This window comes from Haliotis rufescens, unplaced genomic scaffold (assembly GCF_023055435.1).
Source record: "Haliotis rufescens isolate VD_foot unplaced genomic scaffold, xgHalRufe1.0.p SCAF_48, whole genome shotgun sequence".
Lineage (NCBI taxonomy): Eukaryota > Metazoa > Mollusca > Gastropoda > Lepetellida > Haliotidae > Haliotis > Haliotis rufescens.
Window position 1 is genome coordinate 284,415 of NW_025964201.1, and position 144,179 is coordinate 428,593.

At 41.5% G+C, this 144,179-nt stretch overlaps 4 protein-coding genes and 2 long non-coding RNA genes across 6 annotated transcripts in view; 4 read left to right on the plus strand and 2 right to left on the minus strand.

The window, feature by feature from the left end:
* Positions 1 to 6,258: 6,258 nt before the first annotated feature.
* Positions 6,259 to 10,069, plus strand: LOC124117251. The gene is made up of 6 exons (XM_048383442.1): positions 6,259 to 6,470; positions 7,411 to 7,752; positions 7,848 to 7,883; positions 8,697 to 8,741; positions 9,290 to 9,380; positions 9,509 to 10,069. The coding sequence occupies exons 2-6, from the start codon at positions 7,491 to 7,493 to the stop codon at positions 9,723 to 9,725; spliced, it is 651 nt and encodes a 216-aa protein (XP_048239399.1). The 5' UTR covers positions 6,259 to 6,470; positions 7,411 to 7,490; the 3' UTR covers positions 9,726 to 10,069.
* Positions 10,070 to 35,663: 25,594 nt separating this feature from the next.
* LOC125372779 (excitatory amino acid transporter-like) lies at positions 35,664 to 38,869 on the minus strand. Its single transcript, XM_048383412.1, has 3 exons — positions 38,655 to 38,869; positions 36,398 to 36,532; positions 35,664 to 35,805 (listed from the first exon to the last, which is right to left on the minus strand). Exons 1-3 carry the CDS (start codon positions 38,867 to 38,869, stop codon positions 35,664 to 35,666), a joined length of 492 nt encoding a protein of 163 aa, XP_048239369.1.
* A 13,004-nt stretch (positions 38,870 to 51,873) lies between these two features.
* LOC124125811 lies at positions 51,874 to 97,621 on the plus strand. The gene is made up of 7 exons (XM_048383400.1): positions 51,874 to 51,928; positions 54,199 to 54,624; positions 55,558 to 55,899; positions 55,995 to 56,030; positions 96,189 to 96,233; positions 96,769 to 96,859; positions 96,988 to 97,621. The coding sequence occupies exons 1-7, from the start codon at positions 51,910 to 51,912 to the stop codon at positions 97,202 to 97,204; spliced, it is 1,176 nt and encodes a 391-aa protein (XP_048239357.1). The 5' UTR covers positions 51,874 to 51,909; the 3' UTR covers positions 97,205 to 97,621.
* On the minus strand, positions 93,743 to 104,877 carry LOC125372773. Its single transcript, XR_007218232.1, has 2 exons — positions 104,846 to 104,877; positions 93,743 to 93,860 (listed from the first exon to the last, which is right to left on the minus strand). It is a non-coding gene; the product is annotated as an uncharacterized LOC125372773 (long non-coding RNA).
* Positions 104,878 to 106,956: 2,079 nt separating this feature from the next.
* LOC125372771 lies at positions 106,957 to 108,043 on the plus strand. The gene is made up of 3 exons (XR_007218231.1): positions 106,957 to 107,116; positions 107,284 to 107,368; positions 107,569 to 108,043. It is a non-coding gene; the product is annotated as an uncharacterized LOC125372771 (long non-coding RNA).
* Positions 108,044 to 143,296: 35,253 nt separating this feature from the next.
* LOC125372780 overlaps positions 143,297 to 144,179 on the plus strand; it is a 4,401-nt gene continuing 3,518 nt past the window's right edge. The window contains exon 1 of the mRNA XM_048383413.1: positions 143,297 to 143,378. Within this exon, the coding sequence (XP_048239370.1) occupies positions 143,321 to 143,378 (58 nt within the window). The 5' untranslated portion in view covers positions 143,297 to 143,320. The remainder of the gene's footprint in view (positions 143,379 to 144,179) is intronic.

Sequence of the window (144,179 nt, forward strand, 5' to 3'; positions counted from 1 at the left end):
TGCCATCCATCCAACCACTCTCCGCGACCAATGTGACTTAATGTCGCCTGGGTTGTGGCTTGTGCTCTGTACAAGGTACCACACGTCACTCCCGTCTGTATTTCTGGCGAATGTTACAAACGACAATATGACTGATGTTTACAAGCTGTTATATGGCAGCGTATTTCATTGTTTAACAATGATTGTGACTGTGTTGCATTGTTTCTGTTGGGATTCGGTAGACGCTCATTGTATTGTGTTTGGACAGTGATCAGTCGTCAGGAAGATACTATAATTAGATGCTGGTGTGGTGTGTAAACTTCCGGTCCGGTATACCGCGGACGGTGATAGTTTGTTTTAGAAACCTCTGTTATGTTCTCGTGCCGTTTTACTGGTGAAGGCTCTGTGTAGAACTTTCCAGTAGCTAGTTGGGCTGTATATAAGGGGACGTGTTAACGTGTCTCTCACGCAATTTCATCACATCGGAACCAGCTTTTATGTGAGGATCACTCATCGTCCCTGATTCCCTGCCTAGCCCATCTCGGAAGCTTGACCACTGTCGCCACTGGGTGAATATATATTATTATCACTGACTTTTGCTATCACCAATGTAATTTTGTATTTTGTACTGACCACAGCGAGTAATTATTGCCATTGAATATTGTACTACAACTCTATTGTTTACTGCCATTGTAATTGCTGTGCAGTAATTTGTATTGATTTGTAAACTTAATTACTTTTGTAATACATTTGTTGATTGTATACTTCTTGTTGGTTGTTGATTGGTTTCACAAATATTTCTTTTGCCTACAGATTTCGTTAGTTAGGCTTCACCCAATGTTCAAGCAATAGCCGACGGGGGACACTAAAAAAAGGGCTTCACATCTTCCCCCATTTAGGTAATTAACTTGCGTGCATGGATGTTTGCATGTATAGATTTAAGTGCGTCAGTTTCGGGTTCAGTGGTTTTCTTGTTTTTGTAAGCAAAAGCAGTATTTAGGCATTTCACAGGATCCTAAACTTAAAACGGTACTAACAAGAGGTATTAAAATTAAAATGCCAGTTAAGGGAATGTAAGTGTTACAAAAGTGTTCTCCTATTTGTAGATTCTCAAGGGTTAACTACCAATCAAACCCTAGAATATTTTCTTCCCCCGATTATTTATACAGACGAGTCATGCAGTTCAATAATTTTAGGTTTATTCAATGCTTATGCTATGCAGTGTGTGTGTGGTATTTTGTGATAGACCTAAATAATAGATAAGGAAATGTATGTGGCAAGAATGTGTTCAGCTGTTTGTAGATTCCCGTCATCTAGCTAAATATCCTGTGATGTATTAATGGTTGAAGAATTTTGAACTGAACTCTCCGAAAGCTTATATCTAATTTTTTTAAATTGAATACAGTGATAAAGTCTTATATCAAATTCTCGCTCTATAAAGGACTATGTCAATCATTTTGCAATCATTCTGTAAAATTACCATTGGCTCGGGTAGAACCGCTGGGCTAACCATGCGGTTTAAAATAATCGAGCACTGTTCGACTCTTTTTTAGCGGAGTGGTCCTAACCGCGCCAGTGGAAATACTACATCATAAATGAACTGTTTCGATTTGCGGGGTTTTACCAACTGCTAGCCCCTAGCGGTTTGCAGTTGGTGAAACCGCGCCAAACCGCGCAGAATGGAAACTAAGTCGCCGAACTTTTAAGCATAGTTTTTGTATATAGCATTTCAACCGCCTCCCTAAACGTGCCCCAAACCGCGTGGCAAACCGCGCACATGGAAACTGAGCCTAAAGGGCGGCGGCTTTTACATAAGCTAGTAAAGCTTGTTTTTCAATCCCCATTCATATATTTTTGTATAAAAATCTGTTGAAACAAAATACATTGAAAAGCCTGGTTTGTTTGCATTAAAATCAAAACAAAGAAATCTGTAATTAAAATGTGTAAGGTGTAAAAAGCTTTTACTTAAAAGAGCAAAATACATGGGGGAGAGTAAATACATAATTCTATATAATTTTCTTGAATGGAGCACATTTGAAAAAAAAGATAATCCATGCATATGCGATATTACCGTGTTTAAAGAATTTATATCAGTCATATATTTCTAACTTAGATCACCGGTATGTAACCCAGGTAAAGCATGCATATCGGGGAACATTGTAATGTTGGTACAGTTTATCGTGTCTTCGTGCTTTAGCATTACACATTGGCTTTTCATATTCCTCAAGGTTTTAATGTTTATTTGTTTATGTACTTTTTTATTTATTGTTTTCTCTCCTTTAATTTTTCTGGGTTATATATTTATCTAAATATACATTTAGTTACTTGTATGTGTAGGGGTGTTTAACAGAAACCTGGTTGCACCATGTTTATTCTAGCCACTGATAATACACTGATACCATTTTCAAATCGTAGCCTGTATTAAGGAATATATTTTAGATCTTAAATCAGAGTATAACGGACAGCCTGAGCTGGAGGCGCGCGTGGATATGTTGACAGTTTTTAAGTAGTTAGTGTTAAAACCGAATGTTTGCGAGGATTAATAAGATTTCTGAATTCAGTTACAACAGTAACCGTACATGTATTTGTTACATTAAGTCATTTCATTCAAATTTATTTGGTATGATATATGTCTTATAATTATTTTAGGACGGAAGGTACAGTTACCAAATAAATATGCTGAAATATCAATTCATTATGACCATATTTCATAATCTATTTTATAAAACAGTTCTCCTTACTTTAAAGATATCTATTAAAAGAATATAGCACTTAAAGACATTGCAACAAACCGAATAATCAGGGGGGAGACTTTATACTAAGGGGGGCGCGAAATATATCCGCCCGGGGGAGATTTTATTTCAGAACAGACTCTCCGGGGGAGAATCTGTCCCGGTATAAAATCTCCGGGGGGAGAATTTGTACGGGGGAGATATTATACTGGGACACCGGCGCCCCATTAACTACCAGTGGTCACACACGACTGTTAATGGACACAATCTTACAATGTTATCAGCAAAGGCTGTTCAAAAGATAGTTTATTAAAGCGAAAGGGATATTAGTTGTACTCTAGTGTTATAGAAACATAAGGTGTAAAGGTTATTGATGCAAAAACATGAGGAGAAAAAAAATATAATTGTGAAAAAACACATTTCTGCAGACAAACCCATTTTCAAACGGGCAAACTATCACAGGTCACAAGAAATAAGTCTCGTTCACCCGAGAGTCGATATGAGGAAGTGTTTTGAAGCCACAGCACGCGTGTGCAGCCATGGGCGACGTGAGGGTGTCTGGAACAATACTGGTATTAATGGTATCCTATTGCTCTGGTAAGTAGATTAATGCGCACAAATAACAATTTGTCCAGTTCATCACATTACGTATTGTTTGATAATGATAATGGATAGTGTGTCCGTCGCTAAAGTTCCTCCTTCCCACCTAATGCTTGACTCAAATGCAATTTACTGACAAACGTATTTTACTCGTTGTTAAGCAGGCGAACATTTGTCAAACATGGATAACCCTAATCATGAATTTGAAAACTATTTTTCCATGACATTTTTGAATCTTGCAATCTGACTTGTCCTCCAGGGATGTAGAACTGGGAGATAAACCTCGTGTTTTCAATGTCGAGGTTTCACACGTAGATTAGATATGTTCAGCGTGTGGTTTCGAATTAAACTAGGAGTTTTAAGGTATCGGATGACATTTTCTGTAGGTTGCAATGGCGAATTTGGGATTACTGAAGATCGGTTTTAATCAAAATCTATATTCGCTTCATGTACCGAAACCTAAACATTCCCCATAATACTTGAACCACTTCATTGAGACGCAAAAACATCATCTAGGCCGATTTCCTGTTAGCATTATTCAATTTAATTCACTTCAATTCAATGGTATTTTTTATGAAAGGCCATTGGCTCATATACAAGTGATGAGTTACATAGACATACAGTTACTTTACCAAATGTTGTAGTATACGGACTGTCAAGACAACAACTGATAAACACAAAAGCATGGTGAATGTATTAAGATAATTGTAGTTGAACGCTGTATAAAGATACTTGTAGTTGAACGCTATACGTTTTACTTGACAGCGGACATTCAAAGTTATTAGTAGATATGTATATGATAGGTATTTGTTATTTACAGGGCAAATAAAGATAAAATGAAATTCGTCTTCAGCACCAAGGTTACAGACGGGGCAAATTCTTAGTGACTTTTCAATATCTAAATATCTTCCTCTATTCTCGCCTAAAGCGTATACATGTATTGCGTTGGTGTTTGCATCTAAAATTTGAAAGATACGACTCTGGTTCAAGGAGAAACTTAATATTACAATATGTGTCGTATCTCGAACTTCCTGAAAGTGTAGAATGCCAATCCTGTCGGAACATGTCTACAGCACGAGTACGAAATTGTTGTAAAAACATATTCATGTCACCAATAAATTGCAAGATCCATATGAACCCAAAGCCATAATTAATAAGGGTTAAGCGTATACGGGAAGCCCATGTGTTCTTCCCAATATTATCAAGATATACCAGCATCTTATAGGCTTTCCTTGGCAAACGATGTTCAGGCACACATAATAACTTCAGCCAATAGCGTAGGTATCGAGTATAAGATGTTATATATAGTGGGAACCTCCCACATTCACCATAAACCATATTACTGGGAGCTGACATGCCTACATTAGGAAATCTTTTGTGAACCTTTTCGATAGAATAAAACTCTCGACAGCCCCATAATTCTTCGCCATACAATAAGATCGGATGTATTTGTCAATCAAACAGGTTAAAGAAAATGTGAGGCGTAACAACGCCAAGTTTATACACAACAGACTGCAATTGAAAGAAAGATTTCTTTGCGCTTGTTGATAAATTTAACAATGATTTACTTAAGTTTAATGTACTTGTGAATAATACTCACGCCGCTTTCAGCAATATTCCAGCAATATCACGGCGGGGGGCACCATGTTTCAATGAAACAATCCATGCCACTGGTAATTACATGGTGATACGGTTTTGAGGTCAACTGTATTTGTTATAAACCTGTAATGTTTTGAATATACTCTCTCTATATCGTTGTATGGCTCTGGTATGGTGAGTCAAATCTTTCTCTCAGCCGAAAGAATTAACTTATTTCTTAAATTTCCGCCGTCCATCTGTATTTCGCGCTTCTTGAAAAAAAGTATCAAGTTTGACAATTCAAATGTGTCTAGAAACACGGTCGTATACATAAATGCGTTCTTTAAGTGAACTGGAAGCAACAATATGCTACTTATATCTCTGTGTTGCATTTAGGATTAGATTCCACTATAGGTCTCATATAAAGTGGGGAGTTGTTTTGATGTTTGAGAAAATACATGGCATGAAAATCTGTGACAATGGCAAATAATGTCGGACTTTATTGTATAAATGCGTTTCAAATATTAAATCTGCTTATACCGTGTTTTATGCAGCATTTATAATTTGAAATAGGTCATTAGTAAAAGTGTCTTTTAATTACAATATGACTTTATGCACAGGATTCCGTATCTAAGAATAGACGCCCTCATGCATATTCATGACCTCCTTCGGGCTCGCGTGTGGAGATGGTCCTGAATATGCATGATTGCGACTATTTTTAGATACGGACTCCCGTGCTTTATGTGACGGTTGCTTTCTTATCTGCAAGTGCTTTTCCTCTAGGACCCTTTTCCAATATTTCAGTTTTTCGAGATTTCAGTTTGCTCTCAATAGTCGACCAGACTATGTTTAAATGTTGTCAAATATTTGGTGTACATCGTTAAAGCCTTGAGACTGTATGTTAGCCCTTTGGTTTTACATTGTACGTTTTGACCACCTTGAATAGGTAATCTGGAACTTCTTTTTTTCCTTCTGTTTCTTTTCCCACCGGATGCCATCCGGGAAACCTGCGTGACTCTCTTATTGCCAATGCGACGTTGAATATATACTCACTCTTCACACTGACGTTGTCCTGAACTTCCCTGTTCGTGAATTCAAAATACAAATCAATAATCTTTGTGAAATAATCTCATGCACTTTTCTGTTATACTTCAGGTTCCCTCATTTGTGACAAAGTGGATGTGGCAGAAATAGAAGGGGACGTTATTAACGTTTGTTACAATGAGGGGAGTAAAGAGATCAAGTGTCCCAGAAATGAATCAGTGTTGGTGAAACACATCTTGCAAAGAGCTTATGTAAGTAAGGACGGTGACGACAGGGGTGCATACTACGGATCCTGTGTAGAATATTTCAATGATGAATATTATGACGTTGGGGAATGTTTGTTAAATGCGTCGGATGTGCATCAGAAGAGGGCTTTGCAGGCAGCGATCACGGAGGTTCTGGAGGAGTGTAGTCAGAAGAGGTATTGTATCCTGGAGAGTGACACGAGTTCCTCTATCCATGGTCTGAAGGACCTCCCAGTAGGAGAGAGAAAGAAACGCCCGTCACATCTGGTTGTATTGCATCAGTGTGTTAAAGGTAAATTACAGCCTGCCATTTACAGGGACATATAGTGAAGATTTTAAACTTTAAGCGAGACTATGTTCCACGTTTGTTTTAGTTTGTGCCATGTTACCACTGAAACAACGTCTTTGTGCACTAGTTTTCAAGGTGATGCTCATTACATAGATCGACTCACTTACTACAATAGTGGAATCTGAATGTCACGAACCAAACGTACCGAAACAGCCAGCTGACCAGACTATTGTAACCATTCAAGTCTATATGTTGCTCTCTGTTTTATTTCTTTCTGTAATCGCGTTGTACTCTTTATAACAAGTTGACCCAAATATCTGACACTCCAAAGTAAAGTGATTTGTTTGTCGTTTAATGCCGCAATTAACAATATTCAAGCTGTAAGGTCGGCCCAATATTAAGTCGTCTCGCTCGACAAAAGTTGCTGGGGATCTATTCTAAGCCGGAATCTCCACGTGGCAAGTGTTCAAGGAACATGCTATACACGGATATTTGACACTGGCAGCTGGAAACTCTACTGCAATTGTCTTACCATTTATCACAATATATAAATTAATATTTAAGCGTTGTATATTTCCGAAGGAGTGTATGCATGAATATATAATTACATATACATAGTTTCAGATGTGCGTACTTATATTCACATATGCAAATACGACCATAATCATTGATTATAATACTTTCCTATTTATCATGTTTAAAGCAAAGCATCATCCCTTGTTAACAAATCAAATTTATGACTCCTCATACAGTGAGTGAATGAGTGAATGTGGTTTTATACCGCTTTTAGCAATATTCCAGCAATATCACGGCGGGGTACAGACTGTACCCATATCGGGAATCGAACCCGGGTCTTCAGCGTGACGAGCGAACGCTTTAACCACTAGGCTACCCGACCACCCCTCCTCATGAAGAACTTAACAATCGTGATATGACTTTTCAGACCAAGTTGCCAGTGTCTTGTTGTGTGACAACAAGACAAAAACAGGCAAGGAGGTCAACATCAGCAGCAACCGACTGAAGATGTCATCTCGGGAAACAAGCACCTGCACCTGTAGAGTCAGTGGAGCTGCGAGCCGCGTCACCCTGCTGGACGTCAGACTGGGCAACAGCAACGTGACCGCACTGTCCATCAGGGACAAGACACGTACAGTGTACACAATCTATGGTGGCGACCTGGCAGTCCACTTCATGAAGGAGATTAACATCAGCCAACCAGAGTGGAGTTTACAGGTGGATGTTGTCCGTGACTATCTCCCTGACAAGATATGGATGAGACTGGAAGGTAATTATTTAATAAGGCACCTTTGATGAAAAAACGTGTAATGATATCATTAGAATTAAACGTCTTCGTTAATTAATTATCTTCCTTTTCTACAGGACACAACGGCTCTGACGTTACAGTCACATGTAAGGGTATGTCCTTTGCTATTTCTACTTGGAGACTATTTAGACTAGTGGTTAAACCCGGGTTCGATTCCCGACATGGGTACCATGTGTGAAGCCCATTTCTGGTGTCCCCCGCCATGATATTGCGTAATAGTGGCGTAATGCCATACATACTCACTCACTCACTATTTCTACTTGTCTATATATGCTCGCTCACTAATTCAGCATAATTATTCACAAAATTGAGCTTGCATTATTTGAAAGTTAGATTGACACCAACGAAAAAACGAAACGTTATTAGTATCAACGTACAGTGCTAAGGAAATGAAAAATAATCTATCACGTATGTGTAAGGTATGGTAACTTACTTACCACGAACTGATGGGATGAGAATGCGATTGTTAAAGAAAATATATACTCTATGCTCTGTTGGAGAGCCCCAGTTTTTATTTATTCCAAATTTACCAAGTTATTCTTTTTCCATATCTGAAAGCACCTCTTTCTCCACCATAATAAATAGGGGGATTCCAATAAAATATATTAGCTGTTGTTAGTTGCAAGCAGCGGAGTTGAGGTTCCTAGACCATTCAGGGCATGTTGTATTTGGAGGGGAACAAAACTTGAGTCAAAATATATTGTTATGTATTACAATGTTTATCGGGCATGGTTCAATGAATACATTCTTCTGACATCTTATTTCCTTTTTTTTGAATGAGAAAACGTCAATTGAAAAGAAAAGCATAGTTTAAAACTTGAGTAGGTCAAACTGGACGTCTTTGTCCTACATTGTTATTGCATTGATCTATATGCCCCCATATCATTTTTTGAAAATTGTTTCAGAATCAGAGACTCGTGACACACATGTGGCGCCATGGTCTTCGTCAGGTGAAGAGTGTTTGAATTATTAAGAACATAGTACTATTGTATGTATCACTACATCTGTGGCAGGTGGTTAATATCTACATATTTTACAAGTACATCATGAACGCATCTCGGGAGGGGAGGCTGGGACGGGCATAGATTGATGATTACTCTGTAGCATCGTATCTCGTAATGTCACGTTGTGTTTTGTGGCAGTTCAGTAATCCACTGATGGTCGTTTTAAAAAATAAATCCTCCTAATTATGACTCCAGGTCAACACTGCAGCCATACTCGATGATTCTAGTAAATGGGTTATTTTCTGTGAACTGCATCATGTTGGGGTCTTACGCGCGAAGTTTTGTCTTCAGTTGTTTGTTTGTTGTTTAACGCCGCACTCAGCAATATTCTAGTTATATGACAAGCATAGTCGCCTTTTACAGCAAACATGGGTTGCTGAAGACCAATTCTACCCCGGATCTTTACGGGTCTAATCTGTCCCCAGGCACTCCGACGTCAGGATATTCTGTTTTGTCCTGGATAACATATGTCCATTGTTTCCTTTTCATTGCAGGTGAACGTCACACCCAGATTCTGTTTGTGTGTGTTGGCTTTGTCACAGGGTTTGTCTCTGTTGGTTTCATCATGGCTATTTGTGTTAAAAGGTAAATAATAAGAACACGGACTTGAACTAGTATTTGTCATAATGTTTTCATCCTGTGAGACATATCAATTAAAGCAGAAATACAACAATATTATCCATTCATTCTGACTGAGTCTTTTCGTGTTTCAGGAGGTCAGCACACTCGGGCTCCACGTCTTACGAAGGAGGCGATAAGGGCGTGGTCTACTACTCTCAACCGGATGAGCCACGTGTCCAGCAGCCAATCGGATCACCAGAAGGAGATGCTGCTGAACCTCACTACCACATGCCGGATGACCCACGTGACCATGGAGCAGCAGGATGCAATGATTACTACCTGGTGCCTGTTCACCGACAGACTCGATAAACCAGCCTTGCCAGCCTTGCTGAAATAGTGTCAATGCTTCTTGCTTTGTTTATTGCACTATTATTAAGGTGACAGTGTTTTTACAGACCATTTTGCATCTTCTACTGTCGATATCGTTGGTGACCACACCTGACATTGGTGACCACACCTGACATTAACATTGATAGGGTCATCTGATGGAATGTGTAACTCCTCATCCATGTCATTTGTAACGTTTACTTTTTGACGTGGTGACCATTTAGTGATATTTATATTGTATGGTAATGTCAAAAGGGGTTTAACGTCGCGTTCAAGATTATGTTTACTTCAATTATAGACGTGCATGCTTTGTTTGTTTGTTTGTTGTTAAAAGCCGAACTCAGCAATATTCCAGCTGTATGACATCGGTCTGTAAGTAATCGAGTATGGACCGGATAATCAAGTGATTGATATCATGAGCATCGATCCGAGCAATCTGGACCGATGACATGCATCAACCAAGTCAGCGAGCCTGGCCACCCGATCCCGTTAGTCGCCTCATACGACAAGCAAAGTCGCTTTTTACGACAAGCATGGGTTGGTGAAGACCTATTCTACCCCTGATCTTCACGTGCATGCATGTGTGTGGCTACTAGTCCGGGCTTATGCCGGTTTTACAGCGCTAACGCACTGAGATACCATGCTGTAGTTTAAAATGGACAACACGGCCTCAGGCGGATTGAACAGACACCGATCCGACCAGTCATGGCTGTATGATGCTGAGCGCCAGGCAGGGTAACAGCAAGTACCATCTTATAACAGCTTTTGGAGTGACGGGGCCAGGGGATCGAACCACCGACCTTTCACTCTACGGACCATTGTTTATTGTGCATGGTGCTTGTAGACTATGTTATGTTTGGAAAAGGGTTATGGAAAGGGTTTTTTCGTTTTTAGTTATTGTAAACCCCTTGTGATGGCATTGAACAGTGCATAAACATCGAGGTCTGAATTTTAAACAAAGGATTTAGGCTCGAAAAATAGAAAATTGGAGCTGCTCTACCATATTTTATTACAGGAACCCTTGATGTAAGCACAGTTAATTCAAGGACAGTTTACAGGACATGATTATTCACTAGAAATTGATTTTTGATGCATCACGACAGACAATTAAAAACATAACTTGTAAAAAAGACCTGTCACCATGCTTTGCCTGCAATAAAATCTGCCTCCTACCATGTGTTTGTCCATATGTGTATCAACAAGAAAAGAGCCTCATGTTTGTAATTTGTAATGATCATTTGCATCCATTTCACTTATAGAGCATATGTTAAGCACAATATGATGAAAAGTATTATAGATAAATAGGATTTTCGAGGTAGACCTTATCTATACTAGGCACAAAAGACTTGTGTAGAATCTCAAGTTCTTCTGTACCTTACTCAGCTATACAATTTCTACCTATAATCAAAATGGGAGAAGCTATGGGTACAGTTTAATTACACCTGTCCCTTTCTCAATTTACTACCAGACAGTTTGGTTGTTGTCGATGCAGAGGAAACAATCCTTGTTTTGAAAACTTTACTTTGCTCAGTCTGTCAACCTGTGGTCAGTAAATCCCTCGACAGACGCAAAACATGGATTCGAGTGTTGCGTCCCCGAGTCATGCCAGGATCCGATGATGGAATGTTCGAATCCCACATACGCCCTGATTGTAGTCCTCTGTTTGTCTCTTATTTACCTGTGGTGGTGGGTTTCATCTGAGTTCTAAACATTGGACACAGTTCAGCAGTCGTAGACCTCGACAACATATAAAACAAGCTACATCATGGCATCCTGTAAATAATCAGACAAACCAGTGACTGACATTATGAGAGACGCCCAAAGTCTTCGGGAATCGATGCATGCAATCAGCCGAGGCCAGCAACCCGATCCTTCCTGTCGCCTCCCGAGACAGGCATAGGTTACTCCGGACCTAGTTTAACTATCAAGGATAAAAGATAGGTTACTCCGGACCTAGTCTAACTATCAAGGATAAAAGATAGGTTACTCCGGACCTAGTCTAACTATCAAGGATAAAAGATAGGTTACTCCGGACCTAGTCTCACTTTCAAGGATAAAAGATAGGTTACTCCGGACCTAGTTTAACTATCAAGGATAAAAACGAAAGTATATTGCCCAGTACCAGGAGAAAGCTTCACTCGCGAACACCTGGTGTCATCACTGATTTTCAGTGATCTATACATATAATTTGTATCCCTCATTTTCCTTTTACGCCCAACATAAGTTGTATCAGTATCACGAGGGGTACATGTCGTTTAATGCGCCTTCTGAAAAACTAACGAGAAGCATAAAACCTTATGATTGTTTCTATATTTGTTGTTTAACGCCGCACTCAGCAATATTCCAGCTATATGACGGCGGTCTGTAAGTAATCGAGTCTGGACAAGAAAATCCAGTGATTGACATCAAAAGCATCGACCAATGCAATTGGGATACGATGACATGCATCAACCAAGTCAGCATGCCTTTCCTCCCGATCCTGTTGGTCGCCTCTTACGACAAGCACAGTCGCCTTTGAATAAGGAAAGGTTTTGTGTCTTTAATTCACGACAGTACACAGCTCCTGCTCCTTTGGAAATAGACATTTAGTTTAGTTGTTTAACGAGCCTGTGTCCGGCCGACAAGGAAGACACAAATGACGGGACTGCATATCAGATCCGTTTCAATGTTAGAGCCTGAAACATCAAGGCGGGATTTTGACAGATTCAACATTCTATTCAAGTGTAGAAAGACATAACCATATCTGAAACCGGCTGTATATGACTCACGATCATAATTGATAGGGAAATATTAACTCAAATGATTCGCGTACAGCCATGGAGACGGTCAGTGTGTTTGGATTATTGGTGTTACTGGCGAATTCCTGTCTTTGTAAGTAGATGTCTACACTGTTGCCTCCTATAGAACCAACTCTAAGAATCCTTCCGATCGTATTATCATTATTCGCTGGGACAAGTGAAGTTCAGGGTTAGGATAGGTCTTCAGCAACCTATGCTTGTCGTAGGCTCGGGTGGTGAGGCTCGCATATTTAGTAGCTCGATGCTTGTCGTAAGAGGAGACCGAGCGATCAGGGTTGGTGATTTGTTTCATCGTACCCGACGGCGTGGACCGTTGCTCATGATGTCAGTCACTTAATTGTCTGGTTCAGACCGCCGTCATATAATTGGAATATTGCTGGGTGCGGCATTAAACAACACACAAACAAACAAACTAAACATTATTCCTATGTGTAGTGTTGTTGAATATGATTTCGTGTGGTTTTAAAAAAATATTTTATCCCACTTTGCCAATTCCGATGTTGACTGTTACTGATAATATACATAACCTACACGCATGCTCTTTTTGAAATTGTTCTTGATGGTAAAACATCAGATTGTCTGGACAAGGAATGCAAATGTAGAGGAGGGTGGTAAGTTGAGTCAGATTATTATCGGTGCTGTATTAACCTCTGAAACTCAAATACGAAGCATGTAGTGATACTATATGAATAACTGCTGTACTTTGGTCATTGAAGCTAATAAATAGAATACCATGAATTATTTGTAGCATGTCACTTATCGTTTAGAGTAATTTACAGTTGAATTGATATATTGTTGACTTCTTGTTAGTAATCACTGAGATATAACTGACATAATTTTCAAAGCAGTTTTAATTCTAATCTTAACTGACTCAATAAACAATCCGGATATATAACAACCTCCTTTAAAAGCAAATTCAGTTCGTGTTGTAATAATAAATATATTTTTATGTGATTTAATAATGGTTTATTATGGTTTTTAAATCCGGAATTAAATCGGAAAAAGTGACTGTGCTTCATATGAGTGAGTGAGTGAGTGGGATTTAACGCCCGTTAAACATTCCAGTTACATTAAGGCTGTCAGCTTAATATGGGAGGAGAACCTGAAGTGATGCAAGTCTCAGACGTTTACCACTTTGTTGAAACCCACGAGCACGTGCATGGTGCTGACAAACCTAGTAACATAATATGGGCGAACCGGGATTCGAACCCACAGTCAAAGAAGTTTCTGACGTGCCCAAGGGACGCAACTCTGCACAACTAATTGCAGCACCTTATACCACAGGGACACCCATGCCTAGTGCTTCATATAAAGTAGTGTAAATCTTATGTTACTGAAAATATACAGAATAATATTTTTACATTCTTCTGATCAATGTTGTATCATAAAATGTCACTGGCAAAACTCAGGAGACCAGGAGGCAGAGAGACAGGCAGGGTGGTGGTGTAACAACTCAATTAACAATGTCGTTATCGAGTAAGACCATCGTTTGCGTTGATTCAAGCAGCGGCGAACCACTGAATACCACAGATGATAGAACACAGCCTGGGGGTTATTGTTGCAAATGACAACCAATGATTGTCCCGATTGAGCTGGTTCTGGTCCTGTCGTAGGCGTCGCTCAATCTCACTCTAGACATGTTGTATACAGAGGTATGGCGTCCTATGCCGTCATTACACTGCTACCCCCAAACTAACGCCGTTGAGTAACACAAGCGTAACCAAAACGTTCTCCTGGACGCATTCGCATTAAAATATGCATTATTTAATTTAGAATACATGTACTTTTATTGATCTTTATATGACGCACAGTTACTTTTTCCGTTAGAATACATACAAGTTAACAATTGTATCATTGCCTTTGATTATAATAAGTACTTACCTCACTTTTCTCATCTAGCCTTATGTTCTTGCTTCTCCTCAAAAGACAATTAAAGTGAAAAAGTTGATTGCAATGTCGTTGCGAATATCAGTTTTCCTAGCCACTTTAAGTCAATTCCAGAGAGAAAGAATACCATAACATTCGCAGAAAGTATTTAATTGTCCATGTGAAAGTGCTCAAATTACACGCTCCGTAATCGGATTCCAAAACAAACTAGACCGCCTCCGTGGTCTCGTGGTAGCACGTCTGCTCGGAAAGAGGAAGGTCGGGGGTTCACCGTGTCATACCAAAAGATGTCAAAATATGATAGTTGTTGTTACCCGGCCTAACGCTCGGCATGAAGGATTTACATTTAAAACAAGGACTGGCCGTCTCTGTGTCTGAGTTGGGTATTCATGCTTAAGTGCGACATGGTATCTCAGTTGGCTAGCACTGTAAAATCGGCATAAGTCTTGACTAGTACAAGCAGCCACGAACGCACGCACGCATGGACATGCACGTCGCTATTTAGGTGCAGCAATCTTGAACGCGACGTTAAACCCCATTTCACCTCCTTCAAGGCTGAAGACGTCGGAGGCTGCTTCACAGTGCCTACGCTATCTGAACATTGACTATAAGCCGGCCGCATTGAGACCCCGACACCGAATGGGGCAAACAATCAAGGAGGTCAAAGTAACTGAGGGCTGTAGAATTAAGGACTGACTGTAGAAACAAGACTGGATGGGACCCCTCGGACGGGTCGGGTAATTTCTTCAGACGCTAGTGGTGGGAAGGATCTCCCGGACACTGACCGAGAACCATCCCACGTACGATCTAATCTCAGCGGCAAGGGAAGCGTAAATGTCGGCCTCCTGAATACAGTAAAACGGAACCACGGAGGATAAAGAATGCTGAAATATGCATCGATGTCAACAACACCAGGCAAATGGGACACCCCCATGTGGTGGTCATGAAATGCATAGAGGTGAAGTAGACACGGGCAGGCTTGCCACCCATCTTGTCAAGGGCAATCCTCTTGTCCACTTCACGGGTGGCCCGAACATGAAGATTCCCCAGCAGAGTTCGAATGGCAGAGACACCGGGTTGTCCGAGCGCTCTAGAACAACCAGGGGACACTTCTGTCTTCAGCTGTATTGTAGGCACCGCCGCAAAGAGGGACAATAACATTGGACGATGAAGACTTCGACGGAGAGGCAGAAAACATAGGCTTTTCTGGTTGGTTGGTTTGTTGTTTTGTGCCGCACTCAGCAATATTCCAGCCATATGACGGTGGTCTGTATATAATCGTGTCTGGACCAGACAATCCAGTGATTGATATCATGAGCATCGATCCAGCCGATCCCGTTAGTCGTTGTGGAAGTAATAACCTGCCGAAGATCCGTTATAGGAGTGGACCATAACCGATCCTCGAGACAGCCGACATGAACCAAATATAAACTTGAGCTCGGCCATGCTCTGGGCCATGTTGGCTCGCATACTACTCATCTGAGCAGACAATTCCCCATCTGTGATCAGGCGATCCGCCGGCTGCGGGGACGTCGGCAACAGAGTCTAAAATGATCATCCAGGGGTAGACACGGAGGGAAACGGAGCCAGAGACGCCCATCTCAAACCCATCTTACACTGTTATTTGGAGGCCATAGTCCGGTATAAAAGAATATCAAATTGCTTGATATAGTAAGCATATGCTTGACACAGTCTGTGATAAGCATACAGAGAATTTTAATGACTAACTATTTGCAAACAGTGCCACACGTGGTTGCGTGGCGGAATTTGGTAAGAAGGACAGGCAACTCCGTATGTTGACTTCGAAAATGTATCTGTATTTAAGGAAAAGTAAGAAAGTTTTACTATAAGAAGAAAGTGGGACTGTATTATGCCAAAACCAACATGTATGCTGCTCTCGAAATCGTTCTGGGTGATAACATACCATAACTCAGTGTTTAATCATGATGTCAACTGACAAGTAAGGGTAATACCTAAACTGCAGCTCATAATCATGAATATATTGACCAACGGTTGGCAGTGCACGTTGTATACACAGTTTGATAATAAACATTAGGAAACTCAAATATTTCCAGCTGTTCGTGATAGGCACAAGTATGATAATATTACTCTAAAGCAATATACTCAGATTCTATTAAGATATTTGGTGAATGTTAAAGAGAAAATTTAGACACTGAAATCAGAATTTTAGTAAATATTTTCCCTGCGATCAATAACAGGAAATGTTCATTTTTCTCTATTTCCTGTCAATCTTATATGCAGAGTGGGGGAGTTAATGTCTGGGGGAGACAGAATATATCATATGCCACTGCTTCAAGGTATACAGTTTTGTCCTCTGAAAGGTGCCTAATACTTGTTGAGGTCAGCCGTTTTTGTCATAAACCATCTTTATTTCTACACATTGAAAACTGCGTGACTCTCTTCTTGCCAATGCGACGTTGAATGTATACTCGCTCTTCACACTGACGATGTCATGAACTTCCCTGTTCCTGAATTCAAAATACTCATCAATAATCTTTGTGAAATAAGCTCATGCACTTTTTCTGTTATACTTCAGGTTCTCTCATTTGTGACAAAGTGGATGTGACAGAAATAGAAGGGGACGTTAAAAGCGTTTGTTACAATGAGGGGAGTAAAGAGATCAAGTGTCCCAGAAATGAATCATTGGTGGTCAAACACATCTTGCAAAGAGCTCATGCAAGTAAGGACGGCGACGACAGGGGTGCAGACGACAGATCCTGTGTAGAAAAATCCAATGATGAATATTATGACGTTGGGGAATGTTTGTTAAACGCATCAGATGTGCATCAGAAGAGGGCTTATCAGGCAGCGATCACGGAGGTCCTGGAGGAGTGTAGTCAGAAGAGGTATTGTATCCTGGAGAGTGACACGAGTTCCTCTATCCATGGTCTGAAGGACCTCCCAGTAGGAGAGAGAAAGAAACGCCCGTCACATCTTTTTGTATTGCCTCAGTGTGTCAAAGGTAAAGATCGTGATATAGCTATGGAAATGTTTAGTGCAAGTTTTAATGTTAAGAGTATGTTCCACGTTGTAGACGTTGTGGTCCTACCCTCACCACTCACATTTGTATTAAATATTCTGTTTCATTCCTTTCTGCATTCATATTGTACACGTAATAACAGACTGACCTAAAACATGCGATGACACTCCAAAAGGTTTTTTGTTTGTTTAACGCTAGATTCACCCTGCCCACCCTAACCTCATTCCACAAGGTAACTGGGATCTATTCTAACTTGGAATCACCACGTGGTTAATGTGTTATGAACAAATGAAACACGGTGATTCCATCACTGGCAGCTGGGAACAATACTTTCTGAGTAATCTGTTGTGTGACCGGAATCTGATATCACAACTCCACAGCTGTCTTAACATTTTTCTCAAAAGCCTTCTCATTTCAAAGGAGTGTACCCATCCATGTAAACACTAACAATTGTGACAATATTTGTACAATCTTGGCATATGAGAATAATCTTAAGATTATATTTATCTGCAGATTGTACATCACAGCGCCAATTGCGTTCCACTCCACGTGCTCCATTTTGTTATATAACCCATATCACATCCAGGTTTTCTATGCAAATTGTGTGAATGGCGGGGCTGCCGATCGGGCAAGACATGCTTTACCTTTCTGCGAACGTCTGGCGTCATCACTGATTTTCATTGATGTTGGGTGGCTGATGACTTAGTGTGATTGCAAGGCTGTGCAGTTTGCATCGGTCAACCAATGAGTGAGTATGGTTTTACGCCGCTTTTAGCAATTTTCCAGCAATATCACGGCTGGGGACACCAGAAATGGGCTTCATACATTGTATCCATGTCAGGAATCGAGCCCGGGTCTTCGGCGTGACGAGCGAACGCTTTAACCACTAGGCTACCCGACCGCTCCGGTAGCCAATGATGTGATTCGTGAACATGGCATGGTCGTGGTTGTGATAACTCCTATCATATAGGAACATATATTCAGCATATAGCACAAACACCTTCTACTAAATGACCTGGTGACGTGCACTGGATCGCTCCCAGCAGTGTACCATAGCACAGCACAACCCATATGGTCGTAGGTCAGTGATGATGTGGGCTGGATGGCTTCCAGCAGTGGTACCATAGCACAGCACAACCCATATGGTCGTAGGTCAGTGATGATGTGGGCTGGATGGCTTCCAGCAGTGTACCATAGCACAGCACAACCCATATGGTCGTAGGTCAGTGATGATGTGGGCTGGATGGCTTCCAGCAGTGTACCATAGCACAGCACAACCCATATGGTCGTAGGTCAGTGATAATGTGGGCTGACTGGGCATCACCACAGTTATAGCATAGACAGTTCTGAGGCCAGTATGGTACCGTGGGGGATGGTGGTGAACGAATGACCCAGTCGTCTAAGGACTGCCAATCGCTGTGCATGGTTTTGTCCCTTAGGGGTACCAGAAGCATGATAGTGGGGTCAAAATCAGGTTATCCCTATTCGAACCCACACTTAGATCACTGACTTTGTGTGCTGGCGATTAGGAGCCTGTTTCTGGCAAGTGTGGGTTCCAATCCCGGACGGGACTCAATCCAAAAAAGTATGAGGATCTGTACTTTACTAAGAAAGTGTTATCCCAGATATAACATTTGTTACATTTAACCACTTTGTAAATGCCATTGTGTATTCAATTTTATCATTGGTTACTTGGAATTGATTTTAAACGTGTGCCAGCATACAGAATGGATAATAATGACAACATATTTCCTGTTATTTGTATAAATAGTATAACATCGACAAATCGTATTATAAGGGATTTACTTTCTCAGACAAGTAGAACACATTTTTTCAGAGCAAGTTGCCAGTGTCATGTTGTGTGACAACAAGACCGAAACAGGCAAGGAGGTCTACATCAACAGCAACCGACTGAAGATGTCATCTCTGGAAACAAGCACCTGCACCTGTACAGTCAGTGGAGCTGCGAGCCGCGTCACCCTGCTGGACGTCAGACTGGGCAACAGCCACGTGACCACACTGTCCATCAGGGACAAGACACGTACAGTGTACACAATCCATGGTGGCGACCTGGCAGTCCACTTCATGAAGGAGATTAACATCAGCCAACCAGAGTGGAGTTTACAGGTGGATGTTATCCGAGACTATCTCCCTGACAAGATATGGATGAGAGTGGAAGGTAATAATTTTCAGAAGGTTCCATTGATTACAAAATAGTGATAATAGTTCAAATGTATACCATTGAAGCCAATTGATTAATTACTTCTTTTTCCACAGGACACAACGGATCTGACGTCACAGTCGCGTGTACAGGTATGCTCTTTGCTACTTACACCTTTCTAATGGTTGTTGTAACACAACACAATCACTCCAACATCTAACTCTATATTATCTTCACCAATGAAAAAAGGAAAGTTTATTCGTATGAAGTGTAAATGATAGAGTGTAAATGGTTCAGCCCCTTGACACATTATTGATTATTCTGTTGTAAGGCAATCATGATAATATCGTCATCTATGTCATGTCTATGAGACTGATATTAGACAACTATTCTTCTTCTAAAAATCTAAAAGTCTGTATAACAAACACATCAGTGTGTTTTCTTGGGGAACGTCAACATTCCGATAAGCTTAATATTCTGGATCAGCAGGAGAATAATAATACGAACACACAATGCCATTTAGAAAGAGGCCAAATGTAGCACATGTTATATTTGGGATAACACTTTCTTAGTAAAGTACAGATACTCGTACTACCCTCAAACCTCACCCCAACCCCCTGTCAATAATAACGACGCGAGAATAATAATGACACGAAGTTTATTTCACACTTCGTCATTTCACGTTTGAAAAGGAAGTGCTTAACTGCTTGGTTAAATGATATTTTCTTTCAGCGATAGAGAGCAAAGAAGCAGCTTCAAACACCGATGGGACGCAATCAGGGTCATCAGGTAAGGCCGTTCTTGGTTTGGTACAAGTGCATGTATCTGTTTGATTCGATTAATAGACTAATATTGTGTGCTTGTTTCAGACACGTCTGTGTATCGGTGGTAAAGTTCGTCTACCAACTGGTGTGCCAAGTTATATATATATACCTCCTTTTAAATGTACACATTTGTCAAATTATGTTTCAGTTGGATCACAGCTTGTTTTCCTTCCTGTTGGGTTTTTGGTTGGATTTGTGACTGTTGGTATTATCTTCATCTTGTATATGAAAAGGTTGGTACCACAACAATACATTTTATTGCATGGACGTGTGTTAATATGAAAGACATTCGTGGCAAGACAAATCTATATTTTCCGAAACGACAAATCTATTTACAATAATCAATATACGTATATTATTAAATTGTTATCACAGAACCATCTATAAATTCCATTTTTACCCAGGAGACAAAGCAACCGGGCCTCTGTTTCACCTTCCCTACGGTTTACCCCTGAAGGGAATGACGCCCTTGAGCCCATCTACTCCTTACCCCATCAACATCAAGGGACGGACCCCCGTCGCCAACTTTCTACCAAGAGCTGTAGTCCCGGGATCCACATCCAGGACGACCCCGACTACAGTGTGGCTACCCTCCAACCTAACCCCAACCCTCTGTCACTGTCAAACCTAACCATCGACAAGAACAAGCTTCGATCCAACACAGAACCGTGAACAGTGAAGTAACTATGTCATCCTTGCAATTTGTTGCCCGTACGCAGATAAAAAATTTAATGTATAATTGATCTTATTATTTGCTAGTAGCATATTATTTGGGCTTGCTGTGCCCTACAAAAAATACGTTAAAACATGGTACTTGTTGTTACCATTTCTGGCGCTGGGCATTAAGGGGCTAAAACAAGGACTGGTCGGCTCGGAGTCAGTATACTGTGCCTCAGTAGGGCATTCATGTTAATCTGCGGCATGGTATCTCAGTGAGCTAGCACTATAAATCGGCACTAGACTCGACTGGTACAAGCAGCCACACACACACATACACGTGCATGCATGTCGCATCTTGGACGCGACGTTAAACCCCGTTTCACCATTCACCGGATCCTCAATTACAAGAAACCAGGCCTTGTTTCCTTAGGCAAAATATGTGTGTTTTATACAATGCTACTGAAACCATTGCTTTACATGGCACTTACTTACTTAACAGCCGATAATGAATAGCGAAAGCGATTCTAGTAAGGAAACAGATATATACTAGCGGAAAAAGTAACTGTGCTTCATATAAAGTTGTGTGAATGTTGTTACTGAAAATATACAAAATAATATTTGGGCAGTCGTCTGATCAATGTTTTATCCTAACAATGTAATTGCCAGAACCCATAATGGTAACACTAGACAGGGAGGCTCGCCCTCTAAGTTTGTTTGTTTTGTTTGTTTGTTGTTTAACGCCGCACTCAGCAATATTCCAGTTGTATGACGGCGGTCTGTAAAATAATCGAGTCTGGACCAGACAATCCAGGTGCTTGACATCATGAGCATCGATCCACGCAATTGAGATCGATGACATGTATTAACCAAGTCAGCGAGCCTGACCACCCGGTCCCGTTAGTCGCCTCTTACGACAAGCATAGTCGCCTTTTACAGCAAACATTGGTTGCTGAAGACTTATTCTACCCCTGATCTTCACGGGTCTCGACCTCTAAGAGCGGCGGTGTAACAACTAAGTTAACAATGTCAATATCGGATGTTACAACCATTTTAGTAGATATTGGCAGGGCAGCGGCGGCACATTACAAGTGGTCAACCGACCTCGAGGGGTACATGGTGTGATGTGCCCTGTGTGTGAGGCAATGTATAGTGGTCAACCTACCTCGAGGGGTACATGGTGTGATGTACACAAGGTTAATCACACCTTATGCCCCGTGAGATCGGTTGACAACGAACAGGCCCGGAATACATGTCCGCCTTTTTACTGAGTTAGCCAAACTCGAAGCAGGAGGACGCAAACAAACCGAGTTACTTGCCTTTACCCAAGCATTCGGATAAACGTCGGTTCATTTCAACTTAACGATACTCGAGATATGGAAGTTACCTACGATGTGTTCCGATTGATTTCTCAATCTCATCCGAGACATCTTCTATGCGGGAAGCCCGTTGGGGAATAGCCGCTCATGGCTGTACGTTGTTACTTGTGTACAGAATGTTTAACTAGCTATAGTGGAATGTTCAGTTCGTTGTTGCCTATGTAAAGAATGTTTAACTAGTGGAATGTTCAGTTCGTTGTTGTCTGTGTACAGTATGTTTAGCTAGTGGAATGTTCAGTTCGTTGTTGTCTGTGTACAGTATGTTTAGCTAGTGGAATGTTCAGTTCGTTGTTGTCTGTGTACAGAATGTTTAGCTAGTGGAATGTTCAGTTCGTTGTTGTCTGTGGACAGTATGTTTAGCTAGTGGAATGTTCAGTTCGTTGTTGTCTGTGTACAGTATGTTTAGCTAGTGGAATGTTCAGTTCGTTGTTGTCTGTGTACAGTATGTTTAGCTGGTGGAATGTTCAGTTCGTTGTTGTCTGTGGACGGTATGTTTAGCTAGTGGAATGTTCAGTTCGTTGTTGTCTGTGTACAGTATGTTTAGCTGGTGGAATGTTCAGTTCGTTGTTGCCTATGTACAGAATGTTTAGCTAGTGGAATGTTCAGTTCGTTGTTGTCTGTGTACAGTATGTTTAGCTAGTGGAATGTTCAGTTCGTTGTTGTCTGTGGACAGTATGTTTAGCTAGTGGAATGTTCAGTTCGTTGTTGTCTGTGTACAGTATGTTTAGCTAGTGGAATGTTCAGTTCGTTGTTGTCTGTGTACAGTATGTTTAGCTGGTGGAATGTTCAGTTCGTTGTTGTCTGTGGACAGTATGTTTAGCAAGTGGAATGTTCAGTTCGTTGTTGCCTATATACAGTATGTTTAGCTAGTGGAATGTTCAGTTCGTTGTTGTCTGTGTACAGTATGTTTAGCTAGTGGAATGTTCAGTTCGTTGTTGTCTATGTACAGTATGTTTAGCTAGTGGAATGTTCAGTTCGTTGTTGTCTGTGTACAGTATGTTTAGCTAGTGGAATGTTCAGTTCGTTGTTCTCTGTGGACAGTATGTTTAGCTAGTGGAATGTTCAGTTCGTTGTTTTCTGTGTACAGTATGTTTAGCTAGTGGAATGTTCAGTTCGTTGTTGTCTGTGTACAGTATGTTTAGCTAGTGGAATGTTCAGTTCGTTGTTGTCTGTGTACAGTATGTTTAGCTAGTGGAATGTTCAGTTCGTTGTTGCCTATGTAAAGAATGTTTAACTAGTTCAATGTTCAGTTCGTTGTTGTCTGTGTACAGTATGTTTAGCTAGTGGAATGTTCAGTTCGTTGTTGCCTATGTAAAGAATGTTTAACTAGTTCAATGTTCAGTTCGTTGTTGTCTGTGTACAGTATGTTTAGCTAGTGGAATGTTCAGTTCGTTGTTGTCTGTGTACAGTATGTTTAGCTAGTGGAATGTTCAGTTCGTTGTTGTCTGTGTACAGTATGTTTAGCTAGTGGAATGTTCAGTTCGTTGTTGCCTATGTAAAGAATGTTTAACTAGTTCAATGTTCAGTTCGTTGTTGTCTGTGTACAGTATGTTTAGCTAGTGGAATGTTCAGTTCGTTGTTGCCTATGTAAAGAATGTTTAACTAGTGGAATGTTCAGTTCGTTGTTGTCTGTGTACAGAATGTTTAGCTAGTGGAATGTTCAGTTCGTTGTTGTCTGTGTACAGAATGTTAAGCTAGTGGAATGTTCAGTTCGTTGTTGCCTATGTACAGAATGTTTAGCTAGTGGAATGTTCAGTTCGTTGTTGTCTGTGTACAGTATGTTTAGCTAGTGGAATGTTCAGTTCGTTGTTGTCTGTGTACAGTATGTTTAGCTAGTGGAATGTTCAGTTCGTTGTTGCCTATGTAAAGAATGTTTAACTAGTGGAATGTTCAGTTCGTTGTTGTCTGTGTACAGAATGTTTAGCTAGTGGAATGTTCAGTTCGTTGTTGTCTGTGTACAGAATGTTAAGCTAGTGGAATGTTCAGTTCGTTGTTGCCTATGTACAGAATGTTTAGCTAGTGGAATGTTCAGTTCGTTGTTGCCTATGTACAGTATGTTTAGCTAGTGGAATGTTCAGTTCGTTGTTGTCTATGTACAGTATGTTTAGCTAGTGGAATGTTCAGTTCGTTGTTGCCTATGTACAGAATGTTTAGCTAATGGAATGTTCAGTTCGTTGTTGTCTGTGTACAGTATGTTTAGCTAGTGGAATGTTCAGTTCGTTGTTGTCTGTGTACAGTATGTTTAGCTGGTGGAATTTTTTGTTCGTTGTTGTCTGTGTACAGTATGTTTAGCTAGTGGAATGTTCAGTTCGTTGTTGTCTGTGGACAGTATGTTTAGCTAGTGGAATGTTCAGTTCGTTGTTGTCTGTGTACAGTATGTTTAGCTAGTGGAATGTTCAGTTCGTTGTTGTCTGTGTACAGTATGTTTAGCTAGTGGAATGTTCAGTTCGTTGTTGTCTGTGTACAGTATGTTTAGCTAGTGGAATGTTCAGTTCGTTGTTGTCTGTGGACAGTATGTTTAGCCAGTGGAATGTTCAGTTCGTTGTTGTCTGTGTACAGTATGTTTAGCTAGTGGAATGTTCAGTTCGTTGTTGTCTGTGTACAGTATGTTTAGCTAGTGGAATGTTCAGTTCGTTGTTGTCTGTGTACAGTATGTTTAGCTAGTGGAATGTTCAGTTCGTTGTTGCCTATGTAAAGAATGTTTAACTAGTGGAATGTTCAGTTCGTTGTTGTCTGTGTACAGTATGTTTAGCTAGTGGAATGTTCAGTTCGTTGTTGCCTATGTACAGAATGTTAAACTAGTGGAATGTTCAGTTCGTTGTTGTCTATGTACAGTATGTTTAGCTAGTGGAATGTTCAGTTCGTTGTTGTCTGTGTACAGTATGTTTAGCTAGTGGAATGTTCAGTTCGTTGTTGTCTGTGTACAGTATGTTTAGCTAGTGGAATGTTCAGTTCGTTGTTGTCTGTGGACAGTATGTTTAGCTAGTGGAATGTTCAGTTCGTTGTTGCCTATGTAAAGAATGTTTAACTAGTGGAATGTTCAGTTCGTTGTTGTCTGTGTACAGAATGTTTAGCTAGTGGAATGTTCAGTTCGTTGTTGTCTATGTACAGAATGTTTAGCTAGTGGAATGTTCAGTTCGTTGTTGTCTATGTACAGAATGTTTAGCTAGTGGAATGTTCAGTTCGTTGTTGCCTATGTACAGAATGTTTAGCTAGTGGAATGTTCAGTTCGTTGTTGTCTGTGTACAGTATGTTTAGCTGGTGGAATGTTCAGTTCGTTGTTGCCTATGTACAGAATGTTTAGCTAGTGGAATGTTCAGTTCGTTGTTGTCTGTGTACAGTATGTTTAGCTGGAGGAATGTTCAGTTCGTTGTTGCCTATGTACAGAATGTTTAGCTAGTGGAATGTTCAGTTCGTTGTTGTCTGTGTACAGTATGTTTAGCTGGTGGAATGTTCAGTTCGTTGTTGCCTATGTACAGTATGTTTAGCTAGTGGAATGTTCAGTTCGTTGTTGTCTGTGTACAGTATGTTTAGCTAGTGGAATGTTCAGTTCGTTGTTGCCTATATACAGTATGTTTAGCTAGTTGAATGTTCAGTTCGTTGTTGCCTATGTACAGAATGTTTAGCTAGTGGAATGTTCAGTTCGTTGTTGTCTGTGTACAGAATGTTTAACTAGTGGAATGTTCAGTTCGTTGTTGTCTGTGTACAGAATGTTTAGCTAGTGGAATGTTCAGTTCGTTGTTGTCTGTGTACAGAATGTTAAGCTAGTGGAATGTTCAGTTCGTTGTTGCCTATGTACAGAATGTTTAGCTAGTGGAATGTTCAGTTCGTTGTTGTCTGTGTACAGTATGTTTAGCTAGTGGAATGTTCAGTTCGTTGTTGTCTGTGTACAGTATGTTTAGCTGGTGGAATGTTCAGTTCGTTGTTGCCTATGTAAAGAATGTTTAACTAGTGGAATGTTCAGTTCGTTGTTGTCTGTGTACAGAATGTTTAGCTAGTGGAATGTTCAGTTCGTTGTTGTCTGTGTACAGAATGTTAAGCTAGTGGAATGTTCAGTTCGTTGTTGCCTATGTACAGAATGTTTAGCTAGTGGAATGTTCAGTTCGTTGTTGCCTATGTACAGTATGTTTAGCTAGTGGAATGTTCAGTTCGTTGTTGTCTATGTACAGTATGTTTAGCTAGTGGAATGTTCAGTTCGTTGTTGCCTATGTACAGAATGTTTAGCTAGTGGAATGTTCAGTTCGTTGTTGCCTATGTACAGTATGTTTAGCTAGTGGAATGTTCAGTTCGTTGTTGTCTATGTACAGTATGTTTAGCTAGTGGAATGTTCAGTTCGTTGTTGTCTATGTACAGAATGTTTAGCTAGTGGAATGTTCAGTTCGTTGTTGCCTATGTACAGTATGTTTAACTAGTGGAATGTTCAGTTCGTTGTTGCCTATGTACAGTATGTTTAACTAGTGGAATGTTCAGTTCGTTGTTGCCTATGTACAGTATGTTTAGCTAGTGGAATGTTCAGTTCGTTGTTGCCTATGTACAGTATGTTTAGCTAGTGGAATGTTCAGTTCGTTGTTGCCTATGTACAGAATGTTTAGCTAGTGGAACGTTCAGTTCGTTGTTGCCTATGTACAGTATGTTTAGCTAGTGGAATGTTCAGTTCGTTGTTGTCTGTGTACAGTATGTTTAGCTAGTGGAATGCTCAGTTCGTTGTTGTCTGTGTACAGTATGTTTAACTAGTTGAACGTTCAGTTCGTTGTTGTCTATGTACAGTATGTTTAGCTAGTGGAATGTTCAGTTCGTTGTTGCCTATGTACAGAATGTTTAGCTAGTGGAATGTTCAGTTCGTTGTTGCCTATATACAGTATGTTTAGCTAGTGGAATGTTCAGTTCGTTGTTGTCTGTGTACAGTATGTTTAGCTAGTGGAATGTTCAGTTCGTTGTTGTCTATGTACAGTATGTTTAGCTGGTGGAATGTTCAGTTCGTTGTTGTCTATGTACAGAATGTTTAGCTAGTGGAACGTTCAGTTCGTTGTTGCCTATATACAGTATGTTTAACTAGTGGAACGTTCAGTTCGTTGTTGCCTATGTACAGAATGTTTAGCTAGTGGAATGTTCAGTTCGTTGTTGTCTATGTACAGTATGTTTAGCTGGTGGAATGTTCAGTTCGTTGTTGTCTATGTACAGTATGTTTAGCTAGTGGAATGTTCAGTTCGTTGTTCCCTATATACAGTAGGTTTAGCTAGTTGAACGTTCAGTTCGTTGTTGCTTGTGTACAGTATGTTTAGCTAGTTGAACGTTCAGTTCGTTGTTGCCTATGTACAGAATGTTTAACTATTGGAATGTTCAGTTCTCTGGAATGACAATTGCGGATTTCACATTCAGCGCAAATGTTCAAAAAGCAATCAACACATTCGTTCGATGAACATTAAGATCGTTTTGTCGGTGTTTGTGCATTCATTTGCGTTAATAACGGTTTTTTCCGTTTTAGTTGTATATTTTACTGAACTGTATGGAAGTATGATCGTTTGTTAACCCGATATCCATTCCATGCATTGTCCAATGGTTTTGTTTTATCATTTTCATGTTTGGCTGGCTTTGCAGAACACTTCATAAGCTTTATGACTTTCATTAATTATGATGTATTAATATCTCATGTTATAAATGTAATGTCGTACATGAAAAAAATCATTTGACAGACATATTCATCATAACACCTATTTGTAGTATCACATCCCTTTCGCAGGCAGATTCACCATGATTATAAGGAATTTTCATACTGTCACAGCTGATACATATGCCCCATGAATGTGTTTATGTCAGATGTAAGCAATCAGTTTCCATTTTACAGAGAAATATGTATTTCCTGAAATCGTGTCCTTTCATTTCCTTCTCTTTTGTGCTCGTGTTGTATGACAAACAGTCACAGTGAGCATGCACAAGGACAAGGATTTAGATACCACTTGATACGCAGCAGCGTGTATTCACGCACACGTGGTTCAGGCCTTGTTGTGGAAGGGGGCCGTGTTCGCGAAGATTTCCTAACTCACATATCTTGACACGAACTTAAGACCGTGTAATGGAACAGGGGTCATAACTATTGTCACCATCGTCCGCTGTATAATCCCGCATAACGCAGGGTCATCGAGTGGAGAGGGAGAAGAGAGAGAAGGAGTGAGTGAGTGAGTAGGGTTTAACGCCGCTTTTAACAGTTTTCCAGTTATATCACGACGTGTCAGCTTAATGTGGGAGGAAAGCCCGAAGTGATGCAGGTCTCAGACGTTTACCACTTCGATGAAACCCACGAGCACGGGTATGGTGTTGACAAACCTAGAAACAAGAGAGAGAAGGAGGCGTTGTGGGGCCCCGTGGCTTCATTCATGCCAACATCAAACCATCAGTCGAAGTATTCAACCTCCTGGTGAGTGGATGGTGTACTGATGGTTGTTGGATGTCAGAGAAAGTTATCCCTGTTGGGGTTCCGGGGTAATAAAAAGATCCCACCAACCTATGCTGGTCGTTGGAGGAGATCGTGTGATCAGGGTCGGTGGTTTGTGTCACCGTACCCCGACGGCGTGGACTGTTGCTCACGATGTCAGTCACGGGATTGCCTGGTCCAGACTCGATTATTTACAAGCCGTCGTCATGTAGCTGGACTATTGCTGAGTGCGGCGTTAAACAACAAACAAACAAACAAACAATATTCTACCCTGGACCTTCACGGATCCATTACTTTTCTAACTCATGGAATAAAATGAACTTACTGCTGGAGTGCAGACTTAACCACATACACAAAAACAACTAAGAGAGTTATATTCATTTTCTCTTTGTTTGTTGTTCACCCCGCACTCACAAATATTCTAGCTATATGACGGCGGTCTTTAAATAATCGAGTCTGGACCAGACAATCCAGTGATTGACATCATGAGCATCGACAAGCATGGGTTGCTGAAGACCTATTCTAACCCTGATCTTAACGGGTCCATTGTATTGAGCACCAATATCAGACATAAACTCGATTTCGTTTTCAAACAGCGTATGCCTCGCCTGATATTACAACGCACAGCCTCGTATCCCCAGCAAAACATCATCTGTCTTAATGAGTATGCGATTAGACGAAAGTTGACTGAGTGCACAAGGTTTAAAAAATGTTTAGTTGAATATTTCCTTGTATAAGATCTTGACGTTTTTCATGTTTACAGTACACGTTTTTCAGTTTGTTCCGGGTAGGTTGAATCTTCAGTTTCATTTGTCGTTTATATGTTTTATATTTAAATGTTAAAATATATGCAGCTCTATGCAGCTTAATCTTCATCAATGACTGTTCATATATGATGCATAGCTAGGATCTATCTTTTGTTGTATTTGATAAAAGTACAGTATATATGAATGCCATATCCTTTCATGGTTTTGTTTCATTACTGTAATACATATTTTTCTATATATTCTTTTAATAAAAAACAGTGTTTTACTGCCAGTGACGTGTCATGTTATAATTGGAAGGGAGGGAGTCTATACATTCCATGTTCTTATTTACTTTCAAAACGCTATTAGTTCAAATAATTAGTTCAATACAGCAGGAGAAAATGTTAACATCAATACAAGGAATGTTTATTTATAGTTTAATAGTCCAATGGGGACGCTGGAGAAGTCCAGTGGTTACTGCGTTCGCTCGTCACGCCTAAGACCAAGGTTCAATTCCCCACATGGGTAAAATGTGTGAAGCCAATTTCTGGTGTCGCCGTGATATTGCTGGAATATTGCTACAAGCGGCGTAACACAATACTCACTCACTATAGTCCAGTGAAGTCACAGAAAGTAAAGGTTAATTATTATGGCTGCTTGCGGTTGCCTCCCTTATCAAGCTGGCTCGCCGTCATATACAACAAAATATGTCCAAAGCGGCGTGAAACCCCACTGACTCGCTGACTATTCAAACAAACAAACACAACGTGAGGTTAATTCTTATACTATTTTACCATCTCATAAGCGCGTGGGGACACAGTCACGTGACACCAGCTGTGTCGCGGAAGGAATCGGGAAACAGCACGAGACTTCAAAGTGGACGACCATGCTTTAGTCATAACTACGGAATTAGTCTATGATTTAAATGTGAAAGTCCAATCCCTTTAACTCCTGTCGTGACGGAAGAGATTTACAACGTGTAGTCAAGGACGATTGTCCTTTAGTCACAATTATGAAATTGGCTCATTATTTAAATGTGAGCGACCCACATCTCTAGCTGTCCATGCAACAAATATGGTAATAAAATAACTGTAAGAGATCACGGTAGCTGTGGTCAGTGTGGACAATTAGGTACAGAAGATCATCATTTATTTCATTGCCAAGCTGTGAATGAGTTTGGACAATGTTTCTTTGTCTCAACCCCAACACGTTTTGGTGATGTTACTTGTACAGACAAATGTCAAGGAGTAATTAATAACTTTGAATTGATCACAGGCAGAGTTGTACGTGAACTTCATGATTCTTCATGATAATATTTGGAAACTTGTCAGAAGACAATTCTGTTCAATGTGACACTAGCGATGTTAAACCCAAATCTCTCACTAACTATAACTGTTTATATTTCAACGACCTAACAGAAAGTTGATACTCCTACTTTTTGCTATTTCATGAGCGTGTGACCTAAATGTGTACACAGTCACGTGCCACCGGTTGTGTCGCGGAAGGAAACTGGGCTCCGTTCCACAAAGCTGTCGTAGCGACAAGGAAACTCGTAACTACCATACTTTTACAAACACTTTGTGGAACGGGACCCTGATCCTGAAACGGGAAATAGTAAGTATACCAAGTTAGAATGAAAACGCGACTCAGATTGTGTTGTCGCCGGACGTTTCTTATTTCGTCGTGAGTTAAAGGTGAACACCCCAACTCTCCAGGTCTTGTCGTGAGTTGAAGGTGAACACCCCAACTATCAAGGTCTTCTCGTGAGTTAATGGTGAACACCCCAACTCTCCAGGTGTTGTCGTGAGTTGAAGGTGAACACCCCAACTCTCAAGCTCTTGTCGTCAGTTAAAAGTGAACACCCCAACTCTCCAGGACTTGTCGTTAGTTAAAGGTGAACACCCCAACTCTCCAGGTCTTGTCGTGAGTTAATGGTGAACACCCCAACTCTCCAGGTCATGTCGTGAGTTGAAGGTGAACACCCCGACTCTTAAGCTCTTGTCATGAGATAAAGGTGAACACCCCAACTCTCCAGTTCTTGTCGTGAGTTAAAGGTGAACACCCCAACTCTCCAGGTCATGTCGTGAGTTGAAGGTGAACACCCCAACTCTCCAGGTCTTGTCGTGAGTGAAAGGTGAACACCCCAACTCTCCAGGTATTGTCGTGAGTTGAAGGTGAACACCCAAACTCTCCAGGTCTTGTCATGAGTTAAAAGTAAACACCCCAACTCTCAAGCTCCCCTTGAGTTAAAAATGAACACCCAAACTCTCCAGGCCTTGTCGTGAGTTGAAGGTGAACACCCCAACTCTCCAGGTCTTGTCGTGAGTTAATGGTGAACACCCCAACTCTCCAGGTCATGTCGTGAGTTGAAGGTGAACACCCCGACTCTAAAGCTCTTGTCGTGAGATAAAGGTGAACACCCCAACTCTCAAGGTCTTGTCGTTAGTTAAAGGTGAACACCCCAACTCTCCAGGGATTGTCGTGAGTTGAAGGTGAACGGCCCAACTCTCCAGGTCTTGTCGTGAGTGAAAGGTGAACACCCCACTCTCCAGGTATTGTCGTGAGTTGAAGGTGAACATCCTAACTCTCCAGGTCTTGTGAGTTAAAGGTGAACACCCTAACTCTCCAGGTTTTGTCGTGAGTTAAAAGTGAACACCCCATTTCTCCAGGTCTTGTAGTGAGTTAAAGGTGAACACCCCAACTCGCCAGGTCTTGTCGTGACTTAATGGTGAACACCCCAACTCTCCAGGTCTTGTCGTGAGTTAAAGGTGAACACCCAAACTCTCCAGGTGTTGTCGTGAGTTGAAGGTGAACACCCCAACTCTCAAGCTCTTGTCGTCAGTTAAAAGTGAACACCCCAACTCTCCAGGACTTGTCGTTAGTTAAAGGTGAACACCCCAACTCTCCAGGTCTTGTCGTGAGTTAATGGTGAACACCCCAACTCTCCAGGTCATGTCGTGAGTTGAAGGTGAACACCCCGACTCTTAAGCTCTTGTCATGAGATAAAGGTGAACACCCCAACTCTCCAGTTCTTGTCGTGAGTTAAAGGTGAACACCCCAACTCTCCAGGTCATGTCGTGAGTTGAAGGTGAACACCCCAACTCTCCAGGTCTTGTCGTGAGTGAAAGGTGAACACCCCAACTCTCCAGGTATTGTCGTGAGTTGAAGGTGAACACCCAAACTCTCCAGGTCTTGTCATGAGTTAAAAGTAAACACCCCAACTCTCAAGCTCCCCTTGAGTTAAAAATGAACACCCAAACTCTCCAGGCCTTGTCGTGAGTTGAAGGTGAACACCCCAACTCTCCAGGTCTTGTCGTGAGTTAATGGTGAACACCCCAACTCTCCAGGTCATGTCGTGAGTTGAAGGTGAACACCCCGACTCTAAAGCTCTTGTCGTGAGATAAAGGTGAACACCCCAACTCTCCAGGTCTTGTGAGTTAAAGGTGAACACCCTAACTCTCCAGGTTTTGTCGTGAGTTAAAAGTGAACACCCCATTTCTCCAGGTCTTGTAGTGAGTTAAAGGTGAACACCCCAACTCGCCAGGTCTTGTCGTGACTTAATGGTGAACACCCCAACTCTCCAGGTCTTGTCGTGAGTTAAAGGTGAACACCCAAACTCTCCAGGTCGTGTCGTGAGTTGAAGGTGAACACCCCAACTCTCCAGGTCTTGTCGTGAGTTGAAGGTGAACACCCCAACTCTCCAGCTCTTGTCGTGAGAGACAACATGCTAAATTAGATTGGTTGTCAGGCTCAGTGACTTGGTTGATTGCCTGTCATCGTAGCCCGGCGTTGTGGGACGTTGGTTATTATCAAATACTGGCCTGCTCTAGCGTGAATAATAAACACACAACACATAGAACGTTTTTGTTTGTTTTGTTTATTGTTTAACAGCGCACTCAGTAATAGTCCAGCTATATGACGGCGGTCTGTAAATAATCGAGTCTGGGCCAGACAATCCAGTGATTAACATCATGAGCATTGATCCGCGCAGTTGGGATCGATGACATGTATCAACCAAGTCAGCGAGCCTGACCACCCGATCCCGTTGATCTTTCGACAAGCTTAGTCGCTTTTTACGGCAAGCATGGGTTGCTGAAGACCCATTCTACCCCGGATCTTCACGGGTCTGGTGTCTACCTGATGTCATACACTGGGTCTGTACTGCTTCACTCCATGGTACGTGTTGTAGTAGGTCTCATCGTGTCATGATGACGACGTATCAATGTGGAAGAAGGCTGGTGGGGTTTACGTCATTCAGAACAGTCCTCCAAAATATATATTACCATTATAAGTTGTCAACAGTTCTAGAGGGGCATATGGTGTGATGTACCCTGTGTGTGCGCCTATGTACCCTGAGGCGTCAGGCTCACACACAGGGTACATCACACCATATGCCCCGAGAACGAATGATCTTACAGACATTCATTCACGCAGGACCTTATATGTCCGCATTTTCACTGAGTTTGTAAACCTCGTAGCAGACGAGGGCGCAAACGAACCGAGTTACTTCCCTTTACCCCATGCGTCTGCTAAACATCAGTTAATTTCAACTCATCGATGCTTATTCGATATATGCAGGTTACCTATGACGTGTTCCGATTGATTTCTTTGCAGGCTACATGAGTGGGCTATATATAAAATAATTGCCCTCTCCTTAACCAATCAGTGGCTAGTATTTTAATGTAAGGTGGGATCCAAACAAACGTCGCTCATACCTTAGGAAAGTTAGTCTCGATGTCATATAACCGGTCTTTGATTCAGTTATATTACAAACAGCATTCGCATCTTCATCACTAATTAAAAACCAACTGAGTAAGTTTTAAAGCCGCATCGAACGGCATTTCAATGGTATTTCAGATTGATGTGGGAGAAAAACCTGAGGTGATGCAGGTCTTAGACATTTACCATTTCGGTGAGACTCATGAGCACAGGTAAAGTGCTGACAAATCTAGAAACATGATTCAGGGCGGACCGCGATTCGAACCCACAAGGTTTTCAGCACGCTAAGGTGTGCAACTGTCTGAAGACGACTTGGCTCCCATTATACAAATTTCTAATGACGACTCGGCTCCCATTACACAATGTCTGAAGACGACTGGGCTCCCAATACACAATGTCTGAAGACGACTTGGCTCCCATTACACAATGTCTGAAGACGACTTGGCTCCCATTACACAATGTCTGAAGACGACTTGGCTCCCATTACACAATGTCTGAAGACGACTGGGCTCCCATTACACAATGTCTGAAGACGACTTGGCTCCCATTACACAATGTCTGAAGACGACTGGGCTCCCATTACACAATGTCTGAAGACGACTTGGCTCCCATTACACAATGTCTGAAGACGACTTGGCTCCCATTACACAATGTCTGAAGACGACTTGGCTCCCATTACACAATGTCTGAAGACGACTTGGCTCCCATTACACAATGTCTGAAGACGACTTGGCTCCCATTACACAATGTCTGAAGACGACTTGGCTCCCATTACACAATGTCTGAAGACGACTGGGCTCCCATTACACAATGTCTGAGGACGACTTGGCTCCCATTACACAATGTCTGAAGACGACTTGGCTCCCATTACACAATGTCTGAAGACGACTGGGCTCCCATTACACAATGTCTGAAGACGACTTGGCTCCCATTACACAATGTCTGAAGACGACTTGGCTCCCATTGCACAATGTCTAATGACGACTCGGCTCCCATTACACAATGTCTGAAGACGACTGGGCTCCCATTACACAATGTCTGAAGACGACTTGGCTCCCATTACACAATGTCTGAAGACGACTTGGCTCCCATTACACAATGTCTGAAGACGACTTGGCTCCCATTACACAATGTCTGAAGACGACTTGGCTCCCATTACACAATGTCTGAAGACGACTGGGCTCCCATTACACAATGTCTGAAGACGACTTGGCTCCCATTACACAATGTCTGAAGACGACTTGGCTCCCATTACACAATGTCTGAAGACGACTTGGCTCCCATTACACAATGTCTGAAGACGACGTGGCTCCCATTACACAATGTCTGCGTGTTCTATCATGTTCTCTTTTTGCTCCCTGTGTACAGCTCCAGCACCTTGTCGGGGGAAGTAGTGAGCAAGGAGGGCCGCGGCAACACAGTCTCCGCTGATATTCACCATGGTGATGACACGGCCCCTGGAAAAGTGAATCAGGGAGTATTGTTTTACGCCACTTATAACAATATACCAGCAATATCCCGGCGGGATACACCAGAAATGGACTTCACACAGTGTTACCATGTGGGAAACCGAACCCGGACCGGACAATCGAACGCTTTAACCACAAGGCTACCCACCTCCCAATGGAAAGACGTACATGGATATGGGGTAACCGGCTCTTAATCGCTTTTTGAAATCACCCGATATATTTTTTGCTTTGTTTGTTGTTTAACGCCGCACTCAGCAATATTCCAGCTATATGACGGCTTTCTGAAAATAATCGAGTCTGGACAAGACAATCCAGTGATTGACAGCATGAGCATCGATCCACGCATTTGGGATACGATGACATGCATCAACCAGTTAGTCGCCTCTTACGACAAGCACAGTCGCCGTTTACGGCAATCTTTGGTTGCTGAAGAGCTATTCTACCCCGAGTATTCACAGGTATCACCCGATATACCGAGCATTAAAACATTATATTGAGATAGGTATCATGGAAAGAATGAACCTCAATTTACCGATTGACAGGTAATACCGCGCACCCTTACTATTTAATAAGGACTTACAGGAGCCAGACAATGGGCAGGACGAAGTAGTCGTCATCAGGAGGCAGGCCGACGGCGGACATGATCACAAACAGCGTTACAAAGCCGCCCCCGGGGATCCCTGCCGAGCCAACGCTGGTCAAAGTTGTACATAAGCTGAAAATGAATAAAGAGTATGATTAAGTAAGATATGCTTATTGAAATGTAGCTGTACATATGGGCAAGTCTTTGTTTGTTTGTTGTTTAACACCGCACTCAGCAATATTCCAGCTATATGACGGAGGTCTGTAAATAATCGAGTCTGGACCAGACAATCCAGTGATTAATATCATGAGCATCTATCCGCGCAATTGGGATCGATGACATGCATTAACCAAGTCAGCGAGCCTGACCACCCGATCCCGTTAGTCGCCTCTTACGACAAGCATAGTCGCTTTTTACGGCAAGCATTGGTTGCTGAAGACCTATTCTAACCCGGATCTTCACGGGACTTATGACATGTCGGCCCGTTGTCAGGGGCAGGGTTGTTACGGCTGCGTCACGTTAACGCCGTTTATAAACCTATCACCGTATATATATTACCCTATATTGAATCAGGTCCCTGACAACCTCGGGTAAACCTTGTAACCAGCTCATCTTCCCAATCCAGGTTTAGAAGCGGTTCTCTTCCAGACCTAGGTTTTGAATGGGTCTCTTCTTTACCTCCTTAGAGGTTGTACTTTCAAGTGTAATACCTTGGTTTCACAAATTACGTTTTATGAACTTGCCTCCTGATGTGAACACATTTGTGTTCGGTAGTTAGTTATAAATCACAATTTCTTTTCACATGAAAATTCCATGACGTGAATCGAACCTGCAACATCACATATCGTGTTAAGTTTTGTAAGCCACTGTTTTCCAACGGAGCTAACGAGGCAGGTAAGAGTTGTTCAAATTATCATGTCATGACTCCTGGCTCGTTCATGCTGCACGTGTTTGTTCTCTCGCACGGTTTTAGCGAATTCCTTTAATACCGCGATACACTGTATTATTTCTCTATAAGGTATGTCGATGTTTTCTTATCTTGTTCTGGTATTTCTTGCATTGAGACGGTTCATAAGTTGGATAAAACACACCTCTTTGGCTTTGGTTGAAAATGTAAAAGCGTGATTTATCCTATACGTAAATGTTAAAGTGACTGCTGCCATGAGGTTTTGGTTACAGGAGAGGGTACAGAAATTAAAGGTTATGATGCCCGTCTTTACAAGTGAGTGAGTGAGTGAGTGAGTGAGTGAGTGCGTGAGTGAGTGCGTGCGTGCGTGCGTGCGTGCGTGCGTGAGTGAGTGAGTGAGTGAGTGAGTGAGTGAGTGAGGGAGGGAGGGAGGGACAGTATTCTAGTTCTATCACGGCGTGTAAGCTTAATGTGGGAGGACGAATGGCGGCCAAAAGACGTGATGTTGAAGAAAACGATCTGACAGTATGGGTCTTCTGTATCATTTCTTACCACAAAACCGAGTTTTCTACTTGCACTTTCAAAACACGAACAACAGGTCCTAGTAAAAACGCTGAAACATCTTACTTAAGGATCATGACTTATGCCTAACAGCGAGTCGTTAACAGATGGTAGCTTAACAATCATTCCATGCAAAACGAAACAAAATACATTTTTTATATTTCGGTTGGAACACTAGCAACGTTTTCTTGACAAGGGCCGTTAATTTATATGGAGTGTGGGATGTGGTTTCCCTATGACAGAAAACAACCCATGAAATACATAGCGTCTAATGGAGCGAGCTCCTTGTCGATCATATAGCTGGATGGCATGCTGTACTAAAATTATTTCGTCCATGAATGACTATTCCATCACGAATGATAAATGAAAAAGATTGAAGTTTAGTCATCAGTTGTGTATAAAAAATATTTAAAATATATGTCGGTTTGGTCTCAGGGGACCACTTTCTTTGTTATGATCAGGATTTAGCCAGGAATTCGTCTTCGATTATTGCAAAATACTAAATGTACATATCCCACTTCTTCAGTCCACTGGTTGGTCGGGTAGCCTAGTGGTTAAAGCGTTCGCTCGTCACGCCGAAGACCCGGCTTCGATTCCCGACATGGGTACAATGTGTGAAGCCCATTCTGGTGTCCCCAGGCGGGATATTGCTGGAATATTGCTAAAAGCGTCACACAACCATACTCACTCACTTACTCACTCTACAGGACACTAATTCGTATAAGTTACATTTAAAGCATCATTTTACATTTTTTGTACCTAACTGTTTGTAACTCAGTTAAATACCAGATAATGAAGATGTCGATGACGTTTAGAGGTATCGCATTCAGTTGTGCAATGAAGACGACGGTGACGACTTGGAAGATGGCGGTGCCGTCCATGTTGATGGTGACCCCTATCGGCAGCACAAAGCGGCAGATGGTCCGGTCAATCTTCAAGTTGTCTTCACAGCAGCGGACGGTCACCGGAAGTGTGGCAGCGCTGTTATAAACAATGTTCATCATGAATATACAATGCCGTTTAGAAAGGGTTAAATGTAAAGTGTTATTGAGTGAACTATGTTTAACGCCGCTTTTAAGAGTATTCTAGTTATATAACGGCGTGTCAGCTTACTGTGGGAGGAAAGCCCGAAGTGATGCAGGTCTCAGGCGTTTACCACTTCGGTGAAACCCACGAGCACGGGTATGGTGCTGACAAACCTAGAAACATTATCGGGGCGAACCGGGATTCGAACCCACAATCATAGGTTTCTGGCGCCTTAGATGACTGGGCCACCCGTGCTCCCTCAAATGTAACTTTGGGACAGTTCACCTCCGAAACCGCTTCGTCACGGCGACGCTAACTGCAGCGACGGCACTGCGGCACAGGATCAGTCGACAAACCGTGTACAGGAGATTACGAACCCATGGTATCAGAGCACATTGACCCTACCAAGGCATGTTGTTGACACCTCAACATCGCCTCGAGAGACTGATATGGGTCGGGAGACTTCGACGTTGGCAACTGCGTGACTGGACACGTGTTATGTTCTCCGATGAGAGCAGAGTTTGTCTCGATGGTCAGCAATCTGCTGTGACTTGGAAACCAGGCTCGTGGTTATTCATGGTAACATGAATGCACAGCGATATTGAGATTTAGTTTGGCGACCATTTGCGGAGCCATTCATCCAGCAACAGTCCCGTGGAATCATTTTCCAGCCCGACAATGCGACGCCGCATACGGCATGGTTGACGCAGAGCTCCCTTAACATCGCGAACATTCAGGTTTTACCTTGGCCGTCATGCTCGCCGGACATGAACCCAATTGAATTTTTGTGGGTTGGTTTGTTGTGTAACGCCGTACTCAGCAATATTCCAGCTATATGACGGTGGTCTGTAAATAATGGAGTCTGGACCAGACAATCCAGTGATTGATATCATGAGCATCGATCCACGCAATTGGGATCGATGACATGTATCAACCAAGTCGGCGAGCCTGACCACCCGATCCCGTTAGTCGCCTTTTACTACAAGCATAGTCACCTTTTACGGCAAGCATAGGTTGCTGAAGACCTATTCTACCCCGGAATCTTCACGGGTCTAAAATTATTTTGTCGGACTACCTCGATCGCTAAGTCACCCAGTGGCTCCGGTCAACTGCCAGGAAGTGGAACAATGCCTCCTTGCCGAATGGCAACGCATCTGACGTTTTACACACTTGCCTTGTCAGGTGTTATGACTGTGACTTTCATTGATGACCCCACGCGTCTTTGAGGGCCTGCCCGTCTGCTTGTAAACGTTTGATTGTAATCCTATCCGGGATTCAAACCCGTACTGCCAGAGTGAGGCATCTGATCGCCAGCACACAAGAGTGTTCTTGTTGTTAAACGCCGCACTCAGCTATATTCCAGCTATATGATGGCGGTCTGCAAATAATCGAGTCTAGACCAGACAATCCAGTGATTGATATCATGAGCATCGATCTACGCATTTGGGATACGATGACATGCATCAACCAAGTCAACGAGTCTGACCACCCGATCCCGTTAGTTGCCTCTTGCATATCATGTGTGATTGAGATTGCACATTGCTTGTTGGCACTGGTTCTCGCTACTGTTTGCGGGCATGAACACATTTCTTAAAAAGCATTTGGGTGTACTTGCATGTTGTTATTTTTATCATATCACATATCAGAAGCTATCAGCATTTAGCTTACCTATATTACGTAACCTGTATTCCATACGTACCAAATAACAAGCGTAACCATTGTCATGGTGATGTCATTGAGCGAGGTAAAGAATCTTAGCATCACTTCACTGGCCTTTCCTAGTCTTCCCAAACAGAGCCCGAACACGACACAGTACGCCAGTATACCTGTTGAACAGAGCACGAGCAGTCAGCGAGCGAGAGTTGTTTCAGGCCGCGGATATATATAACTGTATTTAATCGAGCCTGGGAAGAAAAACAGTGGTTGACAGCATGAGCAGCTATCAGTGAGCGAGTGATTGTTGTTTCGAGTGTGGACCGGACAATCCAGTGATTAGTATCATGAGCATCGATCTACGCAATTGGGATCGATGACATGCATCAACCAAGTCAGCGAGCCTTGCCACCCGATCCCGTTAGTCGCCTCTTACGACAAACATAGTCAGGATACACTTTTAAGTGATTGCGAAATCAGTGCGTATGTCCTGCCCTACCGGGAACGTGACCCGTGAAGATCCGGGGTAGAATAGGTTTTCAGCAACCCATGCTTACCGTAAAAGGCGACTATGCTTGTCGGAAAAGGCGACTAACGGGATCGGGTGGTCAGGCTCGCTGACTTGGTTGATGCATGTCATCGTATCCCAATTGCATGGATCGATGCTCATGATGTCAAGCACTGGATGTCTGTGCGTAAAACAAGAAACAAACAAACAAACAAAAAAAACGGGAACGTTGTCCATATGTTTGTCTGAGTTTCCCATCTTCCGCCAGCCCTGTATTTAATATCAAGTTTTCGCATCTCAATTTCCCCCATTACTGTGGAAATCTATGCCCTGATGTGATGAAAGGTTCACCGTCAAGCATATATTGCTTGACTGTGTGGACTTTGCAATCGCAAGGGATTCACATTATCAAAGCGTAAATCTGAAAGATCTCTTTTCCCGTGTCAGCGGGCATCTCATCTTAAATTACTTGAAAGAAATTGGTCTGTATAATAAATCTGAAATATGTATGTGAATAATTAAATGCTTGTTTTTAAATTTGGTGTGATGCTATTATCAACTGACATTACTGAAGGCTCTGTCCAGAGGGTTAAAGCATCCTAAAATTATTGTCCCCATGTGTGACACGTAATCCTATCATAATCGATGTAACTGTCATCAACCAGTGTTTTAAAGCCAACTCAGTTCCGAGTATTTTATAATATCGGCTAGCATCGGCACAACCACCAGTGGCTAAAGTGATGACGTAAATCCTGCTGGGTATCATGCAGGAAGCAGAGGTACTGATCCCCAGGGAGGTGGGCTAGCTTTGGTTACTGTTCCCTATAGCCCGTGTTTTAAAACTGTATACATCATATTGTTATGCTAAAATATGTTTCATAACTTGTGTTGAAATATAACTTTGCATAAATGACTGAACTGTTAATATATTAACTTGGTCTCGTCGCTCTATGGCTGGAATAATGCCGGTGCGACGTTACATTTTAACTCACTCACTCACCCCTGATGTGACAAAATACTACTACCATTGCACGTTCATTAAAAACCAAAGTCAGCTTGATCTTTCTTCAGCTATGTTTCTGAAGCAAAGCGACTCGGTCTACATCATCAAGTAATTTAAAGACTGGTTCCAAATGTTTGAAACATTGAAATATAATAACATAAATTACACAAGTAGTGAGAAAACATGGAGTTTTCGCCCGACTGCTCTCTTACTGGTTAACACGCCGTGATATAACCGAGATATTGTTCAAAGTGGCGATAAACTAAACGAATTATCAAAGTCATGATCAGTGTCTGTTTAAAGTAAATGTTCTCTCACCGATTGTGTTCATCCCTGTCACACAAACACACTTCTGTTCCCAGTGTGCCGGCCTCTGTGGCCTCAGTCCGGTGGTATTGGGGGTTAGTATATCCTCCAAAGAAGCATTTCTCCCAGGTCCCTGTACGACATGGGAATTATTCACGACACTTCTGTCCATGTAAACATACTTTGTCTCTGTTTGCTGAATGGCTGCCTGTACGATATTTTCCGGGACGACGTTTCTGAAAAGGATTTCCGAGTACTATAACATGTTTCTTGTCTAAGTTAAAGAGTTTCACAAAGTTAAAAATATGAAAGATAATCATTGTTGATACTAAACGGTGTGATACCAATACCAAATACCTATTTGTGAAAAAAAATCATGATTTTACGTGGCTTCGACCACGTTAAATACATTTTTTTACAGATTTCAGTGTTAAGCGCCGCACTCAGCAATAGTCCAGTTGTATGACGGCTGACTGTAAATAATCGAGTCTGGACCAAACAATCCAGTGACTGATATCATGAGCATCGATCCACGCAATTGGTTGGTTGGTTGGTTTGTTGTTTAACGCCGCACTCAGCAATAGTCCAACTATATAACGGCGGTCTGTAAATAATCGAGTCTGGACCCAACAATCCAGTGAATGATATCATGAGCATCGATCCACGCAATTGGAATCGATGACATGCATCAACCAAGTCAGCGAGCCTGACCGCCCGATCCAGTTAGTCATCTCTTACGACAAGCATGGTCGCCTTTTACGGCAAGCATGGGTTGCTGAAGATCTATTGGCCTCAGTAATGTAACATTTGTTACAAACTAGCCAATTAACACTGAGCAATACATTATAATGTCCAGTGAATAATAACTGTTTGATTGTTGTTTAACGCCGCACCCAGCAATATTCCAGCTATATGACGGTGGTCTGCAAATAATAGAGTCTGGACCAGACAATCCAGTGATTGATGTGAAGAGCATCGATCCACGCAATTGGGATACGATGACATGCATCAACCAAGTCAGCGAGCCTGACCACCCGATCCCGTTAGTCGCCTCTTACGACAAGCATAGTCGCCTTTTACGGCAAGAGTGGGTTGTGAAATAACTGAAAATAATTTCACACATACCCAGGACCCAATAGGCATGTTACATATTTGGCAATTGTGTTGATATAAAATGAAACCTGAGGAGATCCAGAAAAGCATCCCTGGGAGAGAGATGGGAAGCTGCTCCAGCCTCCTGTGTGGTGGACTGCATCATGTTTCCCCGTCCCGGTCTGATGGCGAGGACGAGGGTGAGGCCGACAACCAGGGCCACGACGGTGTTGCTGATGTAGTAGGCGAGCGTCACGACACCCATTTTACCAGCTGACTTGCCATCCAGATTTGCGATTCCTTGAACATTAACATCGTAACAAACATGGCCCAGGTCCTTACGCCAACGATTCAAAACACAGGAGTAACAAGCATGAAATACTCTTATCCCCCGCCAATATGACATGTCCGGTTGTGTGCAATGCATTAGCTCCTGTGAACTATGTTCATTGGACCATTTTGTAAATGGCCTAATTAGAGCACTAAAAAGGTTATCACTTGTGTTGTTTTGCCATCTGCAGTTTATGATAGAATACGTAACTGTCTACCGTGTGTCTACCGTGTGTCTACCGTGTGTCTACCGTGTGTCTCCCGTGTGTCTACCGTGTGTCTGCCGTGTGTCTACCCTGTGTCTTCCGTGTGTCTACCGTGTGTCTTCCGTGTGTCTACCGTGTGTCTACCGTGTGTCTACCGTGTGTCTTCCGAGTGTCTACCGTGTGTCTGCCGTGTGTCTACCGTGTGTCTTCCGTGTGTCTACCGTGTGTCTACCGTGTGTCTACCGTGTCTACCGTGTGTCTCCCGTGTGTCTACCGTGTGTCTTCCGTGTGTCTACCAATGTATCTACTGTGTGTCTACAGTGTGTCTACCGTGTGTCTTCCGTGTGTCTACCGTGTGTCTACCGTGTGTCTACCGTGTGTCTTCCGTGTGTCTACCATGTGTCTGCCGTTTGTCTACCCTGTGTCTACCGTGTGTCTGCCGTGTGTCTACCGTGTGTCTTCCGTGTGTCTACCGTGTATCTACCGTGTGTCTACAGTGTGTCTACCGTGTATCTGCCGTGTGTCAACCGTGTGTCTACCGTGTGTCTACCGTGAGTCTACCGTTTGTCTACCGTGTGTCTACCGTGTGTCTGCCGTGTGTCTGCCGTGTCTCTACCGTGTGTCTACCGTTTGTCTACCATGTGTCTACAGTGTGTCTACGGTGTGTCTACCGTGTGTCTGCCGTGTGTCTACCCTGTGTCTACCGTGTGTCTACCGTTTGTCTACCCTGTGTCTGCCGTGTGTCTACCGTGTGTCTACCGTTTGTCTGCCGTGTGTCTACCGTGTGTCTGCCGTGTGTCTACCGTGTGTCTACCCTGTGTCTTCCGTGTGTCTGCCGTGTCTGCCGTGTGTCTACCGTGTGTCTACCGTGTGTCTGCCGTGTGTCTTCCGTGTGTCTACCTGGTGTCTTCCGTGTGTCTACCGTGTGTCTGCCGTGTCTACCGTTGTTTGCAACAAGCCCGTCTTATTGCGTGTCGCCGACCTCAAAGAAATTGTAGATGTCTAAAGCCTGCATGAACTGAAATACTGTCCAAAGTAGCGGTACCAAACTCACTCACTCAACCACCCAACTCACTCACTCACTCACTCACTCACTTTACCTTTGATGCACTTATAAATGACCATCAGATGTGATGGTCGTGCCCCTGCGTCGCCCACTGTAAGATCCTTGAGGGCGTGGATTGACGATCCCAGGTCACTCTCCAGGATACAGTACCTCTTCTGACTACACTCCTCAAGAATCTCCGTGATGGCTGCCTAATAGGTCCTCTTGGCACCAGCATCTGTCTGGTTGAGAGAACATCCTCCAATGTCATACAGTTTGTCACCGTGCTTAGCGCGACAACAACTGTACTCCGTACTGGAGTCTTTACAGTCCGCATCTACTGTTGCCCGTTGCAGTATCTTCAGCACCAGGAGTTTCTCGTTCCTGGAGCACTGGATGCTTTTGTGTTGGTTATTGTAACAAACGTTTATGCTTTCTTCTTTTAGATCACCTAATTGCACCTCGCCACAACCAGCTGAACCTGCGAGCAGAAGCATTTAAACTGCCATTTAGTTAAATATTATCATATTTTTACTGTGAGCTGAAAAACGGGATCGGGTGAATTGGTTGATGCATGTCATCGTATCCCAATTGTGCAGATCGAGGCTCATGATGTCAGTCGATGGATTGTCTGGTCCAGACTCGATTATTTACAGACCGCCGTCATATAGCTGGAATATTGCTGAGTGCGGCGTTAAACAACAAACAAAGGAACCAAACAAAATACTTCTTTTAACTCTCTCCAATATGTTTTGGTTACATTCCCAAAGATGATTAAATATGTTTCTTGCTGTTAACTTCCCCGTTAAGATTCAAGCAACGCCGGAGTCGGAGAGTTGTGGATGGGTGACTCCTGAGATGTTCTAGGCCTCTTGTCCTGCCCGACACTGAAACACATGTTACATGTGATGTCTCCTAAATGACTTTCGATACCCAAAATAAGCAGGATACCCAAATGGATGTGATGGTAAAGGCAAATCGAGTTGTATGCTCCCCATGGAGCGGGGAATGTCATATGAGTGCACGCTGATCTAGTGATCATGATAGGAATTGTGTCGCGCAATGAACGTATTCTGGGGCACGGATAATGCGTAACATGACAAATCCCAACCCTTTTTTTAACTGATATCATATATTGGCGTTTCATTAAGAGCCCTTTCTAAAAGAATCAGTTGTGTATGCCAATCTATGAACATTACCGTATTGCGCCCGGGTTTCGCTACCGTCAGTTATTCCTTCCTTTACAGGTAGCCACTATGACATAAAACAGTTATTACAGTGTACTAGTACATTAGTTATTATTGTGTACAGGAAGCAGCGCCAACTCAAACCGACTGCTGCTCCACAGCCCACGATGCACCGGAAGACAACGACTACGAGGATCCTATCTTCGCCGTACCCAACCAGGTACTGGGTGTGTCCCCCTCTCATCAACCCACAGCCGGGGGCCCACGTCCCCTGAATCCCACTGATTCAAGTGTTGAATCCTCCCCTTAAACCAACCACAACGCCATGACGATTCAAATTGAATCCCCCGCTGAAACCGACCACAACGCTATGAAGTGTCAACTTGAATCCTCCCCTAAAACAGACCACAACGCTATGACGATTCAAGTTGAATCCTCCGCTGAAACCGACAACATTGCTGTAAATATTCAAGTTGAATCCTCTCCTTAAACTGATCACAACGTTATGACGATTCAACTTGAATCCTCCGCTGAAACCGACAACAATGCTGTAAAGATCCTCCCCTGAAGCTGATCACAGTGCTCCGAAGATTCTAATTGCACCCCCTCCAAAAACTGAGCACAGCGCTCTATCGCGGTCCTGCGGTACGGAGGGGTGACACAGACAGCCCTCGATCTAACGTCGTGTTGGGCACAAAGGAGTAGCCTGGTGTGACATATTATATCAATAGGCAGTTGTCATGCAAAACCAGTCTTGAACCTCTGTAATAGCAAGCTGTCGAGCCTGGATGTTGTTTCTGATTCCACATAATCTGAATAATTCATTCCATTCATTATCGTTATCCTTAATACAATTGTTATCTGACAAGCCAGTCGCAGTGAACCTTCAAATCATACATAACAGCGGGGTTTCACTGTTATAGAATGGTGACTTAAAGCTCGTATAGTCAGCAAGAGTCTAGTGGTGGGCTGTAAAATACTTGTCACATACGAACATGTGATGATGCCTCCATTATGAGAGTCTTTGTGAGAGTGACCGCCTCCGTGGTCTAGTGGTGAGCGAGAGCGTATGTATTTATCATGTATGTGTTTACTTATAGCTATGTTATTTATGTATAATGTAAAGCGTTGATAGGGGGCACGGGTGGCCCAGTCGTCTAAGGCGCCGCGATTCACTGAGCAGAGTTCCATCCCTTGGAAACGCCAGAAACCTGTGATTGTGGGTTCAAATTCCGGTTCGCCTCAATTATGTTTCTAGGTTTGTCAGCACTATACCCGTGCTCGTGGGTTTTACCGAAGTGGTAAACGTCTGAGACCTGCATCACTTCGGGCTTTCCTCCCACATTAAGCTGACACGCCGTGATATAACTGGATTACTGTTAAAAGCGGCGTTAAACCCAACTCACTCGCACACTCACAAAAGCGTTCATGTGTAGGTGAGATGAGGTGAAATGGGGTTTAACGTCGCGTTCAAGATTATTGCACTTATATAGCGACGTGCATGTACGTGTGTGTGTGTGTTTGTGTGGCTGCTTGTACTAGTCCGGACTGATGCCGGTTTATAGTGCTAGCTCACTGAGATACCATGCCACAGTCTAACATGAATACCCCAATCGGACACGGTATACTGACTCCGAGCCGACTAGTCCTTGTTTTAGCCCCTTTAATGCCGAGCGCCAGACATGGTAACAACAAGTACCATCTTTTAACGTCTTTTGGTATGACGCGGTCGGGGATCGAACCCCGGACCTTCCGCTCTCCGGGCGGATGCTCTACCACTAGACCACGGAGGCGGTTCGTTCATGTGTATGTTTTGTGTAACACATAATGCGTGTTTGCTAAGATTACCAGTTTTACCTAAGTGAGTATGTTTGTCTTTGTATTTGTATTTAGATGCAGGCATCATTGTCTTGTCAGTTTGTGTTGGGTGAACTCAGTTTGCGCCCCGGTTTCATCATCAGGGTATGCTTGTATTTCTCTTGTGTAGTAATGTAATCATTAGTTGTATTTAGCATATCATCACATGTAAAGGGATAGAAATGCATATGCAGTTATTGTGACCTATAACACATTAAATGCATTTGGGGCGGTCGGGTCGCCTAGTGGTTGAAGCGTTCGCTCGTCACGCCGAAGACCCGGGTTCGATTCCCGACATAGGTACAATGTGTGATGCCTATTTCATGTGTCCCCCGTCGTGATATTCCTGGAATATTGCTACAAGCGGCGTTACACAATATTCACTCACTCACTTCAATGTATTTTGTTAAAAACATATCTATTTCTATGATGTCATCGGTTTGACGATGTGACTGGACATAATATAATATGACTGCATATTTATGTCTGTGTATATTTATATATAAATATATATTTAAGTGTATATTTATTATTTTAGGTATATGTTTCAGGGCGTTTGTTCAGACCGTCAATAAATCCTCTTCACATACAACAACCCGTGTTATTTGTGAACAGCCCCGGTTACACATGTACATGTGTATATACACATAACAGAAATGTAACTCTCTTAGTATTTACTTCTATCAAAATATTTCCTCGACTCTCAATGTTCAAACTGAAACTGCTTCATACTTTTTCTGCGTGGCTGAGTGATCTGAGTATTATCTTCGGTTTTCGGATTTAAAGAACTTTTTATTCTCACTACATTATGATTAATCATGCACCATATTAGAAATAGCACGTATCTAAATAACTTGACTAAAATATATGAAACCACTTTAAACTTGTCCGTTTACAACATAACATTGATGTGAGCATATCAGGCGACTCGAACTTGGCCATCAAGTCATGAATATAAAAAAATATCTCGTTACATGAGACGGCAATAAAAACTGAATCCTTACCATGTCTTTATGTGAATTTCAATCGAGTATGAAACTTAAAATAAACGGCACAGTATGAGAGACACAGATGAACAGCTATTTTGTAAAAGTGAGTGAGTAAGGTTTTACGCCGCCTTTAGCAATATTCCAGCAATAGCACAGCTGGGAACACCAGAAAAGTGAATCTCTATCACTGTACCCACTTCCGTTGTTTCATATTCTGTGACGCCCCAGATACACTAGAAACCACCTTGTTTCTGGTGATTTCATCAATGTCTCCTTGCTTGAAACGATGGTTTTCCCATACAACGAGTGACTGAATAAGTGTTGTTTTACGTCACATTCTGCAGTATGCCAGATTTATCGTCATGTTCGTCTTGGCATGGCAACCAGTGGTTGACATCATGAGTAAGGATCATGCCGTCGGGGTACGATGACACAAACCAGGATGGTCACACTTGTTACTGTGACTCCATACTCACTCACTCACTCACTCACTCACTCACTCACCCACCCACCCACCCACTCACTCACTCACTCACTCACTCACTCACTCACTCACTCACTCACTCACTCACTCAATGCAACCGGTCATCTTGTGCTGGACGTAGCATTTGACACGCAACACGGCGGGATACGCTGTTTTCTTATTCTCACTGCTATGAATAATAATAATAACCATAATAATAATAATAATAATGATGATGATGATGATGATAATGATGATGATGACATAGAAGAACAACAACCAACAACAAACAAACATGTGCACACCATATCCACTCCCTAAAGCATGCTCAAAGCGCTTCATCAGAGGGTCAGTGTGCACGCGAATTTCATTCTCAGCTCCCTGGGGAGTATACAACCCAAGCTGCCTTATGACGCCCTAGAAGGTAAACAATCAAAGTATTATCTCATCCAACCGGGTACCCATTCACTGCTGGTTGAACAGATTCATATTCATATTCATACCGCGGACGGTGATAGTTTGTTATAGAAACCTCTCTAATGTTCTCGTGCCGTTATACTGGTGAAGGCTCTGTGTAGAACTTTCAGTAGCTAGTTGGGCTGTATCTAAGGGGACAATAACGTGTTATCGTGTCTCTTCATTACATCGGAACCAGCTTTCATGTGAGGATCACTCATCGTCCCTGATTCCCTGCCTAGCCCATCTCGGAAGCTTGACCACTGTCGCCACTGAGTGAATATATATTATTATCACTGACTTTTGCTATCACCACTGTATTTTTGTATTTGGTACTGACCACTGCAATTATATATTGCCATTGATTATTGTACTACAACTCTATTGTTTACTGCCATTGTAATTGCTTTGCAGTAATTTGTATTGATTTGTAAACTTAATTACTATATATTGTAATACATTTGTTGATTGTATACTTCTTGTTGGTTGTTGATTGGTTTCACAAACAGTTCTTTTACGTACAGATTTCGGGGTTAACACATTGTTTCAATTTGGCAATCAACACTAACAAAGAATAGAACTGTTTTGTTTGCGTCTAGACTGAGTTTAACACTCACTCACAGGAACTCACTCTTAAAATCATTGACAAAGCATTTGAAGTGTACATCAATGAATCTTCTTGCTGCTAAGTTAGATATATTTAGTATAGTGTCTGCATCAGCCTTTGTTCGACACCCAACACGAAGACAGTGTGTGATATGAGGTTCTGGTAAGGACGAGTTGACAGTTCAAGGAACATGAGGCTTGGGAAAATTAACATTCCAGGCAGGTTTGAATATGTCCCTCGATTTTGTGCTACACCATATGTAAGAATGGGTATATTTTGTATAATCAATGTGTACCTAACAATGCAGATTCGTTTTCAGTATATATACTTCCTAGACTCAAGGATATTTACTTACATAAATGGTCATCGCAAGTTCAGAAAAATGCAATTATTACAAGCTTTTTAAGACAACTATTCCCCCAGAATACTATTTGTTTGATATCAATTTTAGGACAATTTAGATGCAGCTCTAATAGACATAGGATCGAAGTAGCCAGACATAGAAACAGAGCCAGAGAATTGAGAATATGTCAGCAATGTGGTTAAATGTGACTGAAGATGAGTTTCATTTCTGTTGGTCTGTCCAAAATACGACCATCTAAGACTAAATATATTGAACTACATTTTTATGTACATCCAACTCAACAAAACTTTATATCGATCATGTCAACAACTGATAAAGATACTCTAAAATACTATCAATGTTAATTTATCATGCTATGTTAATTAGATTACGACCTGTTAAACATATCAGCACCCACTCTCGAAAACAGAATTGTACTATGGGCCTGAGGCCTTTCAGTATGGAATATAACTTATCCTTATCCCTATCCTGTAAGAAAGAGTGCGTTAGTTAGGTTTTACCCAATGTTCAAGCAATACCCGACGGGACACTAAAAAAAGGGCTTCACATCTTCCCCATTTGGGTAATCAATACTAGATCTCGCCGGCGCCCCATTAACTACCAGTGGTCACACACGACTGTTAATGGACACAATCTTACAATGTTATCAACAGAGGCTGTTCAAAATATAGTTAATGAAAGTGGAAGAGATATTAGTTGTACTGTAGTGTTATAGAAATACAAGGTGTAAAGGTTATTGATGCAAAAACGTGAGGAGAAATAAAATAATTGTGAAAAAACACATTTCTGTAGACAAACCCATTTTGAAGCAGGCAAACTATCACAGGTCACAAGAAATAAGTCACGTGACTCGTTCACCCGAGAGTCGATATGAGGAAATGTTTTGAAGCCACAGCACGCGTGTGTAGCCATGGGCGACGTGAGGGTGTCTGGAACAATACTGGTATTAATGGTATCCTATTGCTCTGGTAAGTAGATTAATGCGCACAAATAACAATTTGTCCTGTTCATCACATTACGTTACATTTACATTACATTATGTTCAGCGTGTGGTTTCGAATTAAACAAAAGAAATATCGAATCAAAGTTCAAAACCTGTAATGATAACACAGGTGGTTTCCATTCTAACAAGGCAGAATTAGGAGTTTTCAGGTATCGGATGACATTTTCTGTAGGTTGCAATGGCGAATTTGGGATTACTGAAGATCGGTTTTAATCAAAATCTATATTCGCTTCATGTACCCAAACCTAAACCTTCCCCATAATACTTGAACTACTTCACTGAGACGCAAAAACATCATCTAGGCCGATTTCCTGTTAGCATTATTCAATTTAATTCACTTCAATTCAATGGTTTATTTTATGAAAGGCCATTGGCCCATATACAAGTGAGTTACATAGACATACAGTTACTTTACCAAATATTGTAGTATACGGACTATCAAGACAACAACAACTGATAAACACAAAAGCATGGTGAATGTATAAAGATACTTGTAGTTGATCGCTACACGTTTTGCTTGACAGCAGACATACATTCAAAGTTATTAGTAGATATACATGACAATAACCAGGCGGGTAGATATTTCATTCTTCTTTTGTTAAATATCTTCCTCTATTTTCTGTTTAATCACTCAGACCAAGCCTAAAGTGTATAAATGTATTGCGTTGGTGTTTGCATCTTAAATGTGAAAGATACGACTCTGGTTCAAGGAGAAACTTAATATTACGATATGTGTCGTATATCGAACTACCTGAAAGTGTAGAATGCCAATACTGTCGGAACATATCAACATATCAATATATATAGTGGGAACCTCCCACATTTACCATAAACCATATTACTGGGAGTTGACATGCCAACATTAAGAAATCTTTTGTGAACCTTTTCGATAGAATAAAACTCTCGACAGCCCCATAATTCTTCGCATTACAATAAGATCGGATGTATTTGACAATCAAACAGGTTAAAGAAAATGTGAGGTCTAACAACGCTATTGTTAAACACAACAGACTGCAATTGAAAGAAAGCTTTCTTTGCTCTTTTTGATAAATTTAACAACGATTTACTTAAGTTTAATGTACTTGTGACTAATATTCACGCCGCTTTCAGCAATATTCCAGCAATATCACGGCGGGGGACACCATATTTCAATGAAACAATCCATGCCACTGGTAATTACATGGTGATACGGTTTTGAGGTCAACTGTATTTGTTATGAACCGGTAGTGTTTTGAATATGCTCTCTCTATATCGCAGTATGGCTCTGGTATGGTGAGTCAACTCTTCCCTCACCCGAAAGAATTAACTTATTTCTTAAATTTTCGCCGTCCATCTGTAGTTCGCGCTTTTTGAAAAAAAATATCAAGTTTGACAATTCAAATGTGTTTAGAAACACGGTCGTATACATCAATGCGTTCTTCAAGTGAACTGGAAGCAACTATATGCTACTTATATCTCTGTGTTGCATATATGATTAGATTCCACTATAGGTCTCCTATAAAGCGGGGAGCTGTGTTGATGTTTGAGAAAGTACATGGCATGAAAATCTGCGACAATGGCAAATAATGTCAGACTTTTTTGTATAAATGCGTTTCAAATATTAAATCTGCTTATACCGTGATTTATGCAGCATTTATAATTTGAAATAGGTCATTATTAAAAGTGTCTTTTAATTACAATATGACTTTATGCACAGTATTCCGTATCTAAAAATAGACGCCCTCATGCATATTCATGACCATCTCCTTCGGGCTCGCGTGTGGAGATGGTCATGAATATGCATGAGGGCGACTATTTTTAGATACGGACTCCTGTGCTTTATGTGACGGTTGCTTACTTATCTGCAACTGCTTTCCTCTTGGACCCTTTTCAAATATTTCAGTTTCTCGAGTTTTCAGTTTGCTCTCAATAGTCGACCAGACTATGTTTAAATGTTGTCAAATATTTGGTGTACATCGTCAAAGCCTTGAGACTGTATGTTAGCCCTTTGGTTTTACATTGTACGTTTTGACCACTTTGAATAGGTAATCTGGAACCTCTCTTTTTCCTTCTGTTTCATTTCCCAACGGATGCCATCTGGGAAACCTGCGTGACTCTCTTATTGCCAATGCGACGTTGAATATATACTCACTCTTCACACTGACGTTGTCCTGAACTTCCCTGTTCCTGAATTCAAAATACAAATCAATAATCTTTGTGAAATGAGCTCATGCACTTTTTTCTGTTATACTTCAGGTTCCATCATTTGTGACAAAGTGGATGTGACAAAAGTAGAAGGGGACGTTATTAGCGTTTGTTACAATCAGGGTAGTAAAGAGATCAAGTGTCCCAGAAATGAATCAGTGTTGGTCAAACACTTCTTGCAAAGAGTACCTGTAGGTAAGGACAGTGATGACAGGGGTGGACGCTACAGATCCTGTGAACAAAACTTCAATGATGAATATTATGACGTTGGGGAATGTTTATTAATAACGTCGGGTGTGCATCAGAAGAGGGCTTATCAGGCAGCGATCACGGAGGTTTTGGAGGAGTGTAGTCAGAAGAGGTACTGTATCCTGGAGAGTGACACGAGTTCCTCTGTCCATGGTCTGAAGGACCTCCCAGTAGGAGAGAGAAAGAAACGCCCGTCACATCTCGTTGTATTGCATCAGTGTGTTAAAGGTAAAGAGCGTGATATAGCTATGGAAATGTTTAGTGCAAGTTTTAATGTTAAGAGTATGCTCCACGTTGTAGACGTTGTGGTCCTACCCTCACCACTCACATTTGTATATTCTGTTTCATTCCTTTCTGCATTCATATTGTACACGTAATAACAGACTGACCTAAAACATGTGACGACACTCCAAAAGGTTATTTGTTTGGTTAACGCTGTCCATGGTCTGAAGGACCTCCCAGTAGGAGAGAGAAAGAAGCGCCCGTCACATCTGGTGGTAATGCATCAGTGTGTTAAAAGTAAATTACAGCCTGCCATTTACAGGGACATATACTGAAGATTTTAAACTTTAAGCGAGACTATGTTCCACGTTTGATTTAATTTGGTCCATGTTACCACTGAAACAACGTCTATGTGCACTAGTTTTCAAGGTGATGCTCATTACATAGATTGGCTCACATACTACAATAGTGGAATCTGAATGTCACGAAGTAAACGTACCGAAACTGCCAGCTGACCAGACTATTCTAACCATTCAAGTCTCTATGTTGCTCTCTGTTTTATTTAAGCATTGTATATTTCCGAAGGAGTGTATGCATGAATATAGATAATTACATATACATAGTTTCAGATGTGCGTACTTATATTCACATATGCAAATACGACTATAATCATTGATTATATACTTTCCTACATATCACGTTTAGAGCAAAGCATCATCCCTTGTTAACAAATCAAATTTATGACTCCTCATACAATGAGTGAGTGTAGTGTTATGCCGCTTTTAGCAATATTCCAGCAATATCACGGCGGTGGACAGATTGTACCCATATCGGGAATCGAACCCGGGTCTTCAGCGTGACGGGCGAACGCTTTAACCATTAGGCTACCCGACCACCCCTCCTCACGAAGAACTTATCAATCGTGATATGACTTTTCAGAGCAAGTTGCCAGTGTCTTGTTGTGTGACAGAAAGACCGAAACGGGTAAGGAGGTCTACATCAGCAGCAACCGACTGAAGATGTCATCTCGGGAAACAAGCACCTGCACCTGTACAGTCACTGGAGCTGCGAGCCACGTCACCTTGCTGGATGTCAGACTGGGCAACAGCAACGTGACCACACTGTCCATCAGGGACAAGACACGTACAGTGTACACAATCCAGGGTGGCGACCTGGCAGTCCACTTCATGAAGGAGATTAACATCAGCCAATCAGAGTGGAGTTTACAGGTGGATGTTATCCGAGACTATCTCCCTGACAAGATATGGATGAGACTGGAAGGTAATTTTTTAATAAGGCACCTTAAATGACAAAACGTGTAATGTTATCATTAAAATTAAACGTCTTCGTTAATTAATCATCTTCCTTTTCTACAGGACACAACGGCTCTGACGTTACAGTCACATGTAAGGGTATGTCCTTTGCTATTTCTACTTGGAGGGGCGGTGGGGTAGACTAGTGGTTAAACCCGGGTTCGATTCCCGACATGGGTACAATGTGTGAAGCCCATTTCTGGTGTCCCCGCCGTGATATTGCTTAATGGTTGCGTAATGCAATACTTACTCACTCACTCACTCACTATTTCTTCTTGTCAATATATGTTCGCTCACTCATTCAGCATAATTATTCACCAAATTAAGCTGACATTATTTGAAAGTTAGATTGACATCAACGAAAAAACGAAACGTTATAAGTATCAACGTACAGTGCAAAGGAAATGAAACATAATCTATCATGTATGTATAAGGTATGGTAACTTACGGCGAGCTGATTGGGTGAGAATGCGATTGTTTAATCAAATATATACTCTATGGTCTGTTGGAGAGACAATTTTATTTATTCCAAATTCACCAAGTTATTCTTCTTCCATATCGGATTAAAACAGATGAACCGCATCAAGTGAAAGTGATACTGAAAGGAGGCACCTCTTTCTCAACCATAATAAATAGGGAGATTCCAATAATGATATTAGCTGTTGTAAGTTGCAAGCAGCGGAGTTGAGGTTCCTAGACCATTCAGGGCATGTTGTATTTGGAGAGGAAACAAAATGTGAATCAAAATATATTGTGTATGTATTACAATGTTTATCGAGCATGGTTCAATGAATACATTCTTCTGACATCTTATTTATTTTCTTTTGAATGAGAAAACGTCAATTGGATAGAAAAACATAGTTTAAAACTTGAGTTTGTCAAACTGGACGTCTTTGTCCTACATTGTTATTGCATTGATCTATTTGCCCCCATATCATTTTTTGAAAATTGTTTCAGAATCAGAGACTCATGACACACATGTGGCGCTACGATCTTGGTCAGGTGAAGAGTGTTTGAATTATTAAGAAAATAGTACTATTGTATTTATCACTACATCTGTGGCAGGTGGTTAATATCTACATATTTTACAAGTACATCATGAACGCATCTCGGTGGGGGGGGGGGGGGGGGGGGGGGTGAAGGCTGGAATGGGCATAGATTAATGATTACTCATTGAGGCATTGTATCTCGTAATGTCACGCCAGGTCAACACTGCAGCTATACTCGATGATTCTAGTAAATGGGATATTTTCTGTGAACTGCATCATGTTGGGGTCTTACGCGTGAAGTTGTGTATTCAGTTGTTTGTTTGTTGTTTAACGCCGAACTCAGCAATATTCTAGCTATATGACAAGCATAGTCGCCTTTTACGGCAAACATGGGTTGCTGAAGACCAATTCTACCCCGGATCTTTACGGGTCTAATCTTTCCCCAGGCACTCCGACGTCTGTTTTGTCCTGGATAACATATTTCTATTGTTTCCTTTTCATTGCAGGTGACACCCAGATTGTGTTTGTGTGTGTTGGCTTTGTCACAGGGTTTGTCTCTGTTGGTTTCATCATGGCTATTTATGTTAAAAGGTAAATAATAAAAACACGGGCTTGAACTGGTATTTGTCATAATGTAAACATCTTGTGAGACATAACAAAAGCAGAAATACAACAATATTATCCATTCGTTCTGAAAGACCCTGCGCGTGACTGAGCATTATCGTGTTTCAGGAGGTCAGCACACGCGGGCTCCACGTCCAACGAAGGAGGCGATAAGGGCGTGGTCTACCACTCTCAACCGGATGAGTCACGTGTCCAGCAGCCAATCGGATCACCAGAAGGGTTTGCTGCTGAACCTCACTACCACATGCCAGATGACCCACATGACCAGGGAGCAGCAGGATGCAATGATTACTACCTGGTGCCTGTTCACCGACAGACACGATGAACCAGTCTTGCCAGCCTTGCTGACATAGTGTCAATGCTTCGTCTTGCTTTGTTTATTGCACTATTATTAAGGAGACAGTGTTTTTACAGACCATTTTGCATCTTCTATTGTCGATATCGTTGGTGACCACACCTGACATTAACATTGATAGCGTCATCTGATGGAATGTGGAACTCCTCATCCATGTCATTTGTAACGTTTACATTTTTACGTGGTGACCATTTAGTGATATTTACATTGTATGGTGATGTCAAATGGGGTTTTTACGTCGCGTTCAAGATTATGTTTACTTCAATTTTAGACGTGCATGCTTTGTTTGTTTATTTGTTTGTTGTTAAAAGCCGAACTCAGCAATATTCCAGCTGTATGACGTCGATCTGTAAATAATAGAGTATGGACCGGATAATCAAGTGATTGACATCATGAGCATCGATCCACGCAATTTGGACCGATGACATGCATCAACCAAGTCAGCGAGCCTGACCACCAGATCCCGTTAGTCGCCTCTTACGACAAGCATAGTCGCATTTTGCAGCAAACATGGGTTGCTGAAGACCTATTCTACCCCGGATCTTCATGGGTCTCGCCCTCTAAGAGCGGCGGTGTAACAACTCAGTTAACAATGTCAATATCGGATGTTACAACTATTTTAGTAGATATTGGCAAGGCAGCGGCGGCACATAAGAAGTGGTCAACCTACCTCGAGGGGTACATGGTGTGATGTGCCCTGTGTGTGAGCCAATGTACACAAGGTTCATCATACCTTATGCCCCGTGAGATCGGGTGACAACGAACAGGCCCGGAATATATGTCCGCCTTTTTACTGAGTTAGCCAAACTCGAAGCAGGAGGACGCAAACAAACCGAGTTACTTGCCTTTACCCAAGCATTCGGTAACTCAACGATACTCGAGATATGGAAGTTACCTACGATGTGTTCAGATTGATTTCTCAATCTCATCCGAACCATCTTCTATGTGGGAGAGGTCTGGAGAAATAGCCGCCCATGGCAGTACGTTGTTACTTGTGAACAGAATGTTTAGCGGGTGGAATGTTCAGTTCGTTGTTGCCTATGTACAGGATGTTTAGCTAGTGGAATGTTCAGTTCGTTGTTACCTGTGTACAGAATGTATAGCTGGTGGAATGTTCAGTTCGTTGTTACCTGTGTACAGAATGTATAGCTGGTGGAATGTTCAGTTCGTTGTTGTGTATGTACAGAATGTTGAACTAGTTGAATGTTCAGTTCGTTATTGTCTGTGTACAGTATGTTTAGCTAGTGGAATGTTCAGTTCGTTGTCGCCTATGTACAGGATGTTTAGCTAGTGGAATGTTCAGTTCGTTGTTGTCTGTGTACAGTATGTTTAGCGTGTGGAATATTCAGTTCGTTGTTGCCTATGTACAGAATGTTTAACTAGTGGAATGTTCAGTTCGTTGTTGTCTGTGTACAGTATGTTTAGCTGGTGGAATGTTCAGTTCGTTGTTACCTGTGTACATAATGTATAGCTGGTGGAATGTTCAGTTCGTTGTTACCTATGTACAGTATGTTTAGCTAGTGGAATGTTCAGTTCGTTGTTGTCTGTGTACAGAATGTATAGCTGGTGGAATGTTCAGTTCGTTGTTACCTGTGTACAGAATGTATAGCTGGTGGAATGTTCAGTTCGTTGTTACCTGTCTACAGTATGTTTAGCTAGTGGAATGTTCAGTTCGTTGTTACCTGTGTACAGAATGTTTAGCTAGTGGAATGTTCAGTTCGTTGTTGTATGTGTACAGAATGTATAGCTGGTGGAATGTTCAGTTCGTTGTTGCCTGTGTACAGTATGTTTAGCTAGTTGAATGTTCAGTTCGTTGTTGTCTATGTACAGTATGTTTAGCTAGTGGAACGTTCAGTTCGTTGTTGTGTATGTACAGTATGTTTAGCTAGTGGAATGTTCAGTTCGTTGTTGCCTATGTACAGGATGTTTAGCTAGTGGAATGTTCAGTTCGTTGTTGTCTGTGTACAGTATGTTTAGGGTGTGGAATATTCAGTTCGTTGTTGCCTATGTACAGAATGTTTAACTAGGTGAATGTTCAGTTCGTTGTTGTCTGTGTACAGTATGTTTAGCTGGTGGAATGTTCAGTTCGTTGTTGTCTGTGTACAGAATGTATAGCTGGTGGAATGTTCAGTTCGTTGTTACCTGTGTACAGGATGTTTAGCTGGTGGAATGTTCAGTTCGTTGTTGTCTATGTACAGAATGTTGAACTAGTGGAATGTTCAGTTCGTTCTTGTGTATGTACAGAATGTTTAGCTAGTGGAATGTTCAGTTCGTTGTTGTCTATGTACAGAATCTTTAGCTAGTGGAATGTTCAGTTCGTTGTTGTCTGTGTACAGTATGTTTAGCGTGTGGAATGTTCAGTTCGTTGTTGCCTATGTACAGGATGTTTAGCTAGTGCAATGTTCAGTTCGTTGTTGTCTATGTACAGAATGTTGAACTAGTTGAATGTTCAGTTCGTTGTTGTCTATGTACAGAATGTTTAACTAGGCGAATGTTCAGTTCGTTGTTGTGTATGTACAGAATGTTTAGCTGGTGGAATGTTCAGTTCGTTGTTGTCTGTGTACAGTATGTTTAGCTAGTGGAATGTTCAGTTCGTTGTTGTCTGTGTACAGAATGTTGAACTAGTTGAATGTTCAGTTCGTTGTTGCCTATGTACAGGATGTTTAACTGGTGGAATGTTCAGTTCGTTGTTGTGTGTTTACAGTATGTTTAGCTAGTGGAATGTTCAGTTCGTTGTTGTCTATGTACAGTATGTTTAGCTAGTGGAATATTCAGTTCGTTGTTGTCAGTGTACAGGATGTTTAGCTATTGGAATGTTCAGTTCGTTGTTGTCTGTGTACAGAATGTTGAACTAGTTGAATGTTCAGTTCGTTGTTGTCTATGTACAGAATGTTGAACTAGTTGAATGTTCAGTTCGTTGTTGTCTTGTACAGAATGTTAAATAGTGGAATGTTCAGTTCGTTGTTGTGTATGTACAGAATGTTTAGCTAGTGGAATGTTCAGTTCGTTGTTGTCTGTGTACAGTATGTTTAGCGTGTGGAATATTCAGTTCGTTGTTGCCTATGTACAGGATGTTTAGCTAGTGGAATATTCAGTTCGTTGTTGTCTATGTACAGAATGTTGAACTAGTTGAATGTTCAGTTCGTTGTTGTCTATGTACAGAATGTTTAACTAGTGGAATGTTCAGTTCGTTGTTGTGTATGTACAGAATGTTTAGCTGGCGGAATGTTCAGTTTCGTTGTTGTCTGTGTACAGTATGTTTAGCTAGTGGAATGTTCAGTTCGTTGTTGTCTGTGTACAGGATGTTTAGCTAGTGGAATGTTCAGTTCGTTGTTGTCTGTGTACAGAAAGTTGAACTAGTTGAATGTTCAGTTCGTTGTTGTCTATGTACAGAATGTTTAGCTAGTGGAATGTTCAGTTCGTTGTTGTCTGTCTACAGTATGTTTAGCGTGTGGAATATTCAGTTCGTTGTTGCCTATGTACAGGATGTTTAGCTATTGGAATGTTCAGTTCGTTGTTGTCTATGTACAGAATGTTGAACTAGTGGAATGTTCAGTTCGTTGTTGTCTATGTACAGAATGTTTAACTAGTGGAATGTTCAGTTCGTTGTTGTGTATGTACAGAATGTTTAGCTAGCGGAATGTTCAGATCGTTGTTGTCTGTGTACAGTATGTTTAGCTAGTGGAATGTTCAGTTCGTTGTTGTCTGTCTACAGAATGTTTAGCTGGTGGAATGTTCAGTTCGTTGTTGTCTATGTACAGAATCTTTAGCTAGTGGAATGTTCAGTTCGTTGTTGTCTGTGTACAGTATGTTTAGCGTGTGGAACATTCAGTTCGTTGTTGCCTATGTACAGGATGTTTAGCTAGTGGAATATTCAGTTCGTTGTTGTCTATGTACAGAATGTTGAACTAGTTGAATGTTCAGTTCGTTGTTGTCTATGTACAGAATGTTTAACTAGTGGAATGTTCAGTTCGTTGTTGTGTATGTACAGAATGTTTAGCTAGCGGAATGTTCAGTTTCGTTGTTGTCTGTGTACAGTATGTTTAGCTAGTGGAATGTTCAGTTTCGTTGTTGTCTGTGTACAGTATGTTTAGCTAGTGGAATGTTCAGTTCGTTGTTGTCTGTGTACAGAATGTTGAACTAGTTGAATGTTCAGTTCGTTGTTGCCTATGTACAGGATGTTTAACTGGTGGAATGTTCAGTTCGTTGTTGTGTGTTTACAGTATGTTTAGCTAGTGGAATGTTCAGTTCGTTGTTGTCTATGTACAGTATGTTTAGCTAGTGGAATGTTCAGTTCGTTGTTGTCAGTGTAGAGGATGTTTAGCTAGTGGAATGTTCAGTTCGTTGTTGTCTGTGTACAGAATGTTGAACTAGTTGAATGTTCAGTTCGTTGTTGTCTATGTACAGAATGTTTAGCTAGTGGAATGTTCAGTTCGTTGTTGTCTGTGTACAGTATGTTTAGCGTGTGGAATATTCAGTTCGTTGTTGCCTATGTACAGGATGTTTAGCTAGTGGAATGTTCAGTTCGTTGTTGTCTGTGTACAGAATGTATAGCTGGTGGAATGTTCAGTTCGTTGTTACCTGTGTACAGAATGTATAGCTGGTGGAATGTTCAGTTCGTTGTTACCTATGTACAGTATGTTTAGCTAGTGGAATGTTCAGTTCGTTGTTGACTGTGTACAGAATGTATAGCTGGTGGAATGTTCAGTTCGTTGTTACCTGTGTACAGAATGTTTAGCTAGTGGAATGTTCAGTTCGTTGTTGTATGTGTACAGAATGTATAGCTGGTGGAATGTTCAGTTCGTTGTTGCCTGTGTACAGTATGTTTAGCTAGTTGAATGTTCAGTTCGTTGTTGTCTATGTACAGTATGTTTAGCTAGTGGAATGTTCAGTTCGTTGTTGTGTATGTACAGTATGTTTAGCTAGTGGAATGTTCAGTTCGTTGTTGTCTGTGTACAGTATGTTTAGCTGGTGGAATGTTCAGTTCGTTGTTACTTGTGTACAGTATGTTTAGCTAGTTGAATGTTCAGTTCGTTGTTGTCTATGTACAGTATGTTTAGCTAGTGGAATATTCAGTTCGTTGTTGTCAGTGTACAGGATGTTTAGCTAGTGGAATGTTCAGTTCGTTGTTGTCTGTGTACAGAATGTTGAACTAGTTGAATGTTCAGTTCGTTGTTGTCTATGTACAGAATGTTGAACTAGTTGAATGTTCAGTTCGTTGTTGTCTATGTACAGAATGTTAAATAGTGGAATGTTCAGTTCGTTGTTGTGTATGTACAGAATGTTTAGCTAGTGGAATGTTCAGTTCGTTGTTGTCTGTGTACAGTATGTTTAGCGTGTGGAATATTCAGTTCGTTGTTGCCTATGTACAGGATGTTTAGCTAGTGGAATATTCAGTTCGTTGTTGTCTATGTACAGAATGTTGAACTAGTTGAATGTTCAGTTCGTTGTTGTCTATGTACAGAATGTTTAACTAGTGGAATGTTCAGTTCGTTGTTGTGTATGTACAGAATGTTTAGCTAGCGGAATGTTCAGTTTCGTTGTTGTCTGTGTACAGTATGTTTAGCTAGTGGAATGTTCAGTTCGTTGTTGTCTGTGTACAGGATGTTTAGCTAGTGGAATGCTCAGTTCGTTGTTGTCTGTGTACAGAATGTTGAACTAGTTGAATGTTCAGTTCGTTGTTGTCTATGTACAGAATGTTTAGCTAGTGGAATGTTCAGTTCGTTGTTGTCTGTCTACAGTATGTTTAGCGTGTGGAATATTCAGTTCGGTGTTGCCTATGTACAGGATGTTTAGCTAGTGGAATGTTCAGTTCGTTGTTGTCTATGTACAGAATGTTGAACTAGTTGAATGTTCAGTTCGTTGTTGTCTATGTACAGAATGTTTAACTAGTGGAATGTTCAGTTCGTTGTTGTGTATGTACAGAATGTTTAGCTAGCGGAATGTTCAGTTTCGTTGTTGTTTGTGTACAGTATGTTTAGCTAGTGGAATGTTCAGTTCGTTGTTGTCTGTCTACAGAATGTTTAGCTGGTGGAATGTTCAGTTCGTTGTTGTCTATGTACAGAATCTTTAGCTAGTGGAATGTTCAGTTCGTTGTTGTCTGTGTACAGTATGTTTAGCGTGTGGAATATTCAGTTCGTTGTTGCCTATGTACAGGATGTTTAGCTAGTGGAATATTCAGTTCGTTGTTGTCTATGTACAGAATGTTGAAATAGTTGAATGTTCAGTTCGTTGTTGTCTATGTACAGAATGTTTAACTAGTGGAATGTTCAGTTCGTTGTTGTGTATGTACAGAATGTTTAGCTAGCGGAATGTTCAGTTTCGTTGTTGTCTGTGTACAGTATGTTTAGCTAGTGGAATGTTCAGTTTCGTTGTTGTCTGTGTACAGTATGTTTAGCTAGTGGAATGTTCAGTTCGTTGTTGTCTGTGTACAGAATGTTGAACTAGTTGAATGTTCAGTTCGTTGTTGCCTATGTACAGGATGTTTAACTGGTGGAATGTTCAGTTCGTTGTTGTGTGTTTACAGTATGTTTAGCTAGTGGAATGTTCAGTTCGTTGTTGTCTATGTACAGTATGTTTAGCTAGTGGAATGTTCAGTTCGTTGTTGTCTGTGTACAGAATGTTGAACTAGTTGAATGTTCAGTTCGTTGTTGTCTATGTACAGAATGTTTAGCTAGTGGAATGTTCAGTTCGTTGTTGTCTGTGTACAGTATGTTTAGCGTGTGGAATATTCAGTTCGTTGTTGCCTATGTACAGGATGTTTAGCTAGTGGAATGTTCAGTTCGTTGTTGTCTGTGTACAGAATGTATAGCTGGTGGAATGTTCAGTTCGTTGTTACCTGTGTACAGAATGTATAGCTGGTGGAATGTTCAGTTCGTTGTTACCTATGTACAGTATGTTTAGCTAGTGGAATGTTCAGTTCGTTGTTGACTGTGTACAGAATGTATAGCTGGTGGAATGTTCAGTTCGTTGTTACCTGTGTACAGAATGTTTAGCTAGTGGAATGTTCAGTTCGTTGTTGTATGTGTACAGAATATATAGCTAGTGGAATGTTCAGTTCGTTGTTGCCTGTGTACAGTATGTTTAGCTAGTTGAATGTTCAGTTCGTTGTTGTCTATGTACAGTATGTTTAGCTAGTGGAATGTTCAGTTCGTTGTTGTGTATGTACAGTATGTTTAGCTAGTGGAATGTTCAGTTCGTTGTTGTCTGTGTACATAATGTTTAGCTGGTGGAATGTTCAGTTCGTTGTTACCTGTGTACAGTATGTTTAGCTAGTGGAATGTTCAGTTCGTTGTTGCCTATGTACAGGATGTTTAGCTAGTGGAATGTTCAGTTCGTTGTTACCTGTGTACATTATGTTTAGCTAGTGGAATGTTCAGTTCGTTGTTGCCTATGTACAGGATGTTTAGCTAGTGGAATGTTCAGTTCGTTGTTGTCTGTGTACAGAATGTATAGCTGGTGGAATGTTCAGTTCGTTGTTACCTGTGTACAGTATGTTTAGCTAGTGGAATGTTCAGTTCGTTGTTGTCTGTGTACAGTATGTTTAGCGTGTGGAATATTCAGTTCGTTGTTGCCTATGTACAGAATGTTTAACTAGTGGAATGTTCAGTTCGTTGTTGTCTGTGTACAGAATGTATAGCTGGTGGAATGTTCAGTTCGTTGTTACCTGTCTACAGAATGTTTAGCTAGTGGAATGTTCATTTCATTGTTACCTATGTACAGAATGTTTAGCTAGTGGAATGTTCAGTTCGTTGTTGTATGTGTACAGAATGTTTAGCTAGTGGAATGTTCAGTTCGTTGTTGTCTGTGTACTGTGTGTTTAACTAGTGGAATGTTCAGTTCGTAGTTGCGTGTGCACAGTATATTTAGCGATCTCGTTGGACGACTCTTACAACAATCATAGTCGCCTCTTACGGCAAGCATGGGTTGCTGAAGACCTGTTCTAACCCCGATCTTCACGGGTCCATTGTATTGAGCACCAATATCAGACATGATATTACAACGCACAGCCTCGTGTTCCCAGCAAAACATCATCTGTCTTAATGAGTATGCGATTAGACGAAAGATGACTGAGTGCACCAGGTTTAAAAAATGTTTAGTTGAATATTTCCTTGTATCTAGATCTTGACCTTTTTCATGTTAACAGTACAAGTTTTTCAGTTTATTCCGGGTAGGTTGAATATTCAGTTTCATTTGTCGTTTATATGTTTTATATCAAAATGTTATACAGTAAACTACGGTTATAACGAACTCAAGGGAACTACTATTTTTAGTTCGATATAACCGTAGTTCGTTATAAGCATATGTACAGCATAACTACAGCAAATGGTCGGGACCAAAAAGTTAGTTCGTTATATCCGTCAGTTCGTTATAAGCGTGTTCGTTATAACCGTAGTTTACTGTATATGCAGCTCTATGCAGCTAAATCTTAATCATTGACTGTTCATATACATGTATGATGCATAGCTGGGATTTATCTTTTGTTGTATTTGATAAAAGTACGGTATGTATGCATGCCATATCCTTCCATGGTTTTGTTTGATTACTGTAATACATATTTTTCTATATATTCTTTTAATAAAAAACAGTGTTTTACTGCCAGTGACGTGTCATGTTATAATTGGAAGGGAGGGAGACTATACATTCCATGTTCTTATTTACTTCCAAAACGCTATTAGTTCAAATAATTAGTTCAATACAGCAGGACAAAATGTTAACATTTTTACAAGGAATGTTTATTTATAGTTTTATAGTCCAATGGGGACGCTAGAGCAGTCCAGTGGTTACTGCGTTCGCTCGTCACGCCTAAGACCCAGGTTTAATTCCCCACATGGGTAAAATGTGTGAAGCCAATTTCTGGTGTCGCCGTGATATTGCTGGAATATTGCTACAAGCGGCGTAACACAATACTCACTAACTATAGTCCAGTGAAGTCACAGAAAGTAAAGGTTAATTATTATGGCTGCTTGCTGTTGCCTACCTTATCAAGCTGGCACGCCGTCATATACAACAAAATATGTCCAAAGCGGCGTGAAACCCCACTGACTCGCTGACTATTCTAACAAACAAACACAACGCGAGGTTCATTCTTATACTAATTTACCATCTCATAAGCGCGTGAGGACACAGTCACGTGACACCAGCTGTGTCGCGGAAGAGTCAGGAAACAGCACGAGACTTCAAAGAGGACGACCATCCTTTAGTCATAACTACGGAATTGGCCTATGATTTAAATGTGAACGCCCAATCCCTTTAACTCCTGTCGTGACGGAAGAGATTTACAACGTGTAGTCAAGGACGATTGTCCTTTAGTCACAATTGTCAAATTGGCTCATTATTTAAATGTAAACGACCCATATCTCCAACTGTCTATGCAGCAAATATGGTAATAAAATAACTGTAAAAGATCACGGTAGCTGTGGTCAGTGTGGACAATTAGGTACAGAAGAACATCATTTATTTCATTGCCAAGCTGTGAATGAGTTTGGACAATGTTTCTTTGTCTCAACCCCAACACGTTTTGGTGATGTTACTTGTACAGACAAATGTCAAGGAATAATTAATAACTTTAAATTCATCACATGCAGAGTTGTACGTGAACTTCATGATACTTCATGATAATATTTGGAAACTTGTCAGTAGACTGTTCAACGTGACACTACATTGAAGTATCACTTTACACTCGTAGGCTGATTTACCCGGATGATGCTTAATTCCTATACTTATCTCCTTATTACAGCCTCTCCTTATTTCCTATTCTTACAGCCTCTCCTTGTTCCCTATTCGTACAGCCTCTCCTTGTTCCCTATACTTGCAGCCTCTCCTTATTTCCCTATACTCGCAGCCTATACAGATTTCCTATACTTGCAGCCTCTCCATATTTCCTATACTCACAGCCTCTCCATATTTCCTATACTTACAGCCTTTCCTTATTTCCCTATACTTACAGCCTCTCCTTATTTCCTATACTTACAGCCTCTCCTTATTTCCTATACTTACAGCCTCTCCTTATTTCCTATACTTACAGCCTCTCCTCATTTCCTATACTTACAGCCTCTCCTTATTTCTTATACTTACAGCCTATACTTATTTCGTATACTAATTTTCTATACTAACAGCCTATGCATTTTACAGAGAAAAATATAAAACTGACTACGCAGAGAAATTCGGGAAATCGTTTCGTTTCATTTCCGCCTCTGTTGTGCTCGTGTTTCACAGCGTGTATAGACAAAGACAAGGATACAGAAACACTTGAAATGTGCGAGTTTCACATCATAATGACAGTTCATATCAGTAGCACACCAGGAAACAACGCGAGAAACACCATGAGGATCCGTCCTTGTATATGCCATTTGCGGCCGGGTTCGAATCCCGGTTCGCCCCGATTATGTTTCTAGGTTTGTCAGCACCATACCCGTGCTCGTGGGTTTCACCGAATTGGTAAACGTCTGATACCTGCATCACTTCGGGCTTTCCTCCCACATTTAGCTAACACGCCGCGATATAACTGGTAAACTGTTAAAGCGGCGTTAAACCCAACCCAACTACCCAACTTACTCACTAGCCTAGTTGTTAAAGCGTTCGCTCGTCACGCCAAAGACCCGGGTCACGATTCCACACATTGGAACAATGTGTGTAGCCCCCCGCCGTGATATTTCAAGAATATTGCTGAACAAGGCGTACAGCCACTCACTCACTTCCGGCCGCATAACTCGATGTCAGATGAATCAGCTGCTTTGTGCGGTTCCGTGGTTTCTTGCATACTTACTTTGTCCCCGTGTGTCGAAGTTTTCAACCTGTTTGTTTCTTGGATGGTGTACTGGTTGCCGTTGATTGATGGATATACCAGAGGCAGTTATCCGTGGGGATTCGAATAGATTCTACAAACCTACCAATGCTGGTCGTAAGGTGATGCACGTGTGTGTGTGTGTGTGTGTGTGTGTGTGTGTGTGTGTGTGTGTGTGCTTTTACTAATGCCAAATGCCAATGTTAAAACGCTAGCCCACTTAGATACCATGCCTCAGCTTAGGCAGCCCACTCAGACACAGTATACAAACTCCGAGCCGACAAGTCCTTGTTTCAGCCCCTTAATGCCGAGCGCCAGGCAGGGTAACATGAAGTACCATATTTTAACGTCTGTTGGTATGACGCGGCCGGGGATCTCCGGGCGGACGCTCGACCACAAGACCACGGAGGCGGCCTGCCTAAGGGGCGACTAAATGGATCGAGCGGTCAGTCTCGATGACTTGGTTGATTGCGCGTAATCGTTATGTACGACGGCGTGGATCGCTGCTCATGATATCAATCACTAGATTTCCTGGAAGCAGACTCGATTATGTACATATAGACAGTTAAATTATCAAAACAATAGAAATTGAATATTATTTAGCCAAGCCAATTTTATTGCGTGTAAACATTAATAAATATAAACCTAATACGATAGTTCTTCTCCTAATTTTGACGAGACCAGTGATCTCCGAAAAAACATATTTCTGTTTTCTTCACAAACTAGACTTATACAAGACAGCTAATAGTTATGTCCCACCCGATAATACAACCTCTTATCGGTAGATAAAAATTATAAATGAGTATGATATACATTTGTAAGTTGAAAATTGACTAAGGACTCGAGATTTAAATAAATGTTTTTGAGTTCAAGATCATAAGCATATTGTTATTCATTAATGGTTCACATGTGACGCTCATCTTGGATTTATCTTTTGTTGTATTTGATAAGTGTGCAGCATCTTAAATGCATAGGGAACATGTCCTTGCATTGTTGTTTGTTAATACGTTGTTACTATAATGCATAGTTGTTACTATAATGCATCGTTGTTACAATAATGCATCGTTGTTACAATAATGCATCGTTGTTACTATAAACGTCAATTGTGGGCACAGCGACACTTGAAATTGGAATCAAGTCGTCTTCAGTGATGAATCCCGATTTAAGCTTCGAATTGCTGATGGTAGGGCGAGGGTATGGAGGCGCGGCCATGAACGTTACGTCCAGTGTTGTGTGACGGAAATTGACAGATTCGAGGCGGAAGTGTCATGGTGTGGGGTGCTTTCTGTGGCAATGTAAATTCCAGGCTTCTTGTCCTCCGTGGCAACCTCAACGCTGCTGCTTACCGCAACCAGGTACTGGCACTAGAACTTATGCTTTTTATGGTAGCACATGGACCCGGTTTGATCAACACGACAATACCAGACCCCACACAGCAATTGTGACACGGAATTTCCTTCAGAAAGCGGGAGGCAACGTCATAGACTGGCCGTCATGGTCTCCCGACCTCAATCCTATCGAACACGTCTGGGATGCTCTTGGCAGAAGTCTGCGCACTCTCCTGAACCAACCACAGAATTTGCAAGATCTTGGAACCATTTTGCAGCAACTATGGCGTCGTCTTCCCAATCATATGTTCAGAAGCATCACAAGGTCCATGCGGAGGCGTTGTGTGGCAGTTGTCAACGCACATGGTGGACACACACGCTACTGAACTTGTGTGCCATCATATTCTCGTGCTTGGGACTGTTGATGTTATTACCGAATACCGTAGGTACTTGGAACAAATTACGGTTACCACCCTTAATTAAAATCCTTCTTTGGACATTAATGATTAAACATTACCTTCTCTGATACATTTGTCCGTTGTATATCATATATGGGATTACTTTTAAAAATGTGAAGTTTTCAATTTGACTCAGTATATTTCAACGACCTGACACAAAGTTAATTCTCCTACTTTTTGCTATTTCACGAGCGTGTGACCTAAATGTGTACACTGTCACGTGCCACCGGTTATGTCGCGGAAGAAAACAGGACTCCGTTCCACAGAGCTGTCGTAGCGATCCTGAAACGGGAAATAGTAAGTATACGAAGTTAACAATGAAAACGCACTCAGCATGACGAAAGCGACTTAGATTGTGTTGTCACCGGACGTTTCTCATTTCGTCGTGAGTTAAAGGTGAACACCCCAACTCTCCAGGTCTTGCCGTGAGTTAAAGGTGAACACCCCAACTCTCCAGGTCTTGTCGTGAGTTGAAGGTGAACACCCCAACTCTACAGCTCTTGTCGTGACTTAGAGGTGAACACCCCAACTCTACAGCTCTTGTCGTGAGTTAAAGGTGAACACCCCAACTCTCAAGGTCTTGTCGTCAGTTGAAGGTGAACACCCCAACTCTCCAGGTCTTGTCGTGAGTTAAAGGTGAACACCCCAACTCTACAGTTCTTGTCGTGAGTTGAAGGTGAACACCCCATCTCTACAGCTCTTGTCGTGAGTTAAAGGTGAACACCCCAACTCTCCAGGTCTTGTCGTGAGAGACGACAGGCTAAATTAGATTGGTTGTCAGGCTCAGTGACTTGGTTGACTACCTGTCATCGTAGCCCGGCGTTGTGGGACGTTGGTTATTATCAATTACTGGCCTGCTGTAGCGTAAATAACACACAAAACATAGAACGTTTTTGTTTGTTTTGTTTGTTGTTTAACACCGCAATTAGTCATAGTCCAGCTATATAACGGCGATCTGTAAATAATCGAGTATGGACCAGACAATCAAGTGATTGATATCATGAGCATCGATCCACGCAATTGGGATACGATGACATGCACCAACCAAGTCAGCTAGCCTGACCACCCGACCCCGTTAGCCTTTACGACAAGCAAGCATGGGTTGCTGAAGACCTATTCTAACCCGGGTAATCACGGGTCTGGTGTCTACCTGATGTCAAACACTGGGTCTGTACTGCTTCACTCCATGGTACGTGTTGTAGTAGGTCTCATCGTGTCATGATGACGACGTATCAATGTGGAAGAAGGCTGGCGGGGTTTACGTCATTCAGAACAGTCTTCCAAAATATATATTACCATTAAGTTTCAACAGATCTAGAGGGGAATATGGTGTGATGTACCCTGTGTGTGAGCCTATGTACCCCGAGCCGTCAGGTGTGATGTACCCTGTGTGTGAGCCTATGTACCCCGAGCCGTCAGGTGTGATGTACCCTGTGTATGTGCCTATGTACCCCGAGCCGTCAGGTGTGATGTACCCTGTGTATGTGCCTATGTAACCCGAGCCGTCAGGTGTGATGTACCCTGTGTGTGAGCCTATGTATCCCGAGCCGTTAGGTGTGATGTACCCTGTGTGTGAGTCTATGTACCCCGAGCCGTCAGGTGTGATGTACCCTGTGTGTGAGTCTATGTACCCCGAGCCGTCAGGTGTGATGTACCCTGTGTGTGAGTCTATGAACCCCGAGCCGTCAAGTGTGACGTACCCTGTGTGTGCGCCTATGTACCCCGAGCCGTCAGGTGTGATGTACCCTGTGTGTGAGTCTATGAACCCCGAGCCGTCAAGTGTGACGTACCCTGTGTGTGCGCCTATGTACCCCGAGCCGTCAGGTGTGATGTACCCTGTGTGTGAGTCTATGTACCCCGAGCCGTCAGGTGTGATGTACCCTGTGTGTGAGTCTATGTACCCCGAGCCGTCAGGTGTGATGTGCCCTGTGTGTGAGTCTATGAACCCCGAGCCGTCAAGTGTGACGTACCCTGTGTGTGCGCCTATGTACCCCGAGCCGTCAGGTGTGATGTACCCTGTGTGTGAGTCTATGAACCCCGAGCCGTCAGGTGTGACGTACCCTGTGTGTGCGCCTATGTATCCCGAGCCGTCAGGTGTGATGTACCCTGTGTGTGCGCCTATGTACCCCGAGCCGTCAGGTGTGATGTACCCTGTGTGTGAGCCTATGTATCCCGAGCCGTCAGGTGTGGCGTACCCTGTGTGTGTGTCTATGTACCCCGAGCCGTCAGGTGTGATGTACCCTGTGTATGTGCCTATGTACCCCGAGCCGTCAGGTGTGATGTACCCTGTGTGTGTGTCTATGTACCCCGAGCCGTCAGGTGTGATGTACCCTGTGTGTGCGCCTATGTATCCCGAGCCGTTAGGTGTGATGTACCCTGTGTGTGAGTCTATGTACCCCGAGCCGTCAGGTGTGATGTACCCTGTGTGTGAGTCTATGTACCCCGAGCCGTCAGGTGTGATGTACCCTGTGTGTGAGTCTATGAACCCCGAGCCGTCAAGTGTGACGTACCCTGTGTGTGCGCCTATGTACCCCGAGCCGTCAGGTGTGATGTACCCTGTGTGTGAGTCTATGAACCCCGAGCCGTCAAGTGTGACGTACCCTGTGTGTGCGCCTATGTACCCCGAGCCGTCAGGTGTGATGTACCCTGTGTGTGAGTCTATGTACCCCGAGCCGTCAGGTGTGATGTACCCTGTGTGTGAGTCTATGTACCCCGAGCCGTCAGGTGTGATGTGCCCTGTGTGTGAGTCTATGAACCCCGAGCCGTCAAGTGTGACGTACCCTGTGTGTGCGCCTATGTACCCCGAGCCGTCAGGTGTGATGTACCCTGTGTGTGAGTCTATGAACCCCGAGCCGTCAGGTGTGACGTACCCTGTGTGTGCGCCTATGTATCCCGAGCCGTCAGGTGTGATGTACCCTGTGTGTGCGCCTATGTACCCCGAGCCGTCAGGTGTGATGTACCCTGTGTGTGAGCCTATGTATCCCGAGCCGTCAGGTGTGGCGTACCCTGTGTGTGTGTCTATGTACCCCGAGCCGTCAGGTGTGATGTACCCTGTGTATGTGCCTATGTACCCCGAGCCGTCAGGTGTGATGTACCCTGTGTGTGTGTCTATGTACCCCGAGCCGTCAGGTGTGATGTACCCTGTGTGTGCGCCTATGTACCCCGAGCCGTCAGGTGTGATGTACCCTGTGTATGTGCCTATGTACCCCGAGCCGTCAGGTGTGACGTACCCTGTGTATGTGCCTATGTACCCCGAGCCGTCAGGTGTGATGTACCCTGTGTGTGAGTCTATGTACCCCGAGCCGTCAGGCTCACACACAGGGTACATCACACCATATGACCCGAGAACGAATGATCCTACAGACATTCATTCACGCAGGACCTTATATGTCCGCATTTTCAGTGAGTTTGTAAACCTCGTAGCAGACGGGGGCGCAATCGGACCGAGTTACTTCCCTTTACCCCATACGCCTGCTGAACATCAGTTAATTTCAACTCATCGATACTTATTCGATATATGCAGGTTACCTATGATGTGTTCCGATTGATTTCTCTGCGGGCTACATGAGTGGGCTATATATAAAATAATTGTCCTCTCCTTAACCAATCAGAGGCTAGTATTTTAATGTAAGGTGGGATCCAAACATATGTCGCTCATACCTTAGGAACGTTAGTCACGATGTCATATAACCGGTCTTTGATTCAGTTATATTACAAACAGCATTCGCATCTTCATCACTAATTAAAAACCAATTGAGTTTGTTTTAAAGCCGCATCGAACGGCATTTCAATGGTATTTCAGATTGATGTGGGAGATAAACCTGAAGTGATGCAGGTCTTAGACATTTACCACTTCGGTGAGATTCATGAGCACAGGTAAAGTGCTGACAAATCTAGAAACATAATTCAGGTCGGACCGCGATTCGAACCCAAAAGGTTTTCAGCACGCTAAGGTGTGCAACTGTCTGAAGAGGACTTGGCCCCCATTACGCAATGTCTGAAGAGGACTTGGCTCCCATTACGCAATGTCTGAAGACGACTCGGCTGCAATTACACAATGTCTGAAGAAGACTTGGCTCCCATTACACAATGTCTGAAGACGACTTGGCTCCCATTACACAATGTCTGAAGACGACTCGGCTCCCATTACACAATGTCTGAGGACGTTTTGGCTCCCATTACACAATGTTTGAAGACGACTTTGCTCCCATTACACAATGTCTGAAGACGACTTGGCTCCCATTACACACTGTCTGAAGACGACTTGGCTCCCATTACACAATGTCTGAAGAAGACTTGGCTCCGCTTACACAATGTCTGAAGACGACTTGGCTCCCATTACACAATGTCTGAAGACGACTTGGCTCCCATTATACACTGTCTGAGGACGACTTGGCTCCCATTACACAATGTCTGAAGACGACTTGGCTCCCATTACACAATGTCTGAAGACGACTTGGCTCCCATTACACAATGTCTGAAGACGACTTGGCTCCCATTTCACACTGTCTGAAGACGACTTGGCTCCCATTACACAATGTCTGAAGACGACTTGGCTCCCATTACACAATGTCTGAAGACGACTTGGCTCCCATTACACTATGTCTGCGTGGTCTATCATGTTCTCCTCTTGCTCCCTGTGTCCAGCTCCAGCACCTTGTCGGGGGAAGTAGTGAGCAAGGAGGGCCGCCGCTACACAGTCTCCGCTGATATTCACCATGGTGATGACACGGCCCCTGAAAAAGTAAACCAGGGAGTATGGTTTTACGCCACTTTTAACAATATACCCGGCGGGATACACCAGAAATGGACTTCACACATTGTAACCATGTGGGAAACCGAACCCGGACCGGACAATCGAACGCTTTAACCACAAGGCTACCCACCTCCCAATGGAAAGACGTACATGGATATGGGGTAACCGGGTCTTAATCGCTTTTTGAAATCACCCGATATATTTTTTGCTTTGTTTGTTGTTTAACGCCCCATTAGGCAATATTCCAGCTATATGACGGCTTTCTGAAAATAATCGAGTCTGGACAAGACAATCCAGTGATTGACAGCATGAGCATCGATCCACGCATTTGGGATACCATTACATGCATCAACCAGTTAGTCGCCTCTTACGACAAGCACAGTCGCCTTTTACGGCAAGCACGGGTTGCTGAAGACATATTCTACCCCGAGTCTAGACAGGTATCACCCGATATACCGAGCATTAAAACATTATATTGAGATACGTATCATGGAAAGAATGAACCCCAATTCACCGATTTACAGGTAATACCGCGCACCCTTACTATTTAATAAGGACTTACAGGAGCCAGACAACGGGCAGGACGAAGTAGACGTCATCAGGAGGCAGGCCGACGGCGGACATGATCACAAACAGCGTTACAAAGCCGCTCCCGGGGATACCTGCCGAGCCAACGCTGGTCAAAGTTGTACATAAGCTGAAAATGAATAAAGGGTATGATTAAGTAAGATATGCTTATTGTAATGTAGCTGTACATATGGGCAAGTCTTTGTTTGTTTGTTGTTTAACGCCGCACTCAGCAATATTCCTGCTATATGACGGCGGTCTGTAAATAATCGAGTCTGGACCAGACAATCCAGTGATTGACAACATGAGCATCTATCCACGCAATTGGGATCGATGACATGCATCAACCAAGTCAGCGAGTCTGACCACCCGATCCCGTTAGTCGCCTCTTACGACAAGCATAGTCGCTTTTTACGGCAAGCATGGGTTGCTGAAGACCTATTCTAACCCGGATCTTCACGGGACTTTGGAAATGTCGGCCCGTTGGCAGGGGCAGGGTTGTTACGGCTGCGTCACGTTGACGCCGTTTATGAACCTATCACTGTATTACCCTATATTGAATTAGGTTCCTGGTTTAGATCCAATCCAGGTTTATAAGCGGTTCTCTTCCAAGGTTTTCAAATGGGTCTCTTCTAAACCTGCTTAGAGGTTGTACTTTTCAAGTGTAATACCTTGGTTTCACAAATTACGTTTTATGAACTTGCCTCTTAATGTGAACACATTTGTGTTCGGTAATTGGTTAAAAGTCACAATTTCTTTTCACATGAAAATTCCATGACGTGAATCGAACCTGCTACCTCACATATCGTGTTAAGTTGACGAGGCAGGTGAAGAGTTGTTCAAATTATCATGTTATGACTCCTGGCTCGTTCATGCTGCACGTGTTTTTCTCTCGCACGGTTCTAGCGAATTCCTTTAATACCGCAATACACTGTATTGTTTCTCTATAAAGTATGTTGATGTTTTCTTATCTTGTTCTGGTATTTCTTGCATTGAGAACATTGCATTGACGGTTCATAAGTTGTATAAAACTCGCGTGATTGGCGTGATTTATCCTATACGTAAATGTTAAAGTGACTGCTGCCATGAGGTTTTGGTTACAGGAGAGGGTACAGAAATTAAAGGTTATGATGCCTGTCTTTACAAGTGAGTGAGTGAGTGACGCTTTTAACAGTATTCCAATTCAATCACGGCGTGTCAGCTTAATGTGGGAGGAAAGCCCGAATTGATGCAGGTCTCAGACGTTTACCACTTCGGTGAAACCCACGAGCACGGGTATGGTGCTGACAACCCTAGAAACATAATCGCGGCGAACCGGGATTCAAACCCACATTCATAGGTTTCTGGCGTGACCAAGGGACAGAACTCTGCACAGCGAATCGCTGCGGCTTAGACGATGGCGGCCAAAAGACGTGATGTTGAAGAAAACGATCTGACAGTATCGTTTCTGACCACATAACCGAGTTTTCCACTTGCACTTTCAAAACACGAACAACAGGTCCTAGCAAAACCGGTGAAACATCTTATTTAAGGATTAGGACTTATGCCTAACAGCGAGTCGTTAACAGATGATAGCTTAACAATCATAACATGCAAAATGAAACAAAATACATGTTTCTATTTCGGTTGGAACACTAGCAACGTTTTCTTGTCAAGGGCCGTTAATTTATATGGCGTGCGTGCGTGCGTACGTGCGTGTTTCTTTGTTATGGTCAGGATTTAGCCAGGAATTCGTCTTCGATTGTGCACCATACTACATGTACATATCCTACTTCTTCAGTCCACTGGGCGGTCGGGTAGCCTAGTGGTTAAAGCGTTCGCTCGTCACGCCGAAGATTCCTGACATGGGTACAATGTGTGAAGCCTATTCTGGTGTCCCCAGCCGTGATATTGCTGGAATATTGCTAAAAGCGTCATAAAACCATACTCACTCACTTACTCACTCTACATGACACTAATTCGTATAAGTTACATTTAAAGCATCATTTGACATTTTTTTAACTAATTGTTTGTAACTCAGTTAAATACCAGATTATGAAGATGTCGATGACGTTTAGTGGTATCGCATTCAGTTGTGCGATGAAGACGACGGTGACGACTTGGAAGATGGCGGTGCCGTCCATGTTGATGGTGACCCCAATCGGCAGCACAAAGCGGCAGATGGTCCGGTCAATCTTCAAGTTGTCTTCACAGCAGCGGACGGTCACCGGAAGTGTGGCAGCGCTGTTATAAACAACGTTCATCATGAATATACAATGCCGTTTAGAAAGGGTCAAATGTAAAGTGAGTGAGTGAGCTATTTTCAACGCCGCTTTTAACAGTATTCCAGTTATATAACGGCGTGTCAGCTTACTGTGGGAGGAAAGCCCGAAGTGATGCAGGTCTCAGACGTTTACCACTTCGGTGAAACCCACGAGCACGGGTATGGTGCTGACAAACCTAGAAAAATAAACGGGGGGGGGGGGGTGGGGGGGGGTGGGTGGGGATCGGGATTCGAACCCACAATCATACTCTGCACAGCGAATTGCGGCGCCTTAGACGACTGGGCCACCCGTGCTCCCTCTAATGTAAAGAATGAAATGCGATAGACAGGGAGAGAGCCGTTGGAATGGCCCAACAGGGAGCGACGCACGCCGTCATTGGCAGAATGTTTGGATGCGCCCGTATAACCGTTACCAGGTTAATGCAAAGGTTACGTCAGATGGGCCGGACAACAGACAGGCCGAGAAGCGGAAGGCCACGAGTGACCACGTCCATCTAAGACCGCTACATCGGGACAATTCACCTCCGAAACCGATTCGTCACGGCGACGTTAACTGCAGCGACGGCACTGCGGCACAGGATCAGTCGACAAACCGTGTACAGGAGATTACGAGCCCATGGTATCAAAGCACATTGACCCTACCAAGGAATGACACCTCAACATCGCCTTTAGAGACTGAGATGGGTCAGGAGACTTCGACGTTGGCAACTGTGTGACTGGACACGTGTTATGTTCTCCGATGAGAGCAGAGTTTATCTCGATGGTCAGCAATCTGCGGTGACTTGGAAACCAGGCTCTTGGTTATTCATGGTAACATGAATGCACAGCGATATCGAGATTTAGTGTGGCGACCAGTTGCGGAGCCATTCATCCAGCAACAGTCCCGTGGAATCATTGTTGACGCAGAACTTCCTTAAGAAAGCGAATACTCAGGTTTTACCATGGCCGTCATGCTCGCCGAACATGAACCCAATTGAACATTTATGGGACCACCTCGATCGACAAGACACCCAGTGGCTCCGGTCAACCGCCAGCAATTGTAACAATCCCTCCTTGCTGAATGGCAACGCATCACCCCACCCCCTCCAACATCATTCGACGTTTGACGTCATCGGTCCGTCGACGCGTTCTGGCCTGAATTAATGCTCAAGGTGGACATACCCGATATTAACGTGACATTATGATGAGTATTCTGACAGTTTACACACTTGCCTTGTCAGCTGTTATGACTGTGACTTTCATTGATGACCCCACGCGTCTTTGACTGCCTGCCCGTCTGCTTAACGTTTGATTGTAATCCTATCCGGGATTCAAACCCGTGCTGCCAGAGTGAGGCACCTGATCGCAAGCACACAAAGTCAGCGATCAAACCAACTCAGCCATTTTCGGCCATGGGAGCTGTGCCAAGTTACACTTGTCAGAGGGGTAAACAAAGTACGTGATCTAGACATCCAAACCTTCGAGGTTGAAACTACTGGCTTTGAGTGCTCGCGTTTAGGTGCTTCACTATAGCAGTGTGGCTTCGAATCCCGAATGCGACTTAACCCCCCAAAAGGACTAGAATCTGTACTTTACTAAGAAAGTGTTATCCCAACTATAGTGAGTGTGAGTGAGTGAGTTGGGTTTAACGCCGCTTTTAACAGTATTCCAGTTATATAACGGCGTGTCAGCTTAATGTTGGAGGAAAGCCCCAAGTGATGCAGGTCTCAGACGTTTACCACTTCGGTGAAACCCACGAGCACGGGTATGATGCTGACAAACCTAGAAACATAATCGGAGCGAACCGGAATTCGAACCCACAATCATAGCGTGCCCAAGGGACGCAACTCTGCACAGCGAATCGCAGCGCCTAAGACGGCTGGGCCACCCGTGCCCCCTATCCCAACTATAACATTTGTCACATTTGACCACTTTCTGAATGGCATTGTGCGTTGATACTCTTATAATTACGATGCAAATCAAACCTTGAACTTGTTCCGACTGCAGTGACCAGAGCCCGTAGTATTCCACGAGTGATCCTGTAGGGGTTCCTTCTGGTGAGCGCCAAGTAGATGAGGGGAAGGACGATAGCGGTGTGGACAGCGTACCCGACCAGGTTGGTGACTATGTACATGCCAAGCTGATGACCTGTGGTCAGCAAGTCTTCCACAGCCAGGATCTTGGACATTGTGAGGATCCCTATAGGCGAATACCTAGGTAGAGATATTACTCAAGTTAAAGTTCAAGTTCAAGCTAGCAATACGAAACACTTACATATAGATGGCTAAAACAAATGAAATATGAAAGAATACATTATAAAATGACCATATTTCACGTATTTCTTAATCATTACTTCAGAAAATCTTATATTATTTCATTTCATGTTAATGTGTTAGTTTTTATTGTCACAGTGTTCTTATTTAGGTCTCTGTGTCTATTTGTTTGTTTGTTTGTTGTTAAACGCCGCACTCAGCAATATTCCAGCTATATGATGGCGGTCTGCAAATAATCGAGTCTGGACCAGACAATCCAGTGCTTGATATCATGAGCATCGATCTACGCAATTGGGATACGATGACATGCATCAACCAAGTCAACGAGTCTGATCGCCCGATCCCGTTAGTCGCCTCTTGCATATCATGTGTGATTGAGATTGCATATTGCTTATTGGCGCTGGTTTTCGATCCTGTTTGCGGGCATGAACACATTTCTTAAAAAGCATTTGTAACTTCGTACTTGCATGTTGTTATTTTTATAATATCACATATCAGAAGCTATCAGCATTTAGTTAACATATACTACGTAACCTGTATTCCATACGTACCAAATAACAAGCGTAACCATTGTCATGGGGATGTCATTGAGCGAGGTAAAGAATCTTAGCATCACTTCACCGGCCTTTCCTAGTCTTCCCAAACAGAGCCCGAACACGACACAGTACGCCAGTATACCTGTTGAACAGAGCACGAGCAGTCAGCGAGTGTTGTTTAACGCTGCGGATATATAACTGCACATTATCGAGTATGGGAAAAAACAGCGGTTGACAGCATGAGTAACGATCAGTGAGATAGTGAGTGTTGTTTTACGCCGCGGATATATCACCGTGTATAATCGGGGGGGGGGGGGGGGGGGGGGGGGGGGGGGGACAGTAGTTGATAACATGATCAACTATTTGGGACAAGGCGTAAGCCAGCGACGACACGACCCTCATCATAATTGGTTGGTTGTTGGTTGGTATGTTGTTTAACGTCGCACTCAGCAATATTCCAGGTATATGACGGCGGTCTGTATATAATCGAGTGTGGACCAGGCAATCCAGAGATAAGTATCATGAGCATCGATCCACGCATTTTGGGATCGATGACATGCATCAACCAAGTCAGCGAGCCTGGCCACCCGATCCCGTTGGTCGCCTCTTACGACAAGCATAGTCAGGAAACACTTTTAAGTGATTGCCATATGTTTGTCTGAGTTTCCCATCTTCCGCCCGCCCTGTATTTAATATCAAGTTTTCGCATCTCAATTTCCCCCATTACTGTGGAAATCTATGCCCTGATGTGATGAAAGGTTCACCGTCAAGCATATATTGCTTGACTGTGTGGACTTTGCAATCGCAAGGGATTCACATTATCAAAGCGTAAATGTGAAAGATCTTTTTTCCCGTGTCAGCGGGCATCTCATCTTAAATTACTTGAAAGAAATTGGTCTGTATAATAAATCTTAAATATGTATGTGAATAATTAAATGCTTGTTTTTAAATTTGGTGTGATGCTATTATCAACTGACATTACTGAAGGCTCTGTCCAGGGGGTTAAAGCATCTTAAAACTTTTGTCCCCATGTGTGACACATAATCCTATCATAATCGATGTAACTGTCACCAACCAGTGTTTTAAAGCCAACTCAGTTCCGAGTATTTTATAATATCGGCTAGCATCGGCACAACCACCAGTGGCTAAAGTGATGACGTAAATCCTGCTGGGTATCATGCAGGAAGCAGAGGTACTGATCCCCAGGGAGGTGGGCTAGCTTTGGTTACTGTTCCCTATAGCCCGTGTTTTAAAACTGTATACATCATATTGTTATGCTCAAATATGTTTCATAACTTGTGTTGAAATATAACTTTGCATAAATGACTGAACTGTTAATATATTAACTTGGTCTCGTCGCTCTATGGCTGGAATAATGCCAGTGCGACGTTACATTTTAACTCACTCACTCACCCCTGATGTGACAAAATACTACTACCATTGCACGTTCATTAAAAACCAAAGTCAGCTTGATCTTTCTTCAGCTATGTTTCGGAAGCAAAGCGACTCGGTCTACATCATAACACGCCGTGATATAACCGAGATATTGTTCAAAGTGGCGATAAAATTAACGAATTCCCAAAGTCAGTGTCTGTTTAAAGTAAATGTTCTCTCACCGATTGTGTTCATCCCTGTCATATAAACACTCTTCTGTTCCCAGTGTGCCGGCCTCTGTGGCCTCAGTCCGGTGGTATTGGGGGTTAGTATATCCTCCAAAGAAGCATTTCTTCCAGGTCCCTGTACGACATGGGAATTATTCACGACACTTCTGTCCATGTAAACATACTTTGTCCCTATTTGCTGAATGGCTGCCTGTACGATATTTTCCGGGACGACGTTTCTGAAAAGGATTTCCGAGTACTATAACATGTTTCTTGTCTAAGTTAAAGTGTTTCACAAAGTTAAAAATATGAAAGATAATCATTGTTGATACTAAACAGATTCATACCAATACCAAATACCTATTTGTGAAAAAGTCATGATTTTACGTGGCTTCGACCACGTTAAATACATTTTTTTACAGATTTCAGTGGTAGCCCTACACTCAGATTTGTTTGTTTGTTGTTTAACGCCGCACTCAGCAATATTCCAGTTGTATGACGTCTGACTGTAAATAATCGAGTCTGGACCAAACAATCCAGTGACTGATATCATGAGCATCGATCCACTTTAACGCCGCACCCAGCAATATTCTAGCTATATGACGGCAGTCTGTAAATACTCGAGTCTGGACCCAACAATCCAGTGATTGATATCATAAGCATCGATCCACGCAATTGGAATCGATGACATGCATCAACCAAGTCAGCGAGCCTGACCACCCGATCCCGTTAGTCGCCTCTTACGACAAGCATAGTCGCCTTTTACGGAAAGAGTGGGTTGTGAAATAACTGAAAATAATTTCACACATACCAAGGACCCAGTAGGCATATTACATATTTGGCAATTGCGTTGATATGAAATGAAACCTGAGGAGGTCCAGAAAAGCATCCCTGGGAGAGAGATGGGGGGCTGCTCCAGCCTCCTGTGTGGTGGACTGCATCCTGTTTTTCCCGTCCTGGTCTGATGGCGAGGACGAGGGTGAGGCCGACAACCAGGGCCACGACGGTGGTGCTGAAGTAGTAGGCGAGCGTCACGACACCAATTTTACCAGCTGACTTGCCATCCAGATTTGCGATTCCTTGTTAACATCGTAACAAATATGGCCCAGGTCCTTACGCCAACGATTCAAAACACAGGAGTAACAAGCATGAAATACTCTTATCCCCCGCCAATATGACATGTCCGGTTGTGTGCAATGCATTAGCTCCTGTGAACTATGTTCACTGGACCTTTTTGTAAATGGCCTAATTGGAGCACTAAAAAAGTTATCACTTTTGTTGTTTTTCCATCTGCAGTTTATGATAGAATAAGTAACTGTCTACCCTGTGTCTACCGTGTGTCTGCAGTGTGTCTTCCGTGTGTCTACCATGTGTCTACCGTGTGTCTACCGTGTGTCTTCCGTGTGTCTTCCGTGTGTCTTCCGTGTGTCTACCCTTTACAGTCCTATCTACTGTTGCCCGTTGCGGTATCTTCAGCACCAGGAGTTTCTCATTCCTGGAGCACTGGATGCTTTTGTGTTGGTTATTGTAACAAACGTTTATGCTTTCTTCTTTTAGATCACCTAATTGCACCTCGTCACAACCAGCTGAACCTGCGAGCAGAAGCATTTAAACTGCCATTTAATCTAATATCATCATATTTTTACTGTGAGCTGAAAAACGGGATCGGGTGACTTGGTGGATGCATGTCATCGTATCCCAATTGTGCAGATCGAGGCTCATGATGTCAGTCGATAGATTGTCTGGTCCAGACTCGATTATTTACAGACCGCCGTCATATAGCTGGAATATTGCTGAGTGCAGCGTTAAACAACAAACAAAGGAACCAAACAAAAGACTTCACCTTTTAAATCTCTCGAATATGTTTTGGTTACATTCACAAAGATGATTAAATATGTTTCTTGCTGTTAACTTCCCCGTTAAGAGTCAAGCAACGCTGGCTTCGGAGAGTTGTGGATGGGTGACTCCTGAGATGTTCTAGGCCTCTTGTCCTGCCCGACACTGAAACACATGTTACATGTGATGTCTCCTAAATGACTTTCGAAATAAGCTTGGATACCCAAAATAAGCAGGATACCCAAATGGATGTGATGGTAAAGGCAAATCGAGCTGTATGCTCCCCATGGAGCGGGGAATGTCATATGAGTGCACGCTAATCTAGTGATCATCATAGGAATTGGGTCGCGCAATGAACGTATTCTGGGGCACGGATAATGCGTAACATGACAAATCCCAACCGATATTAATTAACTGATATCATATATTGGCGTTTCATTAAGAGCCCTTTCCTAAAACATCAGTTGGGTATGCCAATCTATGAACATTACCGTATTGCGCCCGGGTTTCGCTACCGTCAGTTACTCCTTCCTTTACAGGTAGCCACTATGACATAAAACAGTTATTACAGTGTACTAGTACATTAGTTATTATTGTGTACAGGAAGCAGCGCCAACTCAAACCGACTGCTGCTCCACAACCGGCCCACGATGCACCGGAAGACAACGACTACGAGGATCCTATCTACGCCGTACCCCACCAGGTTCTGGGTGTGCCCTCCTCTCATCAACCCACAGATGGGGGCCAACGTCCCCTGAATCCCACTGATTCAAGTGTTGAATCCTCCCCTAAAACCAACCACAACGCCTTGACGATTCAACTTGAATCCTCCGCTGAAACCGACAACAATGCTGTAATGATTCAAGTTGAATCCTCCCCTGAAACTGATCACAGTGCTCCGAAGATTCTAATTGCACCCCCTCCAAAAACTGAGCACAGCGCTCTATCGCGGTCCTGAGATGCAGATAGGGATGACACAGACAGCCTTCGATCTAACGTCGTGTTGGGCACAAAGGAGTAGCCTGGTGTGACATATTATATCAATAGGCAGTTGTCATGCAAAACCAGTCTTGAACCTCTGTAATAGCAAGCTGTCGAGCCTGGATATTGTTTCTGGTTCCACATAATCTGAATAATTCATTCCATTCATTATCGTTATCCTTAATACAATTGTTATCTGACAAGCCAGTCGCAGTGAACCTTTAAATCATATATAACAGCGGGGTTTCACTGTTATATAATGGTGATTTAAAGCTCGTATAGTCAGCAAGAGTCTAGTGGTGGCCTGTAAAATACTTGTCACATACGAACATGTGATGATGCGTGCATTATGAGAGTCTTCATGGTCTAGTGGTAAGCGAGAGAGTATGTATTTATCATGTATGTGTTTACTCATAGCTATGTTATTTATGTATAATGTAAAGCGTTGATAGGGGGCACGGGTGGCCCAGTCGTCTAAGGCGCTGCGATTCACTGAGCAGAGTTGCATCCCTTGGGCACGACAGAAACCTATGATTGTGGTTTCAAATTCCGGTTCGCCTCAATTATGTTTCTAGATTTGTCAGCACCATACCCGTGCTCGTGGGTTTCACCGAAGTGGTAAACGTCTGAGACCTGCATCACTTCGGGCTTTCCTCCCACATTAAGCTGACACGCCGTGATATAACTGGAATACTGTTAAAAGCGGCGTTAAACCCAACTCACTCACACACTCACAAAAGCGTTCATGTGTAGGTGAGGTGAGGTGAAATGGGGCTTAACGTCGCGTTCAAGATTATTGCACTTATATAGCGACGTGCATGTACGTGTATGTGTGTGTGTGGCTGCTTGTACTAGTCCGGACTGATGCCGATTTATAGTGCTAGCTCACTGAGATATCATGCCACAGTCTAACATGAATACCCCACTCGGACACAGTATACTGACTCCGAGCCGACCAGTCCTTGTTTTAGCCCCTTTAATGCCGAGCGCCAGACATGGTAACAACAAGTACCATCTTTTAACGTCTTTTGGTATGACGCGGTCGGGGATCGAACCCCGGACCTTCCGCTCTCCGGGCGGACGCTCTACCACTAGACCACGGAGGCGGTTCGTTCATGTGTATGTTTTGTGTTACACATAATGCGTGTTTGCTAAGATTACAAGTTTCACCTAAGTGAGTATGTTTGTCTTTGTATTTGTATTTAGATGCAGGCATCATTGTCTTGTCAGTTTGTGTTGGGTGAACCCCGGTTTCACCATCAGAGTATGCATGTATTTTCTTGTGTATTAATGTAATCCTTAATTGTATTTAGCATAGCATCACATGTATAGGGATAGAAATGCATATGCAGTTATTGTGACCTATAGCACATTCTTCAATGTATTTGGGGCGGTCGGGTCGCCTAGTGGTTAAAGCGTTCGCTCGTCACGCGGAGGACCCGGGCTCGATTCCCGACATAGGTATAATGTGTGATGCCTATTTCTGGTGTCCCCCGCCGTGATATTGCTGGAATAGTGCTCAAGCGGCGTTAAACCATATTCACTCACCGACTTCAATGTATTTTGTTAAAAACATGAGTTCAATCTATTTCTATGATGTCATCGGTTTGACGATGTGACTGAATATAATACAATGTGATTGCATATTTATGTCTGTGTATATTTATATATATATATATTAATTTAAGTGTATATTTATTATTTTAGGTATATGTTTCAGGGCGTTTTTTCAGACCGTCAATAAATCCTCTTCACCTACAACAACCCGTGTTATTTATGAACAGCCCCGGTTACACATGTATATATACATAACAGAAATGTAACTCTCTAAGTATTTACTTCTATCAAAGTATCTCCTCGACTCTCAATGTTCAAACTGAAACTGCGTCATAATTTTTCTGCGTGGCTGAGTGATCTGAGTATTATCTTCGGTTTTCGGATTTAAAGAGCTTTTTATTCTCACTACATTATGATTAATCATGCACAATATTAGAAATAGCACGCATCTAAATAACTTGACTAAAATATATGAAACCACTTTAAACTTGTCCGTTTACAACATAACATTGATGTGCGCATATCAGGCGACTCCAACTTGGCCATCAAGTCATGAATATTAAAAATATCTCGTTAAATGACACGGCAATAAAAACTGAATCCTTACCATGTCTTTATAATTATGTGAATTTCAATCAAGTATGAAACTTGACATAAACGGCACAGTATGAGAGACACAGATGAAAGGCTACCTAGTGAGTGAGTTAGTGAGTGAGTGAGTGAGTGAGTGAGTGAGTGAGTGAGCGAGTGAGTGAGAGAGAGAGAGAGAGAGAGAGAGTGAGTGAGTGAGTGAGTGAGTGAGTGAGTGAGTGAGTGAGTGTGTGAGTATGGTTTTACACCGCTTTAAGCAATATTACAGCAATACCACAGCTGGGAACACCAGAAAAATGAATCTCTATCACTGTACCCACTTCCGTTGTTTCATATTCTGTGACACCCCAGATACACTAGAAACCACCTTATTTCTGGTGATTTCATCAATGTCTCCTTGCTAGAAACGATGGTTTTCCCATACAACGAGTGACTGAGTGAATGTTGTTTTACGCTACGCAGTCTGCAGTATGCCAGATTTATCGTCATGTTCGTCTTGGCATGGCAACCAGTGGTTGACAGCATGAGTAAGAATCAATGCCGACGGGGTACGATGACACAAACCAGGATGGTCACACTTGTTACCGTGACTCCATACTCACTCACACACCCACCCTCCCAGCCACTCAATCACTCACTCACTCACACACCCTCCCACTCACTCACTCACTCACTCACTCACTCACTCACTCACTCACTCACTCACTGCAAAGGCAACCGGTCATCTTGTGCTGGACGTAGCATTTGACACGCAACACGGCGGGATACGCTGTTTTATTATTCTCACTGCCATGAATAATAATAATAATGATAATAATAATAATAATAATGATAATAATAATAATAATAATAATAATAATAATAATAATAATAATAATAATAATAATAATGAGGGGAGTATACAACCCAAGCTGCCTTATGACGCCCTAGAAGGTAAACAATCAAAGTATTATCTCATCCTACCGGGTACCCATTCACTGCTGGTTGAACAGATTCATATTGCGAACAAAGCCTCTTACCTAAGGAGACACCGCATGTGACACATGTGCTTCATGGTGGGGTAGGAGTCAAACATGCCAAACAGTGCCATCCATCCAACCACTCTCCGCGACCAATGTGACCTAATGTCGCCTGAGTTGTGGCTTGTGCGCTGTACAAGGTACCACACGTCACTCCCGTCTGTATTTCTAGCGAATGTTACAAACGACTTGGCAATATGACAATCTGTTATATGGCAGCGTATTTCATTGTTTAACAAGGATTGTGACTGTGTTGCATTGTTTCTGTTGAGATTCGGTAGACGCTCATTGCATTGTGTTTGGACAGTGATCAGTCGTCATGAAGTTACTATGTTTAGATGCTGGTGTGGTCCTGTATACCCCGGACGGTGATAGTTTGTTATAGAAACCTCTGTGATGTTATCGTGCAGTTATACTGGTGAAGGCACTGTGTAGAACATTCCAGTAGCTAGTTGGGCTGTATATAAGGGGACAATAACGTGTTAACGTGTCTCTCACGCATTTTCATCAAATCGGAACCAGCTTTCATGTGAGGATCACTCATCGTCCCTGATTCCCTGCCTAGCCCATCTCGGAAGCTTGACCACTGTCGCCACTGGGTAAACATATATTATTATCACTGACTTTTGCTATCACCACTGTATTTTTGTATTTGGTACTGACCATTGCGATTATGTATATATTGCCATTGAATATTGTACTACAACTCTATTGTTTACTGCCATTGTGATTGCTGTGCAGTAGTTTGTATTGATTTGTAAACTTAATTACTATTGTAAATACATTTGTTGATTGTATACTTCTTGTTGGTTGTTGATTGGTTTCACAAACAGTTCTTTTACGTACAGATTTCGGGGTTAACACATTGTTTCAATTTGGCAATATACACTAACAATGCAAAATACTGTTTTGTTTGCGTCTAGACTGAGTTTAACACTCACTCACTCACTCACTCACTCACTCACTCAGTTACTCACAGGAACTCACTCACAGGAACTCACTCACAGGAACTCACTCTTAAAATCATTGACAAAGCATTTGAAGTGTGCATCACTGTATCTTCTTGCAGCTAAGTTAGATATATTCAGTATAGTGTCTGCAGTATCCCTTGTTCGACACCCAGTATGGACAGTGTGTGATATGAGGTTCTGGTAAGGACGAGTTGACAGTTCAAGGATCATGAGGCTGGGGAAAATTAGCAGTCCAGGCAGGTTTGAATATGTCCCTCGACTTACTGCTACATCATATGTAAGAATGGGTATATTTTGTATAATCAATGTGTACCTAACTATGCAGATTCGTTTTCAGTATCTATACTTCCAAGACTCAAGGATATTTACTTACATAAATGGTCATCGCAAGTTCAGAAAAATGCAATTATTACAAGCTTTTTAAGACTACTATTCCCCCAAAATACTATTTGTAGATATCAATTTTAGCACAATTTAGATGCGGCTCTAATAGACATAGGATCGAAGTAGCCAAACATAGAAACAGAGCCAGGGAATTGAGAATATGTGAGCAATGTGGTTAAATGTGATTGAAGATGAGTTTCATTTTCTGTTGGTCTGTCCCAAATACGACCATCTAAGAAGTAAATATATTGAACTACATTTTTATGTACATCCAACTCAACAAAACTTTATCGATCATGTCAACAACTGATAAAGATACTCTAAAAAACTATCAATGTTCATTTATCATCCTATGTTAATTATAATATGACCTGTTAAACATATCAGCTACCACTCTCGAAAACAGAATTGTACTATGGGCCTGAGGCCTTTCAGTATGAAATATAACTTATCCTTACCCCTATCCTGTAAGAAAGAGTGCGTTAGTTAGGTTTTACCCATGTTCAAGCAATACCCGACGGGGGACACTAAAAAAAGGGCTTCACATCTTCCCCCATTTTGGTAATCAATACTAGATCTCGCCGGCGCCCCATTAACTACCAGTGGTCACACACGACTGTTAATGGACATAATCTTACAATGTTATCAGCAAAGGCTGTTCAAAAGATAGTTAATTAAAGTGAAAGAGATATTAGTTGTACTGTAGTGTTATAGAAATATAAGGTGTAAAGGTTATTGATGCAAAAACATGGGGAGAGAAAAAATAAAATTGTGAAAAAACACATTTCTGCAGACAAATCCATTTTCAAACGGGGAAACTGTCACAGGTCACAGGAAATAAGTCACTGACTCGTTCACCCGAGAGTCGATATGAGGAAATGTTTTGAAGTCACAGCACGCGTGTGCAGCATGGGCGACGTGAGGGTGTCTGGAACAATACTGGTATTAATGGTATCCTATTGCTCTGGTAAGTAGATTAATGCGCACAAATAACAATTTGTCCTGCTCATCACATTACGTATTGTTTGATAATGATAATGGATAGTGTGTCCGTCGCTAAAGTTCCTCCTTCCCACCTAATGCTTGACTCAAACGCAATTTACTGACAAACGTATTTTACTCGTTGTTAAGCAGGCGACCATTTGTCTAACATGGATAACCCTAATCATGAATTTGAAAACTATTTTTCCATGACACTTTTGATTCTTGCAATGTGACCTGTCCTCCAGGGATGTAGAACTGGGAGATAAACCTGGTGTTTTCAATGTAAAGGTTTCACATGTAGATTAGATATGTTCAGCGTGTGGTTTCGAATTAAACAAAAGAAAATCGAATCAAAGTTCAAAACCTGTAATGATAACACAGGTGTTTTCCATTCTAATATGGCACAATTAGGAGTGTTCAGGTATCGGTTGATATTTTCTGCAGGTTGCAATGGAGAATTTGGGATTACTGAAGATCGGTTATAATCAAAATCTATATTCGCCATGATACTTGAACCACTTCATTGAGACGCAAAAACATCATCTAGGCCGATTTCCTGTTAGCATTATTCAATTTAATTCACTTCAATTCAATGGTATTTTTTATGAAAGGCCATTGGCCCATATACAAGTGAGTTACATAATAGACATACAGTTACTTTAACAAATATTGTAGTATACGGACTATCAAGACAACAACAACTGACGTAACACAAAAGCATGGTGAATGTATAAAGATACTTGTAGTTGATCGCTATACGTTTTGCTTGACAGCAGACATACATTCAAAGCTGTTAGTAGATATACATGAAAATAACCAGGCGGGTAGATATTTTATTCTTATTTTGTTATATACAGGGCAAATAAACAAAACATGAAATTCGTCTTCAGCACCAAGGTTACAGACGGGGCAAATTCTCAGTGACTTTTTAATATCTAAATATCTTCCTCTATTCTCTTTTTAATCACTCAGACCAAGCCTAAAGTGTTAAAATGTATTGCGTTGATGTTTCAATCTTAAATTTGAAAGATACGACTTTGGTTCAAGGAGAAACTTAATATTTCGATATGTGTCGTATCTCGAGCTTCCTGAAAGTGTAGAATGCCAATCCTGTCGGAACATATCAACAGCGCGAGTACGAAATTGTTGTAAAAACATATTTATGTCACCAATAAATTGCGAGATCCATATGAATCCAAAGCCATAATTAATAAGAGTTAAGCGTATACGGGAAGCCCCTGTGTTCTTCCGAATGTTATCAAGATATGCCAGCATATTATAGGCTTTCCTTGGCAAACGATGTTCAGGTACACATAATAACTTCAGCCAATAGCGTAGGTATCGAGTATAAGATGTTATATATAGTGGGAACCTCCCACATTCACCATAAACCATATTACTGGGAGTTGACATGCCCACATTAAGAAATCTTTTTTGAACCTTTTCGATAGAATAAAACTCTCGACAGCCCAATAATTCTTCGCCATATAATAAGATGGGCTGTATTTGACAATCAAACAGGTTAAAGAAAATGTGAGGTGTATCAACGCCAAGTTTATACACAACAGACTGCAATTGAAAGACAGCTTTCTTTGCTCTTGTTGATAAATTTAACAACGATTTACTTAAGTTTAATGTACATGTGACTAATATTCACACCATATTTCAATGAAACAATCCATGCCACTGGTAATTACATGGTGATACGGTTTTGAGGTCAACTTTATTTGTTATGAACCTGTAGTGTTTTGAATATGCTCTCTCTATATCGCTGTATGGTTCTGGTATGGTGAGTCAAATCTTTCCCTCAGCCGAATTATTTTTTAAATTTCCGCCTTCCATCTGTATTTCGCGCTTCTTGAAAAAAAGTATCAAGTTTGACAATTCAAATGTGTTTAGAAACACGGTCGTATACATAAATGCGTTCTTCAAGTGAACTGGAAGCAACAATATGCTATTTATATCTCTGTGTCGCATATAGGATAAGATTCCACTATAGGTCTCATAAAAAGCAGGGAGCTGTGTTGATGTTTGAGAAAGTACATGGCATGAAAATCTGCGACAATGGCAAATAATGTCGGACTTTATTGTATTAATGCGTTTCAAATATTAAATCTGCTTATACCGTGTTTTATGCAGCATTTAAAATTTGAAGTAGGTCATCAGTAAAAGTGTCTTTTAATTACAAAATGACTTTATGCACAGGACTCTGTTTCTCAAAATAGACGCCCTCATGCATATTCATGACCATCTCCTTCGGGCTCGCGTGTGAAGATGGTCATGAATATGCATGAGGGCGTCTATTTTTAGATACGGACTCCTGTGCTTTATGTGACGGTTGCTTTCTTATCTGCAAGTGCTTTTCTCTTGGACCCTTTTCCAATATTTCAGTTTTTCGAGTTTTCAGTTTGCTCTCAATAGTTAAAAGTTGTCAAATATTTGGTGTACATCATCAAAGCCTTGAGGCTGTATGTTAGCCCTTTTGTTTTACATTGTACGTTTTGACCACCTTGAACAGGTAATCTGGAACCTCTTTTTGTCCTTCTGTTTCTTTTCCCGCCTGATACCATCCGGGAAACCTGCGTGACTCTCTTATTGCCAATGCGACGTTGAATATATACTCACTCTTCACACTGACGTTTTCCTGAACTTCCCTGTTCCTGAATTCAAAATACAAATCAATAATCTTTGTGAAATAATCTCATGTACTTTTTTCTGTTATACTTCAGGTTCCATCATTTGTGACAAAGTGGATGTGGCAGAAATAGAAGGGGACGTTATTAACGTTTGTTACAATGAGGGGAGTAAAGAGATCAAGTGTCCCAGAAATGAATCAGTGTTGGTCAAACGCTTCATGCAAAGAGCTCATGTAAGTAGGGACGGTGACGACAGGAATGCAGACGACAGATCCTGTGTAGAACTATTCAATGATGAATATTATGACGTTGGGGAATGTTTGTTAATGACATCGGATGTGCATCAGAAGAGGGCTTATCAGGCAGCGATCATGGAGGTTCTGGAGGAGTGTAGTCAGAAGAGGTACTGTATCCTGGAGAGTGACACGAGTTCCTCTATCCATGGTCTGAAGGACCTCCCAGTAGGAGAGCGCCCGTCACATCTGGTTGTATTGCATCAGTGTGTTAAAGGTAAATTACAGCCTGCCATTTACAGGGACATATACTGAAGATTTTTAACTTTAAGCGAGACTATGTTCCACGTTTGTTTTAGTTTGTGCCATGTTACCACTGAAACAATGTCTTTGTGCACTAGTTTTCAAGGTGATGCTCATTACATAGATTGGCTCACATACTACAATAGTGGAATCTGAATGTCACGAAGCAAATGTACCGAAACTGCCAGCTGACCAGACTATTCTAACCATTCAAGTCTATATGTTGATCTCTGTTTGATTCCTTTCTGTAATCGCGTTGTACTCTTAATAACACATTGACCCAAATATCTGACACTCCAAAGTAAAGTGGTTTGTTTGTCGTTTAATGCAGCAATTAACAATATTCCAACTGTACGGTCAGCCCAATATTAACTCGCCCCGCTCGACAAAGGTTGCTGGGGATCTATTCTAAGCCGGAATCTCCACGTAGCAAGTGTTCAAGGAACATGCTGTACACGGGGATTTGTCACAGGCAGCTGGAAACCCAACAGCAGTTGTGTTTCCATTTATCACAATATATAAATTAATATTTAAGCGTTGTATATTGAAGGAGTGTATGCATGGATATATATAATAACATATACATAGTTTCAGATGTGCGTACCTATATTAACATATGGAAATACGACCATAATCATTGATTATATACTTTCCTATTTATCATGTTTAAAGCAAAGCATCATCCCTTGTTAACAAATCAAATTTATGACTCCTCATACAGTGAGTGAGTGAGTGAGTGAGTGAGTGTGGTTTAATACCGCTTTTAGCAATATTCCAGCAATATCACGGCGGGGTACAGATTGTACCCATATCGGGAATCGAACCCGGGTCTTCAGCGTGACGAGCAAACGCTTTAACCATTAGGATACCCGACCACCCCTCCTCATGAAGAACTTATCCATCATGATATGACTTTTCAGACCAAGTTGCCAGTGTCTTGTTGTGTGACAGGAAGACCGAAACAGGCAAGGAGGTCTACATCAGCAGCAACCGACTGAAGATGTCATCTCTGGAAACAAGCACCTGCACCTGTACAGTCAGTGGAGCTGCGAGCCGCGTCACCCTGCTGGACGTCAGACTGGGCAACAGCAACGTGACCACACTGTCTATCAGGGACAAGACACGTACAGTGTACAAAATCCACGGTGGCGACCTGGCAATCCACTTCATGGAGGAGATTACCATCAGCCAATCAGAGTGGAGTTTACAGGTGGATGTTATCCGAGACTATCTGCCTGACAAGATATTGATGAGACTGGAAGGTAATAATTTAATAAGGCACCTTTGATGACAAAACGTGTAATGTTATCATTAAAATTAAACGTCCTCGTCAATTAATTATCTTCCCTTTCTACAGGACACAACGGCTCTGACGTTACAGCCAGTTGTAAGGGTATGTCCTTTGCTATTTCTACTTGGAGAAGCGGTGGGGTAGACTAGTGGTTAAACCCGGTTCGATTCCCGACATGGGTACAATGTGTGAAGCCCATTTCTGGTGTCCCCCGCCGTGATATTGCTTAACGGTGGCGTAATGCAATACTCACTCACTCACTCACTATTTCTTCTTGTCAATATATGCTCGCTCACTCATTCAGCATAATTATTCACCAAATTAAGCTAACATTATTTGAAAGTTAGATTGACATCAACGAAAAAACGAAACGTTATTATTATCAACGTACAGTGCTAAGGAAATGAAACATAATCTATCATGTATGTATAACGTATGGTAACTTACCACGAGCTGATGGGGTGAGAATGCGATTGTTTAATAAAATATATACTCAGGGGTCTGTTCGAGAGACAATTTTATTTATTCCAAATCACCAAGTTATTCTTCTTCCATATCTGATTAAAACAGGTGAAACCGCATCAAGTGAAAGTGATACTGAAAGGAGGCACCTCTTTCTCAACCATAATAAATAGAGAGATTCCAATAATGATATTAGCTGTTGTAAGTTGCAAGCAGCGGAGTTGAGGTTCCTAGACCATTCAGGGCAGGTTGTATTTGGAGAGGAAACAAAATGTGAATCAAAATATATTGTGTATGTATTTCAATGTGCATCGAGCATGGTTCAATGAATACATTCTTCTGACATCTTATTAATTGTCTTTTGAATGAGAAAACGTCAATTGGATAGAAAAACATAGTTTAAAACTTGAGTAGGTCAAACTGGACGTCTTTGTCCTACATTGTTATTGCATTGATCTATATGCCCCCATATCATTTTTTAAAAATTGTTTCAGAATCAGAGACTCGTGACACACATGTGGCGCCACGATCTTCGTCAGGTGAAGAGTGTTGAATTATTAAGAACATAGTGTTATTGTATTTATCACTACATCTGTGGCAGGTGGTTAATATCTTAATGTATTACGAGTACGTCATGAACGCATCTCGGAGGGAGGGGGGGGGGGGGGGGGAGGGGGGGCTGGGATGGGCACAGATTAATGATTACTCTGAGGCATCGTATCTCGTAGTTCAGTATTCCACTGATGGTCGTTTTAAAAAAATCCTCCTAATTATGACTCCAGGTCAACACTGCAGCTATACTCGATGATTCCAGTAAATGGGATATTTTCTGTGAACTGCATCATGTTTGGGTCTTACGCACGAAGTTGTGACTTCAGTTGTTTGTTTGTTGTTTAACTCAGCAATATTCTAGCTATATGGCAAGCATAGTCGCCTTTTACGGCAATCATGGGTTTCTGAAGACCAATTCTACCCCGGATCGTTACGGGTCTAATCTGTCCCCAGGCACTCCGACGTCAGGATATTCTGTTTTGTTCTGGATAACATATTTCCATTGTTTCCTTTTCATTGCAGGTGAACGTCACACCCAGATTGTGTTTGTGTGCGTTGGCTTTGTCACAGGGTTTGTCTCTGTTGGTTTCATCATGGCTATTTGTGTTAAAAGGTAAATAATAAGAACAAGGACTTGAACTAGTATTTGTCATAATGTTTTCATCCTGTGAGACATATCAACAAAAGCAGAAATACAACAATATTATCCATTCGTTCTGACAGAGCATTATCGTGTTTCAGGAGGTCAGGACACGCGGGCTCCACGTCTAACGAAGGAGGCGATAAGGGCGTGGTCTACTACTCTCAACCGGATGAGTCACGTGTCCAGCAGCCAATCGGATCACCAGAAGGAGATGCTGCTGAACCTCACTACCACATGCCGGATGACCCACGTGACCAGGGAGCAGCAGGATGCAATGATTACTACCTAGTGCCTGTTCACCGACAGACACGATAAACCAGCCTCGCCAGCCTTGCTGAAATAGTGTCAATGCTTCTTGCTTTGTTTATTGCACTATTATTAAGGAGACTGTATTTTACAGACCATTTTGCATCTTGTACTGTAGATATCGTTGGTGACAACACCTGACATTAACATTGATAGCGTCATATGATGGAATGTGGAACTCCTCATCCATGTCATTTGTAACGTTTACTTTTTGACGTGGTGACCATTTTGTGACATTTATATTGTATGGTGATGTCAAATGGGGTTTAACGTCGCGTTCAAGATTATGTTTACTTCAATTATAGACGTGCATGCTTTGTTTGTTTGTTTGTTGTTAAACGCCGAACTCCGCAATATTCCAGCTGTATGAGGTCGGTCTGTAAATAATCGAGTATGGACCGGATAATCAAGTGATTGACATCATGGACATCGATCCACGCAATTTGGACCGATGACATCCATCAACCAAGTCAGCGAGCCTGACCACCCGATCCCGTTAGTCGCTTCTTACGACAAGCAAGGTCGTCTTTTACAACAAGCATTGGTTGGTGAAGACCTATTCTACCCTGGATCTTCACGTGCATGCATGTTTGTGGCTACTAGTCCGGGCTTATGCCGGTTTTACAGCGCTAACCCACTGAGATACCATGCCGTAGATTAAAATGGACAACACGGGCTCAGGCGAATTGAACAGACACCGATCTGACCAGTCATGGCTGTATGATGCTGAGCGCCAGGCAGGGTAACAACAAGTACCATCTTATAACAGCTTTTGGTGTGACGGGGCCAGGGGATCGAACCACCGACCTTCAACTCTACGGACCATTGTTTATTGTGCATGGTGCTTGTAGACTATGTTATGTTTGGGAAAGGATTATGGAAAGGGTTTTGTTATTGTAAACACCTTGTAATGGCATTGAACTGTGCATAAACATCTAGGTCTGAATTTTAAACAAAGGATGTAGGCTCACAAAATACAAGATTGGAGCTGCTCTTCCATATTTTATTACAGGAACCCTTGATGTAAGCACAGTTAATTCAAGGACAATTGACAGGACATGATTATTCACTGATAAATTGATTTTGGATTACAAACAACTTGTAAAAAAGACCTGTCACCATGCTTTGCCTGCAATAAAATCTGTCTCCTACCATGTGTTTTGTCCATATATGTATCAAAAAGAAAAGATCCTTATGTTTGTAATTTGTAATAACCATTTGCATCCATTTCACTTATAGAACATATGCTAAGTACCATATGATGAAATGCATTGTAGTGAAAATGGATTTTTGAGGTAGACCTTATCTATACAAGGCACTAAAGACTTGTGTAGAATCTCAAGTTCTTCTGTCGTGGTTGTTGTGGATGCAGAGGTAACACTCCTTGTTTTGAAAACTTTACTTTGCTCAGTCTGTCAACCCCTGGTCAGTAAATTCCTCGACAGTCGCAAAACACACATTCGAGTGTTGCGTCCCCGAGTCGTGCCAGGATCCGATGTTGGGGTGTTCGAATCCCGCATACGCCCTGAATGTAGTCGTCTGTTTGACACTAATTTACCTGTGGTTGTGGGTTTCATCTGAGTTCTACACAGTGGACACAGTTCAGCAGTCGTAGACCTCGACAACAAACAGAACAAGCTAGATCATGGCATCCTGTAAATTATCAGACAATCCAGTGACTGACATTATGAGAGACGCCCAAAGTCTTCGGGATCCGATGCATGCAATCAGCCGAGGCCAGCCACCCGATCCTTCCTGTCGCCTCCCGAGACAGGCATAGGTTACTCCGGACCTAGTTTAACTATCAAGGATAAAAGATAGGTTACTCCGGACCTAGTCTAACTATCAAGGATAAAAGCGAAAGTATATTGCCAAGTACCAGGAGAAAGCTTCACTCGCGAACACCTGGTGTCATCACTGATTTTCAGTGATCTATTCATGTAATTTGTATCCCTCATTTTACTTTTACGCCCAACATAAGTTGTATCAGTATCACGAGGGGTACAAGTCGTTTAATGCGCCTTCCGAAAAACTAACGAGGGACGCAGATTGTTTCTATATTTGTTGTTTTACGCCGCACTCAGCAATATTCCAGCTATATGACGGCAGTCTGTAAGTTATAGAGGCTGGACAAGAGAATCCAGTGATTGACATCAAAAGCATCGATCAATGCAATTGGGATACGATGACATGCATCAACCAAGTCAGCGTGCCTTTCCTCCCGATCCCGTTGGTCGCCTCTTACGACAAGCACAGTCGCCTTTGAATATGGAAAGGTTTTGTGTCTTTAATTCACGACAGTACACAGCTCCTGCTCCTTTGGAAATAGACATTTAGTTTAGTTGTTTAACGAGCCTGTGTCCGGCCGACAAAGAAGACGCAAATGACGGGACTGCATATCAGATCAATATTAGAGCTGGAAACATCAAGGCGGGATTTTGACAGATTCAACATTCTATTCAAGTGTAGAAAGACATAACCATATCTGAATAGGGAAATATTAACTCACATGATTCGAGTACATCCATGGAGACGGTCAGCGTGTTTGGATTATTGGTGTTACTGGCGAATTCCTGTCTTTGTAAGTAGATGTCTACACTGTTGCATCCTGATAGAACCAACTATAAGAATCCTTCAAATCGTATTATCATTATTCGCTGGGACCAGTGAAGATCCGGGTTTGGATAGGTCTTCAGCAACCTATGCTTGGCTCGGTTGGTGAGGCTCGCATATTTAGTAGCTCGATGCGTGTCGTAAGAGGAGACCGAGCGACCAGGGTTGGTGATTTGTGTCATCGTACCCCGACGGCGTGGACCGTTGCTCATGATGTCAGTCACTTAATTGTCTGGTTCAGACCGCCGTCATATAATTGGAATATTGCTGGGTGCGGCGTTAAACAACACACAAACAAACAAACTAAACATTATACCTATGTGTAGTGTTGTTGAATATGATTTCGTGTGGTTTTTAAAATTTATTTTATCCCACTTTTCCAATTCCGATGTTGACTGTAACTGATAATATACATAACCTACACGCATGCTCTTTTTGAAAATGTTCTCGATGGTAAAACATCAGATTGTTTGGACAAGGAATGCAAATGTGGAGGAGGGTGGTAAGTTGAGTCAGATTATTAACGGTGCTGTATTAACCTCTGAAACTCAAATACGAAGCATGTACTGATACCATATGAATAACTGCTGTACTTTGGTCATTCAAGCTAATAAATAGAATACCATGAATTATTTGTAGCATGTCACTTATCGTTTATAGTAATTTACAGTTGAATTGATATATTGTTGACTTCTTGTTAGTAATCACTGAAAAAAACTGACATAATTTTCAAAGCAGTTATAATTCTAATCTTAACTGACTCAATAAACAATCCGGATATATAACAACCTCCTTTAAAAGCAAATTCAGTTCGTGTTGTAATAATAAATATATTTTTATGTGATTTAATAATGGTTTATTATGGTTTTTAAATCCGGAAATAAATCGGAAAAAGTGACTGTGCTTCATATGAGTGAGTGAGTGAGTGAGTGAGTGAGTGAGTGAGTGAGTGAGTGGGATTTAACGCCCGTTAAACATTCCAGTTACATTAAGGCTGTCAGCTTAATATGGGAGGAGAACCTGAAGTGATGCAAGTCTCAGACGTTTACCACTTTGTTGAAACCCACGAGCACGTGCATGGTGCTGACAAACCTAGTAACATAATATGGGCGAACCGGGATTCGAACCCACAGTCAAAGACGTTTCTGACGTGCCCAAGGGACGCAACTCTGCACAACTAATTGCAGCACCTTATACCACAGGGACACCCATGCCTCGTTCTTCATATGAAGTTGTGTCAATCTTATGTTACTGAAAATATACAGAATAATATTTTTACATTCTTCTGATCAATGTTGTATCATAAAATGTCACTGGCAAAACTCAGGAGACCAGGAGGCAGAGAGACACGCAGGGTGGTGGTGTAACAACTCAATTAACAATGTCGTTATCGGGTAAGACCATGCGTTGATACAGGCGGGGCAGCGGCGAACCACTGAATACCCCAGATGATAGAACACAGCCTGGGTGTTGTTGTTGCAAAAGACAACCAATGATTGTCCCGATTGAGCTGGTTCTGGTCCTGTCGTAGGCGTCGCTCAATCTCACTCCAGACATGTTGTATACAGAGGTATGGCGTCCTATGCCGTCATTACACTTTAACTTCCAAACTAACGCTGTTGAGTAACACAAGCGTAACCAAAACGTTCTCCTGGACGCATTCGCATTAAAATATGCATTATTTAATTTCAGAATACATGTACTTTTATTGATCTTTATATGACGCACAGTTACTTTTTCCGTTAGAATACATACAAGTTAACAATTGTATCATTGCCTTTGATTATAATAAGTACTTACCTCACTTTTCTCATCTAGACTTATTTTCTTGCTTCTTCTCAAAAGTCAAGTAAAGTGAAAAAGCAATGTCGTTGCGAATATCAGTCTTCCTAGCCACTTTAAGTCAATTCCAGAGAAAAAGAATACAATAACATTAGCAGGAAGTATTTAATTGTCCATGTGAAAGTGATCAAATTACACGCTCCGTAATCGGATTCCAAAACAAACTAGACCGCCTCCGTGGTCTCGTGGTAGCACGTCTGCTCGGAAAGAGGAAGGTCGGGGGTTCACCGTGTCATACCAAAAGACGTCAAAATATGATAGTTGTTGTTACCCTGCCTAACGCTCAGCTTGAAGGATTTACATTTAAAACAAGGACTGGCCGTCTCTGTGTCTGAGTTGGGTATTCATGTTAAAGTGCGGCATGGTATCTGAGTAGGCTAGCTCTGTAAAATCGGCATAAGTCTAGACTCGTACAAGCAGCCACGCACGCACGCATGGACATGCACGTCGCTATTTAGGTGCAGCAATCTTGAACACGACGTTAAACCCCATTTCACCTCCTTCAAGGCTTAAGACGGAGGCTGCTTCACAGTGCCTACGCTATCTGAACATTGACTATAAGCCGGCCGCTTTGAGCCCCCGACACCGAATGGGGCAAACAATCAAGGAGGTCAAAGTAACTGAGGGCTATAGAATTAAGGACTGAATGTAGAAACAAGGCTGGATGGGACCCCTCGGACGGGTCGGGTAATTTCTTCAGACGCTAGTGGTGGGAAGGATCTCCCGGACACTGACCGAGAACCATCCCACGTACGATCTAATCTCAGGGGCATGGCGAGGTAAATGTCGGCCTCCTGAATACAGTAAAACGGAACCACGGAGGATAAAGAATGCTGAAATATGCATCGATGTCAACAACACCAGGCAAATGGGACACCCCGTGTGGTGGTCATGAAATGCATAGAGGTGAAGTAGACACGGGCAGGCTTGTCACCCATCTTGTCAAGGGCAATCCTCTTGTCCACTTCACGGGTGGCCCGAACATGAAGATTCCCCAGCAGAGTTCGAATGGCAGAGACACCGGGTTGTCCGGGCGCTCTAGAACAGCCAGGGGACACTTCTGTCTTCAGCTGTATTGTAGGCACCGCCGCAGAGAGGGACAATAACATTGGACGATGAAGACTTCGACGGAGAGGCAGAAAACATAGGCTTTTTTGGTTGGTTGGTTTGTTGTTTTGTGCCGCAGTCAGCAATATTCCAGCCATATGACGGTGGTCTGTATATAATCGTGTCTTGACCAGGCAATCCAGTGATTGATATCATGAACATCGATCAAGCCAATTGGGATAGATGACATGCTTCAACCAAGTCAGCGAGCTTGACCACCCGATCCCGTAGGTCGTTGTGGAAGTAATTACCTGCCGAAGATCCACAATAGGTTTGGACCATAACTGATCCTCGAGACAGCCGACGTGAACCAAGAACCGTCTTTGGAGGACTCCGATTTCCCCTCACAAGAGTGATGGATGTCGGGCTTAGACGACTAAGAGCGCGGGGATTTCGATTTCCACTTACCAAGTTTGGCCGAATGAAGCAAACATAGACTTGAGTTCGGCCACGCTCTGGGCCATGTTGGCTCGCATACTACTCATCTGAGCAGACAATTCCCCATCTGTGATCAGGCGATCCGCCGGCTGCGGGGACGTCGACAACAGAGTCTAAAATGATAATCCAGGGGTAGACACGGAGGGACACGGAGCCAGAGACGCCCATCTCAAACCCGTCTTACACTGTTATTTGGAGGCCAAAGTCCGGTATAAAAGGATATCAAATTGCTTTGACAAGCATACAGAGAATTTACATGACTAACTATTGGCAAACAGTGTCACACGAGGTTGCACTAGTATGATAACATTACTCAAAGGTAATATACTCAGATTATCAGAATGGCCTGAACTGAGCGGCATCATATAGTTGTTTGGAACGAAAGTTGCAGCTGAATACATATTACTTGAATGAAGTTTAAAATGAACTTTCAAATAAAATTATATTCACTGGCAATGCATATTCTGTTTTAAACGACCACGAGCCATTAGAGTCCTGACAATTTGATATTCTGGAGAGGTTTGGGTTGGGTTTGGGTTGTTATTTTATCGCAAAAAATAAACTGTCCAAGAAAAATCGTGAAAAAATAATTATACTTCACATTTTTGGAAAAATACAGAAAATGTCTGCCAATTTGACATTGTTGCATATGTGTTTTTAATTATTATTTTTATATATTTAGGCTCATAGCTTTAAATATAAATAATATCTGGTGTTGCATCTATAGCTGAAAAAATATCTGGTCTCAAAACAAAATCCCAGACCTCCTCCCTGACTATCTTCAGATTTTCTTGATGAAGTGTTGAATAAGGCTTCAAACAAAACTATTTTCACTGGCGATGCATATTCTATTAAGATATTTGATGAATGTTAAAGAGAAATATTAGACACTGAAATCAGAATTTTAGTAAATAATTTTCCCTGCGATCAATAACAGGAAATGTTCATTTTCTCTATTTCCTGTCAATCTTTTATTCAGAGTGGGTGAGTTAATTTCTGGGTGAGTTTCTTGTAAGGGATAGAATATGTCTTATGCAACTGCTTCAAGGTATACAGTTTTGTCCTCTGAAAGGTGCCTTATACTTGTTTAGGTCACCCGTATTTGTCATAAACTTTCTTTATTTCTACACATTGAAAACTGCTTGACTCTGTTCTTGCCCATGCGACGTTGAATGTATACTCACTCTTCACACTGACGTTATCCTGAACTTCCCTGTTCCTGAATTCAAAATACAAATCAATAATCTTTGTGAAATGACCTCATGCACTTTTTTCTGTTATACTTCAGGTGCCATCATTTGTGACAAAATGGATGTGGCAGAAATAGAAGGGGATGTTATTAGCGTTTGTTACAATGAGGGGAGTAAAGAGATCAAGTGTCCCAGAAATGAATCAGTGTTGGTCAAACGCTTCTTGCAAAAAGCTCATGTAAGTAAGGACGGTGACGACAAGGGTGCAGACTACAGATCCTGTGTAGAAAAATTCAATGATGAATACTATGACGTTGGGGAATGTTTGTTAAACGCATCGGATGTGCATCAGAAGAGGGCTTATCAGGCCGCGATCATGGAGGTCCTGGAGGAGTGTAGTCAGAAGAGGTACTGTATCCTGGAGAGTGATCCGAGTTCCTCTATCCATGGTCTGAAGGACCTCCCAGTAGGAGAGAGAAAGAAACGCCCGTCGCATCTGGTGGAATTGCATGAGTGTGTCAAAGGTAAAGAGCGTGATATAGCTATGGAAATGTTTAGTGCAAGTTTTAATGTTAAGAGTATGCTCCACGTTGTAGACGTTGTGGTCCTACCCTCACCACTCACATTTGTATTATATATTCTGTTTTATTCCTTTCTGCATTCATATTGTACACGTAATAACAGACTGACCTAAAACATGTGATGACACTCCAAAAGGTTATTTGTATGTTTTACGCTAGATTCACCCTGTCCACCATAACCTCATTCCACAAGGTAACTGGGATCTATTCCAACTTGGAATCACCACGAGGTTAATGTGTTATGAACAAATGAAACACTTTGATTCAATCACTGGCAGCTGGGAACATTACTTTCTGAGTAATCTATTGTGTGACCGGAATCTGATATCGCCACTCCACAGCTGTCTTAACATTTTTCACAAAGCCTTCTCATTTCCAAGGAGTGTACCCATCCATGTCAACACTAACAATTGTGACAATATTTGTATAATCTTGGCATATGCGAATAATCTTAAGATTATAATTATCTTCAGACGGGACTCAATCTAAAAAAGTATGAGAATCTGTACTTTACTAAGAAAGTGTTATCACAAATATAACATTTGTTACATTTGACCACTTTCTAAATGACATTGTGTATTCAATTTTATCATTGGTTATTTGGAATTGATTTTAAACGTGTGCCAGCATACAGAATGGATAATAATGACAACATATTTCCTGTTATTTGTATAAATAGTATAACATCGACAAATCGAATTATATGTGATTTACTTTCTCAGACAAGTAGAACACATTATTTCAGACCAAGTTGCCAGTGTCTTGTTGTGTGAAAGGAAGACCAAAACAGACAAGGAGGTCTACATCAGCAGCAACCGACTGAAGATGTCATCTCGGGAAACAAGCACCTGCACCTGTACAGTCAGTGGAGCTGTGAGCCGCCTCATCCTGCTGGACGTCAGACTGGGCAACAGCAACGTGACCACACTGTCCATCAGAGACAAGACACGTACAGTGTACACAATCCATGGTGGCGACCTGGCAGTCCACTGCATAAAAGGAGATTACTATCAGCCAATCAGAGTGGAGTTAACAGGTGGACGTTATCCGTGACTATCTCCCTGACAAGATATGGATGAGACTGAAAGGTAATTTTTTAATAATGCGCCTTTGATGACAAAAACGTGCAATTTTATCATTAATATTAAACGTCTTCATTAATTAATTATCTTCCTTTTCTACAGGACACAACGGCTCTGACGTTACAGTCACATCAATCAATCTTTATTGTATGAAAGGCCATTGGCCCATATACACATACAGATAAACAATATCGTTTACAGCTGTACAGCTTATTATATAATTATTGGATAACTAATATGATGCTTGACATGTATTAGAGGTATTGTAATAACAGTGGAAATAACCACAGTGGCAGTAGTAGTATAAAATACAAAAGGAATGGAATAGCATAGCACGACGTTCAATACAAAATAATCTATCAGTAATATACTCATCATGTCATGAAAATTTGACAATTTAAATGTATATGCATTTCTAGTAGAAACAAACAGACAAAAATGAAATGTAGATACTCCTGATCTCCTGATACTCCTGATCACACATGTAAGGGTATGTCCTTTGCTATTTCTACTTGGAGAGGCGGTGGGGTAGACTAGTGGTTAAACCCGGTTCGATTCCCGACATGAGTACAATGTGTGAAGCCCATTTCTGGTGTCCCCCGCCGTGATATTGCTTAATGGTGGCGTAATGCAATACTCACTCACTCACTCACTATTTCTTCTTGTCAATATATACTCGCTCACTCATTCAGCATAATTATTTTCTTGGGGAACGTCAGCATTCCGATAATCTAAATATTCTGGATCAGCAGGAGAATAATAATACGAACACACAATGCCATTTAGAAAGAGGTCAAATGTAGCACATGTTATATTTGGGATAACACTTTCCCAGTAAAGTACAGATACGCGTACTACGCTCAAACCTCACCCCAACCCTCTGTCAATAATAACGACACGAGAATAATAATGACACGAATTATTTTTCACACTTCGTCATATCACGTTTGAAAAGGAAGTCCTAAACAGCTTGGTTAAATGATATTGTCGATTTCTTTTTTCAGCGACAGAAGCAGCTTCAAACACCGATGGGACGCAATCAGTGCCATCAGGTAAGGCCGTTCTTGGGTTGGTACAAGTGCATGTATCTGTTTGATTCGATTAATAGACTAATATTGTGTGCTTGTTTCAGACACGTCTGTGTATCGGTGGTAAAGTTCGTCTACCAACTGCTGTACCAAGTTATATATATATACCTCCTTTTAAATGTACACATTTGTCAAATTATGTTTCAGTTGGATCAAAGCTTGTTTTCCTTCCTGTTGGGTTTTTGGTTGGATTTGTGACTGTTGGTATTATCTTCATCTTGTATATGAAAAGGTTGGTACCACACCAATACATTTTATTGAATGGACGTTTGTCAATATGAAAGACATTCGTGGCAAGACAAATCTATATTTTCCGAAACGACATGTCTGAATTCATTATATGCATGCAGACAAATCTATTTATAATTATCAATATACGTATATTATTCAATTGTTACCACAGAACCATCTATGAATTCTATTTTTACCCAGGAGACAAAGCAACCCGGCCTTTGTTTCACCTTCGCTACGGTTTACCCCTGAAGGGAATGACGCCCTTGAGCCCATCAACATCGGGATACGGCTCCCCCTCTCCAACTTTCCACAAAGAGCCTTAGTCCCGATATCCACAACCAGGACGACCCCGACTACAGTGTGGCTACCCTCAAACCTAACCCCAACCCTCTGTCACTGTCAAACCTAACCATCGACAAGAACAAGCTTCGATCCAACGCAGAACCGTGAACAGTGAAGTAACTATGACATCCTTGCAATTTGTTGCCCGTACGCAGATAGAAAATTTAATGTATAATTGACCTTATTATTTGCTAGAAGCATATTATTTGGGCTTTGCTGCGTCCTACCAAAAGACGTTAAAATATGGTACTTTTTGTTACCATGTCTGGCGCTAGGCATTAAGGGGCTAAAACAAGGACTGGTCGGCTCGGAGTCAGTATACTGTGCCTGAGTGGGGTATTCATGTTGAACTGCAGCATGGTTTCTCAGTATGCTTGCACTATAAATCGGCATCAGTCCCGACTAGTACAAGCAGCCACACACACAAACACGGGTACATGAACGTGGCTATAAAAGTGCAATAATCTTGGACGCAACGTTATATTAAAACCCATTTCACCTCACCAGACCCTCAATTTCAAGAAACCAGGCCTTGTTTCCTCAGGCAAAATATGAGACATACTCGGAAATGTATGAGTATGATTACGTTCAGTTCTTCCCTATTTTCAAATCATTACCTAATATTTCGTGATAACAAGGAGGAAAAATGAATCCGGTTTTTTTAAGACTTAGTGTGTTTTATACAATGCTACTGAAACCATTGCTTTACATGTAACGCACTAGTTTAACAGCCGATAATGAAGAGCGAAAGCGATTCTATTAAGGAAACAGATATATACTAGCGGAAAAAGTAACTGTGCTTCATATAAAGTGGTGTGAATGTTGTTACTGAAAATATACAAAATAATATTTGGTCAGTCGTCTGATCAATGTTTTATCCTAACAATGTCATTGCCAGAACCCATAATGGTAACACTAGACATGGAGGCTCGCCCTCTAAGTTTGTTTGTTTTGTTTGTTTGTTGTTTAACGCCGCACTCAGCAATATTCCAGCTATATGACGGCGGTCTGTAAAATAATGGAGTCTGGACCAGACAATCCAGTGGTTGACATCATGAGCATCGATCCACGCGATTGAGATCGATGACATGTATTAACCAAGTCAGCGAGCCTGACCACCCGACCCCGTTAGTCGCCTCTTACGACAAGCATAGTCGCCTTTTACAGCAAACATTGGTTGCTGAAGACCTATTCTACCCCTGATCTTCACGGGTCTCGCCCTCTAAGAGCGGTGGTGTAACAACTCAGTTAACAATGTCAATATCGGATGTTACAACCATTTTAGTAGATATTGGCAAGGCAGCGGCGGCACATTACAAGTGTTCACCCGACCTCGAGGGGTACATGGTGTGATGTGCCCTGTGTGTGAGCTAATGTACACAAGGTTCATCACACCTTATGCCCCGTGAGATCGGTTGGCAACGAACAGGCCCGGAATATATGTCCGCCTTTTTACTGAGTTAGCCAAACTCGAAGCAGGAGGACGCAAACAAACCGAGTTACTTGCCTTTACCCAAGCATTCAGATAAACGTCGGTTCATTTCAACTTAAAGATACTCGAGATATGGAAGTTACCTACGATGTGTTCCGACTGATTTCTCAATCTCATCCGAGACATCTTCTCTGTGGGAGAGTTCTGGAGAAATAGCCGCCCATGGCAGTACGTTGTTACCTGTGTACAGAATGTTTAGCTGGTGGAATGTTCATTTCGTTGTTGTATGTTGTGTACAGAATGTTTAGCTAGTGGAATGTTCAGTTCGTTGTTGTATGTTGTGTACAGAATGTTAAGCTAGTGGAATGTTCAGTTCGTAGTTGCCTGTGTACAGAATGTTTAGCTAGTGGAATGTTCAGTTCGTTGTTGTCTGTGTACAGCATGTTTAGCTGGTGGAATATTCAGTTCGTTGTTGTCTATGTAAAGAATGTTAAGCTGGTGGAATGTTCAGTTCGTTGTTGTCTGTGTACAGAATGTTTAGCTAGTGGAATGTTCAGTTCGATGTTGTCTGTGTACAGAATGTTTAACTTGTGGAATGTTCAGTTCGTTGTTGTCTATGTACAGCATGTTTAACTAGTGGAATGTTCAGCTCGTTCATGCCTATGTACAGTATGTTTAACTAGTGGAATGTTCAGTTCGTTGTTGTCTATGTACAGCATGTTTAGCTGGTGGAATGTTCAGTTCGTTGTTTCCTGTGTACAGAGTGTTTAGCTAGTGGAATGTTCAGTTCGTTGTTGCCTGTGTACAGAATGTTTAGTTGGTGGAATATCCAGTTCGTTGTTGTCTATGTACAGCATGTTTAACTTGTTGAATGTTCAGTTCGTTGTTGTCTATGTACAGAATGTTTAACTAGTGGAATGTTCAGCTCGTTCATGCCTATGTACAGTATGTTTAACTAGTGGAATTTCAATTCGTTGTTGTCTATGTACAGTATGTTTAACTTGTGGAATGTTCAGTTCGTTGTTATCTATGTATAGCATGTTTAGCTGGTGGAATGTTCAGTTCGTTGTTGTCTATGTACAGTATGTTTAGCTTGTGGAATGTTCAGTTCGTTGTTGTCTATGTACAGCATGTTTAGCTGGTCAAATATTCAGTTCGTTGTTGTCTTTGTACAGAATGTTTAACTTGTGGAATATTCAGTTCGTTGTTGTCTATGTACAGAATGTTTAACTAGTGGAATGTTCAGTTCTTTGTTGTCTATGTACAGCATGTTTAGCTGGTGGAATATTCAGTTCGTTGTTGTCTATGTAAAGAATGTTAAGCTGGTGGAATGTTCAGTTGGTTGTTGTCTGTGTACAGAATGTTTAGCTAGTGGAATGTTCAGTTCGTTGTTGTCTATGTACAGAATGTTTAACTTGTGGAATGTTCAGTTCGTTGTTGTCTTTGTACAGTATGTTTTACTAGTGGAATGTTCAGTTCGTTGTTTTCTATGTACAGCATGTTTAACTTGTTGAATGTTCAGTTCGTTGTTGTCTATGTACAGAATGTTTAACTAGTGGAATGTTCAGCTCGTTCATGCCTATGTACAGTATCTTTAACTAGTGGATTATTCAGTTCGTTGTTGTCTATGTACAGAATGTTTAACTAGTGGAATGTTCAGTTCGTTGTTGTCTATGTACAGTATGTTTAGCTTGTGGAATGTTCAGTTCGTTGTTGTCTATGTACAGCATGTTTAGCTGGTCAAATATTCAGTTCGTTGTTGTCTTTGTACAGAATGTTTAACTTGTGGATTATTCAGTTCGTTGTTGTCTATGTACAGAATGTTTAACTAGTGGAATGTTCAGTTCGTTGTTGTCTATGTACAGCATGTTTAGCTGGTGGAATATTCAGTTCGTTGTTGTCTATGTACAGAATGTTTAACTTGTGGAATATTCAGTTCGTTGTTGTCTATGTACAGAATGTTTAACTAGTGGAATATTCAGTTCGTTGTTGTCTATGTACAGCATGTTTAGTTGGTGGAATATTCAGTTCGTTGTTGTCTATGTAAAGAATGTTAAGCTGGTGGAATGTTCAGTTCGTTGTTGTCTGTGTACAGAATGTTTAGCTAGTGGAATGTTCAGTTCGTTGTTGTCTATGTACAGAATGTTTAACTTGTGGAATGTTCAGTTCGTTGTTGTCTTTGTACAGTATGTTTAACTAGTGGAATGTTCAGTTCGTTGTTGTCTATGTACAGCATGTTTAGCTGGTGGAATGTTCAGTTCGTTGTTGTCCATGTACAGTATGTTTAGCTTGTGGAATGTTCAGTTCGTTGTTGTCTATGTACAGCATGTTTAGCTGGTCGAATATTCAGTTCGTTGTTGACTTTGTACAGAATGTTTAACTAGTGGAATGTTCAGTTCGTTGTTGTCTATGTACAGCATGTTTAGCTGGTGGAATATTCAGTTCGTTGTTGTCTATGTAAAGAATGTTAAGCTGGTGGAATGTTCAGTTGGTTGTTGTCTGTGTACAGAATGTTTAGCTAGTGGAATGTTCAGTTCGTTGTTGTCTATGTACAGAATGTTTAACTTGTGGAATGTTCAGTTCGTTGTTGTCTTTGTACAGTATGTTTTACTAGTGGAATGTTCAGTTCGTTGTTGTCTATGTACAGCATGTTTAGCTGGTGGAATGTTCAGTTCGTTGTTGTCTATGTACAGTATGTTTAGCTTGTGGAATGTTCAGTTCGTTGTTGTCTATGTACAGCATGTTTAGCTGGTGGAATGTTCAGTTCGTTGTTGTCTTTGTACAGTTTGTTTAACTAGTGGAATGTTCAGTTCGTTGTTGTCTATATATAGCATGTTTAGCTAGTGGAATGTTCAGTTCGTTGTTGTCTATGTGCAGTATGTTTAGCTTGTGGAATGTTCAGTTCGTTGTTGTCTATGTACAGCATGTTTAGCTGGTGGAATATTCAGTTCGTTGTTGTCTTTGTACAGAATGTTTAACTGGTGGAATATTCAGTTCGTTGTTGTCTATGTACAGAATGTTTAACTAGTGGAATGTTCAGTTCGTTGTTGTCTATGTACAGCATGTTTAGCTGGTGGAATATTCAGTTCGTTGTTGTCTATGTAAAGAATGTTAAGCTGGTGGAATGTTCAGTTCGTTGTTGTCTGTGTACAGAATGTTTAGCTAGTGGAATGTTCAGTTCGTTGTTGTCTATGTACAGAATGTTTAACTTGTGGAATGTTCAGTTCGTTGTTGTCTTTGTACAGCATGTTTAACTAGTGGAATGTTCAGTTCGTTGTTGTCTATGTACAGCATGTTTAGCTGGTGGAATGTTCAGTTCGTTGTTTCCTGTGTACAGAGTGTTTAGCTAGTGGAATGTTCAGTTCGTTGTTGCCTGTGTACAGAATGTTTAGTTGGTGGAATATCCAGTTCGTTGTTGCCTATGTACAGCATGTTTAACTTGTGGAATGTTCAGTTCGTTGTTGTCTATGTACAGCATGTTGAGCTGGTGGAATATTCAGTTCGTTGTTATCTATGTACAGAATGTTTAACTTGTGGAATTTCAGTTCGTTGTTGCCTATGTACAGTATGTTTAACTTGTGGAATGTTCAGTTCGTTGTTGTCTATGTATAGCATGTTTAGCTGGAGGAATGTTCAGTTCGTTGTTGTCTATGTACAGTATGTTTAGCTTGTGGAATGTTCAGTTCGTTGTTGTCTATGTACAGAATGTTTAGCTGGTCGAATATTCAGTTCGTTGTTGTCTTTGTACAGAATGTTTAACTTGTGGAATATTCAGTTCGTTGTTGTCTATGTACAGAATGTTTAACTAGTGGAATGTTCAGTTCGTTGTTGTCTATGTACAGCATGTTTAGCTGGTTGAATATTCAGTTCGTTGTTGTCTATGTAAAGAATGTTAAGCTGGTGGAATGTTCAGTTCGTTGTTGTCTGTGTACAGAATGTTTAACTTGTGGAATGTTCAGTTCGTTGTTGTCTATGTACAGCATGTTTAGCTGGTGGAATGTTCAGTTCGTTGTTGTCTATGTACAGTATGTTTAGCTTGTGGAATGTTCAGTTCGTCGTTGTCTATGTACAGCATGTTTAGCTGGTCGAATATTCAGTTCGTTGTTGTCTTTGTACAAAATGTTTAACTAGTGGAATGTTCAGTTCGTTGTTGTCTATGTACAGCATGTTTAGCTGGTGGAATATTCAGTTCGTTGTTGTCTATGTAAAGAATGTTAAGCTGGTGGAATGTTCAGTTCGTTGTTGTCTGTGTACAGAATGTTTAGCTAGTGGAATGTTCAGTTCGTTGTTGTCTATGTACAGAATGTTTAACTTGTGGAATGTTCAGTTCGTTGTTGTCTTTGTACAGCATGTTTTACTAGTGGAATGTTCAGTTCGTTGTTGTCTATGTACAGCATGTTTAGCTGGTGGAATGTTCAGTTCGTTGTTGTCCATGTACAGCATGTTTAGCTGGTCGAATATTCAGTTCGTTGTTGTCTTTGTACAGAATGTTTAACTTGTGGAATATTCAGTTCGTTGTTGTCTATGTACAGAATGTTTAACTAGTGGAATGTTCAGTTCGTTGTTCTCTATGTACAGCATGTTTAGCTGGTGGAATATTCAGTTCGTTGTTGTCTATGTAAAGAATGTTAAGCTGGTGGAATGTTCAGTTGGTTGTTGTCTGTGTACAGAATGTTTAGCTAGTGGAATGTTCAGTTCGTTGTTGTCTATGTACAGAATGTTTAACTTGTGGAATGTTCAGTTCGTTGTTGTCTTTGTACAGTATGTTTTACTAGTGGAATGTTCAGTTCGTTGTTGTCTATGTACAGCATGTTTAGCTGGTGGAATGTTCAGTTCGTTGTTGTCTATGTACAGCATGTTTAGCTGGTGGAATGTTAAGTTCGTTGTTGTCTTTGTACAGTATGTGTAACTAGTGGAATGTTCAGTTCGTTGTTGTCTATGTATAGCATGTTTAGCTTGTGGAATGTTCAGTTCGTTGTTGTCTATGTACAGCATGTTTAGCTGGTGGAATATTCAGTTCGTTGTTGTCTTTGTACAGAATGTTTAACTTGTGGAATATTCAGTTCGTTGTTGTCTATGTACAGAATGTTTAACTAGTGGAATGTTCAGTTCGTTGTTGTCTATGTACAGCATGTTTAGCTGGTGGAATGTTCAGTTCGTTGTTGTCCATGTACAGTATGTTTAGCTTGTGGAATGTTCAGTTCGTTGTTGTCTATGTACAGCATGTTTAGCTGGTCGAATATTCAGTTCGTTGTTGACTTTGTACAGAATGTTTAACTAGTGGAATGTTCAGTTCGTTGTTGTCTATGTACAGCATGTTTAGCTGGTGGAATATTCAGTTCGTTGTTGTCTATGTAAAGAATGTTAAGCTGGTGGAATGTTCAGTTGGTTGTTGTCTGTGTACAGAATGTTTAGCTAGTGGAATGTTCAGTTCGTTGTTGTCTATGTACAGAATGTTTAACTTGTGGAATGTTCAGTTCGTTGTTGTCTTTGTACAGTATGTTTTACTAGTGGAATGTTCAGTTCGTTGTTGTCTATGTACAGCATGTTTAGCTGGTGGAATGTTCAGTTCGTTGTTGTCTATGTACAGTATGTTTAGCTTGTGGAATGTTCAGTTCGTTGTTGTCTATGTACAGCATGTTTAGCTGGTGGAATGTTCAGTTCGTTGTTGTCTTTGTACAGTTTGTTTAACTAGTGGAATGTTCAGTTCGTTGTTGTCTATATATAGCATGTTTAGCTAGTGGAATGTTCAGTTCGTTGTTGTCTATGTGCAGTATGTTTAGCTTGTGGAATGTTCAGTTCGTTGTTGTCTATGTACAGCATGTTTAGCTGGTGGAATATTCAGTTCGTTGTTGTCTTTGTACAGAATGTTTAACTGGTGGAATATTCAGTTCGTTGTTGTCTATGTACAGAATGTTTAACTAGTGGAATGTTCAGTTCGTTGTTGTCTATGTACAGCATGTTTAGCTGGTGGAATATTCAGTTCGTTGTTGTCTATGTAAAGAATGTTAAGCTGGTGGAATGTTCAGTTCGTTGTTGTCTGTGTACAGAATGTTTAGCTAGTGGAATGTTCAGTTCGTTGTTGTCTATGTACAGAATGTTTAACTTGTGGAATGTTCAGTTCGTTGTTGTCTTTGTACAGCATGTTTAACTAGTGGAATGTTCAGTTCGTTGTTGTCTATGTACAGCATGTTTAGCTGGTGGAATGTTCAGTTCGTTGTTTCCTGTGTACAGAGTGTTTAGCTAGTGGAATGTTCAGTTCGTTGTTGCCTGTGTACAGAATGTTTAGTTGGTGGAATATCCAGTTCGTTGTTGCCTATGTACAGCATGTTTAACTTGTGGAATGTTCAGTTCGTTGTTGTCTATGTACAGCATGTTGAGCTGGTGGAATATTCAGTTCGTTGTTATCTATGTACAGAATGTTTAACTTGTGGAATTTCAGTTCGTTGTTGCCTATGTACAGTATGTTTAACTTGTGGAATGTTCAGTTCGTTGTTGTCTATGTATAGCATGTTTAGCTGGAGGAATGTTCAGTTCGTTGTTGTCTATGTACAGTATGTTTAGCTTGTGGAATGTTCAGTTCGTTGTTGTCTATGTACAGCATGTTTAGCTGGTCGAATATTCAGTTCGTTGTTGTCTTTGTACAGAATGTTTAACTTGTGGAATATTCAGTTCGTTGTTGTCTATGTACAGAATGTTTAACTAGTGGAATGTTCAGTTCGTTGTTGTCTATGTACAGCATGTTTAGCTGGTGGAATATTCAGTTCGTTGTTGTCTATGTAAAGAATGTTAAGCTGGTGGAATGTTCAGTTCGTTGTTGTCTGTGTACAGAATGTTTAACTTGTGGAATGTTCAGTTCGTTGTTGTCTATGTACAGCATGTTTAGCTGGTGGAATGTTCAGTTCGTTGTTGTCTATGTACAGTATGTTTAGCTTGTGGAATGTTCAGTTCGTTGTTGTCTATGTACAGCATGTTTAGCTGGTCGAATATTCAGTTCGTTGTTGTCTTTGTACAAAATGTTTAACTAGTGGAATGTTCAGTTCGTTGTTGTCTATGTACAGCATGTTTAGCTGGTGGAATATTCAGTTCGTTGTTGTCTATGTAAAGAATGTTAAGCTGGTGGAATGTTCAGTTCGTTGTTGTCTGTGTACAGAATGTTTAGCTAGTGGAATGTTCAGTTCGTTGTTGTCTATGTACAGAATGTTTAACTTGTGGAATGTTCAGTTCGTTGTTGTCTTTGTACAGCATGTTTTACTAGTGGAAAGTTCAGTTCGTTGTTGTCTATGTACAGCATGTTTAGCTGGTGGAATGTTCAGTTCGTTGTTGTCCATGTACAGCATGTTTAGCTGGTCGAATATTCAGTTCGTTGTTGTCTTTGTACAGAATGTTTAACTTGTGGAATATTCAGTTCGTTGTTGTCTATTTACAGAATGTTTAACTAGTGGAATGTTCAGTTCGTTGTTCTCTATGTACAGCATGTTTAGCTGGTGGAATATTCAGTTCGTTGTTGTCTATGTAAAGAATGTTAAGCTGGTGGAATGTTCAGTTGGTTGTTGTCTGTGTACAGAATGTTTAGCTAGTGGAATGTTCAGTTCGTTGTTGTCTATGTACAGAATGTTTAACTTGTGGAATGTTCAGTTCGTTGTTGTCTTTGTACAGTATGTTTTACTAGTGGAATGTTCAGTTCGTTGTTGTCTATGTACAGCATGTTTAGCTGGTGGAATGTTCAGTTCGTTGTTGTCTATGTACAGCATGTTTAGCTGGTGGAATGTTAAGTTCGTTGTTGTCTTTGTACAGTATGTGTAACTAGTGGAATGTTCAGTTCGTTGTTGTCTATGTATAGCATGTTTAGCTTGTGGAATGTTCAGTTCGTTGTTGTCTATGTACAGCATGTTTAGCTGGTGGAATATTCAGTTCGTTGTTGTCTTTGTACAGAATGTTTAACTTGTGGAATATTCAGTTCGTTGTTGTCTATGTACAGAATGTTTAACTAGTGGAATGTTCAGTTCGTTGTTGTCTATGTACAGCATGTTTAGCTGGTGGAATATTCAGTTCGTTGTTGTCTATGTAAAGAATGTTAAGCTGGTGGAATGTTCAGTTCGTTGTTGTCTGTGTACAGAATGTTAAGCTAGTGGAATATTCAGTTCGTTGTTGTCTATGTACAGAATGTTTAACTTGTGGAATGTTGAGTTCGTTGTTGTCTTTGTGCAGTATGTTTAACTAGTGGAATGTTCAGTTCGTTGTTGTCTATGTACAGCATGTGTAGCTGGTGGAATGTTCAGTTCGTTGTTTCCTGTGTACAGAGTGTTTAGCTAGTGGAATGTTCAGTTCGTTATTGCCTTTGTACAGAATGTTTAGTTGGTGGAATATCCAGTTCGTTGTTGTCTATGTACAGAATGTTTAACTTGTGGAATGTTCAGTTCGCTGTTGTCTTTGTACAGTATGTTTAACTAGTGGAATGTTCAGTTCGTTGTTGTCTATTTACAGCATGTTTAGCTGGTGGAATGTTCAGTTCGTTATTGCCTGTGTACAGAGTGTTTAGCTAGTGGAATGTTCAGTTCATTGTTGTCTATGTACAGCATGTTTAGCTGGTGGAATATTCAGTTCGTTGTTGTCTATGTACAGAATGTTTAACTTGTGGAATTTCAGTTCGTTGTTGTCTATGTACAGTATGTTTAACTTGTGGCATGTTCAGTTCGTTGTTGTCTATGTACAGAATGTTTAGCTAGTGGAATGTTCAGTTTGCAGTTGTGTGTATACAGAATGTTTAGCTAGTGGAATGTTCAGTTCGTTGTTGTCTATGTACAGAATGTTTAACTAGTGGAATGTTCAGTTCGTAGTTGTGTGTGTACAGTATGTTTAGCCAGTGGAATCTTCAGTGCGTCGTTGTCTGGTTAGAGAATGTTTAGAATATTTCAGTGGAATGTTCAGTTCTCTGCAATGACAATTGCAGATTTCACATTTAGCGGAAAACTTTAAAAAAAACCAATGGATGGACATTATGATGTGGGTTTGTCAGTGTTAGTCCATTCATTTGCATTAATATCGATTAAAGTTTTTACCCTTTTAGTTTTATATTTTACTGAACTGTTCGAAAGTATGATCGTGTAATCCGCTATCCATTCCATGCATTGTCCTGACAATTCATATCTTTCATTAATTATGATGTATCAATATCGCATGTTATAAATGAAATGTTGTGTCGTACATGAGCCTTATAGCCAATTACACATGATGTCATTGGACAATGTTATTCATCATAACACCTATTTGTTCAGTTCGTTGTTGTCTTTGTACAGCATGTTTAACTAGTGGAATGTTCAGCTCGTTCATGCCTATGTACAGTATGTTTAACTAGTGGAATGATCAGTTCGTTGTTGTCTATGTACAGCATGTTTAGCTGGTGGAATGTTCAGTTCGTTGTTTCCTGTGTACAGAGTGTTTAGCTAGTGGAATGTTCAGTTCGTTATTGCCTTTGTACAGAATGTTTAGTTGGTGGAATATCCAGTTCGTTGTTGTCTATGAACAGCATGTTTAACTTGTGGAATGTTCAGTTCGTTGTTGTCTATGTACAGCATGTTTAGCTGGTGGAATGTTAAGTTCGTTGTTGTCTATGTACAGCATGTTTAGCTGGTGGAATATTCAGTTCGTTGTTGTCTATGTACAGAATGTTTAACTTGTGGAATTTCAGTTCGTTGTTGTCTTTGTACAGTATGTTTAGCTAGTGGAATGTTCAGTTCTTTGTTGTCTATGTACAGTATGTTTAACTTGTGGAATGTTCAGTTCGTTGTTGTCTATGTACAGCATGTTTAGCTGGTGGAATGTTAAGTTCGTTGTTGTCTATGTACAGCATGTTTAGCTGGTGGAATCTTCAGTTCGTTGTTGTCTATGTACAGAATGTTTAACTTGTGGAATTTCAGTTCGTTGTTGTCTATGTACAGTATGTTTAACTTGTGGAATGTTCAGTTCGTTGTTTTCTATGTATAGCATGTTTAGCTGGTGGAATGTTCAGTTCGTTGTTGTCTATGTAAAGAATGTTTAGCTTGTGGAATGTTCAGTTCGTTGTTGTCTATGTACAGCATGTTTAGCTAGTGGAATATTCAGTTCGTTGTTGTCTATGTACAGAATGTTTAACTTGTGGAATGTTCAGTTCGTTGTTGACTATGTACGGCATGTTTAGCTGGTGGAATGTTCAGTTTGTTGTTGTCTATGTACAGAATATTAACTTGTGGAATGTTCAGTTCGTTGTTGTCTATATATAGCATGTTAACTGGTGGAATATTCAGTTCGTTGTTGTCTATGTACCGAATGTTTAGCTAGTGGAATGTTCAGTTCGTTGTTGTCTATGTACAGAATGTTTAGCTAGTGGAATGTTCAGCTCGTTCATGCCTATGTACAGTATGTTTAACTAGTGGTATTTCAGTTCGTTGTTGTCTATGTACAGTATGTTTAACTTGTGGAATGTTCAGTTCGTTGTTGTCTATGTACAGAATGTTTAACTAGTGGAATGTTCAGCTCGTTCATGCCTATGTACAGTATGTTTAACTAGTGGAATTTCAGTTCGTTGTTGTCTATGTACAGTATGTTTAACTTGTGGAATGTTCAGTTCGTTGTTGTCTATGTATAGCATGTTTAGCTGGTGGAATGTTCAGTTCGTTGTTGTCTATGTACAGTATGTTTATCTTGTGGAATGTTCAGTTCGTTGTTGTCTATGTACAGCATGTTTAGCTGGTCAAATATTCAGTTCGTTGTTGTCTTTGTACAGAATGTTTAACTTGTGGAATATTCAGTTCGTTGTTGTCTATGTACAGAATGTTTAACTAGTGGAATGTTCAGTTCGTTGTTGTCTATGTACAGCATGTTTAGCTTGTGGAATGTTCAGCTCGTTCATGCCTATGTACAGTATGTTTAACTAGTGGAATTTCAGTTCGTTGTTGTCTATGTACAGTATGTTTAACTTGTGGAATGTTCAGTTCGTTGTTGTCTATGTACAGAATGTTTAACTAGTGGAATGTTCAGCTCGTTCATGCCTATGTACAGTATGTTTAACTAGTGGAATTTCAGTTCGTTGTTGTCTATGTACAGTATGTTTAACTTGTGGAATGTTCAGTTCGTTGTTGTCTATGTATAGCATGTTTAGCTGGTGGAATGTTCAGTTCGTTGTTGTCTATGTACAGTATGTTTATCTTGTGGAATGTTCAGTTCGTTGTTGTCTATGTACAGCATGTTTAGCTGGTCAAATATTCAGTTCGTTGTTGTCTTTGTACAGAATGTTTAACTTGTGGAATATTCAGTTCGTTGTTGTCTATGTACAGAATGTTTAACTAGTGGAATGTTCAGTTCGTTGTTGTCTATGTACAGCATGTTTAGCTTGTGGAATATTCAGTTCGTTGTTGTCTATGTACAGAATGTTAAGCTGGTGGAATGTTCAGTTCGTTGTTGTCTGTGTACAGAATGTTTAGCTAGTGGAATGTTCAGTTCGTTGTTGTCTATGTACAGAATGTTTAACTTGTGGAATGTTCAGTTCGTTGTTGTCTTTGTACAGTATGTTTTACTAGTGGAATGTTCAGTTCGTTGTTGTCTATGTACAGCATGTTTAGCTGGTGGAATGTTCAGTTCGTTGTTGTCTATGTACAGTATGTTTAGCTTGTGGAATGTTCAGTTCGCTGTTGTCTATGTACAGCATGTTTAGCTGGTGGAATGTTCAGTTCGTTGTTGTCTATGTACAGAATGTTTAACTTGTGGAATATTCAGTTCGTTGTTGTCTATGTACAGAATGTTTAACTAGTGGAATATTCAGTTCGTTGTTGTCTATGTACAGCATGTTTAGTTGGTGGAATATTCAGTTCGTTGTTGTCTATGTAAAGAATGTTAAGCTGGTGGAATGTTCAGTTCGTTGTTGTCTGTGTACAGAATGTTTAGCTAGTGGAATGTTCAGTTCGTTGTTGTCTATGTACAGAATGTTTAACTTGTGGAATGTTCAGTTCGTTGTTGTCTTTGTACAGTATGTTTAACTAGTGGAATGTTCAGTTCGTTGTTGTCTATGTACAGCATGTTTAGCTGGTGGAATGTTCAGTTCGTTGTTGTCTATGTACAGTATGTTTAGCTTGTGGAATGTTCAGTTCGTTGTTGTCTATGTACAGCATGTTTAGCTGGTCGAATATTCAGTTCGTTGTTGTCTTTGTACAGAATGTTTAACTAGTGGAATGTTCAGTTCGTTGTTGTCTATGTACAGCATGTTTAGCTGGTGGAATATTCAGTTCGTTGTTGTCTATGTAAAGAATGTTAAGCTGGTGGAATGTTCAGTTCGTTGTTGTCTGTGTACAGAATGTTTAGCTAGTGGAATGTTCAGTTCGTTGTTGTCTATGTACAGAATGTTTAACTTGTGGAATGTTCAGTTCGTTGTTGTCTTTGTACAGTATGTTTTACTAGTGGAATGTTCAGTTCGTTGTTGTCTATGTACAGTATGTTTAGCTGGTGGAATGTTCAGTTCGTTGTTGTCTATGTACAGTATGTTTAGCTTGTGGAATGTTCAGTTCGTTGTTGTCTATGTACAGCATGTTTAGCTGGTGGAATGTTCAGTTCGTTGTTGTCTTTGTACAGTATGTTTAACTAGTGGAATGTTCAGTTCGTTGTTGTCTATGTATAGCATGTTTAGCTAGTGGAATGTTCAGTTCGTTGTTGTCTATGTGCAGTATGTTTAGCTTGTGGAATGTTCAGTTCGTTGTTGTCTATGTACAGCATGTTTAGCTGGTGGAATATTCAGTTCGTTGTTGTCTTTGTACAGAATGTTTAACTTGTGGAATATTCAGTTCGTTGTTGTCTATGTACAGAATGTTTAACTAGTGGAATGTTCAGTTCGTTGTTGTCTATGTACAGCATGTTTAGCTGGTGGAATATTCAGTTCGTTGTTGTCTATGTAAAGAATGTTAAGCTGGTGGAATGTTCAGTTCGTTGTTGTCTGTGTACAGAATGTTTAGCTAGTGGAATGTTCAGTTCTTTGTTGTCTATGTACAGAATGTTTAACTTGTGGAATGTTCAGTTCGTTGTTGTCTTTGTACAGTATGTTTAACTCGTGGAATGTTCAGTTCGTTGTTGTCTATGTACAGCATGTTTAGCTGGTGGAATGTTCAGTTCGTTGTTTCCTGTGTACAGAGTGTTTAGCTAGTGGAATGTTCAGTTCGTTGTTGCCTGTGTACAGAATGTTTAGTTGGTGGAATATCCAGTTCGTTGTTGCCTATGTACAGCATGTTTAACTTGTGGAATGTTCAGTTCGTTGTTGTCTATGTACAGCATGTTGAGCTGGTGGAATATTCAGTTCGTTGTTATCTATGTACAGAATGTTTAACTTGTGGAATTTCAGTTCGTTGTTGCCTATGTACAGTATGTTTAACTTGTGGAATGTTCAGTTCGTTGTTGTCTATGTATAGCATGTTTTGCTGGTGGAATGTTCAGTTCGTTGTTGTCTATGTACAGTATGTTTAGCTTGTGGAATGTTCAGTTCGTTGTTGTCTATGTACAGCATGTTTAGCTGGTCGAATATTCAGTTCGTTGTTGTCTTTGTACAGAATGTTTAACTAGTGGAATGTTCAGTTCGTTGTTGTCTATGTACAGCATGTTTAGCTGGTGGAATATTCAGTTCGTTGTTGTCTATGTAAAGAATGTTAAGCTGGTGGAATGTTCAGTTCGTTGTTGTCTGTGTACAGAATGTTTAGCTAGTGGAATGTTCAGTTCGTTGTTGTCTATGTACAGAATGTTTAACTTGTGGAATGTTCAGTTCGTTGTTGTCTATGTACAGCATGTTTAGCTTGTGGAATGTTCAGTTCGTTGTTGTCTATGTACAGCATGTTTAGCTGGTGGAATGTTCAGTTCGTTGTTGTCTTTGTACAGTATGTTTAACTAGTGGAATGTTCAGTTCGTTGTTGTCTATGTATAGCATGTTTAGCTAGTGGAATGTTCAGTTCGTTGTTGTCTATGTGCAGTATGTTTAGCTTGTGGAATGTTCAGTTCGTTGTTGTCTATGTACAGCATGTTTAGCTGGTGGAATATTCAGTTCGTTGTTGTCTTTGTACAGAATGTTTAACTTGTGGAATATTCAGTTCGTTGTTGTCTATGTACAGAATGTTTAACTAGTGGAATGTTCAGTTCGTTGTTGTCTATGTACAGTATGTTTAGCTGGTGGAATATTCAGTTCGTTGTTGTCTATGTAAAGAATGTTAAGCTGGTGGAATGTTCAGTTCGTTGTTGTCTGTGTACAGAATGTTTAGCTAGTGGAATGTTCAGTTCGTTGTTGTCTATGTACAGAATGTTTAACTTGTGGAATGTTCAGTTCGTTGTTTCCTGTGTACAGAGTGTTTAGCTAGTGGAATGTTCAGTTCGTTGTTGCCTGTGTACAGAATGTTTAGTTGGTGGAATATCCAGTTCGTTGTTGCCTATGTACAGCATGTTTAACTTGTGGAATGTTCAGTTCGTTGTTGTCTATGTACAGCATGTTGAGCTGGTGGAATATTCAGTTCGTTGTTATCTATGTACAGAATGTTTAACTTGTGGAATTTCAGTTCGTTGTTGCCTATGTACAGTATGTTTAACTTGTGGAATGTTCAGTTCGTTGTTGTCTATGTTTAGCATGTTTAGCTAGTGGAATGTTCAGTTCGTTCTTGTCTATGTACAGTATGTTTAGCTTGTGGAATGTTCAGTTCGTTGTTGTCTATGTACAGCATGTTTAGCTGGTCGAATATTCAGTTCGTTGTTGTCTTTGTACAGAATGTTTAACTTGTGGAATATTCAGTTCGTTGTTGTCTATGTACAGAATGTTTAACTAGTGGAATGTTCAGTTCGTTGTTGTCTATGTACAGGATGTTTAGCTGGTGGAATATTCAGTTCGTTGTTGTCTATGTAAAGAATGTTTAACTAGTGGAATGTTCAGTTCGTTGTTGTCTATGTACAGAATGTTTAGTTGGTGGAATATCCAGTTCGTTGTTGCCTATGTACAGCATGTTTAACTTGTGGAATGTTCAGTTCGTTGTTGTCTATGTACAGCATGTTGAGCTGGTGGAATATTCAGTTCGTTGTTATCTATGTACAGAATGTTTAACTTGTGGAATTTCAGTTCGTTGTTGCCTATGTACAGTATGTTTAACTTGTGGAATGTTCAGTTCGTTGTTGTCTATGTATAGCATGTTTAGCTGGTGGAATGTTCAGTTCGTTCTTGTCTATGTACAGTATGTTTAGCTTGTGGAATGTTCAGTTCGTTGTTGTCTATGTACAGCATGTTTAGCTGGTCGAATATTCAGTTCGTTGTTGTCTTTGTACAGAATGTTTAACTTGTGGAATATTCAGTTCGTTGTTGTCTATGTACAGAATGTTTAACTAGTGGAATGTTCAGTTCGTTGTTGTCTATGTACAGGATGTTTAGCTGGTGGAATATTCAGTTCGTTGTTGTCTATGTAAAGAATGTTAAGCTGGTGGAATGTTCAGTTGGTTGTTGTCTGTGTACAGAATGTTTAGCTAGTGGAATGTTCAGTTCGTTGTTGTCTATGTACAGAATGTTTAACTTGTGGAATGTTCAGTTCGTTGTTGTCTTTGTACAGTATGTTTTACTAGTGGAATGTTCAGTTCGTTGTTGTCTATGTGCAGCATGTTTAGCTGGTGGAATGTTCAGTTCGTTGTTGTCTATGTACAGTGTGTTTAGCTTGTGGAATGTTCAGTTCGTTGTTGTCTATGTACAGCATGTTTAGCTGGTGGAATGTTCAGTTCGTTGTTGTCTTTGTACAGTATGTTTAACTAGTGGAATGTTCAGTTCGTTGTTGTCTATGTACAGTATGTTTAACTTGTGGAATGTTCAGTTCGTTGTTTTCTATGTATAGCATGTTTAGCTGGTGGAATGTTCAGTTCGTTGTTGTCTATGTACAGAATGTTTAGCTTGTGGAATGTTCAGTTCGTTGTTGTCTATGTACAGAATGTTTAACTTGTGGAATGTTCAGTTCGTTGTTGTCTATGTACGGCATGTTTAGCTTGTGGAATGTTCAGTTTGTTGTTGTCTATGTACAGAATATTAACTTGTGGAATGTTCAGTTCGTTGTTGTCTATGTATAGCATGTTAACTGGTGGAATATTCAGTTCGTTGTTGTCTATGTACCGAATGTTTAGCTAGTGGAATGTTCAGTTCGTTGTTGTCTATGTACAGAATGTTTAGCTAGTGGAATGTTCAGTTTGCAGTTGTGTGTGTACAGTATGTTTAGCCAGTGGAATCTTCAGTGCGTTGTTGTCTGGTTAGAGAATGTTTAGAATATTTCAGTGGAATGTTCAGTTCTCTGCAATGACAATTGCAGATTTCACATTTAGCGCAAAACTTTAAAAAAAACCAATGGATGGACATTATGATGTCGGTTTGTCGGTGTTAGTCCATTCATTTGCATTAATATCGATTAAAGTTTTTACCCTTTTAGTTGTATATATTACTGAACTGTTCGAAAGTATGATCGTGTAATCCGCTATCCATTCCATGCATTGTCCTGACAATTCATATCTTTCATTAATTATGATGTATCAATATCGCATGTTATAAATGTAATGTTGTGTCGTACATGAGCTTATAGCCAATTACACCTGATGTCATTGGACAATGTTATTCATCATAACACCTATTTGTAGTATCACATCCTATTCGCAGGCAGACTCATCATGGTGATACGTAGTTTTCATAATGTCATAGCTGATACATATGCCCCATGAATGTGTTAAATCAGATGTGAGCGAACAGTTTCCATTTTACAGAGAAATATGTATTTCGGGAAATCGTGTCCTTTCATTTCCTTCTCTTTTGTGCTCGTGTTGTATGACAAACAGTCACAGTGAGGATGCACAAGGACAAGGATTTAGATACCACTTGATACGCAGTAGCGTGTATTCACGAACACGTGGTTCAGGCCTTGTTGTGGAAGGGGGCCGTGTTCGCGGAGATTTCCTAACTCACATATCTTGACACGAACTTAAATCCGTGTTATGGAACAGGGGTCATAACCATTGTCACCATCGTCCGCTGCATAATCCCGCATAACTTAACGTCAGATAAATCAGAGGCGTTGTGTGGCCCCGTGGCTTCATTCATGCTAACAGCCAACCATCAGTCGAAGTATTGAAGCTCCTGGTGAGTGGATGGTGTACATATGGTTGTCTATAAATCACAGAAAGTTATCCCTGTGGGGGTTCCGGGGTAATAAAAAGATCCCACCAACCTATGCTGGTCGTTAGAGGAGATCGTGTGATCAGGGTCGGTGGTTTGTGTCATCGTACCCCGACGGCGTGGATTGTTGCTCACGATGTCAGTCACGGGATTGCCTGGTCCAGACTCGATTAGTTACAAGCCGTCGTCATGTATCTGAAGTACTGCTGGAGTGCAGACGTAGCCACACACACAAAAACAACAAAGAGAATTATATTCATAAGACTTCTTTTTGTAGGCAAGCCAATTTTGTTTGTTTGTTTGTTGTTCACCCCGCACTCACAAATATTCCAGCTATATGACGGCGGTCTTTAAATAGTCGAGTGTGGACCAGACAATCCAGTGGTTGACATCATGAGCATCGATCCAAGCAAATGGGATACGGTGACATGCATCAATCAAGTCAGCGAGCCTGACCACCCGAACTCGTTGGTCGACTCTTACAACAATCATAGTCGCCTCTTACGACAAGCATGGGTTGCTGAAGACCTATTCTACCCCCGATCTTCACGGGTCCATTGTATTGAGCACCAATATCAGATATAATCTCGTTTTCGTTCGTATGCAGCGCCTGATATTACAATGCACAGCCTCGTATCCCCAGCAAAACATCATCTGTCTTAATGAGTATGCGATTAGACGAAAGTTGACTGAGTGCACCAGGTTTAAAAAATGTTTTGTTGAATATTTCCTTGTATATAGATCTTGACCTTTTTCATGTTAACAGTACAAGTTTTTCAGTTTATTCCGAGTAGGTTGAATGTTCAGTTTGATTTGTCGTTTATATGTTTTATATTAAAATGTTATATATGCAGCTCTATGCAGCTTAATCTTCATTAATGACTGTTCATATATGATGCATAGCTAGGATTCATCTTTTGTTGTATTTGATAAAAGTACAGTTTGTATGCATGCCATATCCTTGCATGGTTTTGTTTGATTACTGTAATACATATTTTCTATATATTCTTTTAATAAAAAACAGTGTTTTACTGCCAGTGACGTGTCATGTTATAACTGGAAGGGAGGGAGACTATAAATTCCATGTTCTTATTTACTTTCAAAACGCTATTAGTTCAAATAGTTAGTTCAATACTGCAGGAGAAAATGTTAACATATATACAAGGAATGTTTATTTATAGTTTTATAGTCCAATGGGTACGCTAGAGAAGTCCAGTGGTTACTGCGTTCGCTCGTCACGCCTAAGACCCAGGTTCAATTCCCCACATGGGTAAAATGTGTGAAGCCAATTCCTGGTGTCGCCGTGATATTGCTGGAATATTGCTACAGGCGGCGTAACACAATACTCACTAACTATAGTCCAGTGAAGTCACAGAAAGTAAAGGTTAATTATTATGGCTGCTTGCTGTTGCCTCCCTCATCAAGCTGGCACGCCGTCATATACAACAAAATATGTTCAAAGCGGCGTGAAACCCCACTGACTCGCTGACAATTCAAACAAACAAACATAACGTGAGGTTCATTCTTATACTAATTTACCATCTCATAAGCGCGTGGGGACACAGTCACGTGACACCCGCTGTGTCGCGGAAGGAATCGGGAAACAGCACGAGACTTAAAAGAGGACGACCATCCTTAAGTCATAAATACGGAATTGGCCTATGATTTAAATGTGAACGCCCAATCCCTTTAACTCCTGTCGTGACGGAAGAGATTTACAAGGTGTAGTCAAGGACGATTGTCCTTTAGTCACAATTGTGAAATTGGCTCATTATTTAAATGTGAGCGACCCACATCTCTAGCTGTCCATGCAGCAAATATGGTAATCAAATAACTGTAAAAGATCACGGTAGCTGTGGTCAGTGTGGACAATTAGGTACAGAAGAACATCATTTATTTCATTGCCAAGCTGTGAATGAGTTTGGACAATGTTTCTTTGTCTCAACCCCAACACGTTTTGGTGATGTTACTTGTACAGACAAATGTCAAGGAGTAATTAATAACTTTGAATTCATCACAGGCAGAGTTGTACGTGAACTTCATGATACTTCATGATAATATTTGGAAACTTGTCAGAAGACAATTCTGTTCAATGCGACACTACATTGAAGTATCACTTTGTAATCGTAGGCTGATTTACCGGGATGATGCTTAATTCCTATACTTATCTCCCTATTTCCGATACTTACAGCCTCCCCTTGTTCCCTATACTTACAGCCTCTCCTTGTTCTCTATACTTACAGCCTCGCTTTATTTCCTATACTTACGGCCTCTACTTATTTGCTATACTTACAGCCTCTCCTTATTTCCTATACTCACAGCCTCTACTTATTTCCTATACTTACAGCCTCTCCTTATTTCCTATACTCACAGCCTCTCCTTGTTTCCTATACTTGCAGCCTCTCCTTCTTTCCTATACTTAGAGCCTCTCCTTATTTCCTATACTTACAGCCTCTACTTATTTCCTATACTCACAGCCTCTACTTATTTCCTATACTTACAGCCTCTCCTTGTTCCCTATACTTACAGCCTCTCCTTATTTCCTATACTTACAGCCTCTACTTATTTGCTATACTTACAGCCTCTACTTATTTCCTATACTCACAGCCTCTACCTATTTCCTATACTTACAGCCTCTCCTTGTTTCCTATACTTGCAGCCTCTCCTTCTTTCCTATACTTAGAGCCTCTCCTTATTTCCTATACTTACAGCCTCTACTTATTTCCTATACTCACAGCCTCTACTTATTTCCTATACTTACAGCCTCTACTTATTTCCTGTACTTACAGCCTCTCCTTGTTTCCTATACTTGCAGGCTCTCCTTGTTTCCTATACTTACAGCCTCTCCTTGTTTCCTATACTTACAGCCTCTCCTTATTTCCTATACTTACAGCCTCTCCTTGTTTCCTATACTTGCAGCCTCTCCTTGTTTCCTATACTTACAGTCTCTCCTTGTTTCCTATACTTGCAGCCTCTCCTTGTTTCCTATACTTCCAGCCTCTCCTTGTTTCCTATACTTACAGTCTCTCCTTGTTCCCTATACTTGCAGCCTCTCCTTATTTCCTATACTTACAGCCTCTACTTATTTCCTACAGTTGCAGCCTCTCCTTATTTCCTATACTTACAGCCTCTCCTTATTTCCTATACTTACAGCCTCTCCTTCTTTCCTATACTTACAGCCTCTCCTTGTTTCCTATACTTGCAGCCTCTCCTTCTTTCCTATACTTAGAGCCTCTCCTTATTTCCTATACTCACAGCCTCTACTTATTTCCTATACTTACAGCCTCTACTTATTTCCTGTACTTACAGCCTCTCCTTGTTTCCTATACTTGCAGGCTCTCCTTGTTTCCTATACTTACAGCCTCTCCTTGTTTCCTATACTTACAGCCTCTCCTTATTTCCTATACTTACAGCCTCTCCTTGTTTCCTATACTTGCAGCCTCTCCTTGTTTCCCATACTTACAGTCTCTCCTTGTTTCCTATACTTGCAGCCTCTCCTTGTTTCCTATACTTGCAGCCTCTCCTTGTTTCCTATACTTACAGTCTCTCCTTGTTCCCTATACTTGCAGCCTCTCCTTATTTCCTATACTTAGAGCCTCTACTTATTTCCTACAGTTGCAGCCTCTCCTTATTTCCTATACTTACAGCCTCTCCTTATTTCCTATACTTACAGCCTCTCCTTGTTTCCTATACTTACAGTCTCTCCTTGTTCCCTATACTTACAGCCTCTCCTTATTTCCTATACTTAGAGCCTCTACTTATTTCCTATACTTACAGCCTCTCCTTATTTCCTATACTCACAGCCTCTCCTTATTTCCTATACTTACAGCCTCTCCTTATTTCCTATACTCACAGCCTCTCCTTATTTCCTATACTTACAGCCTCTCCTTATTTCCTATACTCACAGCCTCTCCTTATTTCCTATACTTACAGCCTCTCCTTGTTTCCTATACTTGCAGACTCTCCTTGTTCCCTATACTTACAGCCTCTCCTTATTTCCTATACTTACAGCCTCTCCTTATTTCCTATACTCACAGCCTCTCCTTATTTCCTATACTTACAGCCTCTCCTTATTTCCTATACTTACAGCCTCGCTTTATTTCCTATACTTACAGCCTCTACTTATTTGCTATACTGACAGCCTCTACTTATTTCCTATACTTAGAGCCTCTCATTGTTCCCTATACTTACAGCTTCTCCGTATTTCCTATACTTACAGCCTCTCCTTGTTCCCTATACTTACAGCCTCTCCTTATTTCCTATACTCACAGCCTCTCCGTATTTCCTATACTTACAGCCTCTCCTTATTTCCTATACTTACAGCCTCTTCTTATTTCCTATACTCACAGCCTCTCCTTGTTCCCTATACTTACAGCCTCTCCTTATTTCCTATACTTACAGCCTCTACTTATTTGCTATACTTACAGCCTCTACTTATTTCCTATACTCACAGCCTCTCCTTATTTCCTATACTCACAGCCTCTCCTTATTTCCTATACTTACAGCCTCTCCTTATTTCCTATACTTACAGCCTCGCTTTATTTCCTATACTTACAGCCTCTACTTATTTGCTATACTTACAGCCTCTACTTATCTCCTATACTTAGAGTCTCTCATTGTTCCCTATACTTACAGCCTCTCCGTATTTCCTATACTTACAGCCTCTCCTTGTTCCCTATACTTATAGCCTCTCCTTATTTCCTATACTCACAGCCTCTCCTTATTTCCTATACTTACAGCCTCTCCTTGTTCCCTATATTTACAGCCTCTCCTTATTTCCTATACTTACAGCCTCTACTTATTTGCTATACTTACAGCCTCTACTTGTTTCCTATACTTAGAGCCTCTCATTGTTCCCTATACTTACAGCCTCTCCGTATTTCCTATACTTACAGCCTCTCCTTGTTCCCTATATTTACAGCCTCTCCTTATTTCCTATACTTGCAGCCTCTCATTATTTCCTATACTAACAGCCTCTCATTTCCTATACTCACAGCCTATACTTATTTCCTATACTTACAGCCTTTACTTTTTTCCTATACTTACAGCCTAAACATATTTCCTATACTTACATGCTGCACTTATTCCCTATAATCCCAGCCTATACTTATTTCCTATACTAACTTTCTATACTAACAACCTATACATTTTACAGAGAAAAATATAAAACTGACTACGCAGAGAAATTCGGGAAATCGTTTCGTTTCATCTCCACCTCTGTTGTGCTCGTGTTTCACAGTGTGTATAGACAAAGACAAGGACACAGAAACACTTGAAATGTGCAAGTTTCACATTATAATGACAGTTCATATCAGTAGCACACCAGGAAACAACGCGAGAAACACCATGAGGATCCGTCCTTGTATATGCCATTTGCGGCCGGGTTCAAATCCCGGTTCGCCCCGATTATGTTTCTAGGTTTGTCAGCACCATACCCGTGCTCTAGGGTTTCACCGAATTGGTAAACGTCTGATACCTGCATCACTTGGGGCTTTCCTCCCACATTTAGCTAACACGCCGCGATATAACTGGTAAAGTGTTAAAGCGAAGTTTGGCAGCGCTGTTATAAACAACGTTCATCATGAATATTCAATGCCGTTTAGAAAAGGTCAAATGTAAAGTGAGTGAGTGAGCTATTTTAAACGCCGCTTTTAACAGTATTCCAGTTATATAACGGCGTGAAAGCTTACTGTGGGAGGAAAGCCCGAAGTGATGCAGGTCTCAGACGTTTACCACTTCGGTGAAACCCACGACCACGGGTATGGTGCTGACAAACCTATAAACATAATCGGGGGGAACCGGGATTCGAACCCACAATCATAGGTTTCTGGCGTGCCTAAGAGACGCAACTCTGCACAGCGAATTGCGGCGCCTTCGACGACTGGGCCACCCGTGCTCCCTCAAATGTAAAGAATGTAAAGCGATAGACAGGGAGAGAGTCGTTGGAATGGCCCAACAGGGAGCGACGCACGCCGTCATTGGCAGAATGTTTGGATGCGCCCGTATAACCGTTACCAGGTTAATGCAAAGGTTACGTCAGATGGGCCGGACAACAGACAGGCCGAGAAGCGGAAGACCACGGGTGACCCCGTCCATCTAAGACCGCTACATCGGGACAATTCACCTCCGAAACCGCTTCGTCACAGCGACGTTAACTGCAGCGACGGCACTGCGGCACAGGATCAGTCGACAAACCGTGTACAGGAGATTACGAGCCCATGGTATCAGAGCACATTGACCCTACCAAGGAATCTTGTTGACACCTCAACATCGCATCGAGAGACTGATATTGGTCAGGAGACTCCGACGTTGGCAACTGGACGTGTTAGGTTCTCCGATGAGAGCAGAGTTTGTCTCGATGGTCAGCAATCTGCGGTGACTTGGAAACCAGGCTCGTGGTTATTACCCAATTGAAGTTTTATGGGACCGCCAGGAATTTGAACAATGCCTCCTATAACATTTGTTACATTTGACCATTTTCTAAATGGCATTGTGCATTGATATTCTTGTAATTTCGATGCAAATCAAACCTTGAATTTGTTCCGACTGCAGTGACCAGAGCCTGTAGTATTCCACGAGTGATCCTGTAGGGGTTCCTTCTGGTGAGTGCCAAGTAGATAAGGGGGAGGACGATAGCGGAGTGGACAGCGTACCCGACAAGGTTGGTGATAATGTACATGCCAAGCTGACGACCTGTGGTCAGCAAGTCTTCCACAGCCAGGATCTTGGACATTGTGAGGAAAAGGATCCCTATGGGCGAATACCTGGGAAGAGATATTACTCCATTGTGCAAACATTTCCGCTTCAAGTTAGCCATACGAAACACTTACATATAAATGGCTGCATCTAATGAAATATGAAAGAATATAATATATTTTGACCATATTTCACTAATTTTAACATTAAATCAATGTTGTTTTGCATATTTCTTTATATATTATTTCAGAAAATCTGAATATGAGAACATTTCATTTTATTGTGTTAGTTTTTATTGTCACAGTGTTCTTTAGGTCTGTGTGTGTATTTGTTTGTTTGTATGTTTGTTGTTTAACGCCCACTCAGCAATATTCCAGCTATATGACGGCGGTCTGTAAAGTAATCAAGTCTCGACCAGACAATACAGTGATTGACATCATAAATATCAGTACTCGCATTTGGGATACGATGACGTGCATCAACCAAGTCAACAAGCCTGACCACCCGATCCCGGTAGTCGCCTCTTGCATTTTATGTGTGATTGAGATTGCATATTGCTTGTTGACACTGGTACTCGATCCTGTTTGCGGGCATAAACACATTTCTTCAAAAACATCAGTAGCTTAGTAGTTGCATGTTGCTATTTTTATCAGCCTAGCTAACATATATGACGTAACCTGTATTCCATACGTACCAAATAACAAGCGTAGCCATTGTCATGGTGATGTCATTGAGCGAGGTAGAGAATCTTAGCATCACTTCACCGGCCTTTCCTAGTCTTCCCAAACAGAGCCCGAACACGACACAGTACGCCAGTATACCTGTTGAACAGAGCACGAGCAGTCAGCGAGCGAGTGTTGTGTCACGCCGCGGATATATATAACTGTATTTAATCGAGCCTGGGAAGAAAAACAGTGGTTGACAACGATGAGCAGCTCTCAGTGAGCGAGTGATTGTTGTTTCCATCCGCGGATATATCAGCGTATATAATCGAGTGGTTGATAGAGATGAGCAACGATTCACACTTGTGACAAAGTGTTAGCCAGCGACAACACGACCCTCGTCTTAGTATGGTCTTGGGACAATCACTTGTACCGGGAACCAATTTCGCCCCACAGATTCATTACTGAATCCCTGGAACCTTAGGGGCACACGGGTTGGTATCGACACTTCCCAGAGATCTACATTCAGGAAACACTTTTAAGTTATTGCGAAATCAGTCCTACCAGGAACGTTGTCCATATGTTTGTCTGAGTTTCCCATCTTCCGCCAGCCCTGTATTTAATATCAAGTTTTCGCATCTCAATTTCCTCCATTACTGTGGAAATGTATGCCCTGTTGTGATGAAAGGTTCACCGTCAAGCATCTATTGCTTGACTGTGTGGACTTTGCAATCGCAAGGGATTCACATTATTAAAGCGTAAATCTGAAAGATCTCTTTTCCCGTGTCATCTTAAATTACTTGAAAGAAATTGGTCTGTATAATAAATTTTAAATATATATGTGAATAATTAAATGCTTGTTTTTAAATTTGGTGTGATGCTATTATCAACTGACATTATTGAAGGCTCTTTCCAGGGGGTTAAAGCATCCTAAAATCATTTTCCCCATGTGTGACATGTAATCCTATCATAATCGATGTAACTGTCATCAACCAGTTTTTTAAAGCCAACTCAGTTCCGAGTATTTTATAATATTGGCTAGCATCGGCACAACCACCAGTGGCTAAAGTGATGACGTAAATCCTGCTTGGTATCTTACAGGAAGCAGAGGTACTGATCCCCAGCGATACGGGCTAGCTTTGGTTACTGTGGCCTATAGCCCGTGTTTTAAAACTGTATACATCATATTGTTATGCTCAAATATGTTTCATCAATTGTTTTAAAATATAATATGCTCAAATATGTTTCATAACTTGGTATCGTCGCTATATGGCTAGAATAATGCCGGTGTGACGTTAAATTTTAACTCACTCTTTCACCCCTGATGTGACAAAATACTACTACCATTGCACATTCATTAAAAACCAAAGTCAGCTTGATCTTTCTTCAGCTATTTGGGTTTATTGTTTAACGCCGCACCCAGCAATATTCCAGCTATATGACGGTGGTCTGTAAATAATCGAGTCTGGACCAGACAATCCAGTGATTGATGTGAAGAGCATCGATCCACGCAATTGGGATACGATGACATGCATCAACCAAGTCAGCGAGCCTGACCACCCGATCCCGTTTGTCGCCTCTTACCACAAGCATAGTCGCCTTTTATGGCAAGATTGGGTTGTGAAATAACTGAAAATAATTTCACACATACCCAGGACTCAATAGGCATATTATATATTTGGTAATTGCGTTGATATGAAATGAAACCTGAGGAGATCCAGAAAAGCATCCCTGGGAGAGAGATGGGGAGCTGCTCCAGCCTCCTGTGTGGTGGACTGCATCTAGTTTCCCCGTCCCGGTCTGATGGCGAGGACGAGGGCGAGGCCGACAACGAGGGCCACGCCGGTGGTGCTGATGTAGTAGGCGAGCGTCACGACACCCATTTTACCAGCTGACTTGCCATCCAGTTTTGCGATTCCTTGAACATTAACATCGTAACAAATATGGTCCAGGTCCTTACGCCAACGATTCAAAACACAGGAGTAACAAGCATGAAATACTCTTATTCCCCGCCAATATGACATATTGTGTGCAATGCATTAGCTCCTGTGAACTATGTTCACTGGACCTTTTTGTAAATGGCATAATTAGAGCACTAAAAAAGTTATCACTTGTGTTGTTTTGCCATCTGCAGTTTATGGTAGAATACGTAACTGTCTACCCTGTGTTTACCGTGTGTCTTCCGTGTGTCTACCGTGCGTCTACCGTGTGTGTGTCGTATGTCTACCGTGTGTCTACCGTGTGTCTGCCGTGTGTCTACCCTGTGTCTGCCGTGTATCTACCGTGTGTCTTCCGTGTGTCTACCGATTGTCTGCCGTGTCTACCGTGTGTCTTCCGTGTGTCTACCGTATGTCTATTGGTGTCTACCGTGTATCTGCCGTGTGTTTGCCATGTGTCTACCGTGTGTCTGTCGTGTGTCTACCCTGTGTCTACCGTGTGTCTACCTTGTGTCGACCGTGTGTCTACCATGTTTCTACCCTGTGTCTTCCGTGTGTCTACCGTCTGTCTTCCGTATGTCTACCGTGTGTCTGCCGCGTGTGTCTACCGTGTGTCTGCCGTGTGTCTACCCTGTGTCTACCCTGTGTCTACCTTGTGTCTACCGTGTGTCTACTATGTGTCTACCGTGTGTCTTCCGTGTGTCTACCGTGTGTCTACAGTGTGTCTACCGTGTGTCTGCCGTGTGTCTACCGTGTGTCTACCGTGTGTCTACCCTGTGTCTACCGTGTGTCTACCGTGTGTTTACCCTGTGTCTACCGTGTGTCCACCGTGTGTCTACCGCTTGTCTGCCGTGTGTCTACCGTGTGTCTTCCGTGTGTCTTCCGTGTGCCTACTGTGTGTCTACCCTGTGTCTACCGTGTGTCTACCGTGTGTCTACTATGTGTCTACCGCGTGTCTACCGTGTATCTACGTGTGTCCGCCGTGTGTCTACCGTGTGTCTACCGTGTGTCTTCCGTGTGTCTACCGTGTGTCTACCGTGTGTCTACCCTGTGTCTACCGTGTGTCTACCGTGTGTCTACCCTGTGTCTACCGTGTGTCCACCGTGTGTCTACCGCGTGTCTGCCGTGTGTCTACCGTGTGTCTTCCGTGTGTCTTCCGTGTGCCTACTGTGTGTCTACCCTGTGTCTACCGTGTGTCTACCGTGTGTCTACCGTGTCTACCGCGTGTCTACCGTGTATCTACCGTGTGTCCGCCGTGTGTCTACCGTGTGTCTACCGTGTGTCTTCCGTGTGTCTTCCTTGTGTCTACCGTGTGTCCGCCGTGACTGCCGTTGTTTGCAACATGTCCGTCTTATTGCGTGTCGCCGGCCTCAAAGAAATTATAGATGTCTAAAGCCTGCATGAACTGAAATACTGTCCAAAGTAGCGTTACCAAACTCACTCACTCAACCCCCAACTCACTCACTCACTCACTTTACCTTTGGTGCACTTATAAATGACCATCAGATGTGATGGTCGTGCCCCTGCGTCGCCCACTGTAAGATCCTTGAGGGCGTGGATTGACGATCCCAGGTCACTCTCCAGGATACAGTACCTCTTCTGACTACACTCCTCAAGAACCTCCGTGATGGCTGCCTAATAGGTCCTCTTGGCACCAGCATCTGTCTGGTTGAGAGAACATCCTCCAATGTCATACAGTTTGTCAACGAGCTTAGCGCGACAACAACTGTACTCCGTACTGGAGTCTTTACAGTCCGCGTCTACTGTTGCCCGTTGCAGTATCTTCAGCACCAGGAGTTTCTCGTTCCTGGAGCACTGGATGCTTTTGTGTTGGTTATTGTAACAAACGTTTATGCTTTCTTCTTTTAGATCACCTAATTGCACCTCGTCACAAACAGCAGAATCTGCGAGAAGACGCATTTAAACTGCCATTTAATTAAATATTATCATATTATCAGCTGAAAAACAGGATCGGGTGACTTGGTTGATGCATGTCATCGTATCCCAATTGTGCAGATCGAGGCTCATGATGTCAGTCGATGGATTGTCTGGTCCAGAATCGATTATTTACAGACCGCCGTCATATAGCTGGAATATTGCTGAGTGCGGCGTTAAACAACAAACAAAGGAACCAAACAAAAGACTTCATCTTTTAACTCTCTCGAATATGTTTTGGTTACATTCCCTAAGATGATTAAATATGTTTCTTGCTGTTAACTTCCCCGTTAAGAGTCAAGCAACGCCGGCTTCGGAGAGTTGTGGATTGGTGACTCCTGAGATGTTCTAGGCCTCTTGTCCTGCCCGACACTGAAACACATGTTACATGTGATGTCTCCTAAATGACTTTCGAAATAAGCTTGGATACACAAAATAAGCAGGATACCCAAATGGATGTGATGGTAAAGGAAAATCGAGCTGTATGCTCCCCATGGAGCGGGGAATGTCATATGTGTGCACGCTGATCTAGTGATCATGATAGGAATTGGGTCGCGCAATGAACGTATTCTGGGGCACGGATAATGCATAACATGACAAATCCCAACCCTTTTTTAACTGATATCATATATTGGCGTTTCATTAAGAGCCCTTTCTAAAAACATCAGTTGTGTATGCCAATCTATGAACATTACCGTATTGCGCCCGGGTTTCGCTACCGTCAGTTATTCCTTCCTTAACAGGTAGCCACCATGACATAAAACAGTTATTACAGTGTACTAGTACATTAGTTATTATTGTGCACAGGAAGCAGCGCCAACTCAAACCGATTGCTGCTCCACAACCGGCCCACGATGCACCGGAAGACAACGACTACGAGGATCCTATCTACGCCGTACCCCACCAGGTTCTGGGTGTGTCCTCCTCTCATCAACCCACAGCCGGGGACCCACGTCCCCTGAATCCCACTGATTCAAGTGTTGAATCATCCCCTAAAACCAACCACAACGCTATGACGATTCAAGTTGAATCCCCTCTGAAACCGACCACAACGCTCTGAAGAGTCAACTTGAATCCTCCCCTAAAACCAACCACAACGCTATGACGATTCAACTTGAATCCTCCCCTAAAACCGACCACAACGCCATGACGATTCAACTTGAATCCTCCGCTGATACCGACCACAACGCTATGAAGAGTCAAGTTGAATCCTCCCCTAAAACAGACCACAACGCAATGACGATTCAACTTGAATCCTCCGCTGAAACCGACAACAATGCTGTAAAGATTCAAGTTGAATCCTCCCCTGAAACTGATCATAGTGCTCCGAAGATTCTAATTGCACCCCCTCCAAAAAACTGAGCACAGCGCTCTATCGCGGTCCTGCGGTACAGATAGGGATGACACAGACAGCCCTCGATCTAACGTCGTGTTGGGCGCAAAGGAGTAGCCTGGTGTGACATATTATATCAATAGGCCGTTGTCATGCAATACCAGTCTTGAACATCTGTAATAGCAAGCTGTCGAGCCTGGATGTTGTTTCTGATTCCACATAATCTGAATAATTCATTCCATTCATTATCGTTATCCTTAATACAATTGTTATCTGACAAGCCAGTCGCAGTGAACCTTCAAATCATACATAACAGCGGGGTTTCACTGTTATAGAATGGTGATTTAAAGCTCGTATAGTCAGCAGGAGTCTACTGGTGGGCTGTAAAATACTTGTCTCATACGAACATGTGATGATGCCTGCATTATGAGAGTCTTTGTGAGAGTGACCGCCTCCGTGGTCTAGTGGAAGAGCATCCGCCCGGAGAGCGGAAGGTCCGGGGTTCCATCCCAGGCCGCGTCATACCAAAAGACGTTAAAAGATGGTACTTGTTGTTACCATGTCTGGCGCTCGGCATTAAGGGGCTTAAACAAGGACTGGTCGGCTCTGAGTCAGTATACTGTGTCTGAGTTGGGTATTCATGTTAGACTTCGGCATCGTATCTCAGTGGGCTAGCACGCTAAGCGGCATCAGTCCGGACTAGTAAAAGCAGCCACACACACGCACACATATGTGCATGCACGTCGCTATATAAGTGCAATAATCTTGGACGCGACGATAAACCCCATTTCACCTCACCTCAACTCACCTTTCTGAGAGTGTTTGTAAAAGTGGGGTGTAACCATGACAAGGAGTTTCATGGATGACAACCTCTTTGTTAAGTCTTTAAAAGGCATTTAGAAGGGATACACATAGGGAAGAAAATGTATGTATGTCAACTTCTATATTATGAGAATCACTGCGTTTCGGAGTATATACTTACTCCTTCATCAGATGAATGATTCACCTGATGAAGGAGTAAGCATGTACTCTGGAACGTTGTGTTCCTCATAATAAAGAAGTTGACATCCATAAATTCTCTTCCTTAACCTCTTTGTTATACATAACTAACACCGGTACAACTCCATGTTAGTGGACTGTGACTTACACTGAGAACATAACACTATCCAAACTGTCGGTAGCGGTGCATCAGCACGTCACTGGCCAATGCTAAACCTGAAGTATTTTACATGTAAGGCAATATAGCGGTATATGAACTTTACATTGTTATGAATCTCTGTTGCTATATCTCCCTGTCGGTGACAAACTGTAGGCAAGGTGGAGATGCCGATATTTGGAGCTATGTTACGATATATGAGGACTTATATAGAATACACACCATGCCATCTTATTGAACTGCAACTCTATTACAATTATAGTTTTTTAGTCTTCAGCACACTCATGACGCGTGTACCACCCACATACAGAGGTGAGTGAGTGAGTGAGTGAGTGAGTGAGTGAACGAGTGAGTGAGTGAGTGAGTGAGTGAGTATGGTTTACCGCCGCTTTAAGCATATTCCAGCAATACCACGGCCGGGAACACCAGACATGGGCTTCACACATTGTACCCATGTGGGGAATCGAACCAGGGTCTTCGGCGTGACGAGCGAACCACTGTGAAAGATGTATTTAAGTGTATATTTATTATTTTAGGTATATGTTTCAGGGCGTTTGTTCAGACCGTCAATAAATCCTCTTCAGATACAACAACCCGTGTTATTTATGAACAGCCCCGGTTACACATGTATATATACATAACAGAAATTCAACTCTCTTAGTATTTACTTCTATCAAAGTATTTCCTCGTCTCTCAATGTTCAAACTGCTTCATAATTTTTCTGCGTGGCTGAGTGATCTGAGTATTATCTTCGGTTTTCGGATTTGAAGAGCTTTTTATTCTCACTACATTATTCATTGTACAAAGAGGATTCATCATGCACCATATTTAAGGCTACCTTAGAAATAGCACGTATCTAAATAACTTGACTAAAATATATGAAACCATTTTAACCTTGTCCGTTTACAATATAACCTTGATGTGAGCATATCAGGCGACTCGAACTTGGCCATCAAGTATGGATAGTAAAAAGTATCACGTTAAATAACACGGCAATAAAAACCTAATCCTTACCATGTCTTTATAATTATGTGAATTTCAATCAAGTATGAAACTTGAAATAAACGGCACAGTATGAAAGACACAGATGAAAGGCTACTTAGTGAGTGAATGAGTGAGTGAGTGAGTGAGTGAGTGAGTGAGTGAGTGAGTGAGGTTTTACACCGCTTTTAGCAATATTCCAGCAATATCACAGCTGGGAACACCAGAAAAGAGAATCTCAATCACTGTACCCACTTCCGTTGTTTCATATTCTGTGACACCCCAGATACACTAGAAACCACCTTGTTTCTGGTGATTTCATCAATGTCTCCTTGCTTGAAACGATGGTTTTCCCATACAACGAGTGACTGAGTGAATGTTGTTTTACACCACGCAGTCTGCAGTATGCCAGATTTATCGTCATGTTCGTCTTGGCATGGTAACCAGTGGTTGACAGCATGAGTAAGGATCATGCCGTCGGGTACGATGACACAAACCAGGATGGTTACACTTGTTACTGTGACTCCATACTCACTCACCCACCCAACCAGCCACCCAGCAACTCACTCACTCACTCAGTCACTCACACTTGTGCTGGACGTAGCATTTGACACGCAACACGGCGGTATATGCTGTTTTCTTATTCTTACTATTAATACTACTACTACTACTACTACTAATAATAATAATAATAATAATAATACTAATAATAATGATGATGATGATGATGAAGAACAACAACCAACAACAAACAAACATGTGCATACCGTATCCACGCCCTAAAGCATACTCAAAGCGCTACATTATCACCCCGGTCAGAGGGTCAGTGTGCACGCGAATTTCATTCTCAGCTTCCTGGGGAGTATACAACCCAAGCTGCCTTATGACGCCCTAGAAGGTAAACAATCAAAGTATTATCTCATACTACCGGGTACCCATTCACTGCTGGTTGAACAGATTCATATTGCGAACCAAGTCCCTTACCTAAGGAGACACCGCATGTGACACATGTGCTTCAGGAAGGGGTAAGAGTCAAACTTGCCAAACAGTGCCATCCATCCAACCACTCTCCGCGACCAATGTTTCCTAATGTCGCCTGAGTTGTGGCTTATGCGCTGTACAAGGTACAACACGTCACTCCCGTCTGTATTTCTAGCGAATGTTACAAACGGCTTGGCAATATGACTGATGTTTACAAGCTGTTATATGACAGCGTATTTCATTGTTTAACAATTATTGTGACTGTGTTGCATTGTTTCTATTGGGATTCGGTAGACGCTCATTGTATTGTGTTTAGACAGTGATCAGTCTTCAGGAAGATACTATATTGAGATGCTGGTGTGGTGTATAAACTTCCGGTCCGGCATGCCGCGGACAGTGATAGTTTGTTATAGAAACCTCTGTAATGTTCTCGTGCCGTTATACTGGTGAAGGCTCTGTGTAGAACTTTCCAGTAGCTAGTTGTGCTGTATATAAGGGGACGTGTTAACGTGTCTCTCACGCATTTTCATCACATCGGAACCAGCTTTCATGTGAGGATCACTCATCGTCCCTGATTTCCTGCCTAGCCCATCTCGGAAGCTTGACCACTGTCGCCATTGGGTGAATATATATTATTATCACTGATTTTTGCTATCACCACTGTATTTTTGTATTTGGTACATTGCATTGTACATTGTACGTTGGTACATTGTATTGCCATTGAATATTGTACTACAACTCTATTGTTTACTGCCATTGTAATTGCTGTGCAGTAATTTGTAATGATTTGTAAACTTAATTACTTTTGTAATACATTTGTTGATTGTATACTTCTTGTTGGTTGTTAATTGGTTTCACAAATAGTTCTTTTACTTACAGATTTCGTTAGTTAGGCTTCACCCAATGTTCAAGCAATACCCGACAGGGGACACTAAAAAAAGGGCTTCACATCTTCCCCCATTTGGGTAATCAATACTAGATCCCGCCGGCGCCCCATTAACTACCAGTGGTCACACACGACTGTTAATGGACACAATCTTACAATGTTATCAGCAAAGGCTGTTCAAAAGATAGTTAATTAAAGTGAAAGGGATATTAGTTGTACTGTAGTGTTATAGAAATATAAGGTGTAAAGGTTATTGATGCAAAAACATGAGGAGAAAAAAAATTTATTGTAAAAAAACACATTTCTGCAGACCCATTTTCAAACGGGCAAACTATCACAGGTCACAGGAAATATGTCTCGTGACTCGTTCACCCGAGAGTCGACATGAGGAAATGTTTTGAAGCCACAGCACGCGTGTGCAGCCATGGGCGACGTGAGGGTGTCTGGAACAATACTGGTATTAATGGTATCCTATTGCTCTGGTAAGTAGATTAATACGCACAAATAACATTTTTTCCTGTTCATCACATAACGTATTGTTTGATAATGATAATGGATAGTGTGTCCGTCGCTAAAGTTCCTCCTTCCCACCTAATGCTTGACTCAAATGCAATTTACTGATAAACGTATTTTAGTCGTTGTTAAGCAGGCGACCATTTGTCAAACATGGATAACCCTAATCATAAATTTGAAAACTATTTTTCCATGACATTTTTTAATCTTGCAATCTGACCTGTCCTGGACACCAGGGATGTAGGCCTGGGAGATAAACCTCGTGTTTTCAATGTAGAGGTTTCACACGTAGATTAGATATGTTCAGCGTGTGGTTTCGAATTAAACAAAAGAAAATCGAATCAAAGTTCAAAACCTGTAATGATAACACAGGTGGTTTCCATTCTAATATGGCAGAATTAGGAGTGTTCAGGTATCGGATGACATTTTCTGTAGGTTGCAATGGCGAAATTGGGATTACTGACGATCGGTTATAATCAAAATCTATATTCGCTTCATGTACCCAAACCTAAACATTCCCCATAATACTTGAACCACTTCATTGAGACGCAAAAACATGATCTAGATCGATTTCCTGTTAGCATTATTCAATTGAATTCACTTCAATTCAATGGTATTTTTTTTATGAAAGGCCATTGGCCCATATACAAGTGAGTTACATAGACATACAGTTACTTTACCAAATATTGTAGTATACGGACTATCAAGACAACAACAACTGACGTAACACAAAAGCATGGTGAATGTATAAAGATACTTGTAGTTGATCG

Excerpts from the sequence above, each read along its gene's own strand:
- LOC124117251 (XM_048383442.1), top strand. The coding sequence starts at position 7,491 with ATGTCATCTCGGGAAACAAGCACCTGCACCTGTAGAGTCAGTGGAGCT. Across the intron at positions 7,884-8,696 it reads CGTTACAGTCACATGTAAGG|AATCAGAGACTCGTGACACA; the intron begins GTATGTCCTTTG and ends AAATTGTTTCAG. Across the intron at positions 9,381-9,508 it reads ATGGCTATTTGTGTTAAAAG|GAGGTCAGCACACTCGGGCT; the intron begins GTAAATAATAAG and ends TTCGTGTTTCAG.
- LOC125372779 (XM_048383412.1), bottom strand. The coding sequence starts at position 38,869 with ATGAACATTGTTTATAACAGCGCTGCCACACTTCCGGTGACCGTCCGC. Across the intron at positions 36,533-38,654 it reads ATCGACATCTTCATTATCTG|CTTATGTACAACTTTGACCA; the intron begins GTATTTAACTGA and ends ATTCATTTTCAG. Across the intron at positions 35,806-36,397 it reads CTGCCCATTGTCTGGCTCCT|GGGCCGTGTCATCACCATGG; the intron begins GTAAGTCCTTAT and ends TCACTTTTCCAG.
- LOC124125811 (XM_048383400.1), top strand. Across the intron at positions 55,900-55,994 it reads GATATGGATGAGACTGGAAG|GACACAACGGCTCTGACGTT; the intron begins GTAATTTTTTAA and ends CCTTTTCTACAG. Across the intron at positions 96,860-96,987 it reads ATGGCTATTTGTGTTAAAAG|GAGGTCAGGACACGCGGGCT; the intron begins GTAAATAATAAG and ends ATCGTGTTTCAG.